General features: G+C 39.6%; 2 protein-coding genes across 2 annotated transcripts; one reads left to right on the forward strand and one right to left on the reverse strand.

Moving 5' to 3' along the window:
- Positions 1–7,316: 7,316 nt before the first annotated feature.
- On the reverse strand, positions 7,317–59,718 carry WASL (WASP like actin nucleation promoting factor). The gene is made up of 11 exons (XM_082279555.1): positions 59,292–59,718; positions 31,285–31,419; positions 29,914–30,000; positions 29,305–29,401; positions 24,559–24,582; positions 19,615–19,783; positions 16,369–16,411; positions 15,812–15,965; positions 12,211–12,731; positions 11,022–11,130; positions 7,317–9,597 (listed from the first exon to the last, which is right to left on the reverse strand). The coding sequence occupies exons 1-11, from the start codon at positions 59,403–59,405 to the stop codon at positions 9,536–9,538; spliced, it is 1,515 nt and encodes a 504-aa protein (XP_082135681.1). The 5' UTR covers positions 59,406–59,718; the 3' UTR covers positions 7,317–9,535.
- Positions 59,719–92,767: 33,049 nt separating this feature from the next.
- On the forward strand, positions 92,768–101,285 carry LOC309572232 (hyaluronidase-1-like; the record flags this gene model as incomplete). The annotated part of the gene is made up of 3 exons (XM_082280364.1): positions 92,768–93,685; positions 99,601–99,690; positions 100,857–101,285. The coding sequence occupies 3 exons, from the start codon at positions 92,768–92,770 to the stop codon at positions 101,283–101,285; spliced, it is 1,437 nt and encodes a 478-aa protein (XP_082136490.1).
- Between the last annotated feature and the right edge of the window lie 34,708 nt (positions 101,286–135,993).

Below are 135,993 nucleotides of genomic sequence, written 5' to 3' on the forward strand. Positions count from 1 at the left end.
GAAGTCCACATTTTTATGTCAAAAGACACCCTGCAACCTTTTTTCCCCCTCTTTAATCCTCATCTGGCATTGCTCGGGTAATGGGAGATGTAGGTACATGAGGTAAGGAAAAGCCAAGCCTAACCCATGAAGACAGTCTGAATCAAAGCTTCATCAAGATGTTTTTTCCTTCCCACTGGCTCTGAACCAAAACAAAGAGTAAGACATCTTTTCATCTCACATCTCACTACTGATGAAGAATATTCTCTCCTAGTAGATATCACACAATCCCTCAATTGACATCCCTCGTGTGTTTCAGGTAAAGGGTTGTCTCCTTGTGGTTGTGATATCAAGCCTGTCAAGATTTGAGCCTCTCAAAATTTGAATCAAACTGAATTTTTTTGTTGTTGTTAATCAGTAGCTAGAGTTGGACAGTTATGATAAAGCAATTGCATTGTGAACATTGTGTGCTTGGCTAATCTTTTAAGGGAAAGGGAAGACAATCCCAAGCTGAATGGACTGTTTGGACAAGAGCCACCAGGAGTGAAGTCAGCAGAACTGAGCAGTAACTGGGGGAAAGGTAATTCTAGCAGTGGGAGGTCTTGACCACCAAACCCATTCACCACCTACTCAAAATGAACCCAACTCAAATGGAGGGAAGAACTGTGCATGCAGAACAATTAGCGTGACAAGTGAGAGATATAATTAGGAAATAGGAGGTTCAGTACTAATTAATGAAAAAGTTTTGTACTCTGTAACCAATGAATGCTGATGCCTTTGTTAAAATGTATAAATAGCATAAAGTTTTGATGATTGAGGAGCCAGCCTTTTGTGAGTTACCTCCCAGCTCCCTACTTTGCACAAACTAGAATAAAAAGTAGAAATACCTCATCTCGGTGTGAATTGGCACTGCACACCTGATAACAAGCCTGTGTGTGGAACAACAGCTGGGAAAGAGGTTTCCTTGGTATATAAAGATAAAACTGAAACTTCCATTATGAATCTAAATAAATGTTCTTCAGCATTAATTTCTCAAAAGCAAAAAGTTCACAAAGCTTTTTAAATATAGATTTGCTTCTTTTCTGTAGTCTAAAATTATTTTTTTTAGATTTTATTGGAAAGCAGTTACATAATCACCTGCACCACATAAAAAATACATAATTGTATCTTGGAGGACAAAATAGGTTTGTTCTGGTAATAAAAATTCTCTATCAGAAGAATTTTATGAATACAGTGCAGCATGCAGAATCAGGCTTTTTTTGAAAATGCCTTCTCCAGTACCACAGAGGTATGTCCTTTATATAGCTCCAGTCTCTGGTCAGCCCAGCAATGACCCCTGTTACTAACGCCAAATGTTTTGTTTTGCCAGTTTGCAAGACCCACCAGAAGTGTAGCAAGAACTTGTGGAACTCTTGATATAACCTCGTACAGACTGATACCCTTCTGTGTGATGGGGCACTGCTTCAGACAGCCTAGCACATCCCTTCTGAACTCTGTAACTCCAGTCTTTGTTTCACCCTGTGAATGCTGCCAACCCCTTGCGTGCCACAGGAGAGAGAAGGGGACTTTGTGCATACTGTGCAGATTGCTTCAGATGCTCCCATCTGCAGTGTAAAGCTTGTCTGTTGTGTATCAGCTTCTCTTTGCTAACATACACTTCAGAGGAGAAACAGTGATGACATGCAGAGACAGCCTCATAGCACGAGTCCCCAGCAGGTAACCATGGCCCATGACAGCTGCTCAGTGCTCATTATGAAGACTAATCCTACAGGGACTCACTCTCTGCAGACCAATAACTCTACTCCTGTGGTTGAAGTATCACACCAATTAAACACATATTCTTCTCTGGGACTGAGACTATTGCTAGGGAAGTAACAACTGTACCACTGCATTTGCTGCTGCAGAGCTCCCATCCTGTCTGTTTCTGGAACATCCCACCAGCATGCACATGCATACAGAGAACAACCAAGATTTAAAGTAAGTGAAATAATTGGGTGTTAGTACCTCTATGAAGTTCTGCTCAGCAAGACCTTAAGAAATTGTGTAGGACAGAAACATTTTGCCAGTTTCACTCAAAGTAGCAACACAAAGGACAAAGGTTTTGTTGGTTTCTTTTCCTTCTTTAATGCAACAAAATAGATGCTGCTAAATAAGCACCCCACTGTCTTCATAGTAATAAAACAGGAGGTCAGATTTAAAGAGCAGTGCTTGCCCTTGTGTTTCTTGGAAGCCTTCTCTTTCTCCAAGTCGACAGTGAAGCTGTCCAGTGAAAATTATGCAGAAAGATTAATAAAATCTTAGCTGAAATCTTAAAATGTTTGGCAACTCCAAAAGTTTTTTTAAGTAAGCATGGATCATGTTGTTCGGATGCAATAGCTGACACATTTTTACCTTATGGTCGTAATTATCAAGTGCAAATTGTAAAAAAAGAAATTTAATAGAGGAAAGTAAATCAATCTGACTTCAGCCACATCATGTCACAACTTCTCCTAATGTTCCATGATGATCCAAGAGGCTGGGGAATATAGTGTGACTATCATCCAGCACCAAAAATATTATCACGCTTCAAAGATACTGGCTGCCTTTCCTCTAACAAAGTCAGAGCTCTAACGTGCACCCTGATGAAAACAGGATAGCCCCTTTCAAACTGAGATGATAGAGACAGATGAGGCAGTAAGATGAAACAGCAGGAGCCAGCACACACAGAGCTGCAGTAAATCCAAGCCATAAACAGAATGCCTCCTGTAGCTCAAATCTGCCAAGGCCTCTGCACTTTCTGAAAGCATGGCAGCAGCACTGCTGCACCTTCGACCTTGCAGACCTACAGGAAGTCAGAGAAGCGACGATTCTGGCGATTTTAAAATGAGTCATGCCCATGAAACAAACGCTTTTCACATGTTCAGGGAGGTCGGTGGGCAGCCAGGGAGGCAGCCTGGTGCAGCCCCAGGCGCGGCCATACGATAGGGCTGCCCACACACTGCGGCAGGACTCCCTGTTCGGGATCAGTTAAGCTTCTGACAGCGTCACTCACAGTGAAGTGCTCCTGATGGGAGCTGTGCTGCAAACCTGGCTTGTAAACCAGGGGATTAGCAACTACTCTGTAGGCCCCAAAACTCATGTCTTTCACATAGTGTATTGAAACATTTTTAGTTTACTAAATCTAAATCCATAGGGAACTGCACACTGTGGCTGGTTTCCAAAATATTAAATCAAAAACCAGTTTTAATGCAACACTAGAGCATGACCCAATAGTTGCACACACAAGTAATCAAACTGCTTAGATTAACTCTGCTCTAGACATGATTTGTGTTGTTTTGATTTTCTTCTTGAGAGCTTAAAAATGGCTACTGATTCTGAAAACCAGACCTTGTAGAAATAAAGAAGTCTTACCTAATGTTTTTGTTCTGAGAACTGAGATAACTAAATTTGAATAAGGAAAATGGCATTTAAAAGTATTTTAAGTGTCACATGTCTGGACTGCAGTACATGTCTGGACTAGATGTGCTTATACGCATTGTGCTATTAGCACCATTACACAAGTGAGCAACAGAGGCACAGGGCAAGACAGATTTGGTTTCTGTTAAAACACCTGCATCTAAAGTGTCTGAAGTGCAAGATGGCACCTGCTCATTGTCTACATGCTCATTACAGCAAGTGGAGAAGAATAAGGGTCAGAAGAGTGACTGAATTGGACAAATGCAGGATTCCACTTTGTGCTGCTTGAGGTTAGACGAGATGCTTCAGTCACACACAGCAGCAGTTTCATTCAGGGCTCTGTACTCCTGCTAACAACATGAATTTGTGAATTTTTCTTCTACCAGCTGCAGGCCTGAGCACTGTGAACACAACTGACAGCAGAGCGGTTTGCTCTCCAAAAGCTCCTACACTTCTTACCTGTTTCGGAGACAGCAGGTGAGCCTCAGTAACATATTCTCTAGGGATTAGATACTAGAAGCTACTACAGGTGAAAAAGACTAATAACTAGCAGATTTCTGCTTTAACCATGGGCCTTTCACATTCATACACATTACTCTCAGGAGATGAACCACAGAAAACACGTTTTATGTTAACAGGGTGTGGACTACTTTTTCCATTTCATTTTTGAATTAAAAAATAAAGCCAGATTCTCTGCTGACAGTTGGACTGCCGTAACTCAGAAAGACTGTATTCTGAGGATTATTTCTTCTCTTGATTATTAAATAAGCACTATTTTGGTCCCAAGGACTACTCAAACCACAAAAATCTTGTAGTAATACCTAGAAAAGAAAGAGAAAAGAAAATGTGCAAGCTTCTCAACAGTTTGTCAGTCCCTGTTCCTTGTATCCTGACTATCTGGGAAAGACCCATCTACCAACAAAGTGCTCCAAATCCAGCTCAGATGCTCCAGCAGTTCCCTGGTTTTTGGCATCAACATCCAGAAGAGCCAGTTCCCAATTCTGTGTGCCTGCCAATGTCAATTAAGCAAGTACTTTGTGTCTGATATACGATACAACCATTATCCTATTTCTTAAGCTTTAAACACCAGATTTCATTGTGTTTCCCAACTGTTACATATAAAAATATAATGCTGGTAATGGCTGTTTTTTAAGCAAAACTTGCACTCCCCCATCTAGTCCTTAAGTAATAAATTTAGAATTCATACTGCTCAAGTAACGAAACTCAAGATGATTAAGCTTCAGGGAGGAAAAAGCACACACATGAAGTAATGGCTCAAGAATTTCATTCCAGAGAGACTCCAAAAACCCTTTAGAGCACAAGAAAAAAGGCCTTTAATTATATTTGTTGATACTAATAGATTTTAAAAACCCCACAATAAATGTAACATATCAAGCTTCCTAATTTGAGGCACTGTTTATAGATGGGTAAGTCCTGCAGTTATTACCTAAAACTATATCAGAGAAAAATTTGAGTAACTGACAGACTACTAGTCTAACTCATTACAGCAGGTTAAACCTGCAAATACTGTAAAATTCAGCATAAAATAAAATTAGTCAGAAAAACATCCCACTAATTATATTTGGACAATGATTCTACTTCTCAACATGTATCTTAATTGTTTTCAAACCTGTGATTTCAAACAACCAATGCTTTTTTTTTTTCAAGCACAGTATAGCAGACATGCCATAGCAGATTGGCAATTAAAAAAAAAAAAAAACAAACCAAAAAGGCTCCTTCACAGCTGGACAAACATCCTCCAACTTTCAAAGACTGTCTTAGAAGTGTCAGGCTAGAGTCACTGACAAGATAGTTAAAACATGGATATTAAACCTCCCAGCTCACATTCTAGTTCTTACTACCCCATCCTTTCCATCTTCTCGCTCACAAGGAAACTCCAGGCAGTAAACAAATACATAGCAACAGGAGTCCTTACTGCAGTGCTAGAGGGTAACACTGGTCCTTTGAGAGACAAAGGCTATCTTTTAAGCTTCCCTAAACCATTTTCACTTTTCTATAAATAAAGCTGCTTATCACTGTACTTAAGCTTCAGGAACTTTAATTAGACCAAGAATTCCTCTAATGATTAGATAAAGGCTGTTGCAGTGGGACTGCTAACAGTCCTAAAAGCAATAGGGTCTTTCCTCCTTTTTCCTCTTTACAAGAATCTTACTTGGGAAAGTAACCACTGGAAAAGAAAGAAAAGAGAAAAGAGAAAAGAGAAGAAAAGAGAAGAAAAGAGAAGAAAAGAGAAGAAAAGAGAAGAAAAGAGAAGAAAAGAAAAGAGAAGAAAAGAGAAGAAAAGAGAAGAAAAGAGAAGAGAAGAAAAGAGAAGAAAAGAGAAGAGAAGAGAAGAGAAGAGAAGAGAAGAGAAGAGAAGAGAAGAAAAGAAAAGAAAAGAAAAGAAAAGAAAAGAGAGAAGAGAAGAAAAAAGAAAAGAAAAAAGAAAAGAAAAGAAAAGAAAAAAGAAAAGAAAAGAAAAAAGAAAAGAAAAGAAAAAAGAAAAGAAAAGAAAAGAAAAGAAAAGAAAAGAAAAGAAAAGAAAAGAAAAGAAAAGAAAAGAAAAGAAAAGAAAAGAAAAGAAAAGAAAAGAAAAGAAAAGAAAAGAGAAAAGAAAAGAAAAAAGAAAAGAAAAGAGAAAAGAAAAGAAAAGAAAAGAAAAGAAAAGAAAAGAAAAGAAAAGAAAAAAGAAAAGAGAAAAGAAAAAAGAAAAGAAAAGAGAGAAAAGAAAAGAAAAAGAAAAGAAAAGAAAAGAAAAAAGAAAAGAAAAGCCTCCTTTCAAAAGCATATTTTAACCTTCTGCTTATGAAGTGGAAAGGAAATGATTATATACCTCAGCTCATCCTGCAATTAATTCAACTTTGCCTCATACTTAAGGCCTAGAAATCAGATAAGCACTAAACTTCAAAACAAAGCGTATGCCAGGTAACAGTTTGAAATGCTGGACTCTTCAGATGCTTTAGAAGACAGAAGCAAACTTCTGAAGTGTCCTGAACTCAAACTCGGGTTAAGTTAGAGCATTCATTGACAAGAGTCACCTATTTAGTACTTCTTCTAGAATGTTTATTAAGGATCCCATGTTTGTTTGACCTTGAAATGTTGCTGGCTTATTACACTTGCCTGCAGCAGTAGCTGTTTCCAAGGAAGCTGCTTAGCAGTGGTGAGATCTGCCAGGAGGATGGGGTGTCACATTCTTACTCATTGTGTTTACTCAACAGCACAATCCAACTTTCCAGAGACATGAAACTACTGCGATTTGACCGTGGCTATTTACTGCTTTGTGAATTTGACCAGGTGACCAAAGTTACTTTTAAAGTGTGTCATCAATCTACAGATCTATTTTAAAACCTGTGCCACAATCAGCACTTAAAAACCACACAGTTTTACACTAGTTGGGTCAAATTAATTTTATTATGCTTCATGATGAATTGCCACCAGTGCAACATCCTATTCACTGTACATTTCAAAAATTCACATACTAAAAATTTCAGTTCGATAAATGGAAAACTGAATGATTGAGAAGTTCTTACGAATTTCATACGTACAAGTGGCTAGCTGATATTGTCTATGCACATAGAGTGTTGAGATACAAAAGCCTCATGCTAGTTTGTTAATTGCTAAGGCTATCTGGACAGTCAATTAACCAGAATATATAAGAGGCCTTCATTACAATGTTTAGCAACAATGCACCAGTATCATGAGATGCTATCTTCTGCTCGGAGTGCAAGTGGCAGAGTGCTGAAGCATGCAGCTATGACTAACTTAACTGCCATCGCAGTCGGTATGCCTGACATTTATCATGAACAAACACTACTTTAAAGTAAATATTAACCTGGACACCACAGGTGTGAGTGTACTTTTTGTATGAAGAAATAGAAAACCCAAAAACTTTCTTTGGCCAGTATCTACAAATCAAAGTTTTATTCAATAATGTAACTTCAGAGCTCCCAAAATCCAGAACAGAAATTTGATTAATAAACTGTGATGCTTAATTATTAACTATATTACAGAAATTCCAATTCTGGGAACATAACAGCTAAACATATCTAGTAAGTAGCATGTTAGGAAAACCTCTAGGCCTCATCTGCTTAATTTTAAAATTCCCTATATGCAATAAAAATAAGTGAGCAGTGCCAGAAGTTATATGAAAGCCATACAAATATTTTCCTTATACACAAGTTGTTAACTCCACTGCCATTAGCTACACCAGGCTGCACTTGCACTTGATCCAAAGCTCAAGCCATTACAGCAGCAAAGCTAGCAGGAAGTTTTCCAGCAGCAGAGGCCAATGCGAAAGTTACTGCAAGAAAGTGAGACCACTTGGCAATTTTTTTTTCTCAAGTTATGTGCTTAAATTACTCTTGGAAAGAAGTTAGCATCCTCTGAATAATTTAACTACAACCTTACCTTTCCCACTACTTTTCAGTAACTTTCTTTTCTTCTCATACGACTAAATTAATTTGCTAAAGACTAGGTTATAACTGGGTTAGAAATCCAAGCCGTATCATGCAGGTCCAGCCTGTCAAGATCAGGTCAACACTGGGTTTCAGTCAATACAATTTCGATAACTTAAATTTCGTTTGATACCCTGACTACAGTCAAAGACCCAGGACGCTATGTATTAACTACACTCCAAAGGTAACTGATTTAACTAAACATTCTGTGTCAGATAATGTGGTTTTAAAAATGATTTTCTACCTGAAAATTACAGTAATTAATGCTGCAGATATTAAATACCCACGTAGCATAGATTAGTTTCTCGTAATAGGCAGATGTGCCAATGTTTACTGCACTACAAAGTACAACTTATAAAAATGTGCAAGCTGTGAAATGAAAATCCCATTTTCTATCCACTTATTCAAATACTATTCTTGTGAATCAGGTTCTTGATCTTCATCACAACCCTCAGTCTTAAAGCCAACATATGAAGACAAAATACTGCCATAAAATTCAGTACTTATCCAACTGTCATTCTGAGTTAATGACTTTCCAACCTAAAGGATGTAGGATTGATGTTTCAGCATCTGCTGTGTACCATAAAGCAAAGACTGCAAAGTAATACCACTTGTGTTTATTAGTACACCAATGTCCTACAAAATTTAAAAAGTAATTAAATGCTATTGAAGCAAGCCTTAAATGTAGCCCTTCAGCCTAAAAACCACAAAAAATTGGTTTTAAAAATAAATCAAGCTGTAGCGATTGCCAGCCCCCAGTACAGCCCCCAGTAATTTAGGCATCTTCATTCTGAAAGTAAGAGCAGGGAAGAAAAAAAAAACCAAAAAAAAAAAACCCCAACCAAAAAACCAACCAACAAAACCCAACCACCAAAAAAATCCCCCAGAAACCCTCCCCAAAACCCCAAACCCAAACAAACCAACCAAAAGTTCAACTTGTCTGCATCAAAGTTGCCTTCACAACTCAGACAATATAGAGCCACCCTGTTTAACTTCAGATAGAGGTCTCCAATTGAAGAATTTAATTGCTAATGCCATTCAATGGCAGTCAGTACTATAGTTAGGGCAAGGTAATTTTCACAACTAGCTGTGCATTTCTGTAGTGCTTTTGTGTTATGTAAAGCATACTGCTAAGATTTGAACTGCAATACTGTTTTGATGTATTTGAAACCATGCAATAGTATAAACCAGCCTCAACATTCATATAGCATTGCATTTGAAATCAAGGGGCTAAATAAACTAAGAGCTGCATCACTTAAAGAACATAGTGCTATACTAGGCTTTAATAAGAAAATTTAGATACAGAAAAAGTAGGGTATGAAAATAGTGTTTTCCTTCTTGCATTATAACTAAATTACATTAAGGTTTTTGTCAGTCTCACATATTACATTTAAACTCCCTTATTGATGGAATGGAAAGTATTCACATGTACATGATCATCCAGGTGTAAACTTGCACACATTAACAGGGAGTAGCTTTGTAGAGGATTATGACAAACCTTTACAGATTAAATGAGGTATTGCACAGATTAATAAAAAAGCAAAAGGCAACAAAAATATACAGCAAATTGGTAGAACATTTACATGATAATTTTACAGAATCCATAGACAGAAAGCAGTGTTTAGTATATCATTCACCTTAAAAAATATATATATAATAATATATGATCAATCATCCCATTCGTCATCATCCTCAAAGTCTTCTTCATCGTCTTCATCCTCATCTTCATCTGTAAGACAAGAAAAGCAAGTCACTTGCATGCACAGAATTAACATGATAAAAGTGTTACTGATTTCTGTCAGTTTTTTGAAAAGAGAACAATTAGTTCAAGGTTGTCATGACAATACATTTAGTAATACTCTATTTTAAGATTGTTAGACATGACATCCAGTTTAGACAGTTACTTGCTGGAAGTTAAATCTATTTTGTTTCTTTTCTCACTCTTTTTCTCACGTAGGAAAAACGTGTTTTGTTCTAGGAGAAAAAGAATCAGAAGCTCTTGTTTAACAGTTACTACTTACTACTCTTTCTTAGAGAATGTGAGAGTTACCAGCTTGTCCCAGACTGGATTTAAAACTTCAGGAACACAATTATTTCTAGAATGTAAGAACTGCTTTCCCAGATTTACTACATAATGGAATTCATTTACTTTACAAACAGATAAAAACCAGCCCCCCGCAAAAAGGTCTGGTGTGCTAAAGACCATCGTGGATACTGGAATATTCAAAGCTGTGTAATGAACATCAACTTCAAAGTCAATGCTTGTTGCTGACTTTATTCAGCCTTCCACTTTTTTATGTGCAAAATACTTTTTAAAAAAGTAGCCTCTTAAAATTAGTCTACTTATTTGTTGGACAAGAGCATTTCCTTCTCATAGGAAAACACTGCATTTAGCTCCCTTCAGGTATTTAATTTATGTTAAGTACCAAAACTGGCAATTACTATATAGCACAGCATATCAACAAACCATACTGCACTTGGTCAAATGCTCTGCAGACTGCATACCCAGTTCTGATACCAAGGCAAGCTCTAGAAAAAAAATGCATCAAAGCCTAAACAGAACAGATGTACTCAAACAGCTGCATTGCAGCTACTGAACCACATTTATTACAGGCTGGTATTTGAGAAATGCAAATCCTCTTGCAGCCCTGATATTTCCCAGCACTTAAGCATGGAAAGTTGATTCAATCCTGGTAGAGGCCTAGTCAAGTAACACTGGATATCTGCTCCTTATCCAGGAGGTGGCAGCCAAAGCCCACTGGGAGCCACAGCTCAGGAGCTGAATACTGGCAAGAGATTCAGCATCAACAAACAGAAAGCATGAAAAACTTTCTTCCAAAATATTTTGACAACTTATTTCATCAGACAGCTAGTAAATAAAAATGAGTCAGTTGCAACAACAAGAAAGTCTTTATAAGGATATTAACCTTGCTTAGTAACTTAATTGAGGATTACCACGAATTGCTACACCCCAGTAATTCAAAGCAGCATGAAGGACCCATTCAGCCCATCACCAGGGCGCTGCTGAGAGCATCCTGCTCTGCACTATATGCTGGAATCCATGCTTTTCTCCAGGAGTACTTTTCGATAAATAGAAGTGTTAACTCTTGAAAACCCGACACCGGGAGGTCACAAAAATTCCGTAAGACACACCTGAAGAATGAATGGCTTTGCTCCTTTTCTGCATAACTTCCATTAACGCACCCACAATTCCTGAGGTGGGTGCAGGTGTAGGTGGTGCACTCTCCTGACCATCAGATACCTTGGAAAAAAGGTTACAATAGAAAGATGCAGTTAGCTAAACAGAACCTCTGCATTTTGAGACAAACTTCCTTTAAGATTAATGAGTTTATTTTCCACCAGAAGAAAGTGTGTTCCTTTAGCTCAAACTGAAAAATCTTTTATTAATAAAGTTAACTTTTTTACCGTATAACAGACCTGCAGTTAGCCATACCCAAGGTTAAATATTTCAGCTCTGATGAAGTGAGCATTCGTCTAAAGGAAACCTTCTTAATATGATTGTACAGGCATGACTTGTGTGGCTGCATAACCACTATTTATTTTGTCTTTGGTATATACCACAAAACATTTTTCATTGTTTGGGTTTGTAAACTGAGACTGCTTTGGGCTGATAATCCTTTCTGAAGTAATTAACTTTGAGAATGCATACCTCTAATGGCAAATAAATATGAACACACCCTTACACTTTTTACAGCAGAAGCCTCAAGTGCAGAGGAGTGGCAAAAAATAAGTACCAACAGGCAAAATTATTTATAAGAAATTAATTTTAAGATAATCAGTGGCATCAATAAGAAACAGTAACAGCCTGTACTGCAGCAGGGACAGCTACAGCTTCTCTCATGGGCAGCACTTGTCCAGACACAGGCAGCCACCTTCTTACAAGCCTCAACAGTTGCAGAACACAGGTCTGTTTTAAGACAAAAATAAAACTAATAAATGTAGTGTTTTCCTTCCGCTGTCATTACTCCTAAACTCATCCCCTGCAGTTTAGATTATTTTACTGAATACTCAGGAGAGCAGCAATCTTTCATAATTCTTGCAGAAGTTCTGTATAGCCATGATACTATGGCATCATCATTGTAGGATTTACGCTTAAAGCTTTACTCAAAAGTGAGAAATGAGTTTGAAAGGGTAATTTCATGTACCAATACTCATCTGTAGCAAATGTGTGTTTTTTGCATTTTCTCAGTACTACTGTTTAGTCATCACTTTGGGAACTCTAAAACTTACAATCTTGGCCCCAAAGCAGAGCCACAATTTACTGTTCACACTGCATTTGCAAGTCTCAAGGGGACCTGGATGAGAAAGGGCTTTTACTCACGGATTTCAACTGTATACCCTGTCGTATCTGGTCTAGCAGTGCATCTCTTCCTGAGCAGGACACTGGTCGACTGTTCTGTTCTACCTTCTTCAACTGAGCTCCTTCTCTGATTTGATCCAAGAGTGCTGCTTTGTTTCCCACAGGAACTGGAAGCTGGTGATCAACCTCTGAAGGAAGGCCTGGTGGTGGAGGAGGACCAGGAGGGGGTGGAGGAGGTGGAGGGGGTGGAGGAACAGATGACCCACTTGCTGGTGGCGGTGGGGGCGGAGGAGGGCCGGATGGTGCAGATGAGGAATGCACTGGTGGTGGTGGAGGATACATCCGGTTTGGAGGAGGGGGGGGCACTGTTGCACCAGGTCTAGATGGAGGTGGGGGTGGAGGTGCTGCTGTGGGAGCTCTTGAAGGAGGTGGAGGTGGTGCCCCTCGGCCCCTAGCAGGGGGAGGAGGAGGGCCCGAGCTATGGGGAGGAGGAGGTGGAGGTGGAGGGGGTCCTCCTCTGCACGGTGGTGGCGGAGGTGGAGCTGAAATGAAACAAAACAACTTTGAATTACATGCTACTGCATACCTGAAAGTCTTTCAGAGACTAGCAGAAAAAGAAAACAGGCTGTGCCTTGCCTTTTGCAAGGATCTCTGTGCCTGTGCAAATTTAACCAATTCTGGATTAAACTGGATACAGCTGAATATAAGCTATGCCTATATGGCAAACCAAGCTAAACATAGCCTATGTCAGTTGTATATTCTGTAAAAGAGTCAACCACTGCACGAAGCACGTGCAATACACAGAAAGACTGATTAAAATTCATAAGAATCCTGTAAAATTTTGTTGACCTAAGACAGAACAAAAGAGAAAAACTTTTCAGAAAACAGACTTAAAGTGAATTTTCCACTTTCTAGTCTATCCATTATTTTATTAGGTAATTGCAGAAACATTTTTGGAAGCAATATCTTCTAGTAACAGAAATTCCCCTACTAATGCATTATAATGCAGCATAAACTGACTCTTAGTCTCTTTTACTGAAAATTACTTCCAACAATATCTTTATGGTAAGGACGGCCAAAAGGAAACAACTTTAGGGCTAAACACACAGGATCATTTCTCTGTGAAGTGGCCTTGAAACGTACTTGCTTTGCTAATGGCATTTTAAATAGCACCGTTTCATTTCCTCTTCCATTAAGCATCTAATGGCTCATGGTACTTTAGGTTGTGTGGTTGCTGCACATAACTACTTAATAATCCAGGTGCCGTCACATAAATAGGAAAATTCATGTTTGATTTCATATGCCTTTATAACAAAAAGGGTATTACACTCAAGAAGATACTTCTTTACATCTTCTACTATCTCCTTCATGTTACTTGCAAAGAAAGCAGGCTGGCTGCACTGGCATGGAGAAGGGAACATCCCTAAAAATGGGATTCTGAAGAAGCAGGAGTCACTAGTACCTCAAATGCTCCTTCCCGGCTCATCTTTAGAGAAGATACTACTCTTGAAATCACATATTATGTTCTTAAGTTCCACAAGCTGCTGGTTTTTTTCTACCCCTTCACAAGAACAACACGGAGAGAATTGCCTCTGAAATGTCATATATTTTCCAAGAGACATACTGCCAACGTTCTTGATTTTAAAAACTGCCACCATTTTTGGCTGATATGACTGTAGTTCCCTTTCCGGCCACTGGAGGGCGGCATTACCAAGCGTAACAACCCGCCAAGCACTCCGTACGGGGTTTTGGCAATACTGAGGAGATACTCAGCGTGGTCGTGGCTCCAGAGTCTGCACTGTGTGTAGATTTTGAACACAAGGTTTAGGTTTTCCTGCGGGGAAATGGTTTATTCGCATTATATCTAGAGAAAGATGCCAAATCTAATCTGTGGAAACAGCACTCAGCTCGTCTGCACTCAACTGTAGTGAAATGAGGGAGGAGCAGCAGAGAGAGAGCACATTAACTCATCCTCTCTCCCTTCCCTCTCAGATGGTACAAGTAAAGCAAGAAAATAATTTTTCTTTTTTATAAATGCACGCTAATCTGTACACTGCTATTAACAATAAAGTTTGTATAATCTTCTATTGATGGTACTGTCACCAAAAAAACAACCACCAGTACCAAAACAAGGAAAGGGCAGGGAAAACAGGAAAGTAATTTCCATCTCAGCAGAACAGCTTGTCTGCAACTCTCTAGTCAGCATCCTCGCAGAGTGAATATGTAAGCACAGAAATTCTTGCAATAAACACAGAAAAATGTGCTTCAGTCGAGAAAGAACACTTCAAACAGCAGTCAAGCCTATATGGCAAGTAACACAATTGTGGATAAACTCACTGAAATACTGGAGTATTTTATCTACCTCTATCAAAAAGCACAGAGGTAGATTATCATCACGCATGTTCTAGATGAGGTTTTTCTTTTAATTGCATACATGCAAGTGGCCATAATGTGAAGTTAACACATACAAAATAAAAAATGGGCATTTTTAAAATATTTTAAACTAGTCATAAGACTCCAAGGCAAGTCTTCTCAATCTAGTTTTACAGTTAGCAATCTGGGAGCAACAACTCTTTCAACATTTAAACAGAGTTAAGATTCTATAAAGAAGCTGACAGATATCTTACTGAGACAAAAAAATTGTAACTGGAAGTTTTGCTTACAATTTAACTAAGAAGTTCAAACATAATTTTTAGTATTGCAGTCAAACAGGTGCAGACTAAGATATCATCGAGGAAAGAAATCACACAACAGCATGAATACTTTGAAGCATATGCTTAGATGCCAGCTCAAGTACATACCGCTCCACCGCGGGGGTCCTAAGGAATAAATGTTAACAAGTCATTGTACCCCGATTCTGTATCTCTTCAGTCACTGAACAATTTACTCATTGCTTTCAAACTGCTATTAATTTCAATTTACATAATTTTTCTCTTGAGAAGAGCTCTAAGTAAATTTTTGGAAGTTTGGCACTGGCAGGGTAATTTTAAACTGACTTGCTATCTTCCACTAGATAATACATCAGCTGAGGTCACATTTAAAGATTAGGCAGGCAGCAGCTTGAGAAATTTTTTGCAGCAGAAGCATGTTTAAAACTAGTATTTTTAATTTCAAATTAGAAAAAAAACTAACTTTAAAAAATAATATTAAATTTGCAGGTCTGTAGGTGTTGCAAGGCTCACTACATAGTGCTGCCAGGGTAAATGGGCACCATACATACCTGCCAGCCATGTACTACCACTACAGCTGACAACAGCATTATGGCTTCCAACATTTTATATTCTTTGTAAGACTGAGATTACAAATAAATATTTAACACATGCAGTCTAAAAAAATCTTTATCAAACATACTGCGTAGCTTTGCAGCCAGACTAAGTGCTACTGGAAGTTATTTAATTGGCATAAATATCTTTATTCCTAAGGCACAAGTACTCTCATGGGTCATGCCTGAACATTTTTACATAGTATATAGTGTATGGAAACATGATCCAGGGCAACTGCAGTGACATGAAGCCCAGGAGAAGAGAATCAAAAACTGCTCACCATCAACAGTTAAGGCATCAACATCGTTAAGGCAAAAAATGCCCTGTTAATTTTTATGTAGAAATAAAAGGAATCCCACCTTGTCTGCGCAGTTCATTTTTAACAGCTTCCACACCTCCTGTTTTTTCAATGAAATCATATATGACCTTTGAAGTTTCTTTGTCTTTTAGTTGAGCCTCTGAAATTCCACACAGATCAAACAGATTTTTCAGTTCTGGGTCTAAGTTGTTCACCTGCAAATCAGATACATTAGTTTTAAGTAGCTTGAAATGTGGAGGTATTTTTAAAATATCATTTGTATTGGGGGAAAACAATAGCCACAAACCGCATCATTAAAAGGAACAGCAAGGTGACGTACATGTCTCTGGGTTGACTTTTCAAGTTGGAAAATACTACTTTAGGAGGGTAAGTATCCTGCATGAAAAACTGAAGGTTCTGAATCTTTTCTCCCCCCCTCAGTCCCCCTCGGCCTATTCCCTTCTACTCCAACATCTGTTTACATCACATCATAAAAACCCCATTTATAACTATTTAATTGTACAGTTAACTTTTTATTTAATGCAAATCTTCATGACTTACATTAAAAAATCTCTAAAGTTTAAATCATTGTCTTCAGTAACTTATTAAATTACTTACATCAAAACCTGTGTTTGGATCCCAACCAACATGTCCAATGTGTCTAAAAAAGCAGAAAAGTCCATTTAACCAGAATAAAAAGGATCTTGTTAACAAAAATAAGAAGACACCAAGACAACCAGAGATCACTACCAGCTTCTAAGCAATTCTTATTCCTCAGTGCCCCACTTGAGAATGGAATAGTAAAACTTCTTTACTTCCACTTTTTGTCTCTCGTCCAGAAGATCGAGAATTTATTTCTCTCCTTAAGTTACAGTCTGTGGAAAACATGAAGGCTTCATGCTACCCTATGGTGCACACGGATAATGATGGAAGGACTGCACAGAGATCAAGGAGAAGTTTAGCCTTTACAAAGCAACTGGACCTTGAGCTATTGCCAAATTTTTCAGTGGCATGCAGCTGGAAAACCTCCTCCTCCCTACCATCACTGTGTGTTCTCTTATCACCCTTCTCCCATTTACATCTTTCAAAGGTAAGTCAGGACTGTTTTCAGCTGCCATCTCCCTAAGCTTCTAGTAGCCATGTCATGTGGCTACTAAAGTATTACTCTATGTGATGCTATAACCAGTTAGAACAAAGATGGGTTTTGTGCCACTCCAAGCTACTTCATGTTACTGCTGTTGGATATGGAAGACAGAGCCATAATGTTACCAGGACTCCATGTTTTGTGATTCTTTTCACATATGGTGACTTCTAGAAGCAAGATACAGTTTTGAGGAAGTTCAACTCAGAGTTATAAAAAATACCAGGTGAGCTGTTAGTAGCCAATGCAGTTTAGGCTAAGCTTGCCAAATTACAAAGACTGTTTGGCTCCTATTAAATAGTGCCTCACCCACCAGACCTCCTATTCTTGCTTGGGTCTCTTATTACCAACAGCACAAGTTTTCTTCATGAGAATATTGAAGTACAATGATCAGTTTTGGTTTTGGTGTAACTATGACTAGCTAACTACTTATTTTAAGAAGAAAAGTAAAACGTCTGGTTTAAAGTCACATTATGCCATAAAAAAGGAAAACCAAGGAAAGTCCTGTTTTGCCTAATTATTTAAATGCCTTTAACTACCAAAATATGGGATGATTTATTGATTACAGAATTCTGAATGCTAAGCTACAGCTTACTTCACATAAATGAGACATGCATTTCCTAACAGAGTCTCATAGCTGATTGCAATGTATTAACTGGCACATGTAAATTGACATTGGTTTACCACTAATGTAGTATTACCCACATACTTGAGCACATCTGTGTGACTCAGGATGCTCTTTTAAGAGGTTGTGAGCATACGACTCAGAATTTAGTGTGCTTAATTGATACTGAAGTTTTATATGCCATACTTTTAGCATTATTTATCATTTATTTTTCACCCTTCAGAGTAAGATAAATTACTTGTACACACTGACTGTGACACGTTTTTCAGATCTTTTCAATACAAATGCATTGAAACTCCAATGCTACTTAGAAGAACGTATACAGTAATAAGTTGTACTCATGTTGAGTACAAATTGTTGTTTTTCTCTCAAAACACTGAAACTTCACAGCTGTCTAACAGAAGGCATTTAAAAATTTTATCTACTGATTGCAACTTTGATCTGGAATGAACAGTGACTGTGTTGGTCTTCACCAGTATCACAGCACAAGTGACATACACGTTATCCTAGTAGCTTATTTGCCTAACGATATCAAATGCCAGTTTCCGCATGTTTGTACAAAACCCGCAATTAAACTATCTTACACAGTAAGATGACACATAGCCACTGCACTCTACAGGGAACTTAAATAGCCAAAAAGACTTTCAACAGACTTCTTTTGTAAAGGTTCACCACTTACAATTTAATGTTACATTTAATGATACTGGAACATATCTTTTGCTTGAGCTCCATGAAGTATTTTATCACCTTACTCTCAGCTTTTCTAGGTCACACTCTGATAGACGTCATAAACAAAGTCTCAAAGTAATTTTGTATCTATGTTGCTGCACAACCTCTTCCAGACATTCCAAACAGAGGTCTGACATGGTGATGCAGATTTTGTCCGCATATGGTCAAGTCTGCACCAGTACAGCCACAACAGTGACCAACTACCAAGCACTCTTCATTTTTGTTCCTCTCTTCCTTTTCTGTATTTTTCCATTCAAGTGACACTAACAGATGCAGCACTTCATTGATACTCATATCAGTAAGAACAAGGTTGATGCCTGAATTTTCTAGGCAGAGTCTGTTTAGGGAGAGTTTAGAGACTCTGTTTAGCCCACCTCTTTTATGTTCCATCCACTATGCCATTCCACAGAGCACTATCCCAAAACACTGTGCAGTAATGTTACTGTAACTGGTAATGTCAACATTATTTTAATGGAATTTTATTCTGGGAAAACACATTAGTGTAAGTGATGCAACATACCAGTTCAAAAGAACAAGACAATCACTTGGCATGTAAACCTCACACTGGTTTTCTAATGCTTCACAAAAACTGATCTTTCCTGTAACTAACTCAAGCTCTTTAAGTTCCTGTTGCTTCAGCAAATAAAGTACATTTATTTTAAATGGCAGAAGATTATAATATCAATAATGTTCAGGAAAGCAACAGTTAATTGAGTAAAGTGACCAAAACCAAGCTTCGTGAAAGTGAAGCTTAAAGTGGTACATCATAACTACTCCAAAAGATTAAAGATACATTAGAAACTACATCAGGAAAAATTCTTGAAGGATGTATACATGCTGTACTTTCATCACAAGATGTATGTCCTAGCCTACACATCAGAAAAAGTTTGTAAACAGAAAGCCTAAGATGAAATTATGGCAAGTCATTTCTGCAGTTATGACAAGTCAGGACCCAAATGTGTACTTCACATGACAAAGCACAGCTAAATATGTGCAGGCATAGGAATAACAGTATTAAAGGGTTGACCAGTGAGGTTGAATATGAGTCTCCACTGAGCTAACAACTTCAGTAAGGCACCCCTATGCAGCTGAAGTGTTTTCTAAGCTGATTTTGGATAGCAAGTGACTTTTTGTTAACAGCTGCAGTAAATCCTCATCTGTGTATAAGCTAACCTGCTTAAACCCCACAGCATTCCAGCTAGCATTTACTTAGTTCAAGTTCAGGTTACACAGATTCAAGACTTGGCCATTTTCAAGTCTAACTGACACAAAAAAAAAATCAGAAAAGAAAACAGAACCAAATGCCAACAACCACCCTGCCCCAACAAAACTTCCACCCATCCAAAACCAAACTCAAAAATGTACTTACTGGAAATTAGATGGAGTTCCAATATCTGCCTTTGTCAATCTTCTTTTTTTAGTTTTTCCTTTCTTCTTTTCTTTGGTATATGAAATATTGTTGACTTGTGGAGTATAAAATCTGTTAGTTGTAATTTCTGGGTTTTTGATATCAACAGTTGCCATTGGTAGATTTGGGCCTGTAAAAGTAAAGTACAGGATTTTTACTACTGTGTTTAACAATGCCATGTTCAATCCACAAACGTTGAGGGTTGTTTTTGAGCTGTAGCTCTACAAGCCATGTGCATCCAGATGGGTTCTGGATGTCAGATGCATAAACTAAGTTATTTGATGAAAAAAAAAAATGTTGCTAAAGCAGAGAAACAGAAATATTTTCTGAATTATGACTTGGTTTTTGCCGCTTGCACAGAACACATGGAATGATGAGACACATGAAGATACAACAGAGCTACAATCCTAGATAAGATCAAAGATGTGACTTCATAAACAGTTGGACCCGAAGAGCCAGCAGGCCATTACCTGGGCAGCACACTAAACTAATCTTTCAGGGGACAGAACCTTCGCTTAATAAGCCCCAAGTGGGAATGCCTTCTGCCATCACACACAGAACCTGAACATCACAACAACTACAGAAGGCTGCTCTGGACACACTACTGTCTTCAAATATAGGACAACATCTGTGGAACTCTTCAGGATTTCTTATGTCTTACTCTTTGACAGGTTTTCAGAACAGTGAAGTCCCAGATAAGCAACAGCATGCAAAGAGTAAAAACGGCACCAGAAATAAAACTTGAGTGTTTCATGCATGTTCTCAAACTTTGTCCTTAATTATAAATAATTCTGAATTATTTTTCTAGTTATTTAAAATGTATCTGAATTATACTCCTGCGAATTTAGCATTTTAATGTTATGTTACTTGTGTAATACTAGCAAATGAACATACCTAGCACATGTTCCACTCCGGTTTTTTAGCTTTGACAGAAGATAACCCTTGACATAAGCAAGTGATAGCAGTACTTAAATACTAAGAGGCAATTTATGCATTTATTATATACATACATATGTATACATACATACACACAGGTGTATATTTAAAGAAACCTACAAAAAGGGTAAGTAATTTCAGTTTTGGAAGAATGAGATTAAGCAGGTAATTTAAAACCAGTTTGGCAAGAAATAGTTTGAAAACACTCCCTACTTCCCTGTGAGTTAAGACCCAGTGGTTAGCAAATCAGCTGAAGTAAGACCCAGTCTTACTGGGCAGATGATAAAAAAAGTCTAATTAGACTTTGATAAATCTGAACCTTATTTTGACACTATTTTTTCATGACTGCATTCAGAAAGAACCAACAAGCCTTATGTTCAGAGTTCAAAATAAAAATCATAAAGGACAAGTAGACAGTACAACAGATAACACAGCTGACATTTGCAGTTAAACACCTCAGTGGGAAGCACCTAGTACTGGCCAGGAAAAGAAATAAGAACAGAAACATGACACTGGGCTAGACAAAACTCATCTAAAACATGACAACTCCAACATTCTTAACATTCTCCAACACCCTAGGAGTCTTAAAGGACAAGATTTAAAACTGCATGGAAAAATTTCTGAAACATTTTCTGCTAAGCAGAAATGCTTTTATCTAGAAATGTTTTGATCTAGACAACTGTCCTTTGAGAGTACATAATCTGACCACATACAACAACACAAAACAATCTGCATTGTTGGAGTTTCACTTAAAATTAGCACTGAATTGACTAATCATCAAATATTATCAACTCTAAACTTAACGATAAGTTCAGTAAAATCTCAGAATGAATTGAAAATTACAGTCTTAATTTCCTTGGTACAAAACAAAAAACACTAGGAGTTAATCTTCACTTTAATCACCACTTATATTTTCTGTTATATTCTGCCCATTTTCACCTATTATATTGGTATTTACAGTTTCAATAGCTGTACTGACATTCAAAAAAGAAATGGGTGCCTTTATAATGCTAGGAAGTTTGTGATATTCTTCTCTCAATTTCTAGCAGTCTTTGAAATGCACCTTTTTGTATATAAAATCCTGAACTAACCAAACATGGTCAGTTGTATGTAAAGCAGCAGCAATTTGCAAAAGGAAGTTTTAATCAGCTGAGCTAAAAATCAAGGATTAATAGCCCGATTCCTTGACAATGATATTTATACAAGAGGTCACAGTAAACTTAAAGACGAAAATTTTTCTTACCGTCTGGTTTAGACCTTAGATGTCCACGAGGGATAAAGGAACCTTGGAAAGAACTGTACTCTTCTAGCACTGCCATATTTATATCCAATAAAATTTTTCCCATCATTAGACATGCACCTTCCCCATCAGGTGTAGACAGCTCAATAAATGAAGATGAGAGAGGCAGATAGAGCTCATCATTAGGAAGTACCTGACAGGACAGTGGCCTTAAGCATCCACTGTTATCAGTATCTGTGACATCTTCAGAAGGGGCTCCAGAAAACGTTGTACAGAACATTTTGAAATGTTAATTCTATTCTGTGTTTTATTTAGAGCCTCTCTAGGTATCTGTGCCAGACTACAGACAGCCCTACAAGAAATGCAAACTGTTCTAGTTAACAGCTGAAACAAAAGTCCACCACATGGTTCTTTGAGATTCCCTCAAAACCTAATACTCTGACAAATCCTCATTTCATCCAGTACTTCACTAAAAGGTCATTTCAACCACAGTAACTCTTCTTTATTTGCATAAAGAGACCTAGCTATTACAAATGAGTAGAACACAAATCCCAGGAAATTACAGACTAATACATTTTACATAACTGCTAATGCCAATTTGAGTTTAATCCTGCAATTCTACAAAAAAAAAAAAATCTTAAATCCGTATCATTGAAAACGTCATACAAAAGACCAAGGCTTTTTCCATGCAGCTTCAATGTATGCAGAAAATCCAGACTAACAAGCTCCAGTAAAACAAAATTCCCCACAGTATTTAAACCATGGGTCATGTGAGTACAGAAACGCGACTGTTCTTGTTTTTCAGTTTTAGAGCTAATAATGCACTAATACCCAGCACAAAAAAAGAAGGTGTTTCATCATTTCTCCCTAACAGAATTTCTGAACAGAAACTGCATATGAAGAGTAAAACAAAAACTAGCTGTTATTAGAACAGGTGTGGGGGTTTTTTTTCCAGTTACATTTTTGATAGTATGTATCTGCTCCAGTCTTAATTCCAAATACTGAAATGTGAAGTCTGTGGAGAGTATAACAACCTAAGGCTATAATCCATGACCTGACTGTGTCTTATCTGTGACTACTTGAGGACATGGCTATGCAACTTTCTACCAGCAGAGAAGCCAGGCATTACAGAATTTGATACATTCAGAAAAGGAAAACAGACAGATTTTGAGAGAGCGTGTGGATGTCCCAGAGAAACAGTTTATTAAAAAACAGATAGGCTGAAAACCTTTGAAGTGATTACAAATCTGAAACACTGAGCATAAACCCTATGTCTTCCACAGAATACTCAGGATAAATCCAGCATAGGGACAATGACTGCAAGTTTAGTATGAGAGAATTCTTCTCAGAAAAATATTGTTCCCAAGGTCTTACAGCATGAGGTATGGAGAGTATTTTAAGCAGAAAAGTTTTTGCAGGCTTAGTTTTCTTAAATCTTATTCTAATCAAGGATAGCAAACTAGACCAGTAAATTGTGTCAGAATAGAGACAAAGGCTAAATTTTTTGTGGTAGGTGTTACTACATGATCACTGCTGTTGTAATTTCCATCTGCTCTGCAGACATTGCTATCAGGGATGTGCTGTTTAGGAGAGCAGAACAGTTAAAACCTTCTGAAAGCTCAGAAAACCTGGCGAGACCATCACAGATGATATTACTATGAGTGTCTCAAAACTTAACAGCCCAGTCAAAGTTGAATCTATACTAAAAATACCTGGCCTCAACCGATGATTGCCTCAATTTCCTCAAAACTTAAAGGTTATCAATACCAAAAAGCTATGTTTTTAAGAAGTATTCCACATGAGGGAGGTTTTATCTGCGTATATAAAAGGAATCAGTAGTTCCCATAATTGAGGATTAGTTAGGAATTAGACATTTTGGTGACCTATAGAGAGATGCTTGAATGACTTGGTTAGTACAAATTTTAAGGCTTTCACCTCAAGCCATACAGGGATTTCAGAACATCAGTTGACTCTACCCTTGCTCCAGCAGCAAACTCAGAGATACAGGGGTATGATCTATGATCTGGATCACCAACAGAAATATGACAGGTGAAATCCCTTTTTAACTTCAGTGTGAATTCAGAAATCAAAAACATCAAACTTGATATTCAATGATGTGGCTTTTTCATGATTTTAGAATAGATGGTAAAAAAGTTCTGTATCAAACTGATTCACAGTTTGATTCCTTCCATCAATTTAATAAGAGGATCTTCTGAGGAACCTGTATCTTCATGCTAGTGGGACATGTTTCTGAGAGACAAGGAGATTCAAATAATTCTTCATTCCGAAAGAGTTTAATATGAACAACCATATGATGTAAACCCAAAAGACTGTTACATTCTATTAAATCCATCATCATTATGCTTGCTATTAAGACGAATGGACTAACTCTGTATAGTGATCCTATACATCATATTCTGAAGATCAAGCAGCAAATGCAAGGTCCAAAGTTTTCTTCTCAGTTTAAGCTGAAGGGCCCTCTGTCCCATTTGCAACAAAATATGCTCCTCCAGAAACATTCTTTACAAATTCCAGCTAAGCCACAAAGTTTTCAAGCCACAACTAAACAAATACCATAGAACAGAAACAAAAAGGATACTGTAACCTCCAGTTTACCTCTTTTGTCACTACATGATCATCCTGAACAAATCTGAAACAAAGCTATACAAAAACAGTAAATGACAGCAGAAGGAAAAAATAAAATGCAGAGATTCATGCAAAAAGCTTACCATTTGGTGGGTCTCGTCTTTTTTCTGTTGAAAAAGAAAAAAGAACCTTTGAATGAACAGGAAAAAATAATTCTAAATTTTAGTTTCTATTGAAGCTTTTAATGACCTTGACCTCAAACTTAGGAATCTATTTATATCCCTAAAGTCTACTTGTGCAGTTGAAAAAAAGTATTACAGAACAAAACCCCCCAGTTTTAGACACTACGCACTGATTTCAACTGTACAAACTGAGCAGGAGCATAAGGCAGTAGCTACTGACTTGGTTTCAGGCATTTCAACCGTGAAGTAGAGTGAAGTATTCAAAAACTATCTGGTTTAATATGACCTATCAAAGTAAGATTTTTGAAGCACTATGCTTTCTGATGTCCGCTGAATGAAACTGTCCTTTCATTTTAATCTGAAATATAATTAGCACTTTATAGAGTATTGTTCTCTCACAGAAGCTAAAATTGAATTAGTTTTGCTTTATGCATAAAAAATAGGACACACAGGGGCATGACACCTCACCTACATTATCCAACAGGTAGCTGAACAATATGGTAAGAACTAGAATCTCCTTGATACTAATATGATACTCTATTCACAGCACCAGAGTGTTTCAAAGACCATGAAGAATCTGGCTTGATGATTTAAAATGTAAACATTTCACACCTCAATATTCTCAGCTTATAATAATAAGTTCCCCTTTAAAGAAGATTTCCCTCACTTACTATTAATTCCTATCCACCCCCAGTACATATTTACACCATTTGTGTATCTATACACATACTCTTAAGAAATTTGGATTTAGCAGCACCCATAAAGGCAAGCAGTTTATCATCTCACTACAACAAAACCCACAGCTCTGTAAGGATCTGGAGTATCCGTAGTAAGTAACAGGGCTCCCAAGAGTTGGATAATAAGGGCATTTCGCTTTCCAGCAAACCCCAGAAAAACCGTTAACTTCTTGTATTTTTCCAGACTCACAAACATAAGAAGGGAGAAGTGCCTCCACAGATGGTGCTGACCTTGTCCTAAGAATACTTCAAAATCAAAAAATATACACTCATAAGTATGCAAGGCAAGTCAGCCTCATGTCAGTCCACTGATCTTCAGATAGGAATAAAGGAATCCATCAAGATCATCAAACCTTCATGGGAAGGTGACAAAAACCTACTGAGAATCAACTTTTGATGAACAAGCCTTCCACAGCCAGCCAGCCAGCTGATTTTTAAGTCACAGCAGGGTAGTTTCAGGCATAGAGGTGGAGAACCTCTGCAAGGGTGCCTCAGCATAAGGTATCAGGTCTGAGGTGAGAAAAAGAAAAAAAAGGCTTTTTGGCCAAATACTGTGCTCTCTCTTCCTACAATATTCAGTTTAAGAAACCACATCTTGTACTGTCCACCAATAATAACAATAAAAAAACCCCAAACAACAAAACAAACCAAACTTAAAAAAAACAATCAACCCCCACCTCAACCTCTGGACCATAATTAGAGTTTTAATCAACAACTCGATTGCAAGTCATCTGTCATAGGATGGGAAGATGGAAAAAGCAAGAGGTATTCACAGGAAGTGTGACTCAAGTGGCTTTGAGTCAAATCATGGGAATCCTTTACAATTTTGATTAGAATAACCAGTTCAAGAGAATAAATAGTGTGTAACAAACCAAAACATTATCCTGTAACTTTTACTGGCTAATTTATTTGTGGCCCAAAGAGACTAGCTCTGTTTTTCTGTGGTTACCACTGCTGACAAGAAAGTACAAACTTTTGTTCCTGAAATGCAGATGACCTGACAAGAGTGGCGGATTTTCCAGTTTTTAAAGAGGAACATGCCTACTGATCTAAAACAGATGAATATCAGCAGCTACCTATGTACAAAAAACCACAGCTCCCTTCAATGACCATTCCTGGAAATGAGAATAATCTCTGCCAAGAGTTGAATCCAATGTAAGCTGAGCAGGTTAGAGATGCCCTTGTCACCCAGACAGCAAAAACTGTGACCAAAGATAAATGAAGAAAACCAAAATAAATAAAAAAATCCCTCTTCATATTAAGTATCTATCTTGAAATTTAAGAAGTCCATTATGAAGGAGCTAAGAGCTTGTGGAGGAAAAAAGCAGTTTCATGGAAGGTTAACAGGGCTCCCACCCATAAAGCTACAAGCAATACATAAAAACTAGTCAAGAAGCCTCCTACTTCAGAAAAGATTATTTGCAGTTAAGAAAAAGTATCTGCTTCCCTTTTAGGGCTAAGTGCTCAGCATGTGGAGAAGGCACTTGTGTGTGTACACACATTAACATTTCTGAGGCAAGATAATAAAAATAAAAACTAATGGTATTTATGTGCAATACCTGAAGTGAGAGTGTATTACAGTGGCAAGGGCACACTGTGTTCACAATGCTTACTGGGGGAACTTATATGGGATTGTTTTAAGAAGTAAATGGAGAGATTATTTAAGTAAGTCCACAGACAAATTAATGAATTATAAAAATTTCTTTCTAACCTAAGGTTAAGAATTTAATTGACAAAAAAAACCTCAAGGAAAAAAAAAAAAAAACAAACCCAAGACCCCCAAAATGAAGCCAACCCACACCAGAGTTCAGTTAGATGAAACCCTGCACTATTACAAAGATTAGGACAACAGATCAAGAATTGTTTCTCTACCTTTGTCCCTCATTCTAGTCTCTACTTGATACTTTGTACATTTGCAAGCTCTTGTACATTCTCTGGAGCCAAACTTTCACCTCTCTGGAACTCCAGATGCACTTACTCAGGGGTTGTCTGTACACTGGAGTGCATTTCACACTGAATGAGGAAGAGCAGAACACTGTTGTGTCTTCTCTTAGCTGTCTGACACTGTTTTGTGTACTAACCTCCGAGTCACAGCTTTGTGAGCCAGAACTGCTGTTACTGCTACCTTTCAGTAAGTTTTCCATAAGACTCCTGGAGAAGTCTCCTAGCAAGCCCTGAATAGCATAACAGGCAGCTAAATGATCACATGGAGTACTTAGTTGAGTTGAAAGCATCTCAGGTGGCACTACTATGAAATGACACATAGTTTGGAAGGTATGGGAGTAAAACCAGAAAAACATCAAAATTACCAGACTATTATCTCTGTGACTGAAAAGTTGTGTTAAGATATATTAAGATGTATTAATATTATACATAATACACAACTTTAGTATCGTTTCTATTATATATAAATCTTTGTGTAAATTAATGTATGTTTTATACAAGCATTTAAAAATAAATAAAAGCATAAACACCAACAGCAAATCAGCTTTGATTTGAACAAGTGCAAAGCCTGTTATTTTAGAAGCACAAATAAATAGTCACAAGGACAAATACAGAACTCCATCTGGTGGCTTGACTAAGGAATCTCCTAACTGTTTTAAATTCTTGGTTTGCAGCTTTTAACAAGGAAAAACCTGAAGTGCTTTGTTTTGAGGGTTATTTTTTGTTTCATTTCCTTTTTAAAATAATGGTTGTCTTGAAGTTGCAAATGTTTGGGGAGGTGGAGTTGTTGGTTAAAACAATGTATAAAGTAACAAGAGCTTTAGCATACAAACCAAGATTAAGTCCAAAGAGTGAACGAGAAAAACTTAATGTGGTCCCATGAAAAAAAAAATCTCTATGTAGAAGAAAAACTCTGTGAACAGAAGGTTTGATTGAACCACTATTTTCAAACGAAGTTTGCTATGGCCAATAATGCAAACATGCCTCCTCCCAAGTCATGTCTGTGCATTGTAGCACTGTGTTTTAGACATATAATAGAGTAAAACTTCAGGAACAGTAGATGCAAAATCACTTTTCCAGTGTGGGTATGAGAAACTTTATTAATGTCACTTCTTAGTGATCCCACTTCTTCTCATGAAACCTTATGAACTTCTTCTGAGCTAAGGGAATCTTGTCATTTAAGCTCCTGGAACAAGTGCTCTGGTCCTGAGTCACCATGCCTTGGTGAAATCCAAGTGAATACATACAGATAATGCACATTCCCAAGAACAGTTGCAAGGACAGTTCTCCAGGAGGAAGGCTTCCTCCTTTTACAGTAATTTACGGCTGTCAAGACAGGAAAGTTGTTTATGGGCTCCCTGGAAAATGACCGATATCTGCAGGAAGCCTGAGCTCCCTTTAAAGCACTGACCATGTTTCCAAGGCATCTTGCAGCTGGCAAAAAGCATGCTGTGCTTCACTGTCCCATGCTGCTAAGGACAGCTTAGGCACATGATGTCTTCTGTTCTTGGCCTAAGCCAAGATCACTAGCTCTGAATAAAAGATATTTCCCTACTAGCTGCTGGATCAATGCCAAAAATTCACGAACTACTGAACATACCAGATGGTAAAATTTATGTTACAACCCACTTGGGCTGAATTTCACAAATCAGTTATAAACAACCCAGGGCTAAAAGAGAGTTTATTCAAATACAATAACAACTTAGAGAAAGATTTCTAGTTTTCCCAATGTTGGTGTGCCATTTTTATTTTCCCTGATCTATATTTTCAAATCACAACCTTGGGGTCTCAGCTTACACTGAGACTTATAGATTCACAGAACAGAACACCAAGAGTGAGTTGTTTCAGAAAAATACTAATTTTTGCACAATAGAGAAAGAAGCATGGTTTAATAGCATAATTACTTCAAAATATAAATATGGGAGTAGTGCCCCGAGTGGCTTTCAGACATAGCAGTAGCTTCCTGCCTCCCCCTCCCCACAACAACATAAACAAGCCTGAATTTAAGATTAATTTGAGTATTTACCAGATTTTCTCTGCCGTCGTCCAAGTAAATCTGTTACTGTTTTGCGGAATAGTTTAGCTTCTTCTTCATTAGCGAAATTAAGACCAACTTGACATGTCTGAAAAACATTAATATTGGCACCCCCCATGACTGAGATGATGTTTTAAAGGCTTTCTTAAATATTGTCTTACACCTTTCTGAAGGTATAACCAGAAAAAATCACTGCAGACTTGGAACCAAGTCTTACTGAAATATTGCATCTTAGGAATGCCTGTCTACTAATCAAATTTCTAGAGATCATGGCTAACATATATGAGCAAAATCTTGTACCTACAAATCAAAGAGGGGAGGGGAGAGGAAAATTAGTGCTTTAAGAATAGATGATATATCATAAACATCATCTGCAAGTCAAAATGTAATTTCATTAAAGAAAGCTAAAAAAAAGAACCATGTTTTATGTTTCCATACTACACATTGAATTTTCTAGTTGAGATACCAAAAAAATTTCCTTTAATAAATAAGCTTTTATAAGTAATTTACAGAATTAATTAATAACCTCAGTTACACTAAAAGAAGATACTGTTCAAACCAAAGACATTTTAAAACATGTTCAAACACATTGAGACTCACATCTCCAGCAAAGGTATGAAAATATCCTCTAGGACTATTATATACAAAGTTATTGTACAGCTCCTGCTCCCACAGTAATTTTCCATCCTGAAAAGAAGAAAACAAACAAATAAAAGACTGAAAAACGTCAGATGAAATTGTAGAGTTTAACTTCTTTTACAATAGAACCTATTAAGAATTGAACCAGCGTAGTGCTAAACATCTGCCTTGCTATTAACCCAATGGATAAGCTCAATCAAAATCAAAATACACCAGAGCTTGTGGAAGAGCTATGAAAGCCTATTACTTTAGGTAGCTGCGTTCTGTTCAAATTCCTGGATGTTTCCAAAAACTTCTTTCAAGTACTACAACCCTGCAAGAGTGATACTGAGAGAAGTAATAGTGACCAGTCGTAAGAATACAGTGACGAAACAGCAACAGCAATAAAGGAGGCTTCCAGTCTCCTGTTCTTGTCTCAGGCTTGACTTGAAAACAGTTAACTTAAAGAGAACAAAAATCTCGTCTTTTTAAGAAGTCTCATGTATTTAAATGACATTACAGTTCAGCACCCAAAGAAGAGGTTTCTCACAAAGTCTTAACAGTAAAGTGACCAAATCACAAAGTCAAATGCAAGTGCCAGCTGGCAATCCTGAACAAATCTGAGAGTCTTCAAGCACTGACTGCTGACAGATAAGGAGCTGTTTCCTGGCTGCGGAAATAAAGGGAAGCTTTCCAAAGTCTCAGCACAGTCAGTAGGACTTAGGTTTCTCAGCATCATTTTTGTTATGAAAACACATCTTGGACACTTAGTCTCTCAGTTCCCACTCTCTTGAGTGGAATATTATAGTAAGACAAAGATCTTCAGTATGAGTGTCTATATTGTGGAGGGGGGATGAAAGAAAAAGCCACCAAAACCCCCCCAAAAAGTCAGAACATACAACTTGTTTATTCTGCAGTTTTCACATGCACCACCACACTGATCAAAAAGATTGTTTCCACCCACACATAAGACAGCATCTATTTTCTTGAACCATCCAAAGCAGTGACACCTGCTTGAATTTTGATAGCTATCCATACCAATGACACTATACTAATTTCCACTAATGTGACCAATCAGATCTGTAGAGGACAGCTTCTGAGAGCTATAAAAAAAAAAGAATCTGATATTTATTTCATCCATTAAAGATGACATATATGAAATTGTTTAAATTTAGGATACCTGAGAAAGTTGCAATTGCCTATTAATAACCACTGCAACTGCACTGCTTAAAACATGACCACATATCTAAGAATTTCTGTGAATGCATAGCTACAACCTATACTCATTGAATTCAAAATGGAGAATGAATGCAACCAAACTTAAAGAGTCTGAAAAAGAAAAAAGATGCTTACCTTAATGTCAAATATTCTGATAAAATACGACCTCTGCGGATTGTCCTTTACAAGGCAAGCTACACCACAGCATTTCTTTGACCACATGGCATTGCGATCTGCTGCATATATCTGAACAACTGCCGAAGACATCGTCTAAAAAGAAAAGGTAGCTATTATTTTTACTGAAAAAAGCATTAATTCTATAATTGATCCTTTCCCAAAGCATCTCTTAATTTTGTTCCTTGTTCTAGGCAGCAATTTTGCTGCCATACAGATATATCCATATAGACATTTGCCACTTTGATTTCCCAGGTAGTTAACACCATAAAGTTCAAATAACCCCATATCACTCCTACGCTTTAGATTTTCACTTCTGTGCAATATTTAGACACTTTAAGAACCCAAATGAACTCTTCATTCTTTTTTGTGAAAATTAACGAAGAGATTTTGCCTGTAAGAAGCAGATCTGTAACTATAGTAGTCACACAGAGAAGCCCTATTGTGCCAGGAAATGTCTGTTTAGTACTTCAAACTGGATACAAACACAATACTCAAGATGAAACTGTAAATTACACAGTGCCTGGACACACTCCTGGGTACTGGAATGCAACTGGAATACATGGCTTAATTGTTTGAGTGGTCTCTGGCACAATTTTAACCTATGCCAACTAGTGAACTCTGAAAATTCCTGGGCATGGTTTGAGAATTCACATGAGCTAGGCTCATTGCCAAATGGCAACCAGGAATTGTTCTGTTTTCAAACTGAGAGATTTTAGTAAGAGATGAAGATTGTTCCACACCAGATTGCTTCAGTCACTAGAACATTCTGGAGCGTATTTTCTACGATATATGTGTCTTGCCTTAAGAGTCCCATGAGGGAAGGAAAATGGAAGCCCTCTAAGAATATTTATTTAGCAGCCAAGTCATAAGGACATAAAGCTTAAATGATCTGTAATGGGCCAGACCACAGGTTATGTAGCCTAGGATCTACTCTCCAGCAGCACCAGATGCCAAGAGAAGGTAAAAATACAAGAGTACACCATTACAACCATGGAAGCATATCCCCAGGAAATTCCAGGTTGGAGCTCAAAGCTTCCCCGGCCAGCATGTGTTTTACAGCACATACCTCATTCTTCCTTTGTGAATTTGTCTATTCACTTTTCAGACCCATGTGAAATTCGGAGCATGACAACACTGGACAGGATTGTGTTTCACAGTTTACTTATGCACTGTGTGAATAATTAGCTCCTTTTATCTAGACTTTTGCCACCTGCTAGTTTCAGTTGATTGTCCCTCCTTACTCTTATACTAAGAGATGGTATTGATGGCTCCACAGTTGTTTCTTTATGCTGCACATGCTTTTATAGATATTTGACACACTTCTTTGGCCTCTACGTTCTCCTTAGGAAGTTTAGCAAACAACACTAGGTTTTAAGTCATTCTTGTATCAAGAGAAAAAAAATCATGCTGCATGTTACCCTTGTCACTCTTACATGGATATTAATTGTCCTACTACGTCCTTCTTTGAATGAGGGTAAGACTTATCCTTATCCCATATGAATCCTGTTTGTTAGCCCTTCAAACACAGGGTCACAATAATAGTTTTCTGCTTTGTTCTCTACGTATTTCACTATCAGTCAAAAGCTGTATTTCCTTATTCACTATGAAATATTAAGCAGATGTTCTCTTAGATCTGTTATAATTCCAAGACCTTTCTGGATGAATTATACCTAATCTGAGTAATGGGCTCCCTATGGGGTTTTCCTCACCTGCTCAACAAGGATTACTTTGCTTTCATCAACACCAACCAAGCCAAGACAGTAGAAATCTAGAATGCAGGCATGTCTTCTTGCACTATGAGATTATCTACTAAATATCATTATCACCATGGTCATACTTTTTAAATTGTTTTAAAACCCAAAAGAATAGCCTAAGTATAATTGTTTGGTTTTTTTTAAAATCAAAAACCTTTCAGTTTTGTTAAAACAGAGTCAATGTAATACAGTCAGACTGACAACTATGCCTTAGGGAAGCTATATAACCTTTGCCCGAGAACTGTGATGCTAACTTTCACAAGTCAAGATATATTTCTGTTCTTCTTTGCAGCCACCTCATCAGAAGTTGTCAGATTACTACTAATCTTGCTGGTAACCTACAGAAGAAGTTAAAGCATGATTGTCTGATGAAAAGAGCGCTTTGTAGATGCCTCCTCAAATGCCCTACAACTAAATGTGGAGTAAAACTTCTCTCCCTACAATCTGCAGGGTAATATGAGTAATTTAATCATAACTGCACTTGTCAGATGAGTAAAAAGGGACGTAAGAATTAGCCATATTACCACAACAAAACAGTTACATCTGCAACTTAATGTCAGCTAAGAGATGCCATTTTCCCCTCTATGTTGCAAACAGGCAATGACCTAATTTTGGGCACAGCTGGGCAGATTTTTTTCAAAACCTCTGATTCTCTAACAGACTTTTCCCCTCATTTCTCCAATATTGTCTAACAGTTAAATTGATAACCTTGTAGACACAAGACAGTATGCAGAAGCAAAGGTGGGCCATTTTACAGTTCACATTTAACCACAGTAACTACCTCGCCACCCCTGCAAGAAACCTTCTTAACACTCCAAAACAACTCCAGCTCCACTAACCTCTACCCAACAGGACTTCTCACAGAAATGGGTAGTCTTGGCAGGAATTATACAACTTAAATTCAAGGCACAGGAGACAGTGATCTGTGTCAAGAAAGGGCTCCCAATGCATTGCTTACTATCATATCTAACAGCAAAAGCACCAACTGGATTATCTGGTGTATTGGGTTGACTCTGAGTTGATGGACAGTCTTTAAGACCAATTACGCTTCTCACAATTTACATATTTAAACCGCACAGAAAGGCGGGACTTCCCCTTTTGGTCGGAGCTCGCCTGCTGGGAGGTGGGGGCAGCTCGGGGCCTCCCGGCCACGCCGGGCCGGGCCGGGGCCACTGCCCCTTTCCCCCTTTCCCCACGCTGTGGCACGGACCCTGGGTGGCTGGGGGGGACTGTCCCAGAGCCGCAGGCAGCTAAAACCAGCCATGGACTGCTCACAGCTAAACCCATCCAGCGCGGCTTCTGGGGACCGGCGGGTCCCTCTCCTCTCCATGCGGAGCCGGCGGAGTCAACGGGAGCCGGCAGAGCCTCCTGTCTGCAGCCAGCACACTTCGTGCTGAACTGAAGAAGACACCACGCAGCCAGCAGCACAGAGGGAGCGAGGCTTTCCCCACCGTAAAGGCCGAACAAGAACACCCTTCAGCATGGCGGCTTCAGAGTCAGAGAGAAAGAGAAGTGAGTCCCGTGGGACGGAGCTGGAAATGGCGATGGGAGAAAAGAGGGCGGTGCCGCGATTCTGGCGGGCAGCTTAAAAGAAACCTTCTTGCATGCCCTGGTAAGAAACTGTAATACCACAAACTGTTTGTCTCTTTAATCCATTTGAAGAACATGGGGGGATGGAGTATCTTCGTGTGCCTGTGAAGATTGTGAAGAATGCCTATGCCAGGCTATATAGTAGTAAGAGGCTGCTAGAGACTTGTGGCAGAAGAAGAAGAAAAAGCTTTTGTGTGCAGGCCAAAAGAACTTATCCTTAAAAAGATGAATAACCCCATGTGATGGCCCATGTTTTGCAGTGTGAAGGAACTGTGAGATTTTTCATGGGAGAGATGTTCTACACACAGCAGATGTTTGTTTCCGGGCGGATCTGCTGTTGGTGGCAGTTTGGGAACCACGTGCAACTGAAGGAAAAACCCTTTTTTCCCTTAAGCATAAGAGAGAGACTTTTCAAGAACTGGAACACTGACTAACATCGCATGTTCTGTTATCCCTTGTGTGAGCTAGGTAAAAGGAGAGAAGTGCTGGGGGCGGGGGGGGGGGGAATTTGCTTTAATTTTGTTTTGTTATTGTCTCTTTACTTTTAATTCTATTAGTAATAAAACTCTTTTATTGTACTGCAACTGTTTAAGGTTTGTGCCTGCTTTGCTTTTCTCCTAATTCTTATCTCACAGAAGGAAAATAAGTAATGAATATTTTGAATCAAAACCACTACATTTAATTGGTGTTTCTGCCCGGTTTCGAACTCAACCCGCTACATCTGGGTAAACCAGTAACTGTCGTAACTCGACAACTGCTTATAAAATCTTGAACCAATACCTAATCCATGACTACAAAGAAGAATATTACACAGAGTGTGTCCTCATTCTGCATAATCATAATATATTTAATGTATACTTGGTTACCCTATGAGTAGAGCTTGATTTACAAGTTAGAAAACAATTTCACTGAATATAAAGTAGATTTTGTTTTGAGGTCTACCAAGTTTAGAGTTCAATTGCATTTTAACTTACTCATTAGCACTGTACAAATTCCTAGTGTTGACAAGTTGCGATGAGGCTTTTGCATATTAGAATATAAAGTTACAAATTCTGCTGTCACACCACTCATGTTTTTTTATTAAAAGGACAATATAGGAAAAAAACCACGAAGTGTATTTTTTGCGGGGGAGGGGGGCGCAAAGGACAATAAAATCCAACTCCTTTTACTTCATCCCCTGTTCATTTTCATTACGTAGAGCAGTGGTGCCAAGCTCTCTGCTATTCAGCTTCTAGAACAAAGTTGGTAAAAGTAATTATCCACACCACTACGAAATTTACAGACTTATCAGCAAAATTTAAAACTTGAGAAAATAAAACTTCACCTACCACGATTCAATATGAATCCTAGCCACACAAATTCAATTTAAAAAGTTCCAAGTTTAATTGCATAATTGCTGCACCTGAGAACATTTACACAAATATCATAATTTGAGTATTCTACTGCATTTACTGAGTGAGTATTCACTGTCTATTTTGAAGCCAATTAATATATTTCTCACAGCATTCTTGAAGAGAATATTGCATTTAAAAGTATGGGTTCTTTTATATGTAAATATTTTGTTGGAGTAGGTCACACTGCTAATTCAACATAATGAGTGTATTTTTTTCTGACATGTAGTAGGTTACTTAGTTACTACTGTATTTTCAGGAGGAGGATTTTAAAGTTGTCACTACTGCTTTTTTCAAGAGTTTTGGTGAGGACCTTGTTCTTATATAGCTGTATATTTGGAAAAGATGTATAGGGGAAAGAAGTAAGGTAGTCCACCAAAAACTGATGGGCCATGGAGCTGAAAAGCAATCCCGCTCCATTCCCTTTACTTTTTCCACAACCTCCAGGAACTTGTCACACCCTTCAAGCTGATGAGCTATGAAGCAGTAAGTCTGTTGTCAGCTGTACACTGGCTCCTCTCACTGGAAGATCTGGTCCGACCCTTGGACTCATACTGCAGGATATGTGGTATCAACAAAAGGCTCACAAAAACACTTTCTGCCTGGAAAACTTAGCCACAACCAGTCATCACAAGTTCGTAGAATGTGATCACAGCAGCCACTGACAGTTTCCGACTGGGCAGCAGATAGCTGTGCACTTTGATCAGCTTCTGGTGTGAACATTTGCTGCAGTGCCTGTCAAGTTAATGACTTGCTGTAACTCAAGTGTTTCTCAAAAAACAGTGAAGCAAGCCAACACAGACGGTGGCACATCTCATTACAAGAAAGAATCTTTACAATAGATGGCTTATGGCTGACAGACATTAAAACATAGTTGGCCAAGAGTCACAACAAATAGTGGCAGCAAGATTAAAGCTGTAAGATATTCAGCCACCTCAGTATACACCAGAACAGAAAGCAAGACCCACTGTGATGTTTTTTGCAGTGTTTACATACAGCTGACAACAGGTTATGGTGCAAAGATCAAAGACTCATAAAATTACTTTGGTTGGATGTGATCTCTGTAAGTCTTCCAAGCCAAGCTCTGGCTCACAAAAAGGGTAACTAAAAGCCTAGGATTCATTTGCTCAAGGTCCTGTCCAGTTAAGTTTAAGGGCTACAAAATCGCTTCTGTGCTTAACCACTCCCATTTTGTTGCTCATATAAGTGTATCTAGGTTTCATGTATTTCTCTACTGGTTCAGTATCATTATGTGTTACATGTTGACAGTACTACTGAAGACACACTAGCATTAACTTTCAATCTTTTCCCAACTTTAAGAGTGTTTCTTCCCATAAAGGTGCAAAACCCTGCATACACACGAAAGTTAATCACACGACAGGCTTGCTTTCCTTAAGTTATCCTTCCCAGCCCCTGAAAGTGTCTTACAAATAAAACCAGGAAAAAATCATTTTAAAAAAAGAAAAGACTTTGTCCTGTGATGTAAGAATGCAAGTAGTAGCAGTTGCTTCCAAAAAGAGTAACCTCTTGAAGCTACGGCTTTTGTGTAAGCATAGCTTTTCTTCACAAAGTCAGCCTGAGGACTTTCGGCTCAATTAGCTACTTCTTCCTGTGGGAAAAAACAAGCTATAGTGAATAGCTGTGTGCAATCCAAACCCTGTAAGAATAGAAATCAGTATTTCTAGTCTCTTTTCCATAAAGCAGGTATCTGGGAACATTGTCCTAATCACTACTTCTCACTACTGGTGAGAAAGTATGCACGGCAGGTATTTTTAATTTGGTGGAAATCCTTATTATGGCTAAGCCAACATGCTGCAGCCTGACCAGATAAAGCTGGGTGCTCCTGGGTCACACATTTCTTCTTTGATACAAGACCAGGAAGATAGCCCACAATTTGCTTCTGGAGTGACTGTTCAAGAATAAAGGGCTGTTGCTATTCACTGACATTACAACAGCAGGAATAGTTTTCCTCAGAGAGCAGGGTTCAGGAACACAGGGATGCTAACATCAAGTACCACTTCACAGTGGAAATGCTTAGTAAGGTCCAACTCTAATCTTGACCACAAGAACAGCAGGAAGCTTCAGTACCAAAGCAATCCTAATAGCCTAGCATTAGCTGAGTCATTAAAGAACATACGGAAACAATATCATTAAGACTTGTGAATGAGAAAGACAAGAATCGGAAGTGAGACCATGCTCTATAGAAAATTGAGCTTCATTCACAAAAAGTTAGGCAATTAGATAGAATTCAGTGGCTGACATTTTTTTCTCCAGATGACAAATATTCTGAAGGAGAAAAACAACCAATATGTACCACTGACTAATCAAGTAGAGACAGCACTTGAAATCTTAGTTTTTTTCCAAAATAGGCTTATGTTTAAGCAATTACACTCTTAAATGTTGGTACTTTAATTAATTCATGTTATTCAATGCAAACAAAATTGTAATTAGACAGTGATAATAAATCTCTGTTGTTTTGCAAATGCTTTATCTTCAGAGTTATAAATATATGGACCTTCCAAAAATGTTTCTGCAGTGCACAATACAGCTATGCATTTTATCTCATCACTCTATACAGAACCATAAACCTGCTGTAGGGACCATGCACCAGAACTTCCACCCCTTTCTCAAGGCAAGACTTTGGTGCCCTACACAATCAAGCTCTCCTTGCACCTTCTGGCAGTTTAATTTTCCTTCTGCACAGTGGTCCTGTTTCAAGAAAAAATTTAGCTTTTTTTCTTGGCACTGAGGAGTCTCCTATCACGTGGGAACAGTATGTTCCCTTCCTGCTAGAAAGGGCTGATAACCCACTTCCAGGGAGAATGTTCTCTCCACCATGCACTCCTACAGAAGGCATGCAATGCAGCCTCCTCCAGAGCTAATCTTAAATGAATTGACTAAGCCTGCCACTATTGAAATGACCCCCTAACTAATTAGGCCACATAAAAAACATGCAAGTATGCTTCCCTAACAATTGCAACATTTTAAGCAGCAGAGGCATTTGCTAGAGTAGACAAAAAGATTTCCAGGCACTTTCACAGAAACTTAGAAGAGTTTAATTAGGTTCAAAATCCTACAATATTTATTAGCCCTGGTGAGTAGGTAAGCCAACTTTTTTAAACATGGGCGTCTGGTATGATGGTATAGGTGCAATTCAGGCCTAGCAGCGAGAAATAAGAACACAAATTAACATCACCACCAAATTTTAAAAACCTCAGTAAGTATTCACAGGTGTCAACTTGTAATTATTTTTCAGTTATAGATGGGAAGGGATTGAGATGGGAAGAAACTGCAGAGAGGAAGGACTGCTGATGCTGAAGGCAGACTACTCTTGCTTACTGCTGACACCTTCATCTGAAGGACTTGCAAGGATTATGGCCCCAGATGACAGAATAAGCACAAGAGATACATCTGTCTTTTTAAGTTTCCCCCCCCAAAAACCAGTATATCAGGCTATTTATGGCTGCAGCATCTTCTACAAAAAAAGTGTGATACTGTCTTGATAGCATGCACACACACATGTGCTTTCCTGTTGCTAAAATACTCTTCAAGGACACCACAATATTTTGACTACAAAATTAGATTTTCGTCAGTCAGATTTTGCAACTCTCAGACTGGTTTATAATTTATGTTTTCACACCAGGTTGCCTCCAGAATCTTCACAACTGAATCTAAATGCGACAGTGTTCATCTACTGGGGATTTGACTACTACGTTAATTTGGATAAGCTGTGATCACTTCAATTTTTAAAGCTATTACAGCTTCTAAAGATGTATTTGGCAAATTATTAATAATCTTTTAAGACAATTGTGTATTGCAAAAAAGCTACCTCTTCAGATGTTACCACCATGATTTTAAACTAGTTTCCCATAGAAAGAACACATATAGAATTTCAGAAGCTTGCTGGCAGATTTCAGTAAGTTAAGCAGCTAGAAACAATCTTCTTTTTTATGCCATTTACAGGACATTGTTTTCAAAAGACCAACTGATTGCTCCAAAGACAGGAAAACTAAAGCAAGACTTCACATTGACAGAACTGACAAAAGAAAGCCTTTTGTAAATATCCAATCACATGAGTAAAACTTTATTTGGTGCAAATTTAAAAATTACTCAGCTGAAGACACTGAGGCCTCACTGATGCCTTAGGTTTTAACTTTTATGTTTTTCAAATCCTGTACTGCCTAGTGTGTAATTCTGAAGTTTCTTGTAGCCTGTTAACTTCTGCTCTCTCATGCTAGTTTGACATAACAAGCCTCTCCAAGCTTGCTCTCCAAGGACACCAAGATTGTCCTAGGCCTAAAATGTGTACACCAATATCTTAAGATGGGGGGTAAACTCGGGGAAATTACATCATTAACTGAAGTTTTAATTGAAGAGTTAACCCTGATATGCAAATGAACCAAACTTACAAAAGTGTGAAGAACTTGTGACTCAGCATCTTGGGTGTAGCCTTTGGCCTGCCCAGGGTGTACCTTGAAGGCCCTTCAAATAAATACCTACCTTTCTTCCCTTATTCTTGTCTAGTTTCTGTTTTTAGGTGGCCATCTCAGGCATCATCACCAGTTCTACTGCTTGTGAAATTATTTGCTACAATTACCAACAGTGTTCAATTTCAAGCTTAAAGCTTTCTTTTAATTTTATTAATTTCCCATGATTGCCCACTGATTTAAAAATGCTGCACGTATAGATGCTAAGAAAATAGTAATTTTTTTCCACCTATACACAAAGTTAGGCTATTAGAAATAAAGCCACTGTGTAAGAGATGCTGCTTTTTCTTATTTGAAGGGAGAAGGAAGAAAGAAATTTTTTCAGAAATAACAAAGCCACTTCAGGTATTTCCTATCACTTCTGAAATATGAGAAGACAGTTACAGATAACATATAGCCAAAATATAAGAGACCAAAACCTATTAAAAAAAATAAAAGTTAATACTTAAGAACAGATTCCCTGCCTTGCCTGTGCCCTGATAAGCAGACAAGTCAGCTGCAATATCCCCACTGAAGATCTTTTACTGATGTGAAGAACGTACCAGTGATCATTAAGTGATGTCACAACAAAAAAAAGGGATGAAACAAGGGACTGCTGTTTAGCAAATCTAAGCCATTAAAGTGCTTGTCTGAGCTTAAGTCTGCTGTTGTCCAGTAAAGAGATCCTTCACTCCTAATCCTCAGCCAGCCAGTTAAGACAGCTCACATTTTTCCAAGTGTCTTCAGATACTTCAGATACAAATTCATTTGCATTTCCAGTACCTTCCACAACCCCTCAGTTCCGTTAGAGCCGGCCAATTCCTTTTCCAAACACCCACTGCTCAACAGTGGATCACAGAACACCAACAATTAAGGTGTGGGTAAACAGCATAGCATATAAAGCCTAATCAAACAGCACATGATTAAGAGAGACATTCTTTTATCAGACACAGCATGAAGATATTTTAAAATCCTACAACCTCAGTTCAGAACAGCACATGGAAGATTTCAGCCTTCCTGAGATATGACATAACCATAACCACAAGCATGCTGCAGATTATAATATTCCAAACTATCTCAGGTTGACAGATCATTTACCAGCTGACATACACAACCTGGGGCTTCCACTGATGAGCAAACTGAACACCGTCACTTCCTGTTTACCTGCACAGCATCACTCACTGAACTGCACGTCACTGTCACTGCTTAATGCTGCTGAAACCTAGGCTGGCCACAAAACAGCACACACGGCAGAACAGTCATTTGTGTTCTGGAGTTGCAGCTGTACATATAGTTATTTTCAGAAAAAGAGAATGTGCTGCATACAGGCTTTCCATAAATTTCCCACTGTTTACTGTCACGGAACAAAAATTCTCACTACAGAAGACATTTCGTCTTGCAGTTCCACTCCCATCTACAGCCTCCCAAGAAACACTCAGATTCAAAGCATTTAAGACTGTTCTTGCCAACGGTCAGGGAATTTTTAGATGAAATGCTGAAGTCTACCTTTGAATTTTGATCCATTTTAAATTTATCAAGACTCCCAAGACTCGGGTGAAACTTACAGAACCAGACCATTGTACAGATATATAGATTAACCAGTTCTCAAAACTGTGTTTTGTGGTCATACACAGAAATTGCAGATTCAAGTCAGGAATCATGAGTTTCATGCAACGCATGGGATAAAATTGGAGTTCGCCTCTGTTTTGTCCTGTTCCACCGCCCATCCAGCTGTAAGAAAACCCAGCTTCTTTCCCTCAACATTCCCTTCTCTTCTACAGCAACTCACTGCCTTCATGAACTAAGGTCCTCTTTCTTCAGCCGTCAACAATCATTCCATTCTCTGCACAGTAACATTTTTCTAGATGATACATGCTAGTTCCACATTAAATGCAGATTCTTATAAGCAAATCCTCATACCCACTTTGAATATATGAGTGCTTTGAGAAAAAACATTAGAATTCAGGCCCATTTTTTTAGAGTTAGATCCACTGCAGTTTCTTATTGACCAAGTCAATGATACGGGTATCATGAAGTTCACAAGTAAAAATCTGTAGAACAGCAGTTAAATTGATTAAGGAAAGGATGTGAAGCATAAACTTCAGGAATTTAGAAATTATCCCAGCTCTGAAACACTCATTAATGAGCCCTTTAAAATGCTATTTAGCATCCACTGGTACTCCCAGGTCCAGATTTAAAAAAAACAGATTAAAAAAATAAGTATTTGCTTTGCAAAGATGATGTTTAGGTGAACTTTACTTATGATCTTTACACTTGATGACAGAGAATAATATGGACTTTTGACTTTTGATACTTAGGGAAGATTGAAATAAACTAGCTTAAATTGTTTTAAAAGAAAAGAACTCTTTTATAAGACTACGTTAATTACATGCCAACATAAAACAAAGAACTCCCTTCAAAATATTAGCAAATATGAGAAAAGGCTATTAAAAGTAAAACCTCTTTGAATAATAGTCAGCAACTGGTCTCGCAATTGTGTATACAACTTGTGTCCTGTCCTGTAAAGCAGACTCAATCCACTTACATAAAGGTACTTAGACATGCAACCCCCCTCACATGTTCACCGTGCCACAATTCAACATGTTTTAATTCCTCCTTCAGCAGTTCACATTTGAAGAGAAGACTTGTAGCAATTCTAGTCAGATACAAGAAAACATAACTACTACATGTAAGATTTTTTTTTTAAATATATACCACCAACTGAGTCTACTATGAATAGTTGTTCCCAGTGACAAGTCTTAAAAAGTAGATATACTATGGGGGAAAAAAAAAGGCATGAAGATGCATTAGTTCTACGATCCCTTGCCATATTCAAAGTTTACTGCAGGGATAAAACATTAGACAGCAGTTGAATGCCCAGGAGACTGCTGGTTTTCATTTAGTTCTGGCAATGCTGGTGTTTGTTTCTGTCCCGTGCCTCAGTTTCCTCATCTGTAACATGGAAAGGAGACACTAAGCTCTACCTCTGTAACATGCTTGGAGAACTACTGATGAAGAAATATTATGCTGTTGCAGACAGAAATTATTTTGGAGGGTGTGGGGTATGTGTCAGCATTACCTTCTCTGCTAATAACAAAGGTTAAGACAGGTTAATTTCCACAGCTGTTTTAGATAAGGACATGGAGATATTCTTTTACCATGGCAGATGCCCCTTGAGTCTAGCGACATTTATTACAGCTAACAGTTTCAATTATCACTGCCCATAGGGGCTCCTTCTTTGCAGGTACCAGCACTACATTTACCAATGTGCTGTGGAGGCCAAAAGCCACTTAAATTCACCCATGTGTAAACAAACTTTAGCAGTATGGAAGCAGTGTCACAGAACGGTGGTCTTAGATGGCCAACTGTATGTAGATCTCACACTTACAATTTAAGTCACCTATTTCCATTCTAGACAAACCATGGCTGCAAATTCTTTGTAACAAACTTACTAATGCTTTTCTAAGTCCCCATCACACTTATTTTTTTTACAGTACATTTAACTCATGATTCTTAAGAAGGAAAACTAAAGAGTACAAGGCGTATGACTCAAAACTTCCCATGTATCTGGAATTTTTCAGTGGTCTATTCCATGACAACCCCTGAGCAACAATAATCCGTAAAGTCTCAGCATGTAAGCACTGAAAAAGATGTAAGACAATCCACAAAAAAAACACCAAACCAAACCAACCAGCCACAAAAAAGACGTCATTTTGAAAACTAGGCACTCTATCCTAGGTCTGACTAGCCCTTCAACATGGGCAATCTCATCATCCCCATATATCTAGATTCATTTACAAAGGATTAAGGCTCCACTGAAAAATGCTAGGAACAGTTTAGCTTAACTTTTGGCATTGCTACTTGGTCCCCTAACCTCCCCTATGAGCTGAAAACTCCACTGTAGCATGGCCTTTGCCATGCTTAAACTCTCAGGTCAGATATTACAAACCTTAAACTTCTACTACTAAAAAAAAGTCCCAGCCAAAAAAAAACTTGTGTTTTTGTTACACTCTCCCCCTTGATTATCTAAGTGAGTAGTACAAAGGTAATATTTGAGTGCAGTTTATTGAAGGGAAAAAACACCCAGCCTTAAGGAAAGAATTGCTGAGTTTGCAATATCCAATTTCCATGGTGAAAAAAGAAATTAATACAATTGAGCTCTGCCAAGCTACGACTTAATAAAAAGTTCAGATTAAGAACTATTTTGAAACTCAGATATTAACAATGGAGTTGACAATTTCCTTTCCGAACTTACTACCCACTATATGAAAATAAATGCACAAAGGGCTGCTGAACGGGAAAGCTCCTTCCCTGAAGCCAAAATTCTTCTGTAACTCTTTAGAGTGCCAGAATGTTTCTTATAATGAAATTACCAGCTCTACTGAACACACCTAGAAGAGCAAAAACCATAAAGAATCTACTTATTTAATGATAAAGCGTTTCTTTATACAAGAAAAATGTAGAAAGAGGACAGCAGCATATATTTTTCCACTGCACTTAACACTTTGGTGTCCATAACCAGTCACCAGTTTCCAGTTTTAAAAAAAAATTAAAATACCATACAATACTTATTTTTTCTTTTGGTGCAGAGCTGGTAGTACAAGTTCACATAGCAGAAGGAAGGAACAGATACAGTGATATTGTTCTCAATCTTTAATTCTTAATGTCTGGATGATCAGAACAAAAGCATCCTCATCTTCATTTGAAGACAGTTAGCTCCCCATAACTGCTGTGTTCCTATTTGCAACTTGTGAACATTGATCAACAACAATAACATATATGCTAAATGAAAAGTGTACCCACCTGAATTGACAAGTAATATAAAAATTATTTCACTCTACTTACAACAGTACTAGTAGTACTAGAATCATGTGAGGGGAAAAAAGCTTACAATAAAGAAAATAAATATTTATTAGACCAATGTAAGAGTTTAGAATCCACTAAGTCACACTAACATGTACACAGTAGTTTATAACTAACATGTATAACTAACATGGACACAGTAATTTAAGATATTTTAACAGCTCTTAGGATAGAAAACATTTATTTCAAAGGACATCCAGAAGAAACATCTGGTCTGAAACTGACCTTTAATCTTTTTGGTGAGTATTGTCTGAATTAACAAAATACAGCAAGTTTAGCCAAAACATTAACTGAAATGAAAAAGACCTTAAGATAGCTTTGTTTCGGATCACAGTGAAGTTGAAACACTGACAACCATCAATCTGTATTGCACTGCAGTCCAATTAGCCAGTATTATTATCCTAATCAAGCATCAGATTTGAAGCCTTACATGCTTCGTTTTCTGAACTACTTTTCTGTAAGTCTCCAAGTCTGTTCCGGAGCTGACAGAGGCTAACATGCTCAATGTTACTGGCTCCTGTTGCTTGAGAGAACTGGCAACTGCCTTCCTGTCAGGTCAAGTGTTTGTTGCTATTCTGAAAACCTCCACTTACGCAATAAATTACAGTGCTTTTATGACAGTATAAAATCAGCAGGTAAATTGTTACACCATACTAACATAATAAAAATGTACATTAATGCTAGTTATAACCATTGAACAGATAAAAGTTATTAGTGACATACTGATTATTTTTTTCAGATGTATAACACTTTTGGAAACAAGATATTCCTCTGTAAGGGCACTGATGCACCTTAAATTCCAATGACGGAAAGAAGGTACCCCTTGTCAAAGCAGACTTTGGATTTCCAGTTTTTGTACGGATATTCCCTTCCTTTGTGGTCAACTAACTACATCAATTGCTCTGAGCACCTGAACAAGCCTCAATCTACTAGTATAGAAACAGAAGGCTCTTGATGTTGCGTGTATGACAGATAATACCACTCCCATGAGTATACAGTTTAGACAAAACAAGCTGGTTACCTCACTAAGAGTTCAAGAAAAATTGCACCCTACTTGAGAGACTTTACATTAATATAAAAACAGGGTATTTCTCCCAGTCTCCTGGAATAAATTATCACAGGTGTACGACGTACATAATAGCAATACATTGCTAGAAGTACAGTATGGTTGATTTTATGAACATCAGATTTAAGTCTGTATAACTGGGTCCTCAAAAGACCTAGGAGATAAATTGCCAGAAGCTTTATCATTGTGGTACAAACACTTCCTACTAGAAGGTAGTAGGTAGACTGTGATGGAGACTGCCAGTAACACAGCTGGAGCTTGAGAAAGCCTAGTGGGGAGAAGAAAATAAAATCTTGATTTCCTGATAGTCTAGTATCCACTCCTGGGCACACAGAGCAGATCTACAGAATAATTTGAAGGCTAGTCAGCTTCACCGATGGAAGTGTCCCATCGAACATCTGTTATTCAAAAGTGCATCCTTCAGAAGAAGGTCACTGCCATCCACCATGTTAGGTGCAATATGATACACAGCTTGAGAGTTTTTTAATAGCTTACGTGGAACTAAAATCTCTAAATCTGACAATCCCTACTTAAAAGCTTCAGTTCTGCAAGAAACACAATGGTCCTCTGAAGAATTCCAGACTCAACGAAGTTACACGTCAGTCAGATCACTTCAGGACTAGGTTACCCTGATAAACCAGGCACCATGCTGCACTCCATGAAGTGCCCAGAGCACCTGAACTGAAAAACAGCGTTGATGATGCATACCTCATGGCAGACATCCATATTCTGATTTGCTTATTTGGAATAAGCCAACTACGTAACACCCTTTGCTAATTCAGACTTGCATCATAGTGATATTTTTTGTATGCGGTGACTTTGGGGAAGTTATATCCAGTCAAATGGATATTGGTACTGCATCATTTCATTGCTAAAACAATTACTGCAGCCAGAATTGACATGCAAGTCACCATCCTGAAATAAAGACTAAAAGCATTCAGCTTCAAATCCATGACAGATTGTTATCTCCCTTCTGCTCTGAACCAAATGCTACCTGTTGTAGGAGAGAACTGCTTGTACAGCACCAAGCCTCACCGGGGGCCAGTTCCTGCCAGTGCTGACTTATAAAAGTGACATTGAGAAAAAAATATGGCTTGAAGGGAGAGAGGGAATAATCAGACACTCAAGAGGAAAAAAATGACAAAATAAAAACTTCAGAGAAGTGTTTACAGAACTGAGGCATGCAAACACTATCTAGCAAATCCTGTGGACATAGAAGACAGAACTGAAAAGTTTCCTGAGCTCGTACCTTTATACCCCAGAAAGAACCAATGATTAAGGTGAGATACCAGAACAGACAGAGTATGCAATGATTAAACTATCACTAATTACACTACTTCACACCCTAGAACAGTCTCTGGAGCTCAATCAGGAAACAAATTATTGCATCTGAGCTGACGGAAAACTGCCAAAACACTCCAAGATGCAGCTTCAGGTAAGGTTCCATGAGAACACAGTACATCCCTGGAGGCTTTGAAGATGCACAGAACTTTTCTTAAATTACTTACAAACTACTCATCAGAAGAGACACCTTCATACAGGAATACATCTTCTTGGTAGGCCAGCACTCTGCAAACAAGAAGTGAAGTGAAAAAAATGCCTTTAAGGTCATCCCTGCTGCACCTCATGAACTCTGTAGAAGGACAGCTACAAGTCAGCTACATCTCCTTACCAGAAGGCAAAATCTTTTTCTTTTTCCTCCTGAAATCAGATATCAGAAACCTTATGAGACTGTGTTCACAGTATCAGTATCAAATAGACCTGATCATTTGTCCACTGCAGCAGGTTGTTACATGCACAGGCACACTTTTGCCTGCTGTAAACTTCTGTGCACCTGTATTTCCTCAGGCTTCCAAAAGCAATTTCTAGGAGCAGAAAGACAATACTGAATTTTGCTGCTGGCAGAAAAAACAGATTTGACTTGAACTTAATGTCAAAGCAAGCAGTTATGTTCACAGCAGAAGAGCTGACCCTTATTCTGTGATGTATGCGCTACTGACAACACTAGAACAGACAGCTCACATCACCCCATCCTCAGCACCAGAGCTGCTTTTGTCTCCCAGCAGCTTTCCCTGGTTGTGCAGATAGTAAAAGATCTGGGCCACTTTCTGGATACAACGGGCAGTGGTGCAGAATGCACACATGCACAGAGGAACAAACTCTCTTCCAAACACAAATTGGGTAATGACAGTCCTACCCCATAAGATATATCAGAAGCTGTTTATACCATTCTAATCTCAAACCCACACTCATTATTAATTTGAGCAACTACTAGGCTAGCACTCAAAACTGCCAGGAAGTGTGCCAACAAACTGAACACCGTGGACAGTCACAGAACAGAGCCTGAGTTCATGCTACTGCCCTACTTAGGTTTGTTAGCCATCACTATGTAAGCAAAGCTGGCTGACAGACCAGAGGTGAGAAAAAGGACATGATGCATCCTTCTGCCACCAAGCTTAAGTGTTATCAGGGACATAAAGGTATGGTCCAGACAGGTATGGCCAGTGTGAGAGATGGACTCCTTGGTTACACAGTGTGAAGCCTGGAGCAGCAGCATGAACACTTACTTTTTCGACAAACAGATTGCATAAACAATATGAAGAGAGGGCAGAGAAAAAAACAGGATTTGTCATTTACAGGCAGAAAAGACCAGAGGTGTTCAAAGAGGCTGTTAAGGAAAAGTCTCAACGAAGAACTGAAGCATTCAAAGCAAGACGTCCCAAATGACACAAAAAGATGTAGTTTAAACTATGGCATGGAGTGAGATCTACATATCTGAAACATTTAGAATCAAATCAATCTCCATGCATCCTATCAAACAAAACTGTAACACAACTATAGGTATGTTGCATCTAGATGCTTGAACTAAGGCAAGGAAGTGCATGCTCTGAGCAGAGACAACAGTTGTATTATCAGTCTCTCAAGTATGGAAATACTGGCACCTGAATATGATATGGACAAATCTCTTAAAGACAGAACTGTTTTTTAAAATAAAGAAATGGTGCGCTGAATCACTACTGAGTTCTAGACATCAAGTGCTACCAGCATTTTCTGTTGCAATCACACCTTAAATTTAGAACTACACCAGGTTTTAAAGTTCCAGCTACACAAACTGAGCACAGTGCTAACAGTACAGTGTAACACAAAAATGCCAACACTGTTTAAGAAAGGTTAAAATTACAATACCTATTGTACGGCTAAAAAATATTGGTTCACATAACATTGCACAAAATTAAGCCCAAACCCTGACTCTTTTTTTAACTGTTAATTATCAGGTTGCTAAAAATAAAAATGCGTGTCCAGTTATAAAATGAATTTCATACCTGAGATACTCTTAACTAAAACCTAAAGCAAATAAAGAAAAAAATAGCCCTGCATTTAATTTGTTAGAAACTACCACTTCCTTTTCTCCAAATGCAAGGGGAAGCTTTTGCCTGCGGTATTGCACAGAACACACACCACTACAGGATGTTCATAGTTTTCTTCCTCTTTTCAGTTAACCACAGAAATCAAGCACAGTTTTACAGAGAGGAGTCTATTTGGATGCCTTTGTGTATATTTAGTGTCATAAGCCAAGTGATGTTTCTGTTTGCTTTGGCTGACTGAGGGGGAGTAAAGGGAAAAAATGTCTACTTAGAAAGAATGACCACATCTTAGCTATGCTCAGAGAGAGCTGTCACATGGTTAGAGGAGCAGGAAATAACTTACAGTTCAGTCGAAGCAGGACTAAGCAATTCTGTGGTTTCAGATCTGAGCCTGTAGAGTTGCTGAAGCTGTATCTTCCAGCATACAGTTTCTTAATATAGCAGCTTACAAACTGGAGAGTCTGGTCCTGCCTGGAGAAGCAGCAGTGAAGGGTGGAGCAGTTCAAGAAGCCTGAGGAATACCATACTCCTCCTTTTGTGTACCCTTCTCATATCCACTAGAAGTTCTCTTCCCTGTAACATTAACAATGACTTTGGCAAGTGAAGATAAAAATAGGTGAGAAATGTGTAATGGCCAGGTCTCAGGCTCAAGTGCACTCCATGACTGCAGCAGCAAACAGCTAGCTGGTATAGACACTGCCTCCTCTCCTCATGTCTTTCCTTGTGCAGCGCTCTGCTGAGTTATACTACATGCCATGTCTATCTGGGAACTGGGTATGGGTAGGTGTCTTGGTGTGACTTTATGGGTATCCCATATGACCGGCCCTATGCCCAGACATGAATCCTGAGCCTTTTCTGTAGCTTTAAAGCTAGCTAAGGGAGGAGGGGGGAAGCTGGTGGAATTCCTTCAGCACTGTGTTCAAAAACACAGATAAGCTCACTGGCTTCTCCTGCCTGGCTGCTCAGCTCGGCTCTCTGCAGCAGGGAAGAGAGTGGCATGCTCCTGCTTTCCAGCTAGCTTTTTGTTCGTTAGCTAAAACAAGGAGTCTTCCTGGAACTTTGGTTTCTTCTTCTTCTCCTCTGGACTGTCCAACACCACCAAAACATCAGCTGGGAGACCTTACACCTCGGCCTGGAGGGGCCCAAGCTGACCCAGCTCCGAAGAGGAGAAAGCCACATCCACAAAGGACTCTGAAATCTACCCAGGTTCTCTCCACAGCAAGAGGTTTTATTATTTAGCATTATTCTTTTCCCATGCCTGCGTGCATTGTGTTTGTTACATAAATAACTTTTTTTTTCCTTTTTCACTTTCCTCCAAGGAATTTCTTCCCGAACCTGGTGGGGGAGGGGTGGCTGAAACCTGCCTTCCTTCGAGGGGATGTTCCTCCCAAAGCATTCCTCCAAATTTGTCTCAAACCGGGACAGTAGGACTATGTGTCTGATGAGACACAAAGTTTATCCTCAAGAACAAAGCAGTTGAGGAAATGAGAAGTAAGGGGAATAAGGGAGTGGAGGGGAGAATGGTGAAGAAGAGAGTCAGTCCTACCTGGAGATCTTTGTGCAGATTATGGATGCAGGAACTGAAGGGAGAAAGGAAGACTCTGGAAGCACTTGAGATACAAGAGAGAAAGAGGAAAGGCGGAAACCCTGTTACTGGGACAGGACAGAAAACTTGCTAAAAAGATAAAAAGAGTATGTGTGTTAAGAGAGTACAAGGAGAACATGATGAAAGCAGAGACACGACATTTGGAGGGCAGAGGTCACTATGCAGGACTTCATGGTACATCAGCAGGATGGGACTTACAAAAGAAATAGTGATTAAATTGATTCCTAAAATATAAAATTATTTTTAAGTCAATAAATTACTGCTTTTGTTATAAAATGTACTAAGGAGGTTGTAAAAAATCTCTCACTTTTCTTTATTTCTAGCACAAAAAAATATTAATACAACAAATTAATACTAATTTCTTATCCACAAATCACACACAGATAAATTAATCTCTCGGCTGTCACCTTGAGAGGGGAGAAGACATTTAGAATTTACTGCCAAATTCCCATTTTCAAATACTCTTGTTCTTCAGCCTAGACAGCAAGACAAGTAGTAGGGCTGGTTACTTAATCTCAGCAAGTGCTGGCTAACTTTTGGGAAAGCCATTATCATCGATACCACTTGAAGTGCGGTTTTTGTAAAGGATTTGCAATCTCGGAGGCAAGAGTTATCTTTGCATAATTGAGAGTTCAAATAATGACCAGTTTTCTAAGCTGTTCAAAAAGGCAAAAGTCACATTTTCTTTTGCTAGGTTGGCGTTTCTCAGATTGCAGGCACAGTACCTTCACATGCAAAATATGCTTATATGGGAACATATCTATGCTCACTAAATACACCATCCTGATGCTGCATAGTGGCTAATGAACAACGGGAGATAAAGGCGAAATAACACATTTGCATTGAAGGGAAAGGACATGAATTACACAAAGTTCTGAAGGGGAAAAATGGTGTGTGAAACCGTCTTACAGAAATGGAAACACTTACAACCTTAGTGTGATCTTTCAGCTTCAAGCTAGACACACTGGAGAACTGAAGAAATGTATTAACACTGTTTCTCTGAAAACCTAAAAAGAAAATGCTGCCTTAAGAGTGAGGATTTTAAGGACAGCTAAATAAACAGTAGAGGGAAAACAGCCTCACCAAGGTGAGGATGTATGTATGAAAGCAAGTGCTTAAAGTGAGAAGCAATCTGCAAATCTGTCAGTATGTTGTGGAGCTCTGCAGCAACAGTTTCCTTGCCAGCAATGATCATCTCCACAGAACATTATGTCTACAGGAATTGAGTAATTCACTTAATGAACTTATTCCAGAATCATATATTCTTAGCACAGACATTCTAATTTGAGGTGCCTAAAGTGTCATTTACTGCACAGAGGTGTCAGCAAAACTGTCTACCTTTAAAACTCACAAGTGTCTGAGAAAACACTACTAATTTTAAGAATTAAGCAAGTGAGCAGCTTTCTAAGAAAGTGTCCCTATGACTGTTTGAACTGAATCTTTTCTTTTTCCATTTGGACCTTCTAAAAAACTGCTCATGTGATGATCACAGTACACTTCAGGATCTTCAAATTTAACTGTACTTGCCCCTGAAGGTAACTGCACACCTACTGTTCCCATTTTATTGGTTATCCACGCATAAACAACATGTCTGGAAGCCACAAAATTTAGTGTGGCAGTGTACCCAAGCAAATACCTTGAGAAACTAAACTATCTTGTACAGCATCTGAGTCATGTTCTGGTAGAGTGGGCTGCTTAAAACCACCCATGAAGATACACTTCTAGTTCCATTAAATCCACTTTGCATGATTAAAATCCCTCTGTACACAAGCAACAGTGTCAGCCTTTCTTGAGGAAACTGTATCCTAACCTACCAATAAGCAACTCTATCTAGTGCCTGTGACACATATTCATTACTTCCTGTATTTTATTATCTAGGTATTAGGTAATGAAACCATAAGTCTCCATACTATACTAAGTTTTATTTCTGTACTACAAAGATTCCTCAAGAGATGAGCCTATGAAACACGCTCACTGGAGGAGAGGACACCATAAATCTTACCACACAGCTTTAAGTCAACAGCAAATTTTCTCAGCAAACTGAATGCTTAAAGCTCCACAAACCCCATCTACTATGCAGACAGTTCTGCCTATAAGAGGTCAATGATGAGATTGGGCCTTTTTTCACATTGGTTAATGAACTAGTACAGAGTTTCTAGGTGGCACTCACTCAGGACATACAAATATCTTCAATGCTTCACTTCACCCATTCCAGCACTAAGATGGAAGCTGCCAGTGGCAATTGGTGCCACTGCTGGCACCTGCAGCCACTATCAATGAAAGCAGCAGATGATGCTGGCACTATTAAAAACAGAGCAATAATGGTCATAAGAAGTTCTAAAGAAAAAACAGGTGAGTTTTTCAGGCAGAAGTACCAGAATTCCTTGAAAAAAAGAAATTCAAGATCTAAAGTTAGAGTGTTCCCCACGATCATGTTTTTAGCCTGAAACTGTACGGTTCTTATGAGACAGATCTTACACTCTTCACTTACGGCAAATTCAGCTTGTACTACATCTTTCAGAACCTCAGAAGAAATAACCAGAGAGAAAAACATTCTAGTGATAAAAAATTCAAAACAGTATTTACAAGCAGATAATGCTAAGAAATTACACTAATTTTTCCATTCAAGGAAGAACAAAGCAGTCTTTACATTTACATATTTGCATGAAATAGCAAACTCAATTTTTATCTTCTAACAAGAACCTACCTCTTCCTTGGGTGTTCTGCTAAGCAAGGGCTATCTGGACATCTTGGTGAAAATCTAGCAGTCAAAACACGACCATTCATCTGAATCCTACATTCAAACTTTTCCCTCTTCTAAATTCCTCAATATGATTCTTATCTGTGAAAAACCAGCAAGTTACAACACAACAGCTTGTGACTACAAATTGTTTTCATCCTGTTGTGTATGTATACCATAGGATTCCAGAGCTCTTATCAGGAGCATGAGTAGCATGATTCACCATCTGATTAACCACAGAGATGCTGAGAGACTTTTGGCATGCGACTGTCTCCAAAACAGATATATTTTATCTACAAAGATGCTCAGAAGAGAATGCAATCATGCTGAAGTCTTAACACAGTGAGGTACTGGTTGCAGGTCTACCTTACTAGGTCACCCTTCATTCAGCAATACATAAGGCTTCACAAGAGAGATACACAGTAACTGAAACTTCTATCAGGACTCGCTCCTCATATCAAGACACAATTTGTCTAGCACATGAGGTACAAGCATGGCCAGGAGGGATGTAACCACTACAGTCACTGAAGCAGATAAAAACTTCTATTAGCTGAGTTTCTATCTTAAAGTAAGTTGAATAGGAGATTTAGACAACTGACAGTGAAGTTTATTGACAATTATGGGATTTTAACACCTAAATCTTCATTTATTACTCCTTAACTGCCAGGAAGCAGACAGCTCTGCACTTAACCATATCCCACCCTTTGTGAGTTGATGCTCTGTCTCAAATACATACAGCTACAAGATGCCTTCTAGACTGTTTCTAAGCGGTCTCAAAGCATTTCTCATCCATGAGTAAATAAGCTAAGGCAGTGAACTATGCTGTAAAGACATTAATAGCAAGCTGTGAGGAAAACGAGCATGAGAAACACACCATGATAAGGACGACGGTTGTACCACTTGCTCTGGAGAGTCTGATATGATCCATTACTGTGAAAATCACTTTTGTAGGCACAGGTTTGGTTCAAAGGAACTGTCAAAAACCCACTGTCACTCCCTCTAGAACGGAGGATTATCACTGACAAGTTGTTCAGGGAACTCACTCTAGTGGATACTAGTGAGGTGTCTAAAGATGCTACATGTCTTTTGTAGAACAGGACAAATCCCAAAAGGTATCTAGGCATAATTCTCAAAACTCTTCTGTTCCACAAAACCCTATCCTTTACACTTTATCTTCTCCCTCAACATCTCATTTAAAAACAAATGCAAAGATGAGAGAATCACCACTGAACTAATGACTCAGTTCTCCCTATTTGTATAGGGGATAAGTCCTTTTTAAACTGCAATGTTGATGTTTTTTGGACGTACAGACTGCAGCTTAAACTCAAGCTGAGGAATCCCAGCACTTCTCAGACACATGAAGTTGTCCATTACTTAGACCTGCAGTCCACCTTCAAGTCCTAGTTCATGCTTATTTTCATAAGAACAAGCCATCTTACAAGTCCCTCCCTGATAAAACATTTAATTCTTATCAACTAAGAGCTATAACTGCCATTCAAGTTTTTATTTTGTTTTATCTCAACTATTACTGCAATTTGTTCTTTGGCTCTGATATATAAACTTATTCTGGTCACATTCACTTTTAAAAGCAGCCAAAACAGTTTTCTTAGTTAGCTTACTGCTGTGTCACTTCTTTTGCTGCATCATTCACCAGTTCCTGTTTACCATATGAACCACGGCAAGATCTTACAAAGAACAACATATTCCTAGCCTTATTCATTATACCTTATCCAAGTGTTGAGTCTCACTTCTAAGCAATATAAAATATCCATACTCAATTTTACCTACTCCTAATGCTACCAAATACATATTTCTCACGGTTTTTTTTCCTCAGGCCTCTCAAAAGATTATTTCTACAGAATAAACTAGTTTTTCATTACTGACATCTCTGACCAATATTAATCACACAAATTATAAAATGAACATCTGGCATTTGCTTTTTCTTACAAAACTCATCATTGTTTAAAGTAACGATTTGTAACTTATCAGAACTTCAGCAAAAATTTCTAAGTTGAGCATAACCACAAAAAAAATCCATTAATATGCACAAAACTAATCTCATATCTCCCCTTAGTATAAGTATAGAATTTTATTTCTACATTATGATAAAAAAGTTATTGAAAACTTTTTACAGATAGCAAATTTTACACGTGGCCTAGATAACAAAGGTCACAAAGTTGAATGAAAATTAGTTACATGCCTAAACAATGAAAATCCTAAAGGGCTGCCTTACACTGGAGACATATTGTAAGTAGTTCTACATCTGGATTCGTATTTCAGCCAAATTAACTATAGCTACAGCTTTAACTATTAGCCAGTGGCTTGGTTTTGAAAGCCTGATCTGTCATGGGCAAAGGTATTTTAATCACTTATAGATTCAGATAAACCATTTTACAGCTCAGCAAGTGGAGGGGGGGGAAAAAAAAAGAGCAGAAAAAAAAAATCAATTACCCTCTGTATGTACATTTGCTTACTAGTGAGTTTCTTGAAGTACCAGTAGTAGTCTGCAAAATGGTATCAACCTCAGCAACATAAGAGTGATGGCTCTTCACCATTTCCCCCACTCCCAGGAAATTTTTCTATCAGCCATCATTACTTAAGATGTCATTAGAACTATGTCCATTTCTGAGTTCACAGATTGTGAGCACTCAATTGAAGTTATACTACTTGATAAATTCATCTGCTTTTTCACAGAACAAAAACCAGGTAGCTGAATCCTCAATGCTATTTCAAAATAGCTGCCTTGTTATCAGTCAGGAACAAAGGAAACACTGAAATAAATCAGATCCAGAGCACCACATGCTTTCTTAACTAAGCCCTTCAGGCCTAATAGCAGCACTATGCCCTCCATTAAGAGCTCTATAAATTATTACTACAAAGAGTATCTAGGATCGTAGTTTAATGTCTCAATTGTTCCTCTGGTGTTCACTGCAGTAGTGATCTAAACACGAGGCCTAGTCAAACAACACCTAAAATTTTGTCAATGTGGCTGATGCACACCACATCCAGTAGCCTCTCCACACCCCAGAGTGACAGAAACACCACCTGCAGCAGCCAGGCAGCCCAGACATTTCAGCTGATTGCAAGAGCAAGCATTTAGCATCCTACAGAACTCACAAAATTTTCCTTTCTTAAAAAGCAGCACTTACAGTCTGAGGCTTCACTAATGAGTAATTCAAACATGGATATTATAAGATCAAATATCGTGTACATTACAGCAAAAAGGCATTTATCAGCACAGCATGTTGAGTCAAGCTAGAAGGTCAAGAGTACCAAGAGTCCTACTGGGCTCAAACAGATACTGTGGTTTTAAGTTAGCCAAGGCTGTTACCATCTCCAGGTACTCATTCCATTGCTCTGCTTAACACAATGCCCTCCAAAGAACAGAAATACTCCATCTGTTCATTTGTTTCTGAATTTCTGTCTCATGCCACACAGTAAGCCAAAAAAGCCGGGTTAAATACCTCTAGACCTTCAATGCTCAAGTCCTCAGGACTGAATAGAGAACCTTAACAGTACTAAAATAAGCCTATGATTAACTTAGAGAGCATAAAGGGCTGGGGAAAAGGGGAAAGAACAGACCACAATTATAAGAACCTCAACTGGAAATTCATTCAATATTCAGTGTAAATCAGAATGTGTAATTTCAAGCAAGCCATAAATCCCATGACACCCAGATCCTGTGAAGATATTTACCTCCAGTCTGCTTTCAGCATACTATTTATGCAGTTAAGTTGGAAACTTAACTGAGTTTTACAGATGAGTATAACAAAAATGAAAAGTGCAGCCACTTGACGAGAAAAAAATCAAGTTACAGAAAAGCAAACTGGAAATCAATTTACACACAAATTCATGCACTATTTTTTGTATTTAGAGAAAAGCTGATACAGTTTTTTTTCTTTCTTAGCAAAGAAGCTGAAGATATGAAACATGTGCCTGAAATTAACTGAGGGATTTCTACAAATCTACACTTTTCAAAACATATACTTCAGGCTCATACCTTCTGACACACTTAGTTACTGTGACAGCATCTTATCTAACCCACCCCAATGTAAATATTCTCTACTTCCTGTTCAGTTACTGCATCTTATGTTTTCCTTGCAAAAGTCAGTTTGATCAACAATATCATTTCAAAGTCCAGAGTTATGTGGAACCAGTATGACTACACGGATATCCTCCTTTAAGTCACAGTTTTAAGTTCATGAAACATCCTCCCTAGCTGTACAGCAAGGCCTAATAGTCTTTTAGGTACTGGACACAATGCACCGGAACACAGTCATTGTTTTGGAAAACATGTTTTTTTAAAAAGAAGCTTATTTTCTAATAAAAACAGTTATCTTTTGAAGCCTTCAAATAGTTCTTTAATACAAATAAATAGTTTTAGTACAGTTTTACATTACATGCAAGAAGGTATTCTGAAAACGAACTTACTGATATAGAAATAGGAAAATATGAAATATTTGAGTCGTATTTGAGTACACGAACCTGTTGTTTAGGCTAAGAAAGTACAGACTAAACCCAGGGCAGGCCTAGCACTGATACGAGCCTTCCTACAACTTCGCCAACACTACTTTGTTGTACCGCTGGTGCACCTGAGGTCCGTCCCAGCCTCGTCGAGCAATGGAACTTGTGCCCCTCGAGCTCCGCGGCTGCTCCTTTGCGGCCGGTTCCCCCTGCAGCGCTGCAGGGCAGATGGAGCCCCGCCGGCCCCCGGGAGCTCCATATGCCGATGGACAGCGAGGCGCGGAAGGACGGCGCCCACACCGGTGCTCGAGGCGGTCTCGGAGCCGCCCGGAGCGCCCGGCTTCGGAGGGAACGAGGCCGGGGCTCGGCGCTCAGGGCCGGCAGCCCCGCCGGACCGGGCCGGCCGAGGGGCCGCTGCCGCCGCCGTTCATCGCCCCCCGCCCTGCGCTGCGGGCGAGCGGCGAGGCCTGCGAGGGCCGCCCCGCTCCCGACGCCGGGACAGGGCAGCGGAGCAGGACGAAACTTCCGCAGCCTCAACTTCCCAGCGCCCGGCCGGGCTGTCCTCACACGCCCCCGGTCCGCCCCGGGCCCCGGCCCGCCGCGTCCGGGTGGGGCGGCTGGGGGTGCCCCAGTCCCCTCGCCCCCCTGGCAGGGACTCACCACGCATTTCTTGCCGAGGAAGCCGAAGAGGCTCTCGTTCTCCTGCGGGGTGAGCAGCAGCGAGCCCACGTTGGTAACCCGCCGCGGGGGCTGCTGCTGCGGGGCGCCGCTCATGGCCACGGTCGGCCCGGCGCTGCCCTCGCCGCCCTGCGACCGATGGCGCCCGCGGCCCCTTCCTCCCCTTCCTCCGCCGCCGCCGCCGCGGCCTCACAGCAGCCGCATCGCGGAGCCTCCCTCGCGGGGCCGGGCAAGGAGGGAGGAGGACAGGGGCGGCGGGGAGGGTGCCGGGGAGCGGGTGGCCGAGAAAGGGGATGCCGGGCAGCCGGGGAGCGGTGCAGCCGCGCCGGAGCCGCTCCGCGCCGGGGCCGATCCCGATCACTCCCGCCCCTAAACTTCCAACTCCGGCCCGGCCCCGGCGGCCGCGCGATCCAACATGGCAGCGGGGGCGGGCGAGACCACGGCGCGCGGCAGCCAAGGGGGAGCCCAGCGAGCGCGCGGCCGCCGCGACCATGCGCCGTGCGGGGGGGAGGGGAGGGCGTCGCCTTCCGCGCCCGCCCCCTCGGTACCTGCCGGGCCGGGCGGTGCTGGGCAGGGGCGGCCAGCGGGGGCGAGAGGAGGACGGGAAGGATGATCAGAGCACGAAGAAAAAGATAGACAAGAAGATGACGAAAAGGAGGAGCGGTCGCTGCCGTAGGGACGCGGCCGCTGTCCCGGAGCCGTGGGAACCGCTGGAGCGCCGCGAGGGGCCGTGCCGCCCGGTGCTGCGGGCCGAGGTCGTGGGGAGCCCGGGTCTGTGGGGGAATCGCCCGGAGCGCGAAGGGGCCCCGACAACATCGCCTGAGCGCGGGGTATCCGGGCCGCCCGCGGGGATGCGGGAACCAGTGTGTGCTGGAAGCCCTTCAGCTGTCAGTAGAACCCGATGTAATTTGTAACTCAAAAAGTCTTTTCTCGTTTTGTAGCAGAAAGGAAGCTTGTTGGCCGCGCAGATTGCCCAGCCGGGGTGTCACTGTTCACAGTCAGCGGGGAGGCCGGGCAGGGGCGTCACCCACCGCCGGCCAAACATTGCCTGCCACAGTCTGAGGTGAAATACCTCAAAATAGTAGATATTTCAGGCTCTCCAGAGGCCAGCTGCTTAGGAGAAATCAGGTATACAATCAACAGCCTTTGTCAGCTAGATTTCTCTTCCCCCTGCTTCTCTCCATGTGAAGGCAGCTAGCTGCGATGAAGGTTGAAGACCTTTCAAAACCCAAAGACCCAGAGCACTGCTGCTTATACCCAGCTTTCAGCTGCACAAAAGAAATGTTCGTGTTTCTCACGTGCAAAGGTGAAAAACAGATATCAAAGTGAGCACCTTGCTAGTTTTCTGTGGTTTTAGGTGGAGAGTGTGTTGGCGTCTCATCCTCTGATAAATTAATTGTCCATGTGGAAGGTGCTAAAGCAATCCCTGCATTGTAGTTTACTGTGCATTGTGGAGGAGAACTGAAGAAGTACAAAAGGAAAGGAACTAGGGAAGACTGGAGGAAAACCTGGGAACACAAGTCTTTATATGAAGATCAGGCGAGGACAGATGGCAGCCCCTTCTGCTCTACTTGCAGGCCCTTTTGCCTGTACTTAAGAGCTTGTAACTGTGTCCAAAAGTGTAAGGAAGGAAGAATATGGAAGAAAATCCTGATTTTACACCATAAAAATAGTTTAAAATGCATGCATATGCAGGATTCCTAAATCTGCAGGTGGCGTGAGTCTCAGTGTAAAGGAAAACCAGTAGGAACCAAATGCTTCCAAAGTACTTCTCAGCAATCCTAGGTTCTTCAGTTTTACGCACTTCCTGTAAAATATACACTTCCTGTGTAAGTATGTGTGTATTTTTAGCAGAATGGGAAATATTTTAGCTATAGAATATTGGCAGCATTTCTTTCATTGCAAATATATGTAAAAAGATGAAACACTTGGAAGCACTTTGCAAGAAGGTATTTTGTGGGATTTTTGGTGAGGTTTCTTGTGGGTTTTGGTTTTTTTGAGGTTTGTTTGTTTGTTTGGGGTTTTTGTATTACATAAACCAAACAATTATTGTATAGCTGAAGTGATTTTGAGGAAATTTACATGCCTCTCTTGCTGGTGGTGTAAATAACCAAAAATATAGTATGCCTTCAATGGGTACTGTCCTCATCTTTTAATCACTTGTATTCCTTGATTATTTTTTCTCTCTAAAAATTTTTGATGATTGTTCCTGTGTAGATCTTGCCATATTGCCTGGGTGTTACAGGTGATGCATTTTGCTTCATACTGTTCTTTTCAGACCAGCTGGCTGGTAGCTATTCTTAAGGGCCTTTTAATCTTCAGGCTCTATTCTTAGGATTTTGTTTGCTTTTTTAATAAGGGTAGCCAGGAAAGGGAAGAAAAGAGGTCTATTTTCAGCCCCTGTGTTTCATTAATTATGCAAAAGCTGTTTCTGTTTTTTGTGTCATGGCTAAGCAGCAAGTCCTGAAGGGAAAGGGAAATACCAGTATTTGTCAATACATCCAAGGGATCCACTGAAAAATAGATCTTTGCCTTTGATATTTATGTTTGCAGTAATTTCAGCAAAACCCTGCTATTTCTGCATACGACACTCAGTTTGAAGCAAAGTTCTCTCAAGGAATGCCACCAAGTAGAGTTACCTGTCTGTATTTTAAAGGAATTGGACTGCTCTTGCTGACTTAGGGCAATTGCTGTTTATTGGAGGCAGTCCTCTGAATTTCTCACTGTGCTCCTTAGGGTTCAAATTGTGATACCCATTGCTGATGTCTATGATCTTCTTGGGAGTATGTTCTTTCATATTTTTCCATTTCAGGATACCAGCTCATAGCACCTGGGTACTAAAATACGTTGGAAATTGCATAATCTGTATCAATATAAGCAAGTGTCATGATTTTAAAGATCTGTATTATAAATACTTATTCAATAAATAAATTTTATTATCCTTGTCAGTTACCTTTGACAGAAAATTGAATTTTGTCTTTAAATGTGAACCTCTACAGTAGTAGTTAATACTTTGAGTTTCACAGTTTAAATATTCACACAATTTCAGAAGTAACATTCTACAATTGAAAATGGAGTAAGAATGTGAGGAAAACTTTCTATCTAAAGTTCATTTTTCTAGTGCTATGAATCATAATTCAAGATTTTATTAATGACTGAACTATATAAATGAAAAAAGAAATAGTTATCCAAGGATTTATTTTTTTTTGTTAGTAGCATCACTGCGTTTCCCAGATCTTGATCTTGTCACACTCCTGATTTTAGGTCATGGTTTGGTTTTCTTGTTTTCCATAAAATGAAGAGACAGTTGATTACACCAAAGAACAAGCAAGGGTAACAGAGAATATGCCTTTCCATAGGGAAAAAAAAAATTCCTACCATCTCTTCCATCTCATGACATTCACAGTGACAAGTGGATTGGTCTGGGACAAGTGCAAACCTCGCTGTAGCGACCACAAGAGCATGGCCAGGGGAGATCAGGAGTGAGAGCTGTGATTACTGTGACCACACAGGAGGGCTGTGTCAACAGGGCAGCCTGGGAATGAAGAAAAGGGAAGAAAAGCGTCTTTCCCTCAATACCCTTTTTGGTTGGGCCTGTAGAAAATACCAGTCTGCTCACTGCAAAACCGCTTGTGGTAACTGAAAATAAGGAACTGTCTTTGTGGTTGGAAGTGGGTTTGCAGCTGTGAAGACACAAGTTCTCTTTTTTGAGTAAATCACATTTTTCTCAAGAGACTCCATTGAGGAGGATTGGATTTGCACTGTTACTGAATTGATGTCAAATAACATATTAGTTATTTTACTGATAATAACCTCGTTCACTTCTATTCTCTGTGTTCTGAGCCTTTAAAAGTTTAGGAATCACAGCCCTGAGAGGTACCCCCTCTGGAGGTAACTGAATCATGTAGGGTTGGTTTCAGATTCAGTCACTGCATTTCCTTGCTCAGAGATTTTGCATTATCTGTTTCAGGTGAGGAATAGTCTGGAAGAAAGAGGATCAAACCTATGGTGTTTTATTTTCTCTGTATTGAATTTGTATGCTGTAGGTGTCAATAACAGAAGGACATGAATTAGCAACAAAAGATGACAAGTTTTATATTAATTGGTCAGTAAAGCCTCTGCTGATTCCATGCAAATGTAGGAAGAAGCTTCCCCCTTGGTGGGCAGGCCGTGCAGCAGTGTGTCCTTGCCGCAAGAGTGAGCAGACTGCAGCCTGAGAACCAATGCTGTGGGACAGTAAGTTCTTTCATTTCTTGCACGAATCCTATCTTAGGTGCCAGCTAGAACTATTCTCTTCCTGTAGTGCCCATTGTATATATCTTTTTGTTTGCTCAATCTTTTCTAGCCCTCATTTTGGACATCATACTGCTTACTTGAAAAGTAATTTGTGCCCTTCCATTTTACTCAACAAAGGATAATGTTGATTTTGCTTTGGATATAGAATTGTACTTTTGAGTTATGGGGAGATCTAGCTCTTTTCAAGAGCTCCTCAGCAATTCCTTTGTGGCCTGAAGCATCAGACTGTATCGCTCTCCTTTTCAAGACTGTGAGGAAGATGGACATGCTGGAATTTGAGGCATCCTTTCTCTCCTCTTACTTATTGATCATTGCCTACAGCAACTGTGCAACAGTTCTGTAGGTGCTCTGCAAATTAGAGGGAAACATTTTTCTTTCCCCAGTCCAGGTAGCATCTAGCCTTGCATTAGAGCTTGTCTTCAAAATTGTATGGCACACGGTTGGTTGAAACACTCTTTTTATTCTCTTTGCTTGGTTTATACCTCAGCAGAGGTATGACTTCTTGAGTTTTACACTCAGCAGTGACCATGAGTGGAGTAAGTAAGTCAGTCTTGTTTTATTCACAGGTATTACAAGGAATATTTATTCCTTCCTGTAAGTTTCCTGACAATTTTTGAATTCAGTATAATGAAACCCCCCTTCAGCCATTAGTCAGCCACCATGGAGCTCAAGAACTTCACCAGTTAAAAAAAAGCAAAAGAAAAACATGTTCTTTCCTTGCTGTGATCTGCAAATCCGTTGTTAGAGCACATTTCCTTAACAACAAAAATCTTGTTCTGGCTTTGAAACGTCAGTTCTTATTTGCAGCGTGACTGACCTCCCACCCTGATCAGCATGGTTCTGACCAGGAAGCCTCATCTTACTGAGAGGAGGGAAGCACAGGCAAGTGCATTCAAAATCCACCCTTTTTACTGTAAGTGCTAAGAACAAAGTACATACTTGCCCTCTAAAATCTGCCTTGAGGTCAATAGTTTGCTCCCAACAGGTCAATGAGCAACTGGCAAATATGTAATGCCACTCAGCAACAATTGCTTTTTGGATCCAGATGGATGACTTAATAACTTTTACATAGTTTTTATTTCTTTTTTTTTTAGATTTTCTTTTTTTTCTTTAATTCTCTCTCTGGCACATAACAACCTTGAGGAGTAGGCATGAACTACACCTTTGTTCTCTGTTGAGGTTGTGCTGGGGCTCACACCAGCAATTCCTTACTGCAGCCCTGTGGTGTGTCAGGGCTGGCCGTGGCCTGCCAGTCCTGCTCTGCTGCTCTCCTGGAGGCCAAAGACTGAGATCCTGTCAAAGGGCAGATTTGAGTCCAGACCTGGTGCTTCTCTGTTGCATCATACTCTTTCTGGTACTTCTTTAATTGTCTTGCTTCTGTGTGGGTTTTGCCAGTTGATGCAAATATGTGGGGGGGAGGGGGAAAAGAGAACAGTCTTTATGCATCAGTGTTCTTGCAGGTGCATGGCTCCACCTCATAAAGCAAGGTTGAGAACATGCATATCTTGATCAGCCTGATTTTTGTGTTTGGGGAGGTTACTTATATAAGCTGCAGGCCAACTAGAGCAACTGGTACAGTGAATTATATTGTTTTTATAGGAAAAAGATAATATACTTTAAAAATCTAAAATCTTAACAAATGTATGCTGTAGGAGTTCTAACATATAAACAAAATAAAATTGAACATGCTTCAAACTGGCTTGAGAAGATGGATGAAAACTATTAATTAATTGTTTATTCAAAACTATGTTGCTTAGTGCATATGATCCATCAGTAAGAAAATCTGTAGTCTGTCCAGTTGTTACACCTCTGAGAGAATTAAGTCTAAAAGTACTTCTTTTTTTTTTTTTTTTTACTTGCATTCTAGTAAGTAAAGACAGTTAAATTTCATTAAGACCTTAGGACTATCTGGAATTTAGCACAGACAACCAAGTTATTTTAATTGGTATATTCGTGAGGACCCTATTATTACTTTCAATTAAGGACTCTTCCCATGGTATGTTAGGATTGCACATACAAATTATGTCATTGCATTATGTGGATATATACTTTGCTCATGGTCACCAACTCTGCCTGAAGGAGAAGTTGTCCAATAAGAACAAACCTACCTGATTTTTTCTTTTATAACTAAAATATTGGTATATGTGTAGCATAGCATTGCTTGAAGCCCTGTATAGTTTTGGTACCCAACTGCCTTTTAAACATGTATGAGAACCCAGTGGCTGATGTGGAGGGAGGAAATGTTAAACTTGAAGAACATCCACAGCAGTCCCCCTCCTAAAACTAACCAGTCTTTAATAAATACTGATTCTGTGTGCTATAGCCTGAAGTAGTGAAATTTAGTTCAGTTTTTACTTTGTGACAGTAAATGTTGGAAGATGTGTAAGTTTTCTTTGTAGATGTCATAGTTCTCCAAGCCTATCATTACATGTGTTAAAATTATATGTGTATATATGAGACAGCTTCAGACCTACCATTTTGAAATGTAGATTTGGTTTTGTAGTGTTTGCTGCAACAGCATAACATGTAACGCTGACCTGTTTTGTCCAGTTAGCTTTCTTGACCTTGAATTTTCTTGTGTCTGTTTAAAAGATGAAATGAAGCATTTTTATTTAAAATACTCTCACAAAAATTAAAGTACAATGAGTTGCTGTTCAATAACTAGAAAACTACAGCACAGCTAATAAGGCTTTCTGAGAACATACTTGCTACTGCTATAGCAGAGGTCATGGCAGGGAGCCAGAGGAGGTTGGTACACAGCTAGGCAACCAGAAAAGAACAAGTTTGTCAGCATGTACAGCTGATTAACGTGAGGATAATTTTCCATAAGCATAGCCTGCAGTGTTTGCTTAAGGTGGGGGGGTTTAATTTTTCACTAAACTTCCTAAAAGCTAAGCCATTTTTAACTGTGGTAGAAAGTAATTTGTTCAATTCAGATGGAATAAAGCTCTGTAAGATTTTTATGCTATTTTGACTCTGCCTACACATTGCAGTAGGCTGAGGTATATTTCACATATAGGCAATATAAGATTATTCCCATGAAGATACATTATGACTATTATTTTTGATAGGTGGTTTTATTTCTACTAATTAGAATGATAAGAACAAGAAAACATGAGAAACATTTAATGGCAGAAGAGGCAGCCTTTAGATATTCTGTTCTGCTTTTGAATGTCATCTAGATTAGCAACATGTAACAGGAAATGAATTAACCTGCTTTTCTATATAGTTATATATATATAGCATAACTCATTGTTATAAATGTAGCATAACTCTGTGGGAATATGAATGGTCTTTTAAGCTTTATGGTGTTCTGTAACCCAAAATCTCTGTTCAAGTATAACTGAATCATAGTTCCAATCTCCAGAGCAGGTTTAGGTGTATTCAACTGCTGCACTGAATCTATACTTCTCCTTTCTCTGGCTCTTTCCATGTGCAAGGTCAAGGCTGAAAAGAGAATATTACCCAGGCCTGTGTCATGCAGAGACTTCCTTCACACTGAAATAACCCAGTGTTTGTCTAAGGAATAGTATAAAGAAGATGGACTAAAATAAATGCATGAACTCTAAACTTTCATAAGAGAAGACAAAAATCAATTCATGTTTACACTGTTGGGTTTTTTTTAAATGAAATAATAACTCACTCAATTCTTAATATTGTTCTTGAATATACAGGGTATTTGCCAAAGTCTATAACCATTTGTGGTTTACTTCAAATATGATGCAACCCATAACCTGCATTCTGCTTAATTTTGCAGTATGAGCTGTTTTTATCCATTATTTATTGTGTTCAGATACGAGGAGGATTAGAACATTAGACAGAAAGAGCACAGTGGCTTTGAGGATGAGTTTCAGAAATGAGATGAAACTGAGTAGTAAAAACAGCTGTGCTTAAGTGTCTGAGTTGAGCATGACTGAAGGGGAGATAGGGGAGTGGTTGGGAGTTGCCCTGGCAATGTTGCCTTGCAAAGGTGAATGCAGGTCCCTGGCACTCCTGGTGAGAGATTCCCTCTAAAGCTGGGGAGGCATCAGTGCCATTGTGCAAGGCCCTAAAGCACTAATTAGGAATAATGTGTATGATTCTCTCTGCCTATTTCCTGGAAGATTAATTTAGATTGGGACAGGTTCAGAGGACAGATAGCATGTCTGGGAGAATAGGAAAGAGGAGATGAGGTACCTTGGTAAAACAAAATGGCAGAAGACCAAAGAAAAGATGTAACAATTTAAGTATAGTATACTTCGTGATCAATGAATAGGTATAATTTCTGTTGACTTGATATAATTTCTGTTCCTACAGAACAGAAATTGTAGTTTCTTATCAATCAACAGTGACTGCATTGTCATTTTTCAGGCGCTGAAGGACTTTATAAGCAACAGGGAGGAAATATATATTTTTTAAAGTAAAGGGTGATGTTAGTTCCAGAAAAGTGTTTAGAATATAATAAGATACATTTCTAGAGACATTTACAGATTCCTAATTATGAGGACAGTCTGTAACATATCTCCAACAGAATTAAGTGGAGACAAAAAGATTACACTGCTTTAAAGCTGGAGCTCAAGACAAAGTGATTCTATACAGTGCTGCTTTTAACACCAAAGGACAGGACTCAATAATTCAGAAAATCCCTTTAGTGTTTCTGTTCATCTTTGTCTTTTAGATATCTTGCTGTCTAAAAAGTAATAATAAACCCAATCACTGCTATGGAAGGAGTTTTAAATCCTTCTGTCTGAGGTTGTCTAAAACTAATAATGTTTTGGGGTCTGTTGAAGAAGAGTAGCTTCTAAACAAATCTGTCAAATATTAATTTAAGTCTCTGTTTTGTCTACAGCAGTGAAATTGCTTTGAATAGAAAACACATGATAAAATATGTGTAATGGGTTTCGTCAAAAAGCTTTTTCATTCTATTTAGCATTTTCCAATAACAGACAATCTCTACTGCATTTAATAAAAAGTAATAAAACTTCTGAAGCCAGAACTATTGCTGGTTAATTTAAAAGAAAGAAAAGTTTATAACCTCTCTTTGCAGTACACTGCTTATTCTCTGAATCTAGAAGTCAGCGGTTAAATAAAGTCTCTCTGGGAGGAATTTTCCATTGTGAGTCATAAGCATTGGATTGACAACCTTTATAGAAATTTAAATGCAATCCTATTAAACAATACACTTCTATAAACGCTGAGGGATGAATTTCCTTCACTGGGTGTGGGGGCACTAAGGTGCAGTATCTCAGAGAATGGCTTGTAGAGAGTTTATGTAGCTGTGAGAACCGATATGGCTGGGAACTGCATGGCTGGAACACCTGTAGTATTCCATCAGGAGGACAGGATATCTAACAGTGCAGAGCCCATCAGCCAGCAGCAATTACCTAAATGATGTTTTCCCACAGGAATAAAGCAATGGCCACGTAAATAAAAATGGTTGGGTTTATTTCAATATCTCATTAGAGCTGGATATTGCTCTTGCAAATATCACTTGAAACAAGTATTTTAGTAAAATGAAAATACCTATCACAATACTTCCTGGCCTGTATTCTGAATGTACAAGATTTCCAAAAAAGTAATGTCCTCTAAACTTACTTTGTGGTTTCATCAACTTTGTCTCCCATAACTATTAGTTTGGCTTCATTTTGAGTTTTTACCCTTATAACCTCTGGGTAACCTATAAGTGGAAAATGTAAATGTGTTCAAAATTATTAAAAAATTCAAACACCACTCTTGTCACAAAAAAAATAATGCATAGGGGAAATAACTGTTTCTCATATCTAAAGTAATTGGCAAGTGTAATGCCAGTCAACCCACTTGGAATGCTGAGCATACACATGAAAGAGAAAACTAGGGAGATCACAGATGATATTGTAATGATGCAAAGGAAGAATTCTAAAAAGAGGATATGTGAAGATGTTGGACAGCTTTCTGGAACAACAGAGAAGGCATCACCAGCAGGTGTTTTGGGAGTTCGTAGCATCCCTGTTCTCCTTGAATCTGAGCACTCATAAATGCCAGTGTGTGATCACAATTTTGTGAAGCTGCCCCTGGTTGCTGGGCTGGGCTCATGGTGAGGTTTTTGGACACAGATGCTTCTTGATGGTGGCAATTCTCAGAGCAGTTCTCAAGGCCTACACAGCTACGTGAGCTTAAAAACCACCACTCCCAGTATAATCCTTTCTGACATCAGGTCAGGCACATGGTGCTGTGCAAGTTATATCTTGTTTTCAGCCTTCTGCTATCACAACCTCTAGATTGCTTAAGATCTGGCACTGGTAGTAGCTTCCTGGGGAAGGGCATTGCAAGGTGGTTGCAAGCTACGTGTGTGGACACAAACCCCATGCAGCTCAGCACTGTGCTTCTCAGAAGACAGGAGTGCCGAAAGAGAAATGCAGTGAGGCCCTGCCACTGTTCAAGAGTGTTACTATTAACATTTTCTGTCTTGTAGCAGTAATTTTTGTCAGCATCCACTTCTACATGCTATTTCTTGTTTGTTAATTTAAAGCAAATTACTGTTTACTGCTAGTGATCAGCTGCTCTAACTTTATCTTCTTCCTCAAAAGCAGCCACTAATGAAAGATCAAAGTCTGTGCTTTGCTGTACATATGTTTTTCTCTCAGTAAAACTGAATAACTAAAGTTATGCCAAAAGTTTGAACAAGCAAATGAACAAAACCCAGTAAACAATCTACACAAGTGAGTTGTGTTTAAACACATTCTTCTGAGCCAGGAATCAGAGATTGCAAGTATTTGGAAACAAAACCATCAATTAACCAATGCAGTCCATAAAGTTAATCAACCATAATATACTCTCTAAGATTAGCAATAATTTCCCACCAGCTGTAACCTCCCCCCCTCCAGCAAAACATGCACTTTACAGGTCTGTATCACTCTATGTCTCATGGCAGCCCACAATCCAGAGAGCAGCACAGTTATTTACAGTTGGTTTCATTAAAATTGCCATGTATTGCAGAGATGGGAGCATTCATGCATGTATATGTATGTATGTATTTTTTTAATATGTATATATATATGTATGCATTATTTGTTCGTATAGAGTCACAGATTTTTTTATCCTGCAGTTCTATTCCAACAAGGATGCAACCTGACCACTTGGGTAGAGGAAAACTCTCATGAGAGAAGAACCATTTACATTCAACAGTCTTGTAGAGCATCATTTGTCTTTGGCCTTTCCAATGCATTTTATACTGGAACTTCTACAGCAGCAAAGGCTAAAATTGAACTTTTAATGTGGCTTTTCTGCCTGCATGAGGTTTTATAGCCCGGGGCCTCAGGACAGGCAGGATTTCCAAGATGGATTTTATTGGAAGGTTTTGAATAGCTCTGCTTCTTCACATTGATTTTTGAAATCACTGCTGGTCATGCAAGATAATTTGAATCCAAAGTCATGTGGAAAACCTCCCACTCTCAAAGTCCTGATGTATTTGCGAGTTTTGTAAGCAGTTAGCCTATAAATGTAAAGCTCTTCCTATGGTAAACATTTACAATGAATCAAAGAGATTGTAGTGGGTGCATGTTGAGTTCAACAGATGTATGGGAATTCAAAGGCACTGCTAACATGGCTGGTTCTCCAGTGTGTAGTCTTACCTGCAGCAAGGTAGATGAGGTTTTTACTAAGAAAAGGTGTGGGAATATTTCCAGACCCAAAACCAGCCATGGCTCAGTACTCAACTCTTTTGTATTCTCTTTTCAGCCACTGCTGACTTAAAATTCTAAATTATTCTATGAAATCTCTTTTTAGTTTATTAGCAAGAAGTCTTACGCCTCTCTTGAGTTTAATTACAGACAGTGAAGATACAGAGACTTGATCATTAAGATTTTTTAAATGTATGATTATTTAATGAAGAAATTTCAAATTATTCTGCTTTTTTTGTGCCATATTAGAATGTTTACAAAAATCATTCTTGATTGATAAATCTTGATGAAATAAATCTGGATAAATCTTCTGATGGCTTCCCTTTCATAATAATATGTTTGTTTCCAGTGTTTCTAGTGGTCTCTCACTTTGCCCCAACAAAAATACTGAGAAAGAGAAACTATAATAAGGTGTTGCTCATTCTAGTACAGGCACATTAAGGAAGTGTAGAGAATGTGACAATTAGCATGGCAATCAGTATACCAACTGATGGTGGCAATGCTTTCTGCAGTTACAGAAAAGGCTCTGGGTTCTTTCAGGCTCACTCGAAATTGTGTTCAAATTGATGAGGAAAAGTTTAATGTTCAGAGGATTTTCCACTGAAGTTATGCCCTTGTCTTAATTCTGTGAGGATGGGATGCCAATGGCAGGAGCAGAGATTTGGGGAAAGACATCACACTTGCTGTCAGGCCCATGATAGTGCAGGAACAGTTTCTAATCTTGGTGACATTTTCAACTGAAGAAGCACAGCAGGAGATGAAAAGGTGGGTGGAGTGGCTGGCATTTAGATGAGCCAGACTGCTTCTAACATCAAAAGAGCTTCAGTTCAATAACTGGCCAAAGGGTCAACCAGGTTCTTGCCTTGCCTAAGGCAGTATTTCCATAATGGTTTTGGTCTGTGCAATTGCTTCCATACAAACATGGAGCCAGAGAGCCCAGGCAAACTCCTTAATTCTTAGAGGGCTTTGTGCTGGGCTAGGAATTGTACTTTCCTTAAACACTGGACATGTAATTACAAAGTTTATCTTGCCAAATTATGTTTTTTTGCACAAAGTTCTGGTATCTTTTCTCAACAGTTGAATAATTGGGCTGGTTTGCAATAAACACTTTTAATCTGTGTTGCCTCCTTTCTAGGTAATTATGGTCTTGCTAAATAAGTTTTTGTGGAAGCATTGTCTTATGATTTGCCTTTACAACTTTATACATATATATGTATATAGATATCTATATATCTATATGTATATCTCTTTATATTCTTTTGCTGCTTCATTTTTAAATGGTGCTGTTGTATTTCAGTGATTAAAAACAGCACTTATTGTTACTTCACCCATTAACTTTTGTTAAATGTTGCTTTCTACATACACTTAGCAAAGGCAAAATGAACTGAAAGTGCCTCTAAATGCAAAGCAACTGGTGGTATAATATACAGTTCCCCTTGTAGGTTCACCACAGAGGATCATGTCAACCTCCTGACACAGCATGTGTAGCCCTATATAAAGCCATTTTAATGGCTCTTAACTTGTTTTTTATTTTTAGAGCTTGTTCTTGAAATATGTATTTAAGATTCTCTGTTTAAAGTAATTTGGAGTTCTGAATTAAATATCCACAGGGCTCAACAAATCTTGATAATGTTCCTTCTGTGAGGCACAAGGGGTAGGATTCATTTGACTGTGTGCAGATCACTGCAGGAGTTATCTGCACCTATGCTAATCACAGTATTTTTCCTTTATAACCAAAGAAGAGAAATAAGTATGAGTCAGCTGATCTACTTCTGATGTCTGGTACAGGATGAGATGAACTGCACCTTAAAAGCAGCTCTTACACCCTATATACTTCAAAACAAGCTTTGGTGACCTGCTCAGGTATAGACATTTGCACTGGTGATATCTAAAGAGAGGTGAATCCCACTGAGGTGACTGACAGCAATTATGAGCACTCCTTTAAATAAGCTTGAGCACTACACATTTACTCTTAGCTGTGCAGCTGTTTGCGTATTAAACAATCTGGTAACACTCAGCTTCCACAGTATCCTTTTTTTCTATCTTCGCAGTAGATTGCTGACAATTCTGACTAGTCCTTTAAAAGAAGAAATTTAGGTATTAAAAAAAAAATTCTGTGATTTGTAAATTCTAAGAGTGAAGGCAGGGGTATCTGTTTTTAAGTAAATTGCTATATAGCTATATTATTATCTTTAAACTCTTAGGAACTTTACTAATGGTCCTGAAAACACGTGAGTAAAGGCAAATCCACACATTATGCTGAAATCTAGTTTGGATAATTTAATTGAAGCTTAAATTATAGGCTTAAATCTGTAAACAAATCTGTATGTGGATATGAGGAATTTTGACTCACTTCTTGGAATAACACATTGCCACTGCAAATGTAGCATTATTTTCTTGATGAACATGTTTTTTTCCTAATTTTATGGAGCTGACCTCAAAAGGATTTTTCAAAAATCTTTCTGTGACATTAGCCAATGTGTTAGAAATCTGTATAGCATGGTAGGTAGTCATAATAGTGTGCATTTTTTTTGCATAATAGATCTCAGTTTTGCGCTAAAGTCTTCTGAAATGATTATTTTTCAGACACAGAGGGCTACTCTGTAGAATTATGAGAACCTAAAAAAACCCAAAAAACAAAGGGGGGCGGGGGGGCAGGGAATTGAAAGAAAAGTGAAAACCAACTACACTTGCTAAAGGAGTTACACTTTAATTTTCACCCACCAGATGGTGCCACTTCCTCAATTTAAAGTACAATTTTCCTTTGAAAACGGTATCAAAATGACATTTACCAAATTAATCCACATGGAAAGAGTGAAGGAGCAGAGAAGTCCTACTAGTGCCTTTAAAATAGCATTTAAATGGCATTTAAATGACATATGGTCCTTGTGTTGGCCCTCTGCGCAAGACTAGGACACATCCTGCCTGAATTCAGGGATGTATTTGCTAATTTGTGTGACAGAAATAGCCCTTTAGTGCATATGGTCACTGCCAGCTCTTCAGCAAGTCATGGTGCTCCATCTGAGTGGGTTTCTCATTCTTTCTGTGTACCATAAAAACAATTATTAACAAATTTCAAACCTTTATATCTGTGGAAGTGTACTGAAGATTGGTGATCTGCACAGATACAACTGAAATTTAGGAAGAGTGGGGCTGCCAGTGTGTGGCTGAGAACGCATCTGACCCATTCACAAGATTCTTTTTAGAGCCATTTCAGAAGATGACCTTTTGAGATAGTAACTGTGGTTTATTATTCTTTTCACCTTATATGGGTGAAAACGTAAAAGGGAAAGAAAAATATCTATGGTTTGTGCAGTACTTTGTCTATAAAATTATCTTGAAGTCAGATGCTGAAGTAGGAAATGGGAAAAGAGGCAATCCCTTGGCAGCTGTCTGCCCCTATGCTTGGCTCCACTTTGCTCATCCCCACTGGTCCCTCTGGAGGCCCTGGCCTTTGCCCCGACCTTCTCCATGAATCTTCTACCTGCTTCCCTGTTTGTTTGCCCTGTCTGCTTCCCCTCACACTCACTTGGTAGCTGCTTCCTCTGTGGTCACCCCAAAAAAGTGCAGGGGAGCAAAAGAGCATAGAGTGTCTCCCTGCTTTTATTTGGGGTTCAAGTACCCTAAAAATAATGTGTAATGATGCAAAAATGTTGGACAAACTTGACTATGTGCATCATTACTAGTACAACACATGATGAGACTATGTTTTATTTTACTAAGAATAGAGGTGTAATGTTGTGTTTTATCATGGAAGTCCTAGTCTTTATTTAAGGTGGAAAACCCAACCTTTCATTCAAATGAGTTGTGTGAGTGATTCCTACTGAAAGTCAAAACATGTAGCCTCCTACATCTCTCAGGCAGTCTTGTAAGACTTATTTGAGAGTGTAAGCCAAGACTGCTTCCCTTCACATGGGTACAAACAGCAGTGTGAATAACTGAAATGCTTTCAAGCATTTTTATTGCCCAACAAACTCTTCTGAAATGTAGAAACCCTAATATGAGCAGCCCGTGTCAAAGCATGACTCCACCTCTGACCCGGGAAGCAAGTCATTGTCCCAAGGTAGTTCCGCAGTCGCACCCTGGCCAGGTGATACAGTGTCTTCCATGTGGTAACCCCACGTTGCGGAGGGAACAAGTTATTCACCACCTGGAGCATGTCACCATCCCAGTGGGTGTCAAAAGATATCCTTCAATTCAAGTTGGATTAGTGTGGGATTCTTGGTGACTCACAGCAGTCTGATGACTCCGTACCTCATTTGTTTAGGCAAGCTGCAAGCCTGAGGATGTGTTCCAGCCTACGTCATGCACGTTGTTTCTCCTGTTCCTTATGGGAGTTCCCCACATGCATATGCCGCCTATCCTTGAAAAACAAAAATTATTTTAAAGATGAGGCACGACATTTCATGGAAAATGACTGTACTACTTCCTTGAAATCTGGAGTCGAGCTTATGTGGCAAGGCCCTTGGATTTTACTAGTTATGTAAGAAGTAAAATGGCGTTTCGTTTTTACTAAAATGGTAACAAAGAGGAGGTAAATAGAGGGAAGGGAAAAAGGAAACAGAAAAAGCTTTGAAATTAAGATTTTTAAAGGAGTGTTTAATTGAATTTGAGTTAAATCTTATTAAAAACATCAGTATACCATATTTCTAAATATTTCAATTTTATAATACCATGTTTTTTATATTATACCATATTTTAGAGGAAATAACCTCTCTTGGTATTCTTTAAAGTCATAATTAATGCTTCTTCTGTGAAAAAAAAGAAAGTATTAATTTGAGACAATTTCTTTTGTATTTCACAGTTAAAATTGAATCATACTTCCTTGTAAATCAAAATAAAGCCCTCTGTTAGGAAGGGAAAGGAGGAAGGCATAGCAAAGGCAGGAAAATACAGCTTCTGTATCTGGATAGCCTTAGGAGTACATGATCCAAACTGTGGCCTTCAAGCCAGGAAAAACATTTGCGTTTTTGCTCTTATTTTCCTCTCTACAATTCATGGAAAACTTGTTGTTTTTTTCTTTTTAACCTAGATCTGATTGTTTGGGGTAAGTTTTTATCTTGCTTCACTAAGCTAAATGTAGAAGGGTTAAGGTGATCTGCCTGGTGAAGATGGAGTCTCAATCAGACAGAAAGCAGAAAGGATTGAGAAAAAAACATTGCAAAGAAGAAAAAAAAGCTGGAAAGGAAGTTCATACTTTAGAAGGATGGTTATTAGAAAGGGCTTGTGTCAGAGGCTTGAGGAGGCTTTTTCCCCACCGCTGATTGCGGTGGGGAATGCCTCTTTGGAGCAAAGGACTGCTGAGCCCAGGCAGTCTGGCGGTGCCAGGAACATGACCTGTTTGCTATCTGTTGTAGGGTGGTGTAGCGAAGGTGTGCACTGCCAGTGGGGTCTGGGTGCTGGTTCTCTGTTCCTCCATCCCTGTTTCATCTTCAGCACTTTTTAGAATCCTTCCTCTTTCAGTTCTCCTACACAGAGAGCTTTTAAAAGGCCAGGGGGCATGACCAAAGTGAACACTTCTGCAAATATTTATATTTATGATATTTCTACTAGCTGACAAGCAAGCTTTTCACAAGATTTCATGAACGTGAATGTTCAACAAAGAAAAGGACTGAATAATTTCAAAAAAACAAGATTCTTGTTTTTGTCAGTAGATTACTGTTACCCTCCCTTCTTACCCAAGTAACAGCACAGGCTTGAGAAAATGAGTCTAAAATGTGAGGTGCAGTTTGTGAGCGGTGTGTTTCTGACTGTCACTTCTGTATGCACACATACACACACAGAGAGAGAGAGAAAAGCAGACTTATTTTTCTCAAAAAAAGTTTTTTCTTAACTGCTGTCTTATTATTTTCTATTAGCATTCAAAAGTACTTATTAGTGCAGTTAAAAATCTTCTATTTCAATATGAAGAAGTAACTTGCTCTCCTGAGGTTTTTTAATGATCCTGCTTGCTTCCTTATCATATGAGAAAATACATGAAAATTGATGAGATGTGGCTTAGCCACAGGCCTCAGCTTCTGCTTTCTGGCTATACAATAGAAACAGAAGAAAGGTGCCATGCAGAAGTATGTGGGAAGTCATGGCTGTTCTTTAGCTTCCTCTTTAGTCAATATAAATTGACATTTTTTTTCTCCTTATTCATTTATCTCCTGCTGTTGCCTGAAAGTACCGTCAGTCGCACAGGCCTATGAGTCAGCCACCTCTCTGCATGAAGCTGAACAATAAATTCCATTTCTTCTTCCTTGCACTTTAAATATAGCTTCATTCCTCTGTTTCACTGGGGCAAGGTCTGTTACTTATTCTCTTCCTGTGTGATTGGGTTACCAACTCTCTTTAGTGTGACAAGGAAAATTAATCTGTGTTCATAAAAAAAGTGAATCCACACATTTTTTTCTAAACTAGTGCCAAAATAATGGCAATATCACAGAAAAAAAGGAGGAAAACTTTGAGTAAAGTGTCTCTTCAGACATCAGTATCTCAGACCTGGTAACTTGTATCCTCAGACCCGACTTTTCTCTGTTTGATAGATGTCCAAAGAGCTGAGACACCACAGCTGATTTTATGAGAGTTGTTAATAAAGCATTTATTTCTGCAAAACTATGTTCTGAGTGTGATAAGCTTATAAATGTTTTCAGGCTTCGAGGTTTAAACACATCTTCTATCTTTTTATTGTAAATGACCATCGCCAGAGTAAGGTCCCAGAGTGCAAAGGCCCAGAATGCCAAATGTGTTCTCAGGAGCTCCTTGCAAGAATACCTAGAAACTAAGATTGGCCAAACCACTGGATAGATCCAGAGAATGTTACTGAGGGGCAGGCTCCTTACATTTACCTATGGAATTAAACTTTTGTGGAAATGCAGAGGCATTGATGTAAGAGGTTCAGTCTTAAGTGGATTTTTGGGTTCTTTAGAAAACATAAGGAAAATGAAGGGGGGTTGTCTTGAATTTCTCATGATTTGTGTTAGACTAAGAGTAAGCATCAGCTGTTCCTTGGACAGAACCTCTAACCATATTGCAAAATTTCCTTGTAACACTGTTAAACCCCTGATCTTTCTCCTGATGAGGTCAGATTGCCTGCCCAAACTTCACATTGGTGTTGACTGATTTGTAACTGCCCTGGTATACACAGGTATGACCTTTTTTTCACACTACAGCTGTGCACACCCACTGTCCTTTCCTGCATAGCAGAAGTGCCACTCACACGTAGGTTGTACATATGTTTTTCAGAGACACTCCTACTTGAAAGAGTTTGTATATATATATACTTGTGTGTGTGTGTGTTCTTTGGCATTTGGGGGTTGTGTTTGCAGTTGTCTCTGAACAAAATACATGGGTTATGTTGGATTTGGTCCTGCAGGTTGAGGGAGGTGGATATGACTCTGGATTGGAGGCTGAGTGCTGGCAACAGGGACCAAGTACTTTTCTGGCAGAGGGGACCTGAGCATCCTTAGCTTCAGCCAGACCTCACCAAAAGCCTGCCACAACAGGGTGCTGTTCCCCAAAAAGGTGTTGGTAATAAGCGTTGACAAAAAGGCAGCTAACAATCAGTACCAGCAGCCCCAACTTGTCCCTGTCCAAACAGAAAACTGGGATAGGCAGCTTATTCTGTCTCATGGTTAACTAGATATGTTCAAGATATGTTTTACTTGTAGTTTATCTAGCCATAAAATCAAACATGTAGTATTTATGATTAATCGTGTTCAGAAAGGCAAGAAAGGGACCTAATCCTTTAACCCTTGAAGGGGTAGCTCTATGAAAGTTCATAAGGGCTTAATGAACTATCTAATACTTTCAAAAGTAGTAGACCTGGTTCAGTGCCATCAGTCTTATGCCCAATGATATCTAGATGCCTCATTGCACTGAAATAACCAATAAATTAGAATTAAATATTTGCATAATTTTACAGATATGAACCCTTAGTCCTACGAGGCCAAATCAGTTCAACTGCTTTTAACAGTTAAGTGCCTGTTTGCATTTTTAGGCAATGATGCGACTTGGAACTCTGATAAACCCTCTTACTTCACATGAACTTTAAATAAATTGGACTCAGGAGCAAAATTCAGTTCTAGATACATGTATGACCTTGAAATGAAACCCACAGTTCACATGTCTAATTAACCTGACATTTATTTTAAAAATGGTTATTAAAAGTCAGAGTAATACTAAATTATTCCCATACTCCTTCTCACCCTTTTTTTTCCTAGCTGTGAAGCAGAAGAAGTTATTCTGTAGGCAGTGTTGAATTTTTTTTTTCTAAAACTCTTAAAAGTAATTTTGTTAATAAATGCATATTCTGGATAGAATTGTTATGCTACCCAAGTTGTTAAATAACGTGAGTTTTTTAGATATTTATTGTTTCAAATGCATTTGTGACATGGCATAAAACCTGGGTTTTAATATATATTAGGACTTCTTCTTTTTCTTAAAGTCTTTAAACACTGATGTTAATAACTACTTGGTAATTAATTAGGAAATATGCATTCAAATTATTTTGTCAATAGTTTGAAAATAAATCCCAAATCAGATCAGTTCTGTATCTGAGAATGTACTACATTTTATTCAAGTTTCAACCCACATACCTGTTGGGATTTCCTGAGACATTTCTTTCTTGATGCATTGGAAACTGAATTATATTTATCAGGAATAAAATTTTAAATAAAACTATTATTATTAGATACGTAATAAGAAGCTGGGGACAGCTGAGCTTTCTCTCCACCTCTAAGCAAATGCTGCTTTACATAAAATACAGCACTCTCCCTCAAATTCCTACGAAGGACTTGGTTTCCTTTTTAATTCAAATAAAACCAAAGCACAAGCATCTCTCTGAATTATTTACCCAAATGTGTCTCCTTATAATTTCCCCTCTTCTGATGCAGCCCATCATTCCTTCTGTCCCCCAGAACATTTTCTGCATGGCTGGGGATGAGGCTTGGCTGCCAAGAAGGAGCAGGACCTGGGAAGGCTCCTGATGTAGATGCTCACCCTCTGAGCTCAGGGCAACAGAGCAAGGCTGCTCTGGGCTTTTATTTTTAGCAGAAGTTTTGTATGGCACAGAAGAAGGTTGGCAGGAGCTAGACTGCAAATCCTGGTGTCATTCTCCTCTCCGTCAGAATTATATATATACACACAGAGGCATCCTTTGTCAGATGCTGGGAATCAACAGCTGCTGACTCATGGCAATTGTTGCACCTCTCCTGTGATCTCCATTTCCCAAATATCAAGTGAAACTGCAATATCAAGTAAAACAAACAATATTTCAAATTTGTTGTTCTTTACCACTTTAGGCAGTTGTTTCTTCCACCCTTCCACTCTATTTTAAATGTGTTCAGCTCTATTTTTTTACTATAGCAAAGATTTTACCTACATATGTATATTACCTAAATACGTGTGGACAGCATGTGCATATTTTACTCTTATATACTGATATTTTTATTAACATTTAATTGAGAAGTTATGGTATTTTTGAATGGATAGAACAAAGAGATTAATGGGAAAAAATTCCTCACAAATTATGCCTCATTTTGCTTCATATTCTGAGTGCAGATAAGAAAAAAGGGAAATGTTTAAGTGAAGTGAAATAAGACCCAGAAAAACAATGAAAGTAAGGGAGAGGGTTCACTGCAGATCTCGCAAGGCTGAGCTGCACAGAGCTGAGGGTCCAAGGGGATGCTGACCTTTGCAAAAAGGGTAAGTATGTATTAAGGAGGAGGTGGGCAGTACCTGCATTAGCAGCCACTCCCCAAAGGAAAAATCCGTCTAGAAACACGTGGACAAAGAGGCATTTCAAACGTGTCAGATTGGCCTCCACTCCCGAGTCTGCAGGCTGAGATAATATTTGGCTTAAGAAAAGAGATGGATGTAAGGCCAAATATGAAAAGCTATCTGTTTAGTTTTACCCTTTGTCCTATAATCTATTTTAGGCAGATAAATCACCTTTTGTTTTGCATGTGGTGTTGCTGAGATCTGGCAGGTGGTCAGGAAGAGCAGTGCTTGCTGGGTGATGCTGCTGGCTGTGCTCTGCGAGGGGACCCTGAGAGCAGGGCTGCGGCACAGCGCTGCCAGGCTGCAGTCAGGTGCTGGGGGGCACCTACCCCAACAGGGCTGCAGGGCTGCACTGTGGCACGGCTGGGACAGCTGCTAAATGCACCCTCTAGCAGAACTACTGATGATGGTGGGTTACAGTCAGTAAACAGATTTTTCAGCATTTCCCATTGTAGGAGTGACATTCAAGCCCTTGCTGACCATACAGATACGAGCAAAACCCTGTCTGTTTGTCTGGGCAATTGCCTGTCCTTCCCTGACAGCAAATATCAGCCAGATGCTTGAGAGTGGCTCAGGTTTCAGAAGCCGTCTCAGGTCTACTGATTGATGGAAACAACCTGCTAAGTAAAAGGCAAGAAAAATGGGAGTCATGCTGCAAGCTGGAGCACCAATGCAGGAGAGGTCTTCTGTACATGCCTTAGCCTTGGGAAATCTTAGTTTGGACCTCAGTCAAGGATGAGACGCAGGCCCATAGGAAACTTGCTGTTATTATTTCCAAGACTCAGGGAGCTACTTCTTTCCTATTTAATTCAAATAGCTCTGCAGATTTGGAGACAAATGTGGCAACAAAAATAACAAAAATGTCTGTAGTTGTTCCAATAATTCTTTGTACTTGTTTCCTGTATTTGTTTCAAATTTAATACTTAAATGACAACAGTCATACTTGACAAGATGAGGAAATCCAGGGTTTCCTTCTTTTACACTTCACAATTCCCACATGGAGATATGGACATTTTTGACCTCTTGGTCTGCATTGTTAGGATACACAAATGCCCTTGACCATCATAGCTCTGTACACAGGGACTCCTTCTGTCCGTTCCTATACATCTGATGGGGGTTTGACTGGTCACGGAGGTGGCATGTAGCTGTTGAAGCTCTTGTCATGCTGAACCACTTTAAAAGGCTCTTTATGGAGCTGTGATATGGCTGGTCCCTTCTGCCCTTCTTCGGTCACTCACACCATCCCATGGCATGCAGACACTGGGATCAGGAAACGGTGGTCCCTGGGGTCTGCTTGCAGGTGTCACATTCAAGGAATAGCAAAGACTAGAGCACTCCACACTTCCTCAGGCAGCCTATTCTAGTTCTTGACAACCCTTTCCATGAAGAAATTTTTGAGGTAACTGTAGAGAGCAATAAAGTCCCTGCTCATTTTCCTTTTCTCCAGGCTCAGCAATCTCAGTTCCCTCATCCACTCCTAATCAGACTTGTTCTCCAGATCCTTCATCAGTTTAGCTGTCCTTCTCTGGACATCGTCCAGCACTTCATTGTGTTTCTTGCAGTGAGGGGACCAAAACTGAACACAAGATTTGAAGTGCAGCTTCACCAGTGCCAAGTACTGGGGGATTATCACTGCCCTTGTCCTGTTGGCCAAGGATAACAATTTCTGATCCAAGCCAGGATGCCATTGGCCCTCTGAGCACACGCTGGCTCATGTTCAGTTGTTGTTGACCAGCACCCCCAGGTCCTTTTCCACAGGGCCGCTTTCCAGCCACTCTGCCCCCAGACTCTAGCGCTGCATAGGGTTGCTGCGACCCAATTGCGCTTCACCTTGTTGAACCTCATATACTTGGCCTTGGCCATCAGTCAAGCCTGTCCATATCCCTCTACAGAGCCTTTCTACCCTCCAGGATATTAACACTCCTGCTCAGCTTGGTGTTGTGTGCAAAGTGAGGGTGCCCTTGATCACCCTGTTCATGTTACTGACAAAGACAGGACTGGCCCCAATGCTGAGCCCTGGGGAACACCACTGATGACTAGCTGCCAACTGGATTTGAGTCTATTCACCACCAATCTTTGGACTCAGCCATCCAGAAAGTTTTTAAAATAACTCTTCCTGAACTATTTTGTTTGCTTGGTTTTGCCAGTGTCCCTGCTTCTCCCCGTGCCGCAGTGACCTAGATGTCCCTTCTGCAAATGCCTGGTGCTGCTGAGTCCAGAGTGTGTAACTCTCAAAACACAACTTAATTCCTCTCGAATACCAGTCCAGTTGATCCCTTATCAGTCATAAAAGGAGGCAATACAAAATTATTACAGAACAAGGCCAGATGCTTACAAGTAATACATCTACCTTTTAAATGAACTTATCTACTTATTTTACAATTAGATGATGAGTGAGTGTTTAGGTAAAATTCTGCCCTCATCTCTGAATGCCGTCAGTTTCTCATTAGTTAAAAGCCCACTCATTAGGAGGAGCACATTCCTGGGACAAACACATCAGCTGTTGTAAATTGTTTCAGCAAAGTTTGCTGCTATTCCTTGATTTTATAGAGGTAAGTGCCATGTTATTTACTCAATTAACAATCAGTAAAGAGAAAGTTTTCACTTCTGCTTATAGTGTACCAGTTAGGAAGGATTTCTGTGTTGTTTTCTGTATCATGTCAATTCTGGACTATATTTTATTTCTTGGTTTGTAGTTTTATCTGTCAAATAGCTGTTTGGTGCTTAACACTCCAATGTGCATCAGCAATTTTAGGTTAGAAAAGTGATATTGAAATGGTGTTTGTAAATAAAACTCACATTTCAAAAAAAAAAAAAAGAGTAATGTTTTGACTTTAGGGATATTTCAGAATTTGATTTATCAATTTAGTACTTAAATGCACTGGGCTGTGCATGCCACACTGCTCACCCAGGGGGCAGCTAATCATATGCTGTTCACATATTTGATCCCATATGAATAATAAAAAAATACTTCTTTCATTAGAAGCAAAACATTCAGGATAATTGTTTCAAAATGGCAGTCACACCTACAAACAGTGCATTTTAAAATAATCTCAAGAGGAGCCCAAAGGAAGATGCAGTTAGTTGTTTGAAAATAAGTTCTATTCGTTAATAATTTGTGTCAATGTATTGAGCTGGGTTTTTGTAGAGCTAGAGGTACTTTAAATTCTTTATTTGAAACAATGTAGACAACAGACTAAGCTGTGTATTGGCATGCAAATAAAGTGTAAAGTTAATTTCACCTCAAATGCTTTATGCATATTTTCCAAATTGTCTTGAGTTTCTACAGCCAAAGTGTAATATTCACTTTTGTACTATCCAAAGAAAAGGAATTATTTACTGCAAGTAGAGATTTATGGTGGAAATATACAAATGTTTTAAGAGTTTGCCAAAATATTAGGGTTTTTTAGCTGACTAAAGGACACATTTTTCCTCTCACAAGATTATAAATGCTTAATAACTCCATGAATTCAACTGGAATATTTCCAGATTTATATCCCTGAATTAATTTCAATTGAATTTTCTTGAATTACACTATCTGAAAGCATAATTTATCATTGTGTCAGCTAAAGTTAATTTAGCTTAGAGCATTTTCTCAGGAATAAGCCAAGGCCTGATTGTAGGCATTCTCTCTGTTATCAATTTGATTTAATTTTCTCTCTTATAAGTGCCTCTAATAACAATAAACCTTTCAGAAAATGAATGTGTGAATTTAGCAGATGGTGTGAAAGAAGCTAAACTATTTTAAATGCTTTGCAACAATGTAAACTCATGTATTATTTATTGAACAGTATTTCCCATTCATACATTCTTATAAGCTATTAAAATTCCACGCCAGAAGGTAGGATGTGTTCTATTAGTGCCAATTAATGTTCATGGTCTTCAGCTAAGAATATTTAGTAATAAAATTAGAAGGAAAATCTATAAAAAAGTGAGAACTTCTTTACAGAGTGCTGGTGGTTGGCACTTTAATTTTCACCCATTGAAGGTCAGAGCCAGAAGAGTGTACTGAACAATGTTGAGGATGTTAGTCTTAATTATTCAGGGAATTAAGGCTTTAGCAGTTCTGACAATCAATAAGGCTCCTCTAAAATGTATAAGCCACCAATTTATTTTTCCCCTTTATTCTTTGCATGTGGAGAAGAAATAAATATTAAATTGCATATAAAAGTTCATACTTTCGACATAAATTTTGCAAATTCAAATATTGGAATATATTTTTCTTAGAATACCTTTGTCTTCAGTTTATAATGCAACAGAAGCAAATGGACTGGAATTGAAAATAACAATACATCAGGCTTTTACATAAAAAAATTAGATCGGTTCTTCATGTATTAGATGCAAGCTAAATTAATGTATTTGATATATAAAATGGTATAATACTGCTGATGTTACATAGTTTCTTCCACTCACAAAATACTTTTTTTACTCAATCCTTCAGCAATTGAAAAATTGCTTGTGGCACATATATATTTAATCTCCCTCTACTGCCCAGACAGATTTAGACCATATTACCTTATCTTCCCCTGGTGTTCAAAGTGTCATCAATAATCTGCAGAGATTTAAAATGGCAGCACAATCTTTTAACTGGAATAATACTGGGGACCTGTATCTTTATTTCCCCTCTGTCATTGTGTTGAGTAGCCCTCAGTCTTGCTGGTACTAATGCAGTGACTTGGCATAAGAAAGTGTGTGAACATGTCAGAGTCTGGCCTCTAATAATTAGAGACAGAAGCATTACAGGTAGATGAGGATAGATCAGGACATATGAAGTATGAAAATGGTTATCTTTAATAGGAGAATTGCAGGCTTCATGGGAAAAATATCTTGTCGATACCAGTTCTTTCCCCTTTCATTCCCATGCTTCCTTGCAGTCTTTTCTCTCAGTTTAAGGCATGACACAAGCTGCACATAGCAGAAACAATAAAGCCAAACAGGAAATGCCTAAGCAGATCGCTGCCCCAAAAGTGACTTAATGTAAGTCTGTGGCATGCACCAAAGAATGTCCTCTGGCATTTTGCATTTGCTTTTACATGAATAATCCACACTTCACAAAAACATCAGCAATGACAGCATATGCCTGGATCCCCATCTCCTTGGTCTTTGGATTTCTTTTCATATATTTACATGAAAATAAAGGGATGCTTCTCCATGCTTTGCAACCTGGTATTTATGCTCACCTACTGGAAGTGAACTGTAATATGTCAATCATATGTTCATTTCTGAACTTTGTTCTTTAAGGGAGATTATAAACATAGAACCATAGAATCACAGAATTATAGAATGGTTTGGGTTGGAAAAGACCTTAAATATCATCCAGTTCCAGCCCCCCTGTCATGGGCAGGGATGCCACCCACTAGATCAGGTTTCTCAAAGCCACATCCAACCTGGCCCTGAACACTTCCAGGGATTGGGCATCCGCAACTTCTTAGGGCAATCTGTGCCAGAGCCTCACCACTCTCATAGTGAAGAATTTGTTTCCTGCATCTAATCTAAACTTACCTTCTTTCAGTTTGAAGCCATCCCCCCTCACCCTTTCACTACATGGCCTTGTAAACAGTCCTTCTCCATCTCTCTTGTAGGCCCCCATTAGGTACCAGAAGGCTGCTCTCAGGTCTCCCCAGAGCCTTCTGTTCTCCAGGCTGAACAACCTCAACTCTCTAAGCTTGTCTTTATAGGAGAGGTGCTCTGAGCATCTGAGAGCATCTTCATAACCTTTTTCTGGACACACTGCAACAAGTCCATGTCCTTCTTATATCGAGGGTCCTGGAGCTGGGTGCAGCACTCCAGGTGGGTCTCAGGAGGGCAGAGCAAAGAGGCAGAATCAGCTCCCCTGGACTGCTGGTCATTATTCTTTTCATGCAGCCCAGGGTACGGCTGCCTTTCTGGGCTGCGAACACAGGATGCTGGGTCATGTTGAGCTTCTCATCAACCAACACCCCCAAGTCCTTCTCCTCAGGATATTATGGTTCTTCTGTTCACTTTTTTTGTTAACTTGGGATCTAATCTGAGAAATATAACTGGAGAATTACAAAGATATGTGAGTAAAGAGACTGAAAACTGGTAGTTGTGAGGATACAGTGGATGCTTAATCTCTCTCTAATGCAGTTTTACATTTTTGGCCCACAGAAGGTTTCAGTATAGAATACTTCTGCTGAGATGGACTCAGGTATTCTCTGTCCATTTTACCAGCTTACTAATGCAAGCCATTATTAAACAAAAACAGGAAAAGCAAGACTTTTTGCATCATTTTGAAACAGAAAAACAACAACAGAGTGGGACCAAGACAGAGGCAGGCTGGACAGATTTGGTCATTCCTTTATTTCCTAAGAACACAGAGAAATATACATACATGTGTAGATAAACACACTGTAAATACATATTATAAGCATATAAATCATACCTCATAGACAATAATGTATCCATGCACAAGATTTTCAAATTGAGAGAATAATGTATCCATGCACAAGATTTTCAAATTATTTGCAAGCAACTTTGAAATGTGATTGTGTGGCCAAAAAACAAACAAACAAAAAGCTTAAATACAGTTGAGATGTCTGTATTTCTTAGCCATAATAATAACTTCTACATCAAATGTGGTCAACTTACATTCAAAAAAGAACAGTTCTTCTAGCTGCCAATTTTATACGTTCCTCAGTGGAATTCAAACAATTCAGTTTCATTATTTCCCTTTTTAGGTGTCATCAATTTTATTTCTTTTCCAAGCAAAATTATTTCCTACAGATATGAGAAACACTAGTTAAAAAGAATATATTTGCCGTGGAACAAAGTGCAAAGTATACTCAGCAGTTGCAAGACAGGAGACAATAGCACATATGAGAGGCTGAAAACAAACTTGGAAAAATGTTGTAAATCTGGTTTAGATAACAAAACATGACTCTTTTTTGTTGGAAAAATCACCTTTCGTCTGTAAGTCAACTGTACTCTTTCCTGTTCTGGATTTTAAATTATGTTAGTCAGATACTGCTTAATGAGGGAATCATAAGTGGCTGTTACCATAGCAACTAGACCTTTTTTTTTTAAGTTTGTTTCTGAATTCTGAAGTAATTATTGAGTTCAATGACAGATGTGCAGTATAACCCATACTTCACAGATTAAACCAGTTGTGTTGTAGCTAATTGTATGGACAATACTTCAAGTCAGCACATCAATGAGCATAAAATGAGAGGATGAATTTGCTGGCTGTTATGAAATTGTGTTGTCTGGTTATATGACCAATATAAATATCATAATAAGCAGCAGGTGTAATGTCATGTGCTGCAGTGCAAAAAATGCTGGAATAATCAATAAAAACCATTAGAGAAGAAGAACTGTCCATCTAGAGAACACTGTTGGTCTGCATTGGAACACATGGTGTGCCAACAGGTTTATTTAGCATGAGAGTCTATATTTTTATGAATTTTAAGTGGTGTATTTTGTAACCAAATTGTGAAATTAAGATGGCTAGTTCAGTTGTTTTTAACTATTTGGAAATCAAAATAGAGTAGAATAATAAGCACAGTTGAATACAGGTTGGACTAAGTTAACAGCAGTTGCTTGGGAAAAGTAAATGTTTGCAATTTTTACAAAGATTATGAAAGGAATATGCAGAAATTAACTGATTTTTCCTATTCAAGAAATGGCAAAATTCACACTTACTAAAGGATATATTGAAATCCAGCCATAGCCTGTTTCATCATAAATTGCATACCAGAAACTGAGGCAAATAGAAAACTACATGTTATTTCTTGCAGTGAAAATGTGATCCAGAATTTCCTGAATACAATAAAAAAAATTTTCATCAACCCCAAGAGATTTGTGATCAGACCCCATTTTCTTTATTTATGAAGAATTCATTTTTGTTTTTAGAATATAGAGCAGAAACTCTGAGAGCATATTCTGCTCTGAAAACACTGTAGTGCCACATAAAGCTCTCTGCATCTTTGAGAAGTTAAACTGACCATGATAATGTGTCATTGAATAAAAAAAAAAAGAAAAAAAAGGAGAATTCGAATCAAAGTTGATAATGAGCTTCAAGGAGGAATTGTTAGTGTCTGTGCTCATTAAAAAACAGGGATTAAAGCAGTCCAATTAGTGCCCATGCATGAGAATAAAAAGGATGAAGTCCAAAGATAGAGCAATGGAAATTGTAATAAAAGATGTTTTGTTCATGTTTAGAGGTTCTTTCATGCATTTGTGAAACAACAGATAATTTATTTTCTCATCATTCAGAGCTATAGGCTTGTCTGCTTTGAAAACTTGTTTCACTTGCCTTCAGAAGAATTTTTAAAGAAAAAGTATCTGTAATTAAATTCCCATCTGCAAATAACATCAGAATTAATTGTGTATGATAATGTCTCCTATGTGAAAAGTGAAATGCTTTGCAATGAAATACAGTGCTTTAATTGCAATGAGGCGCTTTAGCCTTCTAGAAGGTAGGCATGTTGTCTATGCACTTACCAGCTTACTTAGATTGATAGAGATATCTGGGTGACTAATTCCACACAGCTTTAAATAAGGAATTTACAGCAACTTTCAGAGGTATCAAGTATTCACTAGAGGATCCTGAATGACTGTCCTTGACCAGACCCTAACTTCTAAACAGCTTGAGCAGGATTAGACTGATTTCTGCCTTTTTTTGTGGGATTCATCTTGCAGGTACAGAAATCTGCATGTCTAGAATTAAGCAACATGTCCAGCATTCTTCATAATTTCAAAGATTTGGTAAATTCAGCCAAAAGACCCTTGAGAATTATTTGATATTTCCTGAGATAAACATTTTCATTTTGTCACTTGTGGTGTTTTGTCCTGAGTGACCAGATCTGGGGGTGAGCCAGGTGACCTCCAGAGGTCCCTTCCAACCCCAACTACTCTGTTATTTAAAATCTTGTCAGGAAGAGTAACAAGAATTGCCCAAGAACTAAAAATACACAACTAAAAATTACCCTGCAATGTTATCTCCTGACCTAACTCTGTTATGATTTATTATCTGCAATGTTCTAATGTCTAGGGCTCTCAGATCTAGAAAGAACTGTACTGTATTAGTCATTAATGTCTAATTATATGTACATAATAACACAAGGCTGAACAATCTAGCATTTGGATTGTGGGAATAGGCAGCTGGGATCTTTTCCCAGATCTTTTCTTACACAGAAATTCACTAAAGGTCTTTTCTTCTTTCCTGGTGCTCTTCCCATTTCATCTGAGCTACCACTTTTTGAGAAAATTTCTGTTTATCTTATGGATTTGTTCACATGTACTGCAAAGCCATCCAGTCCAAATCACTTAGCAATGTAGTGAGATCATTTGCTACATCAAAGAAAAAATGGAGAGCACTGTGGTGCATTCCTCAGTTTGTATAAAACAGGAAGGGAAAGGCAATTTTTCTGGCTTGTTTGTTTGTTTTTCTCAGCCCATGCCATTACTTACATGATTATGCAAGATTGCATGAAAATGGAGAAAAATATACCAGTTGCAAGCATAAGACCTCCCTTCAACAGATCAGTGGAGTGACAGTAACCTGGCATCCTTTTTCAGCAGGCAGGGGTTTAAGTAATATCACCTTGGTGGCAATGGCCCATTTCACTCAAGGATGTTATCTTTAATAGGGTCTAAAGGATTGTGAACAAAATTTTAAAACTTGGGTGCTAAATCTATATTTAGGTTTACAAAACAAGCATTCAGAGAGTGAGTGAGGAAACAATGGAGTACAACTCTAGCTTGGTAATGAGGACTTGCTCCTGGGGAATCCTGCATTGTGGCTTCTTGCAGTCCTGCCCTTAACTCCCTGCCCCAGCCACTGTTTCATGCAAATTGCCTCCTTCTGATCTTGGGAAGGTGCTCTCATATCAGACCACACATGGGGGGACTCAATGCTTTTCTGGGACTGAGGATGAAAAAACACAAAACTGAGGATAGAGGAGAGAAGGGCTGTTCTGTAGGAGACATAAGGACAAAGTAGAGTTTAAGGGAAAGGGAGAAAATTAGGACAGCAGTTGCAGACAGGAAAAGAGCCATCAAACCCAGAGCATGGAAGAATGGCATGGAAGAACAAATGACAGAGGAAGAAATCCTGGATTATGTAATTTATTAGAGCCAACATATTTTCAAACAGGGGAAAGTTTTTTCTCCTGAACAAGTCTGCCAACAAATTTGGATAGTGGTGCCTACAGCCGTCCTGTAGATTTGGCATCCCATTACAGATTAAAAGGAAATATGAGAGGAGTACTACAAGATCTAGTGTTTAGGGTGGTGTGTTGGCCATGCTGGTTTGGAAAGCAAGAAATGTAAAAATCCTGGCTATGAGCTAATGCATGAGGAGGTGTGAAGAGCTCTCCTAGTCTAGAAGAGGAATTCAGTGATTAACTGATGTTAACTGAGAAAATACAAGGGACAAGTGAAACTAGACTTCACAGGCAAGGAAAGAAATCACTAAAATGGATGTAAAAATAGGGAAGCATCCAGTTTCAGGACATTTAAAATTCACATGTCTGGTGATGTGCAGTCATGTTATAAGTGGCTGACCTGCAGTGCACACAGTGATTGCAGTGATTTAACATGTGCTTAAAACAGTGAATGATAAAAAATAACAGCTGAGTTGATGAACTATGTCATACTATATATATTCATAGAGAAACCATTTTAATGACCTCTGCATCATAAAAAGGTCAGCAGAGAGACCCGAATGACAAACCCAGGACAGAGCTGAGCTGTGCTTCTTGGTGAAGAGACTGGAGCAGAGACAGATTTTGGAGCAGAGGCAGATTCTGGAGCAGCGACCTGTGGACAGTGGGCGAACAGCTGCCCCACGGGGTGCAAAGTGGGGGTGTGTCCAGGGTACCAGCAGCCTTGCAGCACTGGCAGTTCCCAAACTACTGCAGTCCCAAGCCAGTGTGACTACCAGGGAAAACATCAGACCCTGAAAGGAAAAATTGACATGAATACCCCTCATTTCTACAAACTAGCCCTTTTTTCAAAGATACAGCAGGTTTTTCCAGCTAGGTCAGATCTGCTTAATGTAATTTATTTTCTTTAACATATGAATATTTAGTTTGTCTTCAGAATAAGTAGCTTAGACCAGTAAGTCATTAATAGTATCCCTCTTCTAACCTGAAGATTGATTATCACTCTTGCATCTATTCATTTAGAAAATGAAAATGAAATTCAGGGGTAGATAACAATATAATTTTTTCATATCCTGAAAATTGCAGAGTTTCTGAGTTGTCTCCATTAATCTGTGTGAGGGAGAAGTGTCTGACTTTTTTTTAAACTACCTTTCCTGTTGTGACCATTAGAATATACAGATAGCAAAGGCTGCAACTCCACTGTGATGATCTTCTAGGCAAGTCAGACTGACTACAGCAGAGCTTGTTTGGAAGCTGAAATTTCAAATGAGCGCACATTCTTTTTTTATACTATAATTTTAGGTTATTACTTTATTATCTAGTTTAGTAGACATGAGGGAGCTAATAAATGTTAAGGAAAGGTCTGAATCAACTGTGTGAGGAGTTGGGGTGAAAAGGAAGTGAAGTTTCCAGACAGTGTATTCTATAATAAAGTTTTTCAAAGCATTTGAAATTCATTTTAACTTTTACAAGATCAGTTTTGGACTCTTTGCACTGAGTTTAATGTTATCGAAAGCAAATAAAACCAAAAGACATTCCCTTATCATAAAATCTGCTTCCATGCTGCCCTGCTAACATCTTATCTTGGTTTTGTTTTCAAAGGCACATCATAGCAATTTCCCAGAAAAAAAAACATACCATGGATGTTTGGGTCAAACAGTTGGCAGTGGTGGCACTGCTTACTCTGGCTGATGCTCATCTGCCGAAGCCGGCACGGGCCCCTCTGGTTCTGCACAAGCCTTTCATGGTTGTCTGGAATGCACCAACCGAGCAGTGCAGGCTGCGGTACAAGGTGGACCTGGATCTTGCTGTTTTTGACATTGCATCCAACATCAATGAGACTCTGAGTGGATCCAATGTGACAATCTTCTATCACACTCATTTGGGATACTATCCCTACTACTCAGATAACGGAGATCCCGTTAATGGAGGGGTGCCCCAGAACGAAAGTCTTATCAAACACCTTAGCAAAGCAAAGTCTGACATTGACTATTGCATACCCATGAAGAAATTTCAGGGACTTGCAGTCATTGACTGGGAAAACTGGAGGCCCCAGTGGGATAGGAACTGGGGCAATAAAATCATTTATAGAAACAAATCTCTCGAGATTGTTAGGAGACGGCATCCTCGGTGGTCAGAGGACAAAATTAGAAAAGTGGCTAAAGAGGAATTTGAAAATGCTGGCAGGAGTTTTATGAATAATACCATCCTTCTGGCTGAGCATATGAGACCAAACGGTTTGTGGGGTTACTATCTTTACCCAGACTGCTACAATTACGATTACAAAGAACACCCCCAAACATACACAGGGAAATGCCCGCCCATTGAGTCTTTCCGCAATGACCTCCTGCTTTGGCTGTGGAAGGAAAGCACTGCTCTCTACCCTTCTATATACCTGGATTACATGCTGAAGTCAAGTCCAAATGCACTAAAATTTGTTCACTATCGGGTTAAAGAGGCAATACGTGTTGCCTCAATTGCTAGAAAAGACTATATTTTGCCTGTGTTTGTTTACTCCAGACCATTTTATGCCTATACTTTTCATGTGTTAACAGAGGTAAGCAGACAGACTTCTTTCAAAATTTAGAAGTTAGAAATAGCCTCTTAGAAAAAGTATGTTCTAAAAGCTTTTTCTGTATAAAAGCACGTACGCTTTTGTTTTTCAAATTTAAGGCAGCCCCCTGAGAGGAAGTACTGTAGTCACAGTACAAAACTATGCCTTTCAGGGGTTAATATTGCAGTGGTTTGGTCTACCTCTGTGAGATAACATTGTATATTTTTAATGAGGGCAATTTAGAAAGAAAGTACAAAGAAATAATTTCCTTAAGGAAATAATTCATTCTGATATTTTAATTCTTATGGGCAGCTTGTGAAATGAACTTGACAAATTTTGTGATGTTTAAAACTAATTAGTGCAATGGAAAGATAAACTTTCATGAGAAAGGAGCCTCAGGGCTTTTTTGTTTCTTTATGCAAATGTAAATTCATTCAGTATAGAAATTAACTAGTCAAGCAAAGTAATCTGTCCTGGAGTTCCTAACTCCATGGTGAGTATTGGCCACCTATCTCACTTTTCAGAAGTACAACATCTTCGTGTCCAACATTTAGTGCTAAACTGTGGAGTCATTTTATCAAAGAAACACAGTTTTTGAGTTCTGCAATGTTCCATCAATCAGTGATCAAGTGCAATAAATATGTAGTGGCCACAACACTGGTGGTAAATTATATACATGTAAATCTCAAACTTTCTGGATTTGTAATGATGATTGTTGCTCTGACTTTCTTTATGCACATGATAGAGACACATAGACACTTATTCATTTCTCTGGTAGTTGTCTCAAGTGCCAAAAGTTTTTCTTCGGTTTCTATCAATTCCACGAGAAAGGAGAAAATCCGGGGCAGGGAACTCATGGAAATAACCCCTTGATGACAAAGGGCATCTGGGGGTGCTCCATCCCTTTATTTTCTGGAGAGCTGCATGGGAGATTCCTTCTACTGCTGCCAGAGACAAGTTCTTGACTCAAACCAGAACGAAAAAAAAGGGAGGGAAGTGTCAAGGTAAAAGGCAAATTCAGTCCAGTAAACCACAGGCTGTGGGGGGCTTCAGCCTGGAGCTGCAGCTGAGGAGGTGCAGCAGACCCCTGAGAACCTGAGAAATGTTTCAGGAAGCATATTTTACATAGAAGTAATTAGGAATTTGGTCTGGTTCATTTTCAGCAACCAGGAACTCTCTGGAGCCATTTTGTCTGTGGAAATCACAGGTGCTAGCTGACTCAGAAATTGTGGGCAGATAGGCCAGTCCGGTCCTGAAGGCAAGGAGTCACTGGGGTCAGTACAAGCAGGATGTCACCCAGAACACCTTCACTGAAGAGCTCAGGCTAGGAAATACATAAGGATTCTTCAAATGCAGTCTGCGATAACACATTTTTATAAAATTAATTAGTCCCTTGAGCAATATAAAAATACCATGAATGTTACTGAAAGTTATGAAAACTAGCATGCTGTTACCAGTTATGTGTGAGCTCAAGATCTGTGGTGGTACATAGTTACTGTTTTACCTTAAGCTGTTTTCCGAACAGTACACTGGTAATTTGGAGTGATGCTCCTCTCAGGTTACATTCTTTAACTCACCAGCCTGTTTTCCACTTGCATGCAGCCATTTACTTTTGGATGCTTTAAAGATCACTTTATAACTCTGCAGCCAGGAAAGATCTTTGCATAGCCAGAGAAACATATTTGGATTATGCTCCACCTCGTATTTTCTCATAAGGACAGCATGGGCAGGATACTCAGCATGGGACAGGGTTTAACATGTGTCCAGGCTACACACATCATCTGTGAGAACAGCTTGGGGTCTGACAGAAACTTGCAGGGTTGCATTTAAAAACCTTCTGTATAGGAATGATCCAGCAAATAATGTTCTTGTGTTCTTTCATAGTCCTGGAGCCACCAGGATAATTTAAATGTGGTTTTGTATGCTCAGGTTTTAGATTAGATTGGTGCTTCTCATTTGACCCATGCCATGCCCCTAAGTGACACTCACAAAGTTACAAACAAGGCATGAAACCTCTGAGCTCCAGAAACTATGTGCATCAAGGTGACAAGGAAAGGTACCAGTGTAGGACAATGACATGAAGGCTAAATGGCCATAGAAAAACTGGAACAGTAGGCAGTTGGGATAGTTACCTGACCTCTGTCAGGGGCTGGGCCAGGAGAACCACAGCCTTGCTCCATTGAGCTGTGCAAGAGCTGTAATTTATGTTCCAACAGAAACAAGACTGACTCATTCAAGGGCTTGTGTGCAAACCCTTCTGTACACAGGGCTTGTGTAAAATCGCACAGTGGAGTCAGAAAAAATGCTTGTGAGTCAGAGTCACTGAGGGAGAGACACAGGTCTATCAAACCTTCAGAAAGATGAAAGGCCCAGGTCCCAGACAGATGCTGTTAGCTGTGTGTGCTGTACCTTTCACCCTGACTACATCTAGAAATCAGGTGAGTTGTGCATAGGGTGTCTGAGAAATGAATCCTGCTTTTTGTCATGGAAACAATTTATAAATTCTGAACTGAGATCCAAGTCATTATGAAAGGTTTCTGTATTTGCTACGTATGTGTATAAGCAATTTGCCATCTGTGGGGTAGTTAGGAACTTTCTGCCTAGACAATTCACTACTAAGTGTGTGGGAGAGGGAAGTCACACAGTAGCATCTGTGCTTCCTGACTAGATGGCTGAAGTCATTAATAAAGCAGGATGACAACGGACAAATGATTAATAATGGATAACAATCCTGTTCTTCCCCTACAGATAGTCTTCTCTGATGACCAGGTGTGCATGTGTATAGAGACCACTCCCTGCAAACATGCCAGGCTTGCACTACCATTGCTGAATACAGAAAACTCTTGTCTGCAACAAAGGCTCTTCAAGATTACAGACATACTTATTTTTCTTTCCTCAACATGGGACTAGAACTGACTGTCTTGCTTTGTCTTGAGCTCCAAAACTGAAATGGTTTAGTTCACCTCCTATTTTTTTAATGTCCAGTGCAGTGACTTGGGTGATCTAAATACAAAGAAACATTGACAGACATTATAGCCTGCCAAATCAGCTGTCTTTGGAGATAGTCCAGCCCAGTCTTGAGGACCTTAGGCAGTTGCACACTGCCCCCAAAAGCTTGAACAAGAATGAGCATCAAAAGGGAAGAGGCTTTGTCGACTTGTTAATCATTTGGAGAAATACCAGTCGCCCGTGTCTGATACAAGGAAAAAATTAGGATTCTCCACCTAGACAGATGCCAAGATATTAATATTTAAAATATCTAATTTTTTTTTAATTGCATGTTCTCTTCCATATGAGGCTTTTTTTACACTCTCTCAGAAGAGCCATGCCAGTGATCCCCCACCAATGCTAAGCTGTCCTGTGTGAGGAGAAGCACTTGGTTCCATCCCAACACCAGGACTGCTGTGTCTGAGGCTGCTGCTGGAGCTCATGTGCCTCACTCAGTTCTTCATGGAGGCACCTCCTTATCTCTGGCCTCAATTTGCCACTCTCACCTATTAGGAGAGGGACATATCTTCCCTTTTCTCAAAATACCCAAACGAGGAACAAAACCTTTATTTTCTAACCCTGTCTGTGGCACAGGAGGAGGAAGAAGGTGGTGGTGCCTCCCTCTTTGTATGACCATCAACTGGTCAGAGCACCTACCTCTGGTGCAGAAGCTCTTGGCTCTGTTCTCTTCCCAACCTGCTCAGGATGAATCCAGCACCCTGTGTCAGGCATCAGAAAAGAGTTAAGGAATCATCAGACCAAAAAGAACAAGTGATCAGAGAGCAAAAGTAAAAGCAAAGGTGCAACCTCCTGTCCATAGGTCATTTAGGGAAGAGCCCTTCTGTGTTGATGGCTTTAAGGGTTAGTTTTGTCAGTTTTACATGCACATGAATTAGACATGAAGTACTGTAATCTTTTTGTGGATCTGATAAAAATAACAAAAGAAAGATGTGGAATATGGGGTTATAAAAACTAGATTTACTGACTTCTGGTCAAGCAGTCTAATTCCCAGAGCATATTACTTACAAAAAGTAAGGGTTTGCTCAGGTCTTAGTTCATCGAGCAATGCTAAATATTTATTGAATATTTGTTCTGGATGTCTGATAAGTTTTGATTAATTTGTTAATGAGATCTGATATGTGTTAGTGTGAAATCACTCAACTGTCATGTGAGTAATGTAGAACCACAGTCTGGCCTTTGTATCTGGGTAAACATAATAAAATGTGTTGCAGATGATGAAGGCCTGGGAACCCTCATTACCAACACATCAGACTGTATTTCACATTCTTTTAACATTTGATATTTTGATCTTTAATTAACATACCTTTTTTTTTTAAACTGATTAATTAATTAATTCCCATAAGAAATACCCCTCCTCCTTATTTCCCCCTTGAAAAGAATACCTGCAGCCCACACCACTATCCTTTAAAAAGTACTACTGGCCTATATACTTTCAAGAGTAATGACAGTCTCTAGAAGACTGGGTGATCAGCAGCAACAGGAGCTTCAGGCAAGACCAGCTATACTTTATATCACTCTGAACTCTGCACTAAGAACCAGTAGGCAAGCTCTGCTCTTCCCGATTTTTCCAGGTTCTCCTGCACTGTTTTGTCCAACCTTTAGTTAAGGGTCAAAGCCCCTGCTTGCTCTGAATTCTCTTTAATTGTCTTCAACTCTTCAGTGGCTTCTCCCTTTCCCACGACATTTATTTGTGCTTTTTTTTAATATCTCTCAGGCCGCAAATGTTTTGGGAATGGGAACTCCATAACTATGCATTGATAAATCAACAGGCCCACTTACACAGAGAAATATATTATTTAGTAGTAATTAACAATAATAACATGGTTCTTCCATTCTATAATTTTGCTTTTCTAAGGTTCCACCACCATACTGAGATAATTTGCTTGGTATTTTGTATTGTTCTCTCATTAAAGATTTGCGAAGACTATATAAAAGACCATCACTATCTTTTTAAAGGAATTTTCTCTTTGTCAAATTGAGAAATATTTTAATGTCTGTCACTACAAATACTGATCAGTAATTACTTTTTAATCAATTATTGTAGACAGAAATGGTTTTAGATGTAATTGATTATGCCTTGAAATCTGGAGGAAGAAGTTCCTTCCCATGTATTTTTGAAGATTTAATTGCATTCTTCTAGACACAAAATTCATAATCTCAGAGAATGGCTTTAAGACACTTGTAAGATACATTGCCATGCTGTTGGCAAGGCACTGGTGACCCCTGTTCTACACTCAGGCTGCTCTGGTAGAGTTGTATTGTTGCTATTGCTACAACTCAGCTCCTTACTGGTTCAATTCTAAAAGTGGACATGGTTAAATCAGTATGCAAACGTGTGTGCTTTTGGGTTTTTCCCCCCACTTGGTACTTGTAGCAAGGAGAGAGGTTAATTTTTCAAAGATGTGTTTCCTGGACTACTAGCTTTCATGCTGGTAGAAACAGCAGCCCTGTAACTCAGTTGGCACAGCTAAAGCAGCATGAGTTAGACCCCTGCCTAAAGCCTATCAACTGCAATTAGATGCTGCAAGGGTGATCCTGTGATGTGTGATGATACTTACCATCACTTGCCAAAAATGTTGCCTCTGTAGGTTTGGTAATCATTCAAAGACTGGTAGATAAAACAGATCACTCAATTCTTACTCCACCAGCTTGGTTGGAGGAACCCTTGTGCATAAACTATAAGGATTTTATTATTTGGTAGGCACACTGATGAATGCCACCTATGTAAACCTTTGGAGAGACACAGCAGAGCTTTCTAAACTAAACAGTGATTTTGTTGTGAAGAATATACCACAGGACCAATGTTGCTTCTGGGAAAAAAAAGAAGTGATTCCCATATCCCAGTGCTTTTTTGCTTTTGCTTTTGTATCTTTGTTTTTCTCATGTGTGGATTTGGCCTTCTTTTTCAGAGGGATCTGGTCAATACCATTGGGGAAAGCGCGGCTTTGGGAGCAGCTGGAGTTGTTCTCTGGGGCAGTATGCAATACGCCAGCTCAGAGGTATGTTGTGCCAGTTTATCAGTTCTTAGGAATCACCTCAATACCTCTTCTCTGACACCACACCCTCCATAGCACCTATCTACCTTTGTCAATGTCATCAGCCAACAACTGAGGATGATGGCTCAGTACTACTTTCAGGTCTCATTAGTTTTGTTAGGCTGAGAAGTCCCATTGCTTCAGAGCACATTGTTTTGGGCACGTCATTTGTAGCTTGGTGGAATAATGAGTCCAGGTGAGGAGAAAGACAGGTTTCCAAAAGATGCCATACAAATATAAGCACAGCTTGTTTTACTGTGTTCTGCTTTGTAACTATGGCAGTTGTCCAGATCCACTGGGAAGGGATAGAGTCCGGACATGAGGTGTTTTCTCTGGTTGCTAATGTTGAAATGTCACATGGAAAATAATGTCACAAGAAAAGCCCTAGTTACTTTTCCCAGGTTCCTCAGACTTTCACAAATAAACCTTCTTGAGGAGATGGGAGGCAGCACTGGAGTTTCCCAGGAGGCATGGCAGGCTAGCCCCCATTCCTAAACCTGGGCTGGCATTTGGTGCCCACTCTGCGTTTCATGCAGTCTGCTCTCGTACTCCTGAAATCCCTGGCAAAGTACCACTGGCTTGGTACTTTCCTTGGTACTTTCCTTGGTACAGGAAATCTGAACTGGAACTTTCTAGCTGCAATTGCAGCAACTTCTGTGCTGGTTTATGAAAATTATGTGGCCCCTGGTAAACTGAAGGTATCGGAGTGATCAGGGCCAAAGTGGTGACTTAATTTGTGCTTTAAAACCTGTTAGTCCCAACCTGTTAGTCCCATGAACTTCTCTAAGTCAGCAGTCACCAGAAATCTCTACTTAAGGAACCAGTTAGTCTCAGATTACCGTATCAGCTCTCTTCCTGCTTCCTGGGACTCCTCCCGTGTCTCATACTGTATGGCCCTAGCAGGAACTCAAATAGAAACTACAGTAGAGGTCAATACTTTTCTAATCTTGCCCATGGAAATAAGTTCATTGAAACCTAATAGATCACTCCAGTATGTACATCCAACAAGATTTATCTCAATGTATTACTTTAGGCAAGAACAGTTTAGTACTGGCATCTTTTTAAAGATAATAAACTTGGTCATGGTGCTAGATACTGAGAAATGTGTCATGGTCTTCTATTATTCACAGGAGAGCTGCCTAACCGTGAAGCGGTACATTGACGGACCTTTAGGACACTACGTCATTAACGTGACCTCAGCAGCCAAACTCTGTAGCAAAGTCCTGTGCAAGAAGAATGGAAGATGTATCCGCAAAAACAGCGATTCCTCTGCTTACCTCCATTTGTCACCCACCGATTTTAAGATCCATGACCGTCACTCAGAGAGTGGCCCCAGGTTCCAGGTGACTGGTGAACCCAGCCTGGAGAGTATTGAAGCCATGAAGCAGAGATTCATTTGTCAGTGTTACCAGGGCTGGACAGGAATATTTTGTGAATTGCCTGACCAAAGGCTATTGGAGCACTGGGTTCATGTAGTGTTTAGTAGATCAAGAAAAGAAAACCTTTTTGTCTTCCTCTTAGGAGTCATACAGCTTCTTCTGCTTTGTTCTGCACACTAAGGTCTTCTAAGGCAGTGCAAGGGAATAAAAAATGGTACCTCTAAGAGTTCTGTTCCTTAGCAAATTTTTATTGAAAAGGGAAAAGGCATTGTTGATGAAATAATTTTATTCTGTTTAATAATTTCCCCATCCTGGAACTTTTTTAGACACTTAAATTTTGAAAGCATTTTCTTACCAGCTCCTTTACTCCTACCTTGTGCTTCACTCGTGTTCAACAGATAAAGATTCTGTTGTTGCAGTGAAAGTTTTACCTGAATAAAAAAGTTGAATGAACTTGTACAAAGAGTCAAACATGTAGAAGTTTAAAAAAAAGAACACAGAACCTCTTTGTTTCAGGGCTGGGTGATTTAACATGGTGATGAGGAGAGTCTCATGGACCAGGGATTGGGAACTGTTCTCTGCAGCTCTTGCTGAAATCAAGTGGTACATTGTATGAGAAGCTGCACTGTGCCCAGAGCCACAACCACTGATCCTACTGCTTCTGCATAAGCAATGTGAAGAGTACAGAGTTATACACCAGCAAACACTTTTAAAAATATACATTTCAGTATTCCAAGGCCTAATTTGATTCATGTTACTTCTAGAGATATCGGTATTTCCAGAACTAGTGTTGTGCCATCTTTGCCAAGATAGTGTTTGACTGAACATCTCTGCAATTACTTTTAGGGGAGGGGATTCTGAGCTCTGAGAGCAGCACTGGCAGCTGGCACCCAGCAGCACTCCTGCCTGAGCAGGAAATAGGGAAGCGCTTCTTTGCTCACCCCAACCCTTGGGAAGGAGGCATCCCTGCTGCCTTTGGAGCTGCTGCAGGTCTTTGCTTTCTGCTGGCTGGTCAGTGAGTGGGAAATGAGAACAGGCTGACAGATCCTACTGTCAGTGTGTGTTTCCCTCAGCAGGTCAGGAGAAAATGAAGAACTCTATTTACTGAAATATTTTGGCTTGCAGCCAAAATATTTGGCTTCAGATGGGGACCTCTCTGAAGGTGGTATAGCTTAATGATCTACTGATTACTGGTTAATTTAGTGTCCATAACACGCTGTCCTGTCAGGCTGTGCCATGTCCATTTGCAGTTATTCATTGGTTCACGTTCATGTGTGAACCAAATTTATTTCATCAAAGACCTATCTGTCTTCCACATAGCTTTTCAATGTAACAAACAATGGATGCCTTCACTGAACTGAAGACAAGCCCAAGAAATTCCCTACACCACTCTGACTTACTAAAATAATTTCATTTGAGGTTTTTGTATGATGCATTGAACTGAGTATTGTTCCAGATCATGGACACAGGCATTGATAAGAAACCCACATGTGGGTCTAAGACTTCTTTTTTGCCCTTACTAGTGTCTGTATTGATCATCTGTGGCCTGACTACATTGCTCACATTACACAGTACCTTATTCCTGCAGCAGTTTGATTAAAATCAGCAAGGCTATACGGAGAAGATACTCAGCTGTGCAAGGAGGTCTGAATCTGGCTCTTATCCAGGCCCCTTCTTAAGACTGTCCTAAATTACTGTAAACATTAACATGTCTCCATGAATTATAATCTGCTGTATTCTATGTAATCTTCTTATCTCTGAACATTTCTTCATGGTAACCACACATAACAAAAACTATCTTTGCTTTGCCCAGACCAGATTCACAGCTGGTGTGAAAGGTGATACTCAGATTCACTTGAGACAAAGATCCAGCTCATAACAGATGTGCAGTGGATGTTAAGGCTGCCTTTAAATCTAGGCACTGAAATTGAACAGACTTGAGTTAAGCAGAGACTGAGTGACTTAGGCACTATAGTGGGTCACGGTAATGTCATGTGCTGAGAAGCCCCAGGAGAGCTTTGCCACTGACCTTTTGCTTTGTACTGTGTAACAGCAATGGATGACAGCAAAAATAAAGGTAAAAAACTTCCTCATTTTGGTGGGGGAGAGAAAGGATTAAAATTAAAGTTTAGAAAAATTTACAGCTATTAAGAGCTAAGCTTTTAAATTGAAGTTATTGTGTTTACCTTATAAAATATTAAAAAAAAAAAATTCTGCTTCAGCCTCTTTACTCAGTTCAGAGTTTGTTAAACTCCAAGGGAATCTACATATACTTTAGTATCTTGAGAGCACAGAAACTATTAGCCCAGTTTTGCTAAATACCTGTCACCAGTGCTGGTCTGTATTTAAACTGGATGCTCCTGGTTTGTGCAATGCTGTCCTGTAGAGCTGAAGTGAAAATGTTTTAATGCTTATGCACTGTGTCAGTGAAATATGTTTATAAAATGTTCTGTGTCACTTCATAATGTGTTTTCATTATTTCTGTATGCTTGTAAGAATAAATGATGTTGAGACTTAAATAGACAATTCATTTGGGTAGCATAAATTCAATTAAACTGACGTAAGGTCTTCATCAGCTAAAGTTCTGGTAATTTGTGGAAATTTATGCAAACTAAACAAATGCTGTGGATAAAGTGTCTGTGTTCCTGACTCAGTCTGTGGTGTATATTCTGTATCAGGAAACACTGGTAGAGACCTGTACAAGTGCATAAGGCTCTGTCAGTTTATGTCAGGTCTGAATTCATCCAGTGGTTCTTCTTTAGCCTAGGGTACAATTTCACACAGAAGAGCGTATGAGTATCTGTGGTAGTACATCCATCTGGATACGAAGGTTTTTGAATTTGAATCATATATTTCTGTGAAGAACTGCTAGTCCAGTTCTGCATCTGCATCACTATGTTGTCTTAGGTAAAAGAGCAAAATCAGTATTTAGTCTGGGGTTCTTAATAATTATTGAACGAATCAAGCATCTAAATGAATGTAATTTTACAATTTCTTTTCTATTTCACCAAGTTAGAGCCCTTTCTTTTGTGAAGAAAACAATAATCACCATAAGACAATATCCCTGGAAGAGGTAGAGTTGGATGTAGCTCTTCTGCTGACTGAGGACAGGGAGAAGTTGCATCGATGAATGCAAGGTCTCTTATGTCGTGAGTGTTCCCATGTGGGACCACCAGCTACACCAGCCACTACCAAAGTCAGGATGTATTTGATTCCTTAGCTCCATAGATGGGTCACCTACCAGGAGAAGTTCACTACGTGGTGCTGCATTAGTGCCCTTTACCAGGCAGAATCCAGAGTGGGATCATGCCAGGTTGGCTGGAAACCAATGCTGGACAGGACCACAGAGCATGCACCACATGGAGAAACATGAAATACAGTCAAAACCTTGGTAACGAGCAATTTTTTACCTTCAGTTACACTTAAATTAATGCTACTCTTAAAGTTAAACTATGAACTAATTGGTTCACTTAATACAGGTTTTATGGTCCAGTCTTAGGACCCAGCTTGTAGATGTAGTACAGCTACCTGGAGAAGGAAGAGTTTGAAGCAGCAGAGAACATTTACAATGATGTCCTTAGCTAGAACCAGTTCTTAAACCATACTTGATCCTGGGAAATAGATATTGATTTCCAGAGACAACAGAAGTAAGAGTTTAATTTTATCTGAACCACTTCTGCTTCAAGATGATCATGGACCTAGACCCTAGTTCTTCCTAAATTATGAGATGTAGGGTCCTCTAATTAGCTGAGGATATCAATACCAACAGACTGACAGGCTTTCAGCTTTTATCAAGTTTTCTGGTTTTGCACTCAAAACCTTTGAAATTTGGGGAAATATTATGCTCACTTCCTATTTCTCTCTCAGCACAGCTGGGTGTTGCACCTAATAAAATGTATGTTCCACACAACTCATAAATATATAGAAAAGCTGGGACTCATTTTGTTCCACTTCCATCTGACTGGTAAATGTGTGGGATTGTGGTTCCGACTTGACCAGCTTTAGGTGCCACTGGCATCTTCTTTCCACTCCCAACCTTTCCTCTCACTCCCATCCCTCCATCATGGCGTGCTGTTCCCTGCTTGTGCTGGCACAGCTGCTCAGAGGCCCTTGACCTGACCTGGATTGGGAAACCATCCAGGTCAAGAGTTCCCTTGTTAAAATAAAGGTGCTTTCCCACAATGCTTTTTTTCCCGAAACTCAGATTAATTAGTCTATCTGACTCACATTGTTCTGCCCATAATATTGAGCCAGGGCTAAGGAAGTGGACAAAAACCACAAGGAAGTGGTAGCAAAACCATAAGCTGAGAATTGTCACTCAAGACAATAAATTGTGAGTGAGCAGTCTTGGTACGCAGTTGGCAGCATCAGTCATGTCTCACCCAGCCTGTCCCCTGGGGTCTGTGTGGCAGGGGAGGGGCAGTGCCTGGCAGCCTCTGCCCTTCTGCCTGCCTCCATGGGCAACAGCGCATCCGTCCAAGGATGGGGATACTGCCATGTCAGGGCACCTGCTGGACTCCCCCAGAACTCAGGGCTCCTTGCAGTTATCATGCCAGTGCCATCTTGGTGCCTCACCAGATGCCAAAGTCAGGATAAGTAAAACTCTCCTGGCATGGCCCAAATCAGGAACATGGATATTTAACATGTTTTCCGAAGCACCCTTTTGCCACTGAGTCTTAAGTTTGAAAAAGGATGAGAAAGGCTTCCTGGCTGAATGTTGTCCTATGGCATTTTTGTGTTTCATCAGCTTTTTCCAAATGCGGTGTTCTTGGTTAGGGTCAGTGGCTTTGTACAAATGGGAGTGATAGGATTGTTTAAAAAGGAGCTATCAGCTCTCAACAACGAAACCAACAGAATGGAATCTCATTCTGCTCAGAAGAGCAGTTTGGATTTGTAATGCTGCACATAAACACCTTTTTGTGTACAAATCTTCTTTTAAAACTCCTCCTAAATTAAAAATTGTATCAGTTTTGCACTGAAACCATTTGTTGTAGATAATGAATTAAATTCGCACGCCATGCATGATATGGATACATATGAAAGTTTTTTGCCAAAGAAACTTTGAAATGCTTAAGATGCTGTGGCAGCCACAACTTCTCTGTTTTTTCACCTTTCAGGAAAATCCTGTCAATCTGTGCCAGACTCAGAGGGTGGGAGTGTTTGAAAACACAGGTTACTCTACAAACAAGTTGGAAATGATAATTCTGGACACTTCAAAGAACCATACTGACTGGGAACAGTGCAGCTTCTCAGATACAAAAGTTCTACCCTTCTAAAACCCTAAGGAAAAACAATGCTGTTGCATATTGCTTAATGAGTTTAAAGCCCCTGAGTTGTTCTTACTCAGCCGTGTGCCCTCCACATACCACAGCAAGAGGCAGTAAGGAGCAGCTAGAGGTCCCATAAGGAAAGAGGGGAGAACTCCTCTGGTGGCTTCCCAAACTAAGTTTGATTTAACTTTGGGAGTTAACTTTGCTGCTTTTAAGTTACAACATACCAGGTTATCCCTTGTTGAATGTCAACAGAGTAATTCTACGGTAGCATTTTTCTGATTCAAGGAATGCTTTGTTTAAGCTATAATAAGAGAAGAAGGGGATATGTGTATGTGTGTAGATACCCAGAGATATCTAGGTGCAAATGAGAGTGTGCATGTTCATACTGTAATGCAGCAGAACAGTTCTGAGGGGTGTGAGGCTTTCTTTTCTGCCTGGCGGGAGCAAAGCTTGGAGCAGTTGCATAACCTTACAGCCTGGCATGTATGGCCTGTGCTCTACACAGATTATGTCAATTATGTAACCCCTTTTATACAGGAGCTAACAGCATCTAACAAGCTAAAAATAAGCAGACTTCTATAATTTCAAACAACCGTATTTGAAACTTCACTGATGTGGCTGCTTCTATTTCAACATTAAAATTGGCCTCTTCAAAAATTTTATTTATTTTTTGACTAGGGTGATATTTTAACACGCTGGCAGCCTGTTTTCTCAGAGAAAGTCAGAGCTCCTTTGTCATTTTTCCATTACAGCAAGAACTTTCCTAGATTTTATTTAAGCTGCTCTCCAATATGTGAAAACAAAGCAGCCCAGAGCATCAGTTTTGCTTTTTCTCCTCAGACAGTCAAGAAGTCTGATATTTGTGGGCAATTTTCGTAAAAATGATGTTTGTTTCCAGGGTAGTAATAACCTTCTCAGTCAATTAGATAGCAGATTATTAAGAGCATTTCTTGTATTACTCTTTCCAATGCTGAGTTTGCATGGTAGAAGTAAAAGCATTTAGTTTTTCCCTCTGCTGAAGGTGCTCCTTACTTTGGCTTTGTGTCCACTTGCCCTGTGTGCTCAGGAAGCCCTGCAGGGCTGGTTTTTTTTCTCCCTTCTGGACAGCAATATGGCCAGTGGCCCATGTACACAGAGGACAGTTGGGTGTTTTTAGCTGACACTTGCATTCACCTTGTGTTGTTAACCTTGCCCTCGACATGTGGCTGCAGTTGCCTGTCCCCATCGTGAGGGGAAGTGAGCATTTTCATGCCCAGGGAATCTGCCTCTCCATTTCTGCACATGGCTCCCAATGGGAATGTTAAAAAAGGCTCATGCCAGGTATTGCCTCCCCTGTGCTGGGCTGTCTTGGCTCTGTGGGTAAAAGGAATACCCAAACTACTGGCAGGGCAGTTTGATACAGGATTTCCCTACATGGGAGACCACAGGCCCTGGTGACAATGCTGATCTTCTTCCAGTGGGACACAGGGATGGGGGAACGCTGCCCCCAGGCAAGATGCAAGCTGGCCTTGGTAGGGACAGGACAGAGGCAGGGCCAGTGCATCCCACTCACTGCTCTATCAAAGGTGCTTTCTCAAGCTTTGTAAAACTGAGTCAGGCTCAAAGATCCCAGAGACCTTGAGTACCTAAATGGACAGTGATGCTCTTTGCTTGGGATTAATTAGTACAAGTATGCACTGAAGTCCTTTGGAAGCCTTGTATTGCTCCTTGGACAAGTATTCTTTTCTTAAATGTCAGCATCAAGCTTTACAATGTGGAATTCGGACATTTTTTCTAAACCTGGAAGTACGGAGGAATGAGACAAGCTCTCCCTGGGCTTCCATAGGAATTCAGGTACTGATACACCTTGATTTAGAAGGAGTAATGATGTGTGAGCACCACTGTTGTATTCACATCTCAGCAGCAATTCTCAGGCCTGAGCACACTTGGATTAAAAACCTATAATAAACCAACCCGATTTCACTGAAGATGATGATTTGAGTGATAAAGTAAAGATAACTTTTCACATTAACCTCACCAGAATTCAATCTCCTATTTTAATTTTGTTTTGATTTCTCCACTCTTAAAGGGGCACAACCTCATCTGCTGTAAGATGGTTTATCATCATTGACTTGGTAGCTGAAAAGCAGGCATTAAATATTCATGTTTGCTTTGTTCACCCTTGGAATTTTCCTTTTAGACTGGCTGCTGTAAGGACTGTCAGTAGCAGTTCCTCAAAATACCCCGTGTGTGCTCCTTGCAGTCAGGCAGCAGGTCCTGTGACAGCTGACAAGAGCTAGATAGAAAGGCACTACAGGGGCACAGCCACTGAGAGAGGCTCATTAGGTTTGTTCAAAGTCTCCATCTATACATGAGGCTTACTGAGGTTTACACGACCCCTGGCTTAAAATAATTGCAGTAATCCCTTAGACTGACAACACTGAATTGTCTTTTCTGCGACATTAACATTTAGCTCTACTCAATGCTCAGCTGGTGGGAATGAAAAAACCAACATTTTTTGTTGCTGTTTTAGTGTTACAGTTATCCTGTAGGAGTAGGAAGAGAGGAATGTCACCCGTATCTGCTGGCGCTGGGTGCAAGCTGTGATCACTCCACTGCGCGTGTGGGTGCTTGTTCTGCTCAGTTTGGGGGCCGATCTTACCCTACTTCAAATACACAGTAACTCTGCTGGAGCCCCAGGAAGGGTGGTGGGAGGACAGTCAGCTCCTTTCTGCTCCACAGGGCTAACCTCCTGTTTAATTTCTTTGAGAAGAACATGCTCAGAACATTAAGGAGCACTGGTTTAGTTTTCAGTTAGGGTTTGCCATATAATTGCATCAGGAAAGTGGGCAGAGTAGAAAGCTGCTCCTCAAAAGAACCAATTCAGCACATTTTAAAATGCTATGAGGAGTGAGAGAGGCAGAGGGAGAACGCAGGCATTTCTGATGCTTTCAAACAGGCTCCTACATTTTTTCTAATGCAGCCTGAAGTCAGGTGGGTGGCTATGCTGGACTGTGGTCCTCTATGCCACTGTGCTGATTCTACAGTGTAAGCATGCAAAATATAGTTCCTAGTGTAAAGGCTACTATCTTTGGAAAAGGCAGGTTCTAGGAAACCTTTGGGCTTAAAACAGGTGGAAAACTGTGGTAGTGACCACTGAGAACCTTGTATGGCTGGACATGGGCCAAAGAGGCTTTGTGATAATTTCAGTGTATGCCAAAAAATGACCTAGTCACTGGCATCAAGAACATGAGGAAAGTACAAGCTAAGCATAAGGACCACTTTTATGGATGTTTCAGTGGGCCATTAAATCAATCCATCAAACCATCTGTGTTTTGCTAGGACTAAGCATGAGTCTAATCTCCCAGGCTGGACCACTGTCAGGTGTAATTGTCTACAGATGAGAGACATTTATGCAGCATGAAGTGGGGGACATTTTTAGATTCAGAAGTCCAGCTACCTGGTAGGCCACCAGAATGCATGTATTCTCATGTAAATTATAAGAAAAGTTCACTTTGGTGGCAAAAGGAGCTGAGATGATAGAGGCCAGATGATTGTCCTGATGAGCCCAACACACAGCTTCAGCTTGTCTGCTAGAATGTGATCTCCTGTGTCCCAAAGTCCCACAGAAGTCATAATTAATTAAATTTTACTACAAAATTGACTTCCAGTAATTCAGCATTTTAAATTTTGATTCATTATTAAACTCATTCCTTATAGTACTAGGGAAATAGCTCTATTGCATCAGATTCATACTTTAATTTGTAGCATTTTGAGGAGGACCTGCCCTAATTTTGAAATGTCCCTCAGCAGTTAATGCTGCTCAGGTTTTCTAGCACCTTCATCAGGATCAGTGAAGGACTGTACTGAAAGAGTTTGAATCTTGGCTATAATCAGCCATCAGTGTTACTGGGTCAGGTAGATAATTGTGAGATGAGGTCCATTTTTATTATCCATTATCCATTTTTATCATTATTATTTTTTTGTCCATTTTTATTATCCGTAATACTGTATTTTCAGTCTCCTGCATTTATTAACATAACAGATGTACTCTGCAGAATCTCAGTGAGGCAAATCACTAAAGGTTGCCTTCAACTAATATGCCTCCATCCATATGAGGAAAGGAAGCAACAGCAGAAGCATCCTGCCATACTCTCCCTCCCTGAGGCTGCTGCAAGCTCTGTGGCTCTCAAGGTCATCTCCTTTGTCACCAGCCCCCAAGTATATTGCCACCAAATCCAAATCCAGCACAGAAAGCAAGATTCACTGCTGATGGCGTGACTTCAACTGGAAAAAAAACCTCTTTCCATCATCTGTCTTCTGAGTGCATCAGTTTCAGCTTTGCTGATAAAAAGTCAACAAAAGGATTATTTTGTAAAAGTCCAGGGATTTTATTGGATCTCTCTGGGTGTGAAAATTCTTCTTTCAAAAAACATGCATGTCTTTGATAATAGTATTTTGCAACTAGCTTGCCTGTTGAGACAGCCTGGTTTAAGCTCATCAAGGTTGTGCTGTGTCAATGCCATATTGTTGTAGAAAGAAGAAAATATCATTGTCTTTCTCCATAGTTTGTAATTTTTCTAATCCCTTGATATGAATACTGTAACATCACTGCAGTAGGTTTTCTTTCACGAGATAGATGACAAAGCTTGAAAATTCATTCCCATGTTCTAGATTAATTGGGGGAGAGAGATAGAGGGTTTATATCTACTCATGAATGCTTAGTAATTTTCTTATCATTTAGCCAGCTATTTTTTTCAGCAGTATCTTTTGTTATGGTTCAAGTACTTCTCTCTATGTCTCTTCATATCAGAACTGCCTTTTTAAAGCTGATTTTGATTAGTCTTAGCTAGATCTGTTTGCTGCCTAGTAAAGACATACAGTTTCTACTTTCTCTCTATTGGAGATTACTGTCCACTCTGCATTTTCACTGTCAGCTGGAGACCAAGATGGGCTGCCTCTGTGTTGCCCTTGCCAAAGGAAAATCTAGTTAGCAGAAAGGATATTCTGGGTTTTGTCAACTATGACAGACAGAAGTGAAAGAAATACCTAGCAAAAAGAGGAGGATAATTTTTTAGCAATCCTGCACAACTGGAAGAAAATTTGAAAAGTCTGGGGAAAGGGAAAAGTATTGAGCAGAGCTTGGGCACATCCTTTCTGCATGCTGCAAACAACTGACTTAAGAGACTGCTCTCAGATGGAGCATGTATGTGTTCGTGTGGTGGCTAAATGCATCAAATGGAATAAAATTAGAAGTCAGAAGTCAGTGATTTGCCATCACACTGAATAAAAAAGAACAACTGTTTCCTCCTTAACAATAGAGCATCTACAAATACATTTCTGTGCTAAGTTCCCCAGCAAAGGTTTGTCTCAGGGGGAAGGGTGGTCTGCCACTGCCTTGAAGCCTTCAATAACCTATAATGATATTATTGTGGTTGTTGGGTTGTTGCTACTGCTGCTACTGATTTTTATCATTGTTATTTTCTTCAGTTTGCTGATACTTTTCCATGTGCCAGCTCAGAGGACTTTGGGGCAGAAAATCAGTATATTCAGCATGAAGCAAAGCCTGGGCTAATTACACCCCAGTCCTGCCTGAGGGGAGATGTGTGGACCCACAGTGTGGGAAAGCTGAGCCTCCCCACTTCCCACCGGTAGGCAGATCCCAGGACGAGCAGCCTCTGGTGAGCCCCATGGGTTTTGCTGTGATGCCACGAGGTGGCCTAGGGCATGGGTGCCTGCTGGTGCACACCACCGGTGTGCTTGTGCCAAGTGACAGAGGTCCTGCATGGGAAGTGCTCCCTGAAATCGGATGTAAATCACTTGAGGATGTGCCCAGCAGTGACACCTCCTTGGACCAGCCTGTACAGGCGTGGAAGCAGAGAGGCAGCACGGTAATACAGCTCTCACAGGGGAAACTCAACTTGCTGCAGTTCAGAACCACAGTATGAAAAACAAACAATTGTAGGGATTTGCTGCCCTCTGGCAGGATTTTGATACAGCTCTGATTTTCTGTGAACTGCAAGAGCAGAGCTCAGCAACAGTACTCCAGCACGGCAAAGTCTGCATTTTCCATCTGTTTTTTGCCAAAGCTGCTGGTCAGCAGTGCTGCAGCCTCCCTGGAACCTGGAAAGCCAGAAGTGCATGTTGATCCCAAGCATGGGCTCGCGTAAGGAGCAGGGCTGCTGGGCTGGCAGGCGCTTTTCTGCATCTCTCTGGGGCTCTGGGGCAGCCGGACTCTCTAAAGGTGGTCCTTTTTTGATTGTCTCCTCAAAAGAGTGAGCTAACCATCTTCCAGCTTTGGCTGCACAGCCTTTTCATGAGAAAATTCAGTTTGGCCTCCCTCTAATGCTGACAAGCTCTGAGTGGCTTTGCCGAGTTTGATTTCTAGGAAATGCTTTCTGAGAGATACTCAGCAAACCAGGATAACTTTCTTTAACACCACTTTCTAAAAGGCTCTTTAATGCTGGCATGGCACTTGTGGATGGGTAGGTTACTGAGTTTGAAAACCTGGGCTTGCTCTGTATTTCGAGTCTCATGGGGTGAGATTCTCTGACAAACATGGAGTTCTGCAGTGTCTGCCCTGTACTGCACTGGTTCTGTGTATGGCCTGCCTGGTCAGAAGGAGGAACAGGCACACCTTGAATGCTTTAAAGCAATCTGGTGCCACAGACTGTCAGAAGACTCTCTCCTAAAAGTATCAAAAGCTTATTAAAAATACCTAGGTTGGTTACCTTGGATGTTGATGGTTTTGATGAAAGTAGGTTATGCTAGGTCTACCCTAAAATAACAGAAAAATGGGGGATTGGGGAGGCCCATTAAAGTACCTCATGAGCTTGTTGTTCCTCACTGTTTTTGTGTTTTGAGAGAAAGGAAGGATAGCATGGCTACACTATTCCCAGCAGTATATATGTAACAGCCTGGCTGTCCATATCACGCCCATGATCCTCACCTCCAGCAGGTCACAAGCCCAGGGGAGATAGATAGGCAGGCAAGAATTGAGAAAGAACAGAACAACACAACTCAAATACAAATCCATGATGGTTGATTGCATAGGTGTGTGGGATTTTTCCAGGGTTTTGAAAGCAGGGAAGATCTTGGAGTTGGAAAATGATACAACTCTCTCTCTCTTACATATAAATATGTAGGTTTTGCTGTAGGGACCTTGTGACTAATGATGCCGCTTGTAGCAGTGGCACAGGCTTTAGCTTCAAAGTCCACATTGCACACTGCAGTGCTGTGCAGAGATATCAGACATGGTCTGGAAGGCACTAGCTGCATGTGATAGTGTAGCTAGGGTAATAAATAGCCCAGAACAAGCGTTCATCTATCTGCTTTATTGCTATCAAGGGTTTGAACTTGGATCCCTTTATTGTACTGCACAATGACAATGAAATACGTGTGCTTGTTTAGAGCTATTTGGAATATCTCTGTCTGGCATTGCACTAGACAGGTCAGGGATGCTCAAGAGACAGTGAAGATGGTGATAAAAGCAAGGTTTGATTTTAGAGTTACTTCTGTTGTTACTGAGAAAGCTTGAATAATAAGGAAACCGTGTCTCCATCAGGCTTTCCACTGCAACAGCCACAGCCACTAAAATATCCTGGGGCCCACTGAAGTGATGGCAACACCCTTGGTGAATTGATGAGAAAAGTAACTGTGTTATGCCAGCTTCCAGACTTACACCAATTTACTTTGGCCGGGAATTTCCCCCCTTTGTGTCATTTAGATTGTGCTCACCTTGTTTCTTCAGTGTTAGCATGGTAGATGCCTCAGAACTGACTGATACCAGTTCATATATTTATATGTGGAATAAATACTAATACCTCTTCTGTTATGTTCTACAGACACGCTGGGAGATCTGCCCAATGTCATCTCTTAAGTCATGAAAGTACTTCCTGGAAATGGAACACAGTTATGCACTGCTCACCTTTCAGCCCTTGGCATGGCTGCACATAGCACTCACCTGGACTTCTCTTGCTTTGAAATCAGCCCAACCCCCAGTTTGGGAGAGTAAACCTTTCCAGACTCCTGGAATGCCTGACAGAACTGTGCTTCCTGAGGTACGATGTACTGAACCTGAAAATGTTCTATAAGATTTGAAGCCCCTAGCCAAAGCAAGAGGGCAGGCACATCACAGGAAAGCCGTGTCAATGGTGGCATACCCTAACACTTCAGTTTTCAAACTGATCCAGAAAAAAAAGGCATGAACTATTACATCCCAGCTGAGGTCTTCACTGGGGCTTCTGTCACAGACTGGGCACACTGGAGGCCTCAGTGGGCCTGCAACTGTGGTGCAAAAGATGTCTACAGGAGAAAGTCCAGGAAACTCATAACTGAAATGGAAGGGAGTATTTCAGCAAATGATGTTGAATGTTACCAGCTTCCTTTGAAGAAAGTACAAGAACTTTTATGAAGGAAACAGTTGCATTAGGAATGAAAAGCAAACCAAAGGGCCTGTGGGAATGCTACTTATTCCCTGACTGTCATAATTGCAGTTTCTGTGATTAGAACTACGCTGGTTCCTGCCCAAAGAGTGGAGTTTTGAGGGACAATGAATTTTCCTGGCTCTGGAATAGCTTTGCAGCCCTATATATTTCCATTGATATTTAGAACCCCCTTGGAAACAGTCAAAAACATTCTGTACTTTTCTCAGATTAGGTTGAATGAATCCATTGGGATTTCTTCCACGACATCGCAAAATTATGCTTTGCCTGTATTTATGTATACCTGACTAGGCTATAGAGAGCAGCCTTTTTTTAGTTCTCTCTATTGGAAGTTTTTGCTGGAATAATACAGGCTGCATTTATCCTTTAACCATTCTTGCAGATGGTGCATCAGGATGGAAAACCTACTTGGGCCAGCTCTGCTGGTTCATGCTAATTATCCACATTCTTTAAAGAGCACAATGTTCTGAAGAAAAAATACAGCCTTGAATACATTTTTTTTTCCTTTTTTTCTTTAATTCCTAACTAGGCTGTACTCAAACATGCATTTGAATGGATTAAAAGGATTTCAGAAATTTGATGTAGTACATAGGAGGCTGTTAATACATAAATCCTCCCTGATGTACTTTTTTCTGCTCAGGTATGCAATCACTAATCCCCAAATACCTTGCCCTTCTTTTAGAAGGAAAACCGAGACAGAGATGTTAGCAGCTTGTTGTGTGTACATAAGAATGGGAAATTGGAAACAGCAGTCTTTCTGCATGCCTCCACTTCAAAACCATTTAATTTAGTCCCATAATACCTACATTGGGCCAGGCCAATGGTGCCCCAGAACAGAGGAGTCCTGCTCACATCAGCTGAACACATACAAACACAACATAAAAGTGTTTTTGAGATAAGTCCATTACTCTAGGCTTTTCTTTATGTGATTCTGGACATCCTTCCAGAACCTGGATGAGGGCAGTAGACTTCCTGTGAAAAAGCACCATAACTTGTCTGTCATTGCCCTGGTTCTGTTCTCACCTATAGACAGTGACTGCACTACCAGCAGGCTCCACTTTCTCTGTTTTGGAGTTTAGCAAGTGATCTGTATTTTCTTTTTGAGGCTATGTTCGAAATTTCAGCCAGGAACTGAATCTGAAGTTGGCATCTTGTCTGAGAAGGGGATTAGCTCCCTCTTCTATTAGATCTCATTACTCCCTTATCACTGTCATTACTCGCCCACTATACTTCCCAGCAAGGGGCTTCACTTCTCTTGGTCTTGAAGACATTTAAAGGAGATGAAGACACCTGCTTTGGTGGTTTTACCCAGCTTGCTCTTCCTTAGCTTTGCAAGGAGAGGATATACAGGCATCAATAAGGGCTGCATTCTCCTTGCCATTTTATGTACGGTTCCTGCCTCTTTTCCCCTTCAGGAAACATATCCCTGTGAAGTTTATTTCACATCAAGTCATTTCTTGATGTGATGTGGCCTTCAAACTCCCCTAAATCAGTGATGGTGTCTAGGAAGTCAGTTGCATGTCAATAGCCTTTGAAATTCTGTGCTTGTGGTACAGTAATTCACTTGTTGCTGATCCTTAGTCATGGTTCAAATCAAGGATAAATATCCAAGCACCAAATACCTCCTCCTTACAGCCTGCTATATGAGCAGAACAGTGAAAGACATCTCTCTGGAACAAAACTAGGAATAATATAAACTTGAAATAATATTGGAACTGAAATCCTTAAGATTTTTGCCAAGTGTTGCTTTTACTCTTTCATTTAAGGTTGTGCAATGCTGGTATTTCCCTCCTAAAGTGTGGGCCTATTTATGGCTGGTTTTTCTAGGTTTTTATAAGAATCTGAATGAGCTCCTAGGGAAAGAAGCAAGAACAATGCATGCCTTTGGAATCACAGCTTTCAAATTGGAGAGGGACCGGAAAACAGCTGATTGACGGCAAAATGGCTCTCTCCTTCCCCTTCTCAACAAAAAAAAGAGAACTGAGGCAATGTTTTTGGGAATTCTCATGTAAAAAATCCCACTTTAATGAAAGGATTTAAGTTGCTCCTAGTAATTGATGAGTTATCAAATATGATTAAATTTTTGCATCAAAGTGGATTGAAATGCTTTTTTCCCCCTGGTTTATTCACTTCCTTATTACCAGCATCTCAGGCAGTACCTATGTTTGCAACTTCTGTTTAATACTCGTTGTAGTCTAGTCAGCAAACCTTTAGCCAGAATAAGATATGGTTCATAGAGACCAGAACAGAACCCTACTCCGAGGGACAACCACATAACATACCACTGGATTACCTTAGAAAGGCTGTGAAATGCTGAATTAACCTGACAGTGACGTCTTTACTCTTTTCACTGTAGCAAGATCTCTTTAATGCTATTGGAGAGAGTGCCCTGGGAGCTACAGACATTGCTATTTGGTGAGATATGAATTTAACTTCTTTAGAGGCAAACCTGAGCCTGACTTAAATGCAGTGTGAAAGATCCTTATTTTATCCTGTTAATAGACAGTATCTGACTGCACCAGTCCTGAGTACTTGGTACCATCAGAGCTGACTGCTTATCCAGCATTTGCTGTCCTCTAGTCAGGACAACATGGAACGTGGTCAGTCCTTCCTGGCCTAACAAGCCTCTTGTGAGGCTCATAGGCAACCAGTAGTAGGAAGCCAATGGTTAATAGTAGGCATTTTGGAAGACAGTTCCTCAGTAGTTATCATCCAGGTCAAATTCCCTTCCAGCTGGGTAAAACACTAGGAAATTATCTAGAGCCTGATTAGCACACCAGACAAGGTCTACTGGTGGTGCTCAGCAATTTGTCACAGGTTATGAGAACTGTCCTTGTGCGTGGGCAAGAAAAATAAAGCAGGCTGTTAAGATCAGATGGAGAGGTTTTGTATTATATCTCAGACCTAGCCATGTTAAAATCAAAGATTGATTTTTGAGGCTCTGCCATGTCCTGGAGTTTTCAGAAAGCCACATATCAAACTTTGTCATAAGAAAAGACTTTTTGCTTAGAGCTGTGTGAAATGGGTGTTCTGGGCTGTTTTTCTCTTGGCAGATAGTACAGAAAACCCAGCCAGCCTGAGAACGAATGGCTGAAAATAAGTGTTCAGTTGTCCTCAGCAAATTCAATTACTTCAGCCATTTTTTTAAACATTTGGATGCGGTTTCTGTCAGAATCAATATTAATAGAAGGGTGAACTTCCTTCAACCCCAGTCAAGTGACAAAGGCAACCTTCTGGAGCATTTCCATCAGCTCCAGACACCTAAAGTCTTGCCACACAGCCACGCTGACATCACGTGCTTTTCTAGCATATATCATGGCTTCTTGAAAGATCTACACACTGGTGTTTCCTGGGGAGTGCAAGTCGCTGAAATCATTTGCACCTCAGTAGGATTATATTTTCTGTATAAAAATTCTTATTAATCCTTTAAATTAGTCAAATTTAAGTTATCCTGAATGGATTAATTAATGTCATACTGGATAGACCATCCTCCCAGAAAATAAAAGATGAAGGGAGATTCCTGGTTTGTTTTCCATCTGAGTGAATTAAAGTTCGTGTTTTCCTCTTTCACAAGCTGTGTGATAAAGGTGTTCATGCCTTGAGCCCTCCATAAGAAACAGAGGAATGAAACAGTCAGGACCTGAGGAAGAAAAAGTATTAGTACATTAGTCTATTTATTGAAAGATGTGTATATTCTAGTCCAAAACAAAGCGTCTCTCTGTGTTTTTTTTAGAGCCATGACTATTTAAAATAAAATTAATAAGTAGTGCTAGGAGCAGGAGTATTATATATAGAGGTCTTTGTATTAGAATATGTGTAGCGGGATGAAAAATAGACAAATAGCTATAGGAAAAACAGGGATCAGTGAGACCTATGCTGAGTTCCCTGCTTTTTTTTTTATGTTTGATCCAGGCAAACATTTGCAACATAACATCCAACTCCCACCTGCTCCTATTATTCCTTTTTGTCTCAGAACCTTAAAGATCCCATCAGGCATAGACCTTTGTGAATTTGCACCTCTTAGCAGCTTTTCCTTCTTTAAACATATGTTATTATCCTCATATATCCTCATTGAGTTATTGCTGTAATAACTATGTTAGAAAAGCAATTGTGCATTGAACAAACATTATGTTAATAGAGCTGTTTAAGGCAAATGAGAAGAACTTCCACTTTTTTTAACAGAATTCCAGTGTAGAAAGAAATATTTTAGATTCCATTTAAATTAGGAGAGACTGTAAGCCACAGCCAATCAATAAGAAATAATCAACTTTACAATGATCCTTCTTTAAAAGAAAAAAAATATAAACTACATTCAGGCAATTTATTTTCAAAAGTAAATTAAGGAAATCTACCAAAATTTTTCTTAAGTATGTTTCTATAGTGAAGAAAACTAGAGGTATTTTTGAAAGATCAGAGTGCTGATTGTGGTGGATTTTTCAAGGGAAGGGTGTGAAAATGATTGACATCTTACTTGTTCTGGAGGTCTGAAGTACATGTTAGTGGGAAACAAAATGTCTCAAGGTTTTCTGAGCAGCATTGACTTAGATGTTAGTTTTGACTCTTCTTGCTGTCTTCAGTAAGGTCACATCCTACAGGAAGATAGTCACACATAGTAACTGAATAGTAGGGTAGTGAAACAGTATTTTGTAAAATCAAAATTCAAACTCCTCTGTGTTAAATTTGCAGCTGTCTGTAATACATTAGTGCATCCTGTATAAATGTCTATCCAGGTATCCAGGTATGCAGGCCCAGATTTCTCCCACCAAATATATCCACTGAAGTGAGTCAACTAAACTAGAAGCACACCTTTTACGTGAGGGCACCTCCTGAAGGCCACTTCAGGTGCAGTGGGCTTTAGCCAGTTTCTATCTCAACAGTCTTGGCAAGCCAGATGATTTTGTGAGGGTCAGGTAGCTGGGACCTGCAGTGTGAGAGGATGTGCAGGATGGCACAGTGAAGAGATGCTTCCCAAACCCCACAGATAGGGTCTCTTCTCATTGGGAAAGCTGACCCAGGTGCTCCTTCTGACTCCTCTGCTAGCATCCCTCTCCTTTTGAGGCTGGACACAGGCTGTGTGAGATGTAACATACATTTGTATCAGCTGCACTTCTAAGATCAAATCCTCTCTCTTCTGTTCTCCTGTGAGGAGTGTTTCTGATTTGTAATTTTATAACTTTTTTCTGTTTTCCTCTCTCTGTGTTTCCTGTTGGCTACATTTGCTGTCTTCAACTGATGTGCTGGCATTTGCACATTTCTTTCCTGGCATCTAACCATCTAGCATCCTGTGAAGAATCAGAAGCCTTAAACTTCAAATCATGGGTTCCTCTCAGTGTCTATATCCTTAAGATTTAGACATAACAAACATTACCATTACAGTGACTAAATTATTTTACAATACAAGTTAGACACCTAAACAGACACCTGAAAATCTGCACCTGGGCTCTCAGCAGCTGCGTGGTTAAAACTGTTGCAATGTGGGATGTGGGACATAATGCAAAGTGTCATAATGAAATTGACAGTGGATAAAAATTATTCTAGCTGTACACTTTTTTCCTGCAGTGGATTAAAGTTCAATTTGTGTTGTTATACCTACTGAGTGGTAGTGATAAAATTAAGTAATCTCTGCATATCCACGAGAATGGGTGTTTTTAAATATACTAAACATACTTTCTCCTATTATAGTACAAATTGTGATTCTTCCTTTCATGTTTTATGAGACTAAACATTTCTTAGCAATATCAAGTGGAAATAATACATGAAACTAAAAATCAAGGGGCAAATGATAAGCACAGGACTCTCTTAGTGCTTTTGATGGTCTGACCCAAAGCCATATGAAGTCAATGGTAAGCTCCCTTGCCTTCAGTAGGCCCAACATCACAGTGGGGTGCCTTCCAGGGAGTTATATCACAAGGGTCTTGAGACCTTGATATGTGTCTCTTGCATGCTAGAATATTCCTAAAATAAATCAGGAGAAATAAATGCATTACGAGCAAAAACATGTTTTAAAGAACTATGTATAGGCACCCAAACACAGAAATATCTAAAAGTGCTTGTTATCCATGTTGGTAAAGATTTTGATAAGCTACTAAGCATTTAGATAACAAATAAATATCCTATGTGATTTGGATTTTAACAGTACTTTTTGGTATAAGGTATGAGAATAACTTTAAATGTTCTTAACAAACTTAACAAACAAATACAAATCTGCTAGTATCTCGCTAATAACTGAAACCATGTACAGTTTTCAGCACATCTAGTCTTTCAGAAGAGCCTCTGCTAAAAGACTAGATTTGCTGAAATGGTTTTGTAGCTGGGAATGAGAACAGGACAAAAGGAAAACTGCTCTGACATAACTACCTGCTGATCATACTCCCAGGCTTTTCTATGAGTCACTTTGAAATGGGAAATCTGATACTAATTCTGAACTTCAGGTTATTTGGAACATTCACTTTTAGTAATTCATTGGCATTGTGTGCCATGTTTCCCACCGGCTTTTGTTGACAAAGATATTTTCTTGTTTCTCTTCTGTTTCCTCTCATCCCAGAACAGGACAGATGTTTGAAGCTGACACCTGGTTGCTGTTATACTGTGAAGCGGCTGTAAAATTCATGGCCTTATTTCTTCATCTAGATCCAATCAGGCAAACCCCATCCGTATGTTCAGCCAGTTAGGAGGTACAGAATCATGTGACAGCAAGGTTCAGTTAGTGTTTCAAATTAAATCAGCAATTCTGATCCAGTGTAGGCAGCCCTTGTCCCAGTCATCCTGCCTGATTCAGTATTAAATTATTTTTCTCCCATTAGCCTTGAGGCAGCTGAAGGGTAATGCTGTATCTTCTTGCCCATTTCTGCTGCTTGATATTACAGTCAGGATTTTTCTTTATCACTCAACCAGTTCCAGATGTCTGGATGTTGATCTTAATCCCAGGCTGGGGCTTTGCTGCAAATCAGTTTGACAGTCAAGTGGAAAGTAGATTTGCCTTGGCATAATTCAGGTGCTTAACTCTCAGAAATGGTGCTTAAACTCAGCAATAACACTATTAAACACAGCAGTTTAAACACTGTACAGATTGCATCTCATATTCATTTTTAATTGTGTTCTACACTGAAATTGATGGGAATAGGACTCCTAAGTTCACTTAATGAGTCAGATTAATAGTTAGGAGTTGTTTCTATTATTCCCATTTTTATGTAGAGGGGATTAAAAAGTAACTGCCTATCTGAGTCCTCATACCCTAAAGTATGAGAGATTATTTTATGCTTATACTGAATAATTTAATCAACAGTGTCATTGTATTGAGAATAGTGGAACAAATTATGGATCTCTTGTATCTTTTTACACATACTTCCACCTTGTCCTCCACTGGTGGAAGACTGAGGAATGCCACTTTCTGAAAATTACAGAATTACATCCAATTCTTAATATATCTTGAACCCTAACCTACTGAATTAGTACCTGAATTTTCTACTAGGCTCCAAATTTAATGCAGGATTTTCTAATTTAGCCAATGAGGCTGCTTACTCAGATCAGTTTTCACAGTCTCCCTAGAGAACTACAAACTCCCTACAGAAAAATTAAGTCTTAACTAAAAGTGACCTTCTCAGTATTGGGAAGTGTGAAAAATGTGGCTCTTTCTTTAGCCCTCACTGGATGTGGTTGGTGAAGTCTGGAGCATCTATTCCCTGAAGATTTGTTTAGAGCTGGAGCAGCTCTGCAGTTTCCTGCTGTACATGGAATTTGTGAAGTAAAGCCAGCCTTTTTCCAAATCTTCAGGCACAGGTCATTGAAATGGCCTCACTACTGAAGGCAAAGTCTTTCCTAGCTTTTTGTTGTATCTGTCAGAGCCATCTATGTTAAACACAGCACAATGGAGAGGTTCTCCCAGAGAGTAGGAGGAAGGATGGCAGCTGAGCATTTAGAGACAAAGTCCTTAGTTTAAAAGACTGTATTTCTGAAATAAAGACTAATACATGCCTCTGCTACCAAGAAAATCACTCTTTATTAGAACACAGCACACACTTTAATATCATTCACTTAAGGCAACATAAGCGCAAACGGTTTACAAGTAACTCCTAAGAGGGAAGAAGTGGGTGTTCCTGTAGGTGGTAAAATCCTTTTCTCCACTTCCTGAGTGTAGTGCTTTTATTTTAATAATACACATTTTCTTATATTTCTTTATATTCTGCATTGTGATTTATTTTATACTAAATACAAAAAAAGTATCTGATTCTATTAAAGTCAGAAATGGTTTTGGTTGTATTTTAAATAAATAGAGGATTAAAGAAAATAAGTAATTTACTGTCTGGTCTTGCCTTTGTCTAAATGAGTATTAGAGTTTGTGGTCTGTAAACTGAAATATCACGACTCAATATCACATATATCATTGTCTTACCTTGATATAATATGGACTTTAGTAGCAATGATGTGCTTGCCCAACAATGTGAAGCAGACAGAGAAAGCAGTATGGCCTAACTTATGTCCAGAAATAAGCTGCAAACACTGAAGAGCAGCAGCCCCAAACCAGTTCTGTTTTGTCAGGCAGCTGAAGGAAACAGAGGAAGAAGTGCAGTCAGAATTACCCAGTTTACAAAGGTTTCCTAATTTGTATGGACATTGCAGACAGACCTGCTTTTAAACTTCCCAGAAGATATGAACCAAGTTCATCAATGTTTGTTTATCTCCTAAGACGAAGTCTTTATTACTGGAGAAAAGGCAGATTCTGGAGCTTTCCCCATCTTCCTTTGCCACTCTAATCCTCCCAAGGCTGTTCAGCTCCTGGGCCTTTAGTTTCATTAGAACACTTGTCTGGACCAGCAACGAGTTGAATGTCTTGAGAAGCAGAACTGAAAAGAGAAAGGAAACAAAATGCAACAACTGTGCTATGCACACAGGCAATATCCACACCTGCTGGGGAATTGGGCTTCACAAGGGATGCAGTCCACTCCCACCAAGAGCTTGCAGTCACTTTGACAGGAGTGTCAAACTTCTATCCAAGAGACAGAACAACTCTTAAAACAGTTTTGATTCATTATGATAATGAACACACATCTGTAAAGATGTAAAATTTGATTCCACATTTTGACTTTTGTTCCAAAAAATTATGTTTATCAGATCCATGGTTTTTTGGGTTTTGTTTTTTTTTAAAACCCCAGAACTTTCACTTTAGCACTTGTATTAATAATATCTGGTCCATGAAGAATTCTTAATGTCAAAGGGCATTACTGAAAATGTGCTCTCTTTCTGAATTTTAGCCAGCTGTTTGATGGATAACATTGGCAGTTTAAAGCTCCTGCTGAATTTTTTACCATTTGGAAAATGAATCAGAGATTTCCAGTGGGATTTCTCTGATTTACACCAGCTGTGAGTTTAACCCCAAGTCTTTCAGAACTGGCTAATTGCTAATCAATTAGAAAACCTTTCAGTTGGTATGTGAAAAATAGCATTGAACTGCCAGTTCAGTCCTTGGCTTTTCTGGTGGAATTTTTGCGAAGAAAATTGTCTCAATTTTTTAGTGGCTGCCCAGGCAGCAATTACAGGCTCTGCTCAAAGTAGCTGCAATGGCCTCTTGTGCTTTTAGGGCAGTAGAGGAAGGAGCCAGCAAATACATGAAAGGGGAGAAAGGGGAATACAGCCATATGGACTTGTGTGCTGGGATAATTTCTCTTGTCAGATGGGTAGGAAAAGGCAAAGGATTGACTATCAACGTGGATCCAAAGGAAGAGCCTGGGTGACTGTCAAAATGATATCCCACACAAATCATCCTGGGAGCTGCTGTGAGTCAAAGAGGATCCACTTAGCATAACTGTGTGCCTAAAATTAGCATGAGCTCTCTGATGCTAACCAGATTCCTAAACAGGCACAGGGAGAAGGGCAGTGCCAATAAAAGACAATCCATGTAGGATGTCAAGGTGTTGATGCTCAGTGTGTGGACCAAGTATACAAGAAATAGCAGAAGTCAAATACCTGACAAGTGCTCAGCACAAGTCTGGCCAACATCTGCTCCCAGTGAGGGCTCCCAGAATCCCCCAAGTGCGGACTCCCACCAGAGGCACTGACTCCCATCTTTTGGGTAACAGCTTCACAACATTTATAGCTATTGCCATCATTTACAGCTATAGCACTGCCCCAGGGGCTGGGGCTGATCTCAGAAGCAAGCAGTAAAATTTAGATTCCGTTTTGCTTCTGCTGTCTACATTCCTCATATTTTATCTTGCCAGCTTCATACATTAGTCTAGGGCTGCAAGGCATTTTGAGTAAAGCAGAACTTCAAGGCCAAACAGAAGACCTGAAATAGTCTTAGGCCTGGTTTTCTTTTTCCCAATGTCTGCATAACTGAGGCTGCTGATTGAGCTGCTTTCATCAGACGCCCTGATTTTGTAACCCAGTAATATGGCTTATTTCATCTCTTCTTACTATTATTTTTCTTGGTCATATGGAGGATGGATGGAAAAGACTGTTTGAAAGATGTCACATTGGCATGCCACCATCTTGGATTCCTACCTCTTGTCAGCTTGGCTTGTGCAGCAGGTCTGCCATTCTTGGCTGAGTCTGGAGCAGCAGGCACGCAAATGGCCCAGGTGGAATTATCTATTTTTAAACTGATTTCTGCATCAGCAGGAATTGGAAGCTGTTCTATAAATCCAAAACCAGCTTTAAATCTCTCTCACATCCACTCCCACACCAAGCTCACATCCTATTTCCCTGAAGTTTAAAGCTTTACTCAGAGAAATCTGCTTCAGGTGGATCAATTTCCTAGAATGCATTCATTAGTTACTGCTGGCACAGCACAGTGAAGGTGGAGTGTTACACAAACAAGTAATAATGCTACTAATATGTGCTATTATTAAGGCCATTAAAATACCAACTGGTGTTGCAAAAAAATTGGTGTCATTAAACATATATTAAGGCTTTATAATGACCAATCAGCATGACTGGTTCTGTGCAATCTTGGCAAACATAGTCGGAGAGGAACAATTTCACTTGGCAGCTGTGTAGTGCCAGGACTGTGCTCTGTGGTGGGAAGCGAGGGCAGAGCAGCGAGGGCAGTGGGAGTCTGGCTGCGGAGCCAGGCCTGGGGAGCAGCACTGCAAGCAGCGAGTGCTCTCAGTGCTGTCTGCACCCCGGCCTGTCACACCGCCTCTCTCCCTGCCCGGGGAGCTCCTGGGCAGGGCAAGGCATGGCCATGCCATGTACCTGAACCGTGTCCAGGTGGGGTGTCCAAACAGTGCAAAGCTTTGAGGAATGGGGAGGATGAGTGTGAGGTGTGGCCGATGAGGGATGTGACCCCTCTGCTCTGAAGAATCATTGCAACGTGTGTTGCTGGCCTACTTGCTGGCTGCCATCAGTGGTTGCTGGCCTACTTGCTCCTTGCCTGGTGTATTGGCAACCAGCTTTGCTAACTACTACACACTTACTGCTGCTTTTCAATACCTGGAGGATTTCCTGCAGTGCTGTTTGGAAAAATATAGAGTACAGAAGAAATAATAATTTTCATTTATAAAGGAACACATTTGGCTGGGATTAGCTTGTAGATGGATTTCTTAAAGCACGCCCATTTTTTTCTGACTGAAAATTTAGTCTGGCATTTCTTTTCATGTTTGTGGCTACTGATGAGATCAGATAAGTGACATTTGAGCATTGAATCTGACCTTTTCAAAAACTGGCATGTCTATTTTGAGCATGCTGCAGATCCAATGTATCTCAGACACAGTAGATGGTCTCTGCAGATCAGCTGTAAAACTTCTGCCCCAGATGCCAACACTTCCCAAAGGTGCTGGACCACCGATCAAGGCATATTATGTTTGACCTGTGTGGTGTGAAGAAATGACTGAAAACTCATAAAGCCAAATGTCAAAAAGAGCTTGATGTCTGTTTCTTTTAACAGTTGGTGGCTTTTAAGTCACTCACATAACGTTTCCAATATATACCTGCTCTTTTATAGCATGTCCAGCCTATGAATCTTGACATGCTTTACAAAGCCATAAACAACCATTTTACAGATAGTCAAACTGTAGTCCAAAGAGATAGTTTTGCAGACGGCTGATGGCTGAACCATGAACAGGGTCAGAGCCCTTGGACCCAGATGAACAGGCTATCCCCAAAGCCAAAGTTCTTGCCTTACCACAAACGGTTGCAACCGTACATCCTGAAAAGCAGATGCCCCCAAGAAGAGCACTGGGAGGGTCCAAAGGACAAATGGTCCTTTCTTCACCTCAGAAATCTGCTATGTTTCCCCTGGGGTCTTTCTCATGCTTTCAGTGCCTGTGCACTGGCAGAGTTCTTGTAAGTGCAGTTATGGCACTGTTGCACTCCTGATGCTATCTGTTATCAGCAAAAGCAGCTAAATGGGAGGAATGGTACCAGAAATGATGTATGGTCCATCTCTACTGTGCCCTTTCATTCATTCATTCAAAATAAAGAAATCACAGACTTCCATAAAAAGAACTAAAACCATGAATTGCAGCTAGCAGGGGTTTTCAGAGTTTGCCAAATGAGGCTATAAGGAGTTTATCTGTTTTAACTGGTTTATTAAACTACAAAATACCCTTTCTTGAATGCTTTCTAGTTGTTAAAAGTAGCTTTGACTCATCCTGCCTCCCTATACTCCTACAATGACTTAAAGCAACTTGAGGAAAGGCCTTTTACTTTTGAATAAAAATGCCATGCAAGGTTTTTAAAACAGTCAGTCCCACTCCAAATTCACACCTAGTTTAGCTAGTTTACATCACCATTCCCAGTTCTCCCACCAGCTTACTCCCAGTCCCAGCTGCTGAATAGAAAAGTCCTGAATTACTGACTCCTGAGCCTGCTGATGCAATCCTCAAAAGATTGCCTTCAGGCTCAAGATCTAGCAAGGAGGGAAGAACTCAACCAAAAAGTGTCTCCAAGATTTCTGTGATCAGCTCTGGTGACCTGCGGCACTGTCACAGGCTGTTCCCGGACCAGCACTGCTCTCGTGCTGCCCATGCTGCAGTGGTGGGAACAAAGCCTCCCTGGGCACACACCTTTGGGAGCACAGCACTGGGAGAAGAGTATGAACCTCCCGTGTGGTGCCTGGTCAGTGTCTGTTTAGCGCACAGCGTTATTACCTGAGCTGTAGACATACGAGCACAATGAGAACTGTCTTGGCTACTTGTTTAAAACACCATTGCATATACATAACAACATAATGGAAACTACAGTAGTATTTCCTTGTTGTCACCAACTAATGAAATAACAATTTGCTTTCGTTGTAGCAGACTACCTTTATTTACGTGGTTTGCTTATTTATCAAATAGAATGCAGTACCTTAATTTTACATTAAAATCTTTAATCTTTTTTTTTTTTTGTTCTGTCATTTTTAGGGATAGTTTACTTACCCACAATTTTATCGTGTTTTCTGAGGGACTTAATATCTCTGACCAGATCAATCAAATTCTTTCAATCAGTCTTCAAGGCAAGCATTAATGGAGAAAGGTGTAAAATTTATTTTTTTAGAAATTTTTTCTCCTTTCAAATAAAATTTGCTGTTTCCTCAAGAGGCTTGCTGAAGAAGACTTGCTCATTAAAATATTAATTGGAAACAGACAGTAAAGTGTTATGAACAGAGTCTCATATCTACTGAAATCTGCCTAGAGGAATGTGATTACCTAGTTTCTCAAATAGACTTTGTAGCACTGATCAACTCATTGCATTGAAAAACATGACAAGATCACGTTTCTAATCTTCTCATTGCTCCGTGGAAGATTTGGTGGTGTAGAAATGAACAAATATGACTTATCCATATTATCTCATATTTCTTGTGAATAGACTGCTTCCAAAATAAGGTGAACTCATCTGCTGATTGAAATACAAGAGTGACATTGCCTTTTCTTATTCTAAACTTCTTTATTGAGTATATATTTTTACAGACTGCAGTCCAAATCTTTTTCCAGCATGATTCGAAAAAACCTGAGATGTTTTGTGACTCAGTTTGCCGTGGTAACTCTTGTGTCCCACACTGGCTTCCAAGGCTTTGCTTTCTGAGCAGTCTGTGCCATGGTGTTCCGGACAGGAGCCCACATAGCTGGTGAAGCAGCACAGCAACAGGGTCAACAAACCAAACTCCTCTGTGATTAGCCAGGCCACACAGGGAGAGGGAATCAGAAATGCAGCCTGTGTACCCTGGCAGAGCGGGCACCCCCTTGCTTTGCTCCTGCTCATGAGGAGTGGGATTTGTACAGTTCCCTGGCAGCTCTGCTCCTCAGACTTCCTATGGGCAGAGGTTTCATAAGTGTGAAACCTCTCGAGCTGGGGCTGCCCGAGTACCCTCACAGCCACTGTTGTGCAGCATTGCTGGTCAGTGGGTTTAGCCCAGCTTTACTGAGGAGGCCTGGTGCACGAGGTCAAAGGGAGTCAGTCAAAAGTACAAAGACACTCGCTCCAAGCCTCCCCCTGTCTATCATGTTTCTGACGTGTGCCGTTTCGGGAGCTTGCGGATTTTCCAATGGCTGGTTTTCATTCTCTTCATATCTATGATCAGGGACTTCAGCTTTTACAAAGCACCAAATGCTTCCGTCTGCATTCCAAGGGCCCTCACCCCTCCTGATCTCAAATGCGGGGAGGAGGTTGGGATTGCTTTGTTTACCGTGCCAAAGAGTACATGCTGTAACAAGTCAACGTGGGCATAAATGGTGTGCCACAAACTTCACTCCGTGCCACTCAGGGAAGGACTGGAAGAACTGAATGTCTGCCAGCCAGTATAAAGGTAAGGTAGCCTGGGAACAGACAGTTCTGGTAGCTCTCTCCTGCAAAGCCTTGTAAGCAGCAGATCTCATCAGAACCAGGTAAAACACCTCTGTATTAATTTACTTATTTTGGTTTCAGCCTGCTACTGTTTGAGCTGGGTCATTCCTAAGTGAAGGGTGGGATTCAGGTACATCTCACCTGGCCTTCAGCTACTGTCCCAGATGGATATGGGACTCCTATGCATCCTGTGCCATACCTGCCAATCCTATGGAGATACCTGGGACAGAACACAGTACTCATAGTATACTGTATGCAGACAAGTAAATCATCACCAAGTGTTTTTAGAACCGCTTGCACCGGGGTTTTGTGGTTTTAGTCTGCATAAATTTGTGTTTACAAAAGAAATGTTTGTGTCCTAATATATGGGAACACACTCAAAGATGGTTTGTTTTGCTGTGCTTGCTAATAAATGCAGAATGGTAGCAACCACGATGAACCAAGATTCTTATGCCTAGCCTGTAGATGTTACCAAACCCCTAAAATCTTCTGCTCAGGTACTTCCTAGCACTCTAGACTGCTACATTCCTTCAACACAGCAGGTTTTCCTATCAGTGTCTCATCACCACTTGACCACTCTTGCCATCTGGCTACCTGGAGACCTATTTCACATTTATGATTTGGTGCCATTTGCTGGAATTCTCAACTATGTTACCAGCAGAGAGTGATTTGCTAAGTGTCCTTAGAACTTATCTTCTTGGTATCTCAGGGAGAGCCAGATAATGTTGATAAACCCCAAATTTATCTCATTTTATTCAACAGCCTAGTACAGTAGTTTCAGGTTTGGAAACCCATAAAGGGTCTAATAAAGTTGGGAAGGCATTTGGTCTGAATTCAGGACCCTGACTGGAATAATATGCTGAAGAGGTAGGAATGACTTGAGTTTTGCTATACCTTTGATTTCCCCGAGGCAGCCAGACTGTTATATAGTAGAATTTTTACTGAATATGCTCTCCTGTGTGCAGCCTGACCCCCTGAAGCCTGGTTGTTGGGGGGGATAAGAGTAGCAATGTGGGACATGTATATTTGTTCAGCTGGCAGCATGGGTCCGAGACATCCACACAGAGACAGGGCTGGAGATGGGCATCTTTGCAACATCTCTGGGGCAGGGACCAACAGCCCCAGGGTGAATCAAGCCAGGGCTCCTGGGACATGGGTGGTGAGTGAGGACAGAAAGGCCATCAGTGCCCTTAGGGCCACAGCAGAGAAGTGTTTGATCCTCTTTTGTCAGTCACCACTGAAGCTGTTACCTCCAGGCATGAGAGGAACTACATCCATGAGAAACTTTGGAGGCTGTGAGATAGGTACCTCTCCTAACACCTTGGTGCAGCAGGAAGAAGGCTCAAGTTCCCTAAACCATCAGCAGGGTACCCTTTCTGGGTGTTTATTCTGAGAAAGGCAGGGCAAAAGAGTTTTCTGAAGCCTACAAGTAAAACATTTAAAACAAGATCCCTCACTGTCAGGTGAGAACTCTGCAGGGTGTGGGCAAAGTGCTGAATCAAGACCTGTCAGAACTTCCCTGCCTTTTGTCCTTAACATATTTCATCTGTGATTGTTTTTCACCTTCAAAAAGCTTCTTAATTTATCATCTTCACGGGATCTGATGTGGAAATACCAGCACTAATTACTCCTAATATAATTTTTTTTCCTGACTGGAATTTACATACTTTTTAAAGACTTGTCTGTCTCATTTAACCTTAGAATTGAATAGAGACAGGTCAGTAATGCAGAGAACTAGAAATACAATGAAATTTAAGACAGACATGAGGGAACCTCCTTTACTAACAAGCTAAGAGTAACAAAAAGAATAGCTCTAGCACACAGATTCTCTTTGAATTTTTTGATTCTTTGATTCTCTTTGAAAACCTCTCCAAATTACCTAACATCTTAAGTGCACAGTCCCCTCATTTTTAGCACAAAGCTTCTAATATCCTAATGAGCCAGAAAAAAAAAGAAAATCAAGAGCGTTACACATAGAAATAGCAAGTAACTTAAAATACACATTGCTTCCTTTGGAAAAATAAATAGCTGAACTCTGTGAGTAGTATCTACTAAAAGCTGTTCTTCAAGGATACTGAGCATCATTTCATTAATATATTGCACAATCTGTCAAATTTATTTACATGTGCACAGACAGAGCTGTTATAAACTTCACAGCATTGGTTGCTGCTCTTAATAGTGTTAGTGTTGACAACAAGACCGTGTGTTTGAGTTTCAGAGTGTACATTAATTCCCACCAGCCTGGCACTGTAAATAGTAAAACATCTCTTAAGAGGCATAAACCATGGCTACAATATCAAAAACAACTCTGAGAATTGACACACACTCAAGATGTCTTCCTACTAGGTTAGTGACAATAGTGACAGTAGTGAGATTTCCAAAATCACCTTCTTCTTTTAGAGAGACCCACTTAGTGAAGAAAAGTGATGCTGGCAGGTGGACAAACTCCTTCAGTACAAAATGGTAGAGCTTGTTAATCTTTGCCAGCTCATTGTGTTTGCTCATGGTAATGGCAATAAAGGAAGACCTGCCACTTGGAATTATTTCTATAAAGGTACTATAATTAGCTTTCAGGCAGATGAGCAATATACTAAATAGAATAATTTTTGGACTGTTGTTCCACCACCCACTTTTTATGTAAGAGAACACCTTACAGCCTGGACAGGGCCTGCTGTATCCCTGTTTATCTCCACATTGAGGGGTCATACATTATGATAAATTTGTTTTTACCATTAGTTCACCTGCTCAGCAGCATAAAACAGCCCATAAGACAAATCAACAAAGGAAGATTTTAGAAGTGAGAATGCAAAGGGTTTCTTTTTATTGAAGTTTCACGTGTCAAAATATACCTCTTCCTTTTCCATCTCCTAAACAGCAGCAAAAAGCCAAAAGTGCAACAGGCAGGACAGAAATTAATACAATGCCATAGCAACTTTGTTGCTTTTTCCCTGGATTAATGTCCTGCAGGGAAGGGCTCCAGCCATGGTGGGACCCCAGCTCAGGGCACCCAACAGCTGCACAGGAGCAACCCAGAGGAGGAGATGATCCTGCTCCTCCTGAAGGGGAGGTGTTGGTGCCCTGGGCCAGGTTTGACCTTCAGAGCCAGGGCAACGCCAGGGCTTTTGAAAGAAACCTGCAGGCAAAAGGCAAGGCTTGGGGGGGGGGGGGGGAAATTGGAACAACTTTCAGAGATCTTTATTTTCAACTGCATTTTCCAGCTTATGTCCTCTTATTTCCAAGGCATACAGATAATACAATCCAGATGCTTTTCTGGCTATCACTTCTTTTTTTTTTCAGACAGGAAATGAAAAAATCCTTTTATAGCTGTTTCATTTCAACAAATGATTTTGCCTTCAGCTTTTTAACTTCTAACTAAATACAAAATGAAAATGAAAAGTAATTTCAACAAACAAACAAACTTTTCTTCCCAGAACATTTTGATATTGTTGCAACTTTCTCTCCCGTTTTCACTGAGGTTTTATGTCAGAGAAAAAAGAAATAATTTCATTTATATCAGAAATATGTTTAATTGAAAATAGTGCCCTCTTTCAATGCAAAACAGCTTTTCTAGCAGCTTTACTTCCTGTGCTTTAAATACTAAAGTCAAAATACACTTTAAAACTTTTGCTTCTGCACCCCTGCAGAAGGCGTTTTAGCATTTTAAAGCCTGAGATATTTAGAATGTAAATAAACAAGTGATAGGGGTATATTTTTTCTAACATTACACTGCAGGCTCTATGTTCTGTGCTCAAGAATGTATTTTACCAACCAGTTCCAACTGATTTAAATAGAATTCAGGCTTTGAAAAGCTTTAAATACTTAAGCAGCTCTGTGGGCCTAAAACTCACTCCCTCTGGTCTAATGTATAGTGATAATGGTAATTCAGGGATTACAGCACTGAAAATAGGAACAAGAAATACCACTCAAATTCAAGTAAAAACAGAGGCTAGAGAAGAGGGTTCAGTAACAGCCACTTGCACCTTTCAGCAATCTTTGCCCAAAGCCTAAAGAAAACTAAGTTTGAACTCCTAGGGAAAAAAGTGGAGGGCTTTCTTTAAGCCTGTCACAATTTATGCTTCTCACAATAATTTTTTTAATTGGAAATAGAAATGGCACAAAAATGCCACATATATCATATTCTGATGGTCTTACAAAAATCAGGAACAGAGAAATTACTGGAAATTGCATTTGAAAACCTCACCTAGGAAATTTGCCTGGTTCAGGAAACTTAGACAAGTTTCAGTTACAGCTGGGCAGCTTTTTGCAAGCTGAACAAAGCTTCTGAATATTCAGGTCTCTGAATTTCCTCTTATTGATGAAAAATTTGGTTTTAATGTTTATACTTCTGCATATAAAATCAGATTTTTATACTTTAACCAGCAGTTTAGGCAAAACAGAAAGCTGAGCATGTAAAAAGTTCATAAAACCAGACACTGAATTTACTGGCTTTGGGCAGAATTAAAGGTTCTTCCCTTTGGGGCTTGAATATTGTCAGTTTTCCACACTGCAAAGAGCAAATACCTCAAAAATTTTCTCTAAGGGTCACAAGCCAGCTGTTCCTTTCTACCCCATATAAACTGCAAAACGCAACGGTACATTGCTTTCCCCCAATATTATTGCATTTTCATTGCTTTAGCAAAACTATTCTTCCTTCTCAATTTTCTGCTTTCTTTCTGCACAAATTCTCTATATCCCCTCTCAAAGCCAAGTTCAGTGACAGACATTCACCCATCGGCAAACAAAGCTGCTCTGCAATTGTGCTTGGCTGAAATATATCCCTGTGAGGTGAGCGAGATAATAAGGTTTTCATTCCTGTAGTGAACCCTTTGTGTGAGGCTGCTGCACTCTGTCCTACAGAATTAAGCTAGTCAAGAATACCAACAACAGCCACAATACCTAATGGGCTTGTAAGATGATTTGCATAATGAAAAATCCGTATTAATGTTAACTAATTAACTTGGAAAAATGACTTTTGAAAGAAAATATATTCTTCCCTTTGAAAAATAGTAAAATATGTGCAAAGTTCACATGATCACTTTATTGCCAAAAAGGCTCAGTATCAGGCTAAGGTTGGGGGGAAAATTACTGTGTTAGAAAATATGGTGATCTAAAAGAAAAATGTAGGTCAAATTGGAAAATTTTACAGGGGATCCAATAGGATTGTGAATTCTTTGAGCAGAAATGTTTAAACTGTTATTTTCCATATAGACACATCAGAGACTTCGTTATCATCTGCAGGGAATTCAGTTTACCCAGGCTCAGAGGCTGGTACAGCCAGATTTCCAAAGATGGGGATAGCAGAGAGTGTGCACTGGGGACAAGACAATGGGGTTAATCCCTTGCACCAGGACACATGTCAGCCACTCAGTACTGGTATTTGGGGGATTTTATACACCAATGCCCCTTCACTCCCCTCCATAAATGTAAATCACACACTGGATTATTAATCCATACCAGTGGATTAATAGCTGCTATTATTCTTGTAACTGTCCACAAGAACCAGAAAGGAGGAGATCAAGCAGGTTTGGAGCGACTCCCTTCAAAACATCTTACTCTCAGGAAAACAGAGATTTTTGTCTTCAGCCAGTTTGTATGTGAACATGAGAAGAGGTGTGGGTTGACACCCTCCACCTGCCAGTTCCTCTGGAGGGATGTGAAGGAGTGAAATACAGGCTGGGTCACACTCTATACCCTGGCTACCTGACCTGAGCATCTGGGCCTTTAAAACATGGCCCCCAAAAGAGAGAGTGAGGGGCTCTTGGCCTTCTGCCTACATTAGTTGTCTCTGAAAGTGGTGTTTATGGATCCTGGTTAGCCTACTCATTGTGGTAAAGAAACTTCAGAAAGCATCCTGTCTGCCCACCCAGGGCTACCTGGCCAGCATGGGCTGTGAAAGAGTGTTTGTGGCTTTAGACATTTTGCTGCCTGCCACATCTCATCTTTTACTGACCTAAATTCACTTTTTTTGCAATCGCTTCAGGTCATTCACAGAAGGCTGACTCCACCTTGAAGATGGAAATGTTTTAAATGCCAAACAACCTTGTGATTATTTACATGCAAATTTACATGGTATCAGTCATTTACATTATACGATAACGATATGCCCTTAACGATAAGGGCAGAATTAGGCAAAAGATCAAAAGCCAACATTTTCTGCCTGAAACTAATGTGCCATTGAAAAATATTCAAATAAACTGAGTTCAGGTAGAAAAATTGATATTTTTCACATGTCCTTTCCCCAGATATTGGACATGTAGCCTTCAAAACTACAATGAAGTTGTTACACGCTGCCTTCCTGTGGCTCCTGGAAATATTTTCAGTCCAAGTTTCAACATAAAAATCCGCTACAGCAAAGCAGTAGTTCCTGTGTTCCATTTACAAAATAATCCTCTCCCTCAGCTCATGGAAACGTTCCACTAATTTCTTCAC

Source organism: Coloeus monedula, assembly GCF_965178545.1.
Source record: "Coloeus monedula genome assembly, chromosome: 4".
In the NCBI taxonomy this organism is placed as follows: domain Eukaryota; kingdom Metazoa; phylum Chordata; class Aves; order Passeriformes; family Corvidae; genus Coloeus; species Coloeus monedula.

What these genes read in the sequence shown, in the direction of transcription:
- WASL (XM_082279555.1), bottom strand. Translation starts at nt 59,405, where the DNA reads ATGAGCGGCGCCCCGCAGCAGCAGCCCCCGCGGCGGGTTACCAACGTG. An exon ending in TCCTCGGCAAGAAATGCGTG is followed by an intron (nt 31,420 to 59,291) that starts GTGAGTCCCTGC and finishes TTTTCTTTTTAG; the next exon opens with ACGATGTCTTCGGCAGTTGT. An exon ending in ACGACGGCAGAGAAAATCTG is followed by an intron (nt 24,583 to 29,304) that starts GTAAATACTCAA and finishes CTTTTTCAACAG; the next exon opens with AAAAAAGACGAGACCCACCA.